This window comes from Canis lupus, chromosome X, assembly GCF_011100685.1.
Source record: "Canis lupus familiaris isolate Mischka breed German Shepherd chromosome X, alternate assembly UU_Cfam_GSD_1.0, whole genome shotgun sequence".
NCBI classification, from domain to species: Eukaryota; Metazoa; Chordata; class Mammalia; order Carnivora; family Canidae; genus Canis; species Canis lupus.
This window is the reverse complement of record NC_049260.1, coordinates 43,238,285-43,382,463: the sequence shown is the minus strand read 5'-3', so window position 1 is coordinate 43,382,463 and position 144,179 is coordinate 43,238,285. Positions and strand designations below refer to the sequence as shown.

The following is a 144,179-nucleotide window of genomic DNA, read 5'->3' as shown; positions in this document are numbered from 1 at the left end:
ATGCTGGCTTCATAGAACGAATTTGGAAGTACTCCATCTCTTTCTATCTTTCCAAACAGCTTTAGGAGAATAGGTATGGTTTCTTCTTTAAACGTTTGATAAAATTCCCCTGGGAAGCCATCTGGCCCTGGACTCTTGTGTCTTGGGAGGTTTTTGATGACTGCTTCAATTTCCTCCCTGGTTATTGGCCTGTTCAGGTTTTCTATTTCTTCCTGTTCCAGTTTTGGTAGTTTGTGGCTTTCCAGGAATGCGTCCATTTCTTCTAGATTGCATAATTTATTGGCGTATAGCTGTTCATAATATGTTTTTAAAATCGTTTGTATTTCCTTGGTGTTGGTAGTGATCTCTCCTTTCTCATTCATGATTTTATTAATTTGAGTCTTCTCTCTCTTCTTTTTAATAAGGCTGGCTAATGGTTTATCTATCTTATTAATTCTTTCAAAGAACCAACTCCTGGTTCTGTTGATCTGTTCCACAGTTCTTCTGGTCTCGATTTCGTTGAGTTCTGCTCGAATCTTTATTAACTCCCTTCTTCTCTTGGGTGTAGGATCTATTTGCTGTTTTTTCTCTAGCTCCTTTATGTGTAAGGTTAGCTTTTGTATTTGAGTTCTTTCCAGTTTTTGAATGGATGCTTGTATTGCGATCTATTTCCCCCTTAGGACTGCTTTTGCTGCATCCCAAAGATTTTGAACGGTTGTATCTTCATTCTCATTAGTTTCCATGAATCTTTTTAATTCTTCCTTAATTTCCTGGTTGACCCTTTTATCTTTTAGCAGGATGGTCCTTAACCTCCACGTGTTTGAGGTCCTTCCAAACTTCTTGTTGTGATTTAGTTCTAATTTCAAGGCATTATGGTCTGAGAATATGCAGGGGACAATCCCAATCTTTTGGTATCGGTTCAGACCCGATTTGTGACCCAATATGTGGTCTATTCTGGAGAAAGTTCCATGTGCACTTGAGAAGAATGTATATTCAGTTGAGTTTGGATGTAAAGTTCTGTAGATATCTGTGAAATCCATCTGGTCCAGTGTATCATTTAAAGCTCTCGTTTCTTTGGAGATATTGTGCTTAGAAGACCTATCGAGTATAGAAAGAGCTAGATTGAAGTCACCAAGTATAAGTGTATTATTATCTAAGTATTTCTTCACTTTGGTTAATAATTGATTGATATATTTGGCAGCTCCCACATTCGGGGTATATATATTGAGGATTGTTAAGTCCTCTTGTTGAATAGATCCTTTAAGTATGATATAGTGTCCCTCTTCATCTCTCACTACAGTCTTTGGGGTAAATTTTAGTTTATCTGATATAAGGATGGCTACCCCTGCTTTCTTTTGAGGACCATTCGAATGGTAAATGGTTCTCCAACCTTTTATTTTCAGGCTGTAGGTGTCCTTCTGTCTAAAATGAGTCTCTTGTAGACAGCAAATAGATGGGTCCTGCTTTTTTATCCAGTCTGAAACCCTGCGCCTTTTGATGGGGTCATTAAGCCCATTCACATTCAGAGTTACTATTGAGAGATATGAGTTTAGTGTCATCATGATATCTATTCAGTCCTTGTTTTTGTGGACTGTTCCACTGAACTTCTTCTTAAAGGGGAATTTTAAGAGTCCCCCTTAAAATTTCTTGCAGAGCTGGTTTGGAGGTCACATATTCTTTTAGTTGCTGCCTGTCTTGGAAGCTCTTTATCTCTCCTTCCATTTGAATGAGAGCCTTGCTGGATAAAGTATTCTTGGTTGCATGTTCTTCTCATTTAGGACCCTGAATATCTCCTGCCAGCCCTTTCTGGCCTGCCAGGTCTCTGTGGAGAGGTCTGCTGTTACCCTAATACTCCTCCCCATAAAAGTCAGGGATTTCTTGTCTCTTGCTGCTTTAAGGATCTTCTCTTTATCTTTGGAATTTGCAAGCTTCACTATTAAATGTCGAGGTGTTGAACGGTTTTTATTGATTTTAGGGGGGGATCTCTCTATTTCCTGGATCTGAATGCCTGTTTCCCTTCCCAGATTAGGAAAGTTTTCAGCTAGAATTTGTTCAAATACATATTCTGGCCCTCTGTCCCTTTCGGCGCCCTCGGGAACCTCAATTAAACGTAGGTTTTTCTTTCTCAGGCTGTCGTTTATTTCCCTTAATCTATCTTCATGGTCTTTTAATTGTCTGTCTCTTTTTTCCTCAGTTTCCCTCTTTGCTATCAACTTGTCTTCTATGTCACTCACTCGTTCTTCCACCTCGTTAACCCTCTTCGTTAGGACTTCTAGTTTGGATTGCATCTCATTCAATTGATTTTTAATTTCTGCCTGATTAGCTCTAAATTCTGCAGTCATGAAGTCTCTTGAGTCCTTTATGCTTTTTTCTAGAGCCACCAGTAGCTGTATAATAGTGCTTCTGAATTGGCTTTCTGACATTGAATTGTAATCCAGATTTTGTAACTCTGTGGGAGAGAGGACTGTTTCTGATTCTTTCTTTTGAGGTGAGGTTTTCCTTCTAGTCATTTTGCTCAGTGCAGAGTGGCCAAAAGCAAGTTGTATTGGGAAAAAGAGAAAAAGAGAGGAGAAAAAGAAGGAAAGAAAAGAGAAAGAGAAAAAAAAGGGAAGAAAAAAAACGGAAAAAAAAGAAAAAGAGAAAGAAAAAGAAAGGAGAAAAAAAAAGGGGGTGGGGGAAGGAAACAAATCAAAAAGCAAAACAAAACAAAACAAAACAAAAAACAAAAAACAAACAAAAAAAAAGGAACCACGGGGGAGTATCTTCTGATTCTGTGTTCTTTAAGTCCCTTGGCTTCTCCTGGAAGTTGTCAGTCTAGCTGGTGTTCTGGGGTAGGTGCCTGTTGTGCTGATTTTCAGGTGTTAGCAGTTGGGGGAGCTGCTGTGCCCCTGCCTGGTGCAGGGCTCAGTGGGGGTTGTTTACCCCGTGAGGCCGCAGGAGGAACAGCCCCAGTGGCGGGGCAGCTCTGGAAACCTGGATTCAGCTCCGGCAGGAACTCCGTCTGCAGGGCCTGGAGGCTCCGGGCGGGGCCGCTGATCTGCTCAGCTGGGGCAGGAGCGTCCTTGCTGTCCTGGGCCCTCCCGGCCTCTGCCTGTCCCGGGGGAGGCCGGATCCTGGGCTGTGTCCCGGCGCCCTGTGCTCCGGGGCCTGCGCTGTTGGATTCGCGCTCCCGGGCCGCGCAGCCCCCTCCGCGGAGCCGCCACCCGAGCCCTCCCGAGCTGCTCCTGGAACCGCGCAACCCCCTCCGCACGGAGCCTCTTCCTCTGCCTGAGCCCCTCCGAGCTGCTCCCGGGGCGCGCAGCCCCCTCCGTGGAGCCGCCGCCGGAGCCCCTCCGAGGTGCTCCGGGTCCCGCCGGGTCCTGCCGTGCGCGCTGCAGCCCTTAGGGAGCTCGGCGCACTCTCCCGGGGCGCAGTTCCTCTGTTAGTGTCCCAGGGAACCCGAGGGCATCCTCGCCCTCCTGGGTCCTGCTCCACCTCCCTGCGAGACCCTTTCCGCCCGGGAAGGTCGGTGCAGCTCCTGGGTCTCCGGGACGGGGCTCTCCTGTCCTGGGGACACTCGCCCCGGCCTCAGCCCGGCTCCTCGCGGGGCCCCTCCCCCTTGGAGGCCTTTGTTTCTTTACTTCTTTTTCCCCGTCTTCCTACCTTGATAGAAGCGCGAACTCTTCTCACTGTTGCATTCCAGGTGTTCTCTCTTTAATTCTCAGGCCGAATTCATAGATTTTCAGGATGATTGGAAGGTTTTCTAGGTAATTTGGTGGAGACAGGTGATTTGGAGACCCTACTCTTCCGCCATCTTGCTCCTCCTGAACTTAAGTCTTTAGCAGAAATGGATAATATGACTGCTTAGGTATCATGAAGACTTAGTATGAAAGAGTATATGGCATAGAGGTGAGAAGGTTAGGATAGAGAAAATAAATACCACCATTGAGAGTGTATAGGCCATAGGCCACCAGACCAGAGAAAGGAAAGAATGACATAATTGCAATGTTTAGAAGAGTTATTTTCTCATCAGTGACTCAGTTTCAATAATTTAAATATAATTTCTTATTCTCCCTGCCAGCCTTCCCCTTCCCACAAGATCTTATTCCTCACTTTGCCTTGACTCTTCTGTACCACTCTTTTGTAAGCATCTCAAGGATATTACAATAGCCTTGAAACTCCTGTAAGTTATCAAGAGGACTCAGATAAACTTTGCTCATGAACTGACTTTATAATTGACACACAGAGGCTCTGTTAGTACTATCTTATTGTTTAGAGAATTGAACAGAGAGTGTAATAGATGTGTGTGTATTTGGAAGAAGAGAATGGAAGTAGCAAAGGATTGCTTAGATCATGGTCCCAAACTCAAATGCCTTCTGGAGTTAGACACCCCAATCTGAAGGGAGTGGCTGCTGCTCTGTTCCAGCAGATTGTTGCCATGTGAGAATATAGGTCCACACTATTACCATATTTTCTGTTTGTTTTTGTAAGAAACAGGAAACTTGAATTTTTCTATGAAATTGTCTGTTAGAGGCGGGGCAAGATGGTGGAAGGGTAGGATTCCCCAAGTCACCCGTCCCCACCAACTTACCTAGATAACTTTCAAATCATCCTGAAAACCTACGAATTCGGCCTGAGATTTCAAGAGAGAACACCTGGAATGCTATAGTGGGAAGAGTTCTATCAAGAGTTCTATCAAGGTAGGAAGATGGAAAAAAGATAAAGAAATAAAAAAGCATCCAAGGGGGAGGGGCACCCGTGAGGAGCCGGGCTAAGGTCACGCGGCGAGTGCCCCCAGGACAGGAGAGCTCAGGCCCAGAGAAGCAGGAGCTTTACCAACCTTCCAGGACGGTAAGGCAATCTCAGGGAGCTCGGGCAGGACCCCAGGAGGGGCAGGGATGCCCTCAGGCTCCCAGGGGCACTAACAAGAGGACCTGTACCCCGGGGCACAGTGCGCCACACTGTGGGCACTGGAAAGGGCTGGAGCCCGCACCTAGCAGGGCCCCGGGAGGAGCCCAAGAGTCTGCTGGGACAGCAGCTCTGCACGGAGGGGGCTGCGCGGCCAGGGAGCAGCTCACGGCTCTGGGCGGAGGGGCCTGCGCGATCTGGGAGCATCTCAGGTGTCGTCTCAGGCAGCAGCTCCGGGCGGAGGGGGGTGCCCGATTCCAGTGGCGCAGGCACAGCCCAGGATTTGGCGCTCCCCCCGGGACAGACGGAGGCCGGGAGGACACAGGGCAGCGAGGACGCTACTGCCACCAGGCGGCCCTGAGGTATACAGATAGGCGCACCCCACCCCGGAGCATCTAGGCCCTTGTGGACTGGGAGCTGTGGTAGTTACTGTGGGAGCTGACTCCAGGGCTGGAGAGCTGGCCGCGGCCACTGTTTTTGTTCCTCCTGCTGTCACCTTGTGCCTTGGACTGAGGAGGGGCCTCACAGGATAAACAGCTACCACTGAGCCGTGCACCTGGCAGGGGGCTGGGCAGCTCTCCCAGGTGCACACACCTGAGAATCCGCACAGCAGGCTCCTCCCCCAGAAGACCAGCTGGAAGGACAGCAAAAGAGCAAGTTCTTGACCAAGCAGCACTGGAAAGTTCCAGGGGAAGTCGAGGTATTTATAGTATATAGGATCAGAGGATACCCCCTTGTTTTTTGTTTTCTGTTTGTTCCCTACCTTTTATTTTCCTTTTTATTCTCTTTTTCTCCTTTTTCCAGCACAACTTGTTTTCAGCCACTCTGAGCTGAGCAAAATGACTAGAAGGAAAAACTCACCTCAAAAGAAAGAATCAGAAACAGTCCTGTCTCCCACAGAGTTACAAAATTTGGATAGCAATTCAATGTCAGAAAGCCAATTCAGAAGCACAATTATAAAGCTACTGGTGGCTCTAGAAAAAAGCATAAAGGATTCAAGAGACTTAATGACTGCAGAATTTAGATATAATCAGGCTGGAATTAAAAATCAATTAAATGAGATGCAATCCAAACTGGAGGTCCTAATGACAAGGGTTAATGAGGTAGAAGAACGAGTGAGTGACATAGAAGACAAGTTGGTGGCAAGGAAGGAAGCTGAGGAAAAAAGAGACAAACAAATAAAAGATCATGAGGATAGGTTAAGGGAAATAAATTACAGCCTCAGAAGGAAAAATCTGCGTTTAATTCGGGGTCCTGAGGGCACTGAAAGGGACAGAGGACCAGAAAGTGTATTTGAACAAAACATAGCTGAGAACAGGCCGATAACAGGGAGGAAATTGAAGCAGTCATCAAAAACCTCCCAAGACACAAAAGTCCAGGGCCAGATGGCATCCCAGGGGAATTCTATCAAACGTTTAAAGAAGAAACCATACCTATTCTACTAAAGCTGTTTGGAAAGATAGAAAAGATGGAGTACTTCCAAATTCGTTCTATGAGGCCAGCATCACCTTAATTCCAAAACCAGACAAAAACCCCACCAAAAAGGAGAATTATAGACCAATAACCCTGATGAACATGGATGCAAAAATTCTCAACAAGATACTAGCCAATAGGATCCAACAATACATTAAGAAGATTATCCACCATGACCAAGTGGGATTTTCCCCAGGATGCAAGGCTGGTTCAACACTCATAAAGCAATCAATGTGATTGATCATGGCAGCAAGAGAAAAAACAAGAATCATATGATCCTCTCAATAGATAAAAAGAAAGCATTTGACCAAGTACAGCATCCATTCCTGATCAAAACTCTTCAGAGTGTAGGCATAGAGGGAACATTCCTCAGCATCCTAAAAGCCATCTACGAAAAGCTCACAGCCAATATCATTCTCAATGGGGAAACACTGGGAGCCTTTACCCTAAGATCAGGACAAGACAGGGATGTCCACTCTCACCACTGCTATTCAACATAGTATTAGAAGTCCTAGCCTCAGAAATCAGGCAACAAAAAGAAATAAAAGGCATTCAGATTGGCAAAGAAGAAGTCAAACTCTCCCTCTCTGCAGATGACATGATACTGTACATAGAAAACCCAAAAGACTCCACCCCAAGATTGCTAGAACTCATACAGCAATTCGGCAGTGTGGCAGGATACAAAACCAATGCCCAGAAGTCAGTGGCAGTTCTATACACTAACAATGAGACTGAAGAAAGAAATTAAGGAGTCAATCCCATTTACAATTGCACCCAAAAGCATAAGATACCTAGGAATAAACCTCACCAAAGAGGTAAAGGATGTATACCCTAAAAACTACAGAACACTTCTGAAAGAAATTGAAGAAGACACAAAGAGATGGAAAAATATTCCATGCTCATGGATTGGAAGAATTAATATTGTGATAATGTCAATGCTACCCAGGGCAATTTACCCATTTAAGGCAATTCCTATCAAAATACCAAGGACTTTCTTCAGAGAGTTGGAACAAATCATCTTAAGACTTGTGTGGAATCAGAAAAGACCCCGAATAGCCAGGGGAATATTGAAACAGAAAACCATATCTGGGGGCATCACAATGCCAGATTTCAGGTTGTACTACAAAGCTGTGATCATCAAGACAGTGTGGTTCTGGGACAAAAACAGACACATAGATCAATGGAACAGAATAGAGAATCCAGAAGTGGACCCTCAACTTTATGGTCAACTAATATTCGACAAAGCAGGAAAGACTATCCACTGGAAAAAAAAGACAATCTTTTCAATAAATGGTGCTGAGAAAATTGGACAGCCATGTGCAGAAGAATGAAGCTAGACCATTCTCTGGCACCATACACAAAGATAAACTCAAAATGGATGAAAGATCTAAATGTGAGACAAGAGTCCATCAAAATCCTAGAGGAGAACACAGGCCACACCCTTTTTGTACTTGGCCACAGTAACTTCTTGCAAGATACATCTATGAAGGCAAGAGAAACAAAAGCAAAAATGAATTTTTGGGACTTAATCAAGGTAAGAAGCTTCTGCACAGCCAAAGAAACAGTCAACAAAACTAAAAGACAACCTACAGAATGGGAGAAGATATTTGCAAATGACCTATCAGATAAAGGACTATTATCCAAGATCTATAAAGAACTTATTCAACTCAACAGCAAAGAAACAAAGAATCCAATCATGAAATGGGCAAAAGACATGAACAGAAATCTCACAGAGGAAGACATAGACATGGCCCACAAGCACATAAGAAAATGCTCCGCATCACTTGCCATCAGGGAATTACAAATCAAAACCACAATGAGATACCACCTCACACCAGTGAGAATGGGGCAAATTAACAAGACAGGAAACAACAAATGTTGGAAACGATGTGGAGAAACGGGAACCCTCTTGCACTGTTGGTGGGAATATGAACTGGTACAGGCATGCTGGAAAACTATGTGGAGGTTCCTCAAAGAGTGAAAAATAGATCTTCCCTATGACCCAGCAATTGCACTGCTGGGGATTTACCCCAAAGATACACATGCAGTGAAACGCCGGGACACCTGCACCCCAATGGTTATAGCAGCAATGTCCACAATAGCCAAACTGTGGAAGGAGCCTCGGTGTCCATTGGTAGATGAATGGATAAAGAAGATGTGGTCTATGTATACAATGGAATATTACTCAGCCATTAGAAACGACAAATACTCACCATTTGCTTCGACGTGGATGGACCTGGAGGGTATTATGCTGAGTGAAATAAGTCAATCAGAATAGTATAAACATTATATGGTCTCATTCATTTGGGGAATATAAATAATAGTGAAAGGGAATAAAGGGAAGGAGAGAAAATGAGTGAAAATATCAGTGAGGGTGACAAAACATGAGAGACACCTAACTCTCGGAAATGAACTAGGGATAGTGGTAGGTGAGGTGGGCGGGAGGTTGCGGTGACTGGGTGATGGGCACTGAGGGGGGCACTTGGCAGGATGAGCACTGGGTGTTATGCTATATGTTGGCAAATTGAACTCCAATAAAAAATAAATAAAAACAAAACAAGAAAAAAACGAAATTGTCTGTTAAATATTATCAACGAATTAAAAACTGAAAGACACTACGTGAGCAAAAAAAAGAAGAAGAAGAAACGAAAACACTTCCACAACCACTCAGGGGTGAATTCTTATTTAGATCATGGATGGAATTCATGGTAGAGCTCTGTTGGTGACTTAAACTAAGTCTGGCTCTTTGTCCAGTTACCAGACTATGAGATACATAAAGAAAATAATTAGAAGGTCGTTCCTTTTTGGTACCTTTTTTTCTTTCTCTTCAGATCATGAATTTCTTGAGGGTCATGGTAAATACTTTGGATTTGGTTATTAAAATGTTAGGAAGCTATTGGAGTCTTGTGAGCAGAAATGGGATGTAATCCAACTTAATATTCTAAAAGGAACACTCTAAAACTATAGGAATGGTCTATAGCTACAACCTGGAGCCTTCCCGAAAATCTGCCATTGCTTAACATAGTCTTTTCCCCTATGAATTATTCTCTTCTAGGAATGTTATTCTTATATCTTTGTGTTCATGTCCCTCCTCCCCATTCCCTACCAGCAGTAGAGGTGTTTTCCATGATTCTTGGTCCTATATTATCTTGAATGTGTTTTCCAAGGGTAACCAATTTCTTTTCTGACTGAACTAACTTCCTTGTATTTTTGTCTGGCCCTCAGGCCATTTCTCAGGTATATGATAGAGATGAAGTCTTCCAGATATCTGATATTCTTAACTGAGAGAACAAGTGGTATGATCTGGCAAATTCATCTAATTACTCAACATTATGCTTCTATCTTTCAGAAAATACTGAAGGAAGGACCTCTACTGAAGAACTGTAATTCCTTCAAGAGATGGAAGCTTAGGTATTTTCTGGTTCGAGGACAAAGGCTCTGTTTTGCACACCATCCTGCGGTAAAAACATATATAGAATATATGGAATATTTATTCTATAGTATATCTATATAATCTTGTCATTTGGTTTAGTGGGTGGGAATGCCAGGAAATGTTTGTGTGAGGAAATAGGCCAATTAGGTAAAGAAATGTTAGCAAACATCAAGGTAGAAGTAGAGATCTTCTATTTTTCCTTTAAACTTGTCCTTTTGGGCCAAATGGGGGACATTTTTCTCTTCCTTCCCCTTCTTCTTTCTCCTCTCTTTTATAGATTCTTCAATTTGCTTCTATATCAGAATCAACTACACAATTTGTGATGCCCAGTACAAAATGAAAATGCAGGGCCCCTTATTTTAAAAGCAAGGGAAATATGTCATTAAAGATACTAAAATATAATACAATGATTTTGTCATGGCATCTTTTATTTGTTGTTTAATGTCATTCTAAGAAAAAATAAAATTTTAAATTATTAGCAGTTTTGCCATTCTTCTGTATATTGTACAATGCCAGTTTTTAAAAAGATTTTATTTATTTATTCATGAGAGACACAGAGAGAGACAGAGACATAGGCAGAGGGAGAAGCAGGCTCCCTGCAGGGAGCCTGATGTGGGACTTGATCCGAGAACCCAGGGATCATTACCTGAGCCAAAGGCAGATGCTCAACCACTGAGTCACCCAGGAACCCTACAATGCCAGTTTTAAAAGCAAATATGAAAGCATTTAACTCACATGAAAAACCACCAAATTATATAATTTGTATTTGGTATCTCATGCACACGCATATATTTTGTTTTCACCAGCATACCACCAACTCAACTGTTTTTATTTCACATCTTGATACTTACACATTCTATCAACACCCTGACTGAAAGGAAAAGGAACTATTGGCTGCCCTATCGTTCCCTTTCCTTCAATGTTATCATTTTCACCATAAATTATTGGTTAATATAGGGAAGTAACATAAGTAAGAAAGAAGACAATAGGGTACCTTGGTTGATCATGTTTCTTAGAACATTGCCTTTTTCTATATTTGAAGCAAGTTCTAGTTCCTATAGAAAGTGTGGCCTCTCAGGGCTATCAACTCCCTTACTTATTCAATCAGAGGTGTAACAATCTTATCTTGTACTTGCTTTGAGTCTCCTTAAACCCCCACATATCATGGGTCCACTGAAATTCTATGCTCATGGGCGTCATGAATACAAGTTCAGTGACAAAACATAAGGTGGACATGCAGTTTGTACATATCACCTCTGCTCATGTTCATGAACTATTATCCCACTAGACCACCTCAAAACATGTTCAAAGATAAAATTATTTAAAATGTCAAGATTGCAACTACAGAACATTAAACCAAGTACAGTGCTTTTCTGAACATGTTTTTCTTTTAATTTTCTAAAAATTTTTCTTACATATTTTTTTAATTGGAGTTCAATTTGCCAACATATAGCATAACACCCAGTGCTCATCCCATTAAGAGCCCCCCTCAGTACCTGTCACCCAGTCACCCGCACCCCCTGCCCACCTCCCTTTCCACCACCCTTGTTCATTTCCCAGAGTTACCAACCTCTCATGTTCTGTCCCCTTTCTGATATTTCCCACTCATTTTTTCTCCTTTCCCCTTTATTCCCTTTCACTATTTTTTATATTCCACAAATGAATGAGCCCATACAATGTTTGTCCTTCTCCGATTGACTTATTTCACTCAGCATAATACCCTCCAGTTCCATCCATGTCGAGGCAAATGGTGGGTATTTGTTGTTTCTAATGGCTGAGTAATATTGCATTGTATACATAGACCACATCTTCTTTATCCATTGATCTTTCGATGGACACCGAGGCTCCTTCCACAGTTTGGCTATTGTGGACATTGCTACTATAACCATTGGGGTGCAGGTGTCCCGGCGTTTCACTGCATGTGTATCTTTGGGGTAAATCCCCAGCAGTGCAATTGCTGGGTCATAGGGAAGATCTATTTTTAACTCTTTGAGGAACCTCCACACAGTTTTCCAGAGTGGCTGCACCAGTTCACATTCCCACCAACAGTGCAAGAGGGTTCCCGTTTCTCCACATCGACTCCAACATTTGTTGTTTCCTGTCTTGTTAATTTTCCCCATCCTGTCTTGTTAATTTTCCCCATTCTCACTGGTGTGAGGTGGTATCTCATTGTGGTTTTGATTTGTATTTCCATGATGGAAAGGGATGCGGAGCATTTTCTTATGTGCTTGCTGGCCATGTCCATGTCATCCACTGTGAGATTTCTGTTCATGTCTTTTGCCCATTTCATAATTGGATTGTTCGTTTCTTTGCTGTTAAGTTTAATAAGTTCTTTATAGATCTGGGATACTAGTCCTTTATCTGATACATTATTTGCAAATATTTTCTCCCATTCTGTAGGTTGTCTTTTAGTTTTGTTGACTGTTTCTTTTGATGTGCAAAAGCTTCTTATCTTGATGAAGTCTCAATAGTTCATTTTTCCTTTTGTTTTCCTTTCATTCATACATGTATGTTACAAGAAGTTACTGTGGCCAAGTTCAAAAAGGGTGTTGCTTCTGTTCTTCTCTAGGATTTTTTTAAATAATAAATTTATTTTTTATTGGTGTTCAATTTGCCAACATGCAGAATAACACCCAGTGCTCATCCCATCACGTGCCCCCTTCAGTGCCCACCACCCAGTCACCCCCACCTCCCGCCCTCCTCCCCTTCCACCACCCCTAGTTCGTTTCCCAGAGTTAGGAGTCTTCCATGTTCTGTCTCCCTTTCTGATATTTCCTACCCATTTCTTCTCCCTCCCCTCTATTCCCTTTCACTATTATTTATATTCCCCAAATGAATGAGCCCATATAATGTTTGTCCTTCTCCGATTGACTTATTTCACTCAGCAAAATACCCTCCAGTTCCATCCACGTCAAAGCAAATGGTGGGGATTTGTCATTCCTAATGTCTGAGTAATATTCCATTGTATAATACATAAACACATCTTCTTTATCCATTCATCTTTCGATGGACACCGAGGCTCCTTCCACAGTTTGGCTATTGTGGACATTGCTGCTATAAACATCGGGGTGCAGGTGTCCCGGCATTTCATTGCATCTGTATCTTTGGGGTAATTCCCCAGCAGTGCAATTGCTGGGTCGTAGGGCAGATCTATTTTTAACTCTTTGAGGAACCTCCACACAGTTTTCCAGAGTGGCTGTACCAGTTCACATTCCCACCAACAGTGCAAGAGGGTTTCCTTTTCTCCGCATCCTCTCCAACATTTGTGGTGTCCTGCCTTGTTAATTTTCCCCATTCTCACTGGTGTGAGGTGGTATCTCATTGTGGTTTTGATTTGTATTTCCCTGATGGCCAGTGATGCAGAGCATTTTCTCATGTGCTTGTTGGCCATGTCTATGTCTTCCTCTGTGAGATTTCTGTTCATGTCTTTTGCTCATTTCATGATTGGATTGTTTGTTTCTTTGCTGTTGAGTTGAATAAGTTCTTTATAGATCTTGGATAATAGTCCTTTATCTGATAGGTCATTTGCAAATATCTTCTCCCATTCTGCAGGTTGTCTTTTAGTTTTGTTGACTGTATCCTTTGCTGTACAAAAGCTTCTTATCTTGATGAAGTCCCAATAGTTCAGTTTTGCTTTTGTTTCTTTTGCCTTCGTGGATGTATCTTGCAAGAAGTTACTGTGGCTGAGTTCAAAAAGGGTGTTGCCTGTGTTCTCCTCTAGGATTTTGATGGACTCTTGTCTCACATTTAGATCTTTCATCCATTTTGAGTTTATCTTTGTGTATGGTGAAAGAGAGTGGTCTAGCTTCATTCTTCTGCACATGGCTGTCCAATTTTCCCAGCACCATTTATTGAAGAGACTGTCTTATTTCCAGTGGATAGTCTTTCCTGCTTTGTCGAATATTAGTTGACCATAAAGTTGAGGGTCCACTTCTGGATTCTGTTCCATTGATCTATGTGTCTGTTTTTGTCCCAGAACCACACTGTCTTGATGATCACAGCTTTGTAGTACAACCTGAAATCTGGCATTGTGATGCCCCCAGATATGGTTTTCTGTTTCAATATTCCCCTGGCTATTCGGGGTCTTTTCTGATTCCACACAAGTCTTAAGATGATTTGTTCCAACTCTCTGAAGAAAGTCCTTGGTATTTTGATAGGAATTGCCTTAAATGGGTAAATTGCCCTGGGTAGCATTGACATTATCACAATATTAATTCTTCCAATCCATGAGCATGGAATATTTTTCCATCTCTTTGTGTCTTCTTCAATTTCTTTCAGAAGTGTTCTGTAGTTTTTAGGGTATACATCCTTTACCTCTTTGGTGAGGTTTATTCCTAGGTATCTTATGCTTTTGGGTGCAATTGTAAATGGGATTGACTCCTTAATTTCTTTCTTCAGTCTCATTGTTAGTGTATAGAACTGCCACTGACTTCTGGGCATTGGTTTTGTATCCTGCCACACTGCCGAATTGCTGTATGAGTTCTAGCAATCTTGGGGTGGAGTCTTTTGGGTTTTCTATGTACAGTATCATGTCATCTGCAGAGAGGGAGAGTTTGACTTCTTCTTTGCCAATCTGAATGCCTTTTATTTCTTTTTGTTGCCTGATTTCTGAGGCTAGGACTTCTAATACTATGTTGAATAGCAGTTGTGAGAGTGGACATCCCTGTCTTGTCCTGATCTTAGGGGAAAGGCTCCCAGTGTTTCCCCATTGAGAATGATATTGGCTGTGAGCTTTTCGTAGATGGCTTTTAGGATGCTGAGGAATGTTCCCTCTATGCCTACACTCTGAAGAGTTTTGATCAGGAATGGATGCTGTACTTGGTCAAATGCTTTCTCTTTATCGATTGAGAGGATCATATGATTCTTGGTTTTTCTCTTGCTGACATGATCAATCACATTGATTACTTTACGAGTGTTGAACCAGCCTTTCATCCAGGGGAAAATCCCACTTGGTCATGGTGGACAATCTTCTTAATGTATTGTTGGATCCTATTGGCTAGTATCTTGTTGAGAATTTTTGCATCCACGTTCATCAGGGTTATTGGTCTATAATTCTTCTTTTTGGTGGGGTCTTTGGATTTGGAATTAAGGTGATGCTGGCCTCATAGAACGAGTTTGGAAGTATTCCATCTCTTTCTATCTTTCCAAACAGCTTTAGTAGAATAGGTATGGTTTCTTCTTTAAACGTTTGATAAATAAATAAATAAATAAATAAATAAATAAATAAATAAACGTTTGATAGAATTCCCCTGGGACGCCATCTGGCCCTGGACTTTTGTGTCTTGGGAGGCTTTTGCTGACTGCTTCAAATTCTTCCTTCGTTATCGGCCTGTTCAGGTTTTCTATTTCTTCCTGTTCCAATTTTGGTAGTTTGTGGTTTTACAGAAATGCGTCCATTTCTCTAGGTTGCCTAATTTATTGGCGTATAGCTGCGCATAGTATGTTTTTAAAATCATTTGAATTACTTGGTGTTGGTGGTTCTCTCTCCTTTCTCATTCATGATTTTATTAATTTGAGTCTTTTCTCTCTTCTTTTTTGTGTGGCTGGCTAATGGTTTATCTATCTTATTATTCTTTCAAAGAACGAACTCTTGGTTTTGTTGATCTGTTCCACAGTTCTTCTGGTCTCTGTTTCATTGAGTTCTGTTCGAATATTTATTAACTCTCTTCTTGTGCTGGGCGTAGGATCTACTTGCTGTTTTTTCCACAGCTCCTTTAGGTGCAAGGTTAGCTTTTGTATTTGAGCTCTTTCCAGTTTTTGGATGGATGCTTGTACTGGGATGTATTTCCCCCTCAGGACTGCTTTTGCTGTGTCTCAAAGATTTTGAATAGTTGTATCTTCATTCTCATTAGTTTCCATGAATCTTTTAAATTCTTCTCTAATTTCCTGGTTGACCCTTTCATCTCCTCGCAGGATGGTCCTTAACCTCCATGTGTTTGAAATCCTTCCAAACGTCTTCTTGTGATTTAGTTCTAGTTTCAAAACATTATGGTCTGAAAATATGCAGGGGACGATCCTAATCTTTTGATATCGGTTAAGACCTGATTTGCGACCCAGTATGTGGTCTATTCTGGAGAAATGTTCCATGTGCACTTGAGAAGAATGTGTATTCCGTTGCATTTGGATGTGAAGTTCGGTAAATATCTGTGAAATCCATCGGGTCCAGTGTATCATTTAAAGCTCTTGTTTCTTTGGAGATGTTGTGCTTATAAAACTTGTCGATTGTAGAAAGTGCTACATTCAAGTCACCAAGTATGAGTATATTATTATCTAATTATGTCTTTACTTTGGTTATTTTTTTTTTACTTTGGTTATTAATTGATTGATATACTTGGCAGCTCCCACATTCGGGGCATAAATATTCATGATTGTTAGTTCCTCTTGTTGGATAGATGCTTTAAGTATGATATAGTGTCCCTCTTCATCTTTAGTTACTAGAGTCTTTGGGATAAACTTTAATTTATCTGATATAAGGATGGCTACCCCTGCTTTCTTTTTGGACCATTTGAATGGTACATGGTTCTCCAACCTTTTATTTTCAGGCTGTAGGTGTCCTTATGTCTAAAATGAGTCTCTTGTAGAGTGCAAGTAGATGTGTCTTGCTTTTTATCCAGTCTGAAACCTTGCACCTTTTGATGGGATCATTAAGCCCATTCACGTTCAGAGTTACTATTGAAAGATATGAATTTAGTGTCATCATGATACCTATTCAGTCCCTGTTTTTGTGGGTTGTTTCCTTGGACTTCCTCTTTCTTTTACAGAGTCCCCCTTAATATTTCTTGCAGAGCTGGTTTGGTGGTCACATATTATTTCAGTTGCTGCCTGTCTTGGAAGCTCTTTATCTCTCCTTCCATTTTGAATGAGAGCCTTGCTGGATAAAGTATTCTTGGTTGCATGTTCTTCTCATTTAGGACCCTGAATATATCCTGCTTGCCCTTTCTGGCCTGCCAGGTCTTTGTGGAGAGGTCTGCTGTTATTCTAATATTTCTCTCCATAAACGTTAGGGATTTCTTGTCTCTTGCTGCTTTAAGGATCTTCTCTTTATCTTTGGAATTTGCAAGCTTCACTATTAAACGTCGAGGTGTTGAGCGGTTTTTATTGATTTTAGGGGTGTATCTCTCTATTTCCTGGATCTGAATGCCTGTTTCCCTTCCCAGATTAGGAACGTTTTCAGCTATGATTTGTTCAAATACATATTCTGGATCTCTGTCCCTTTTGGCGCCCTCAGGAGCCCCAATTAAAGGTAGATTTTTCTTCCTCAGGCTGTAATTTATTTCCCTTAACCTATCCTCATGATCTTTTAATTGTTTTTCTCATTTTTCCTCAGTTTCCCTCTTTGTCATCAACTTGTCTTCTATGTCTCTCACTCATTCTTCTACCTCATTAACCCTCGTCGTTAGGACCTTTAGTTTGGATTGCATCTCAATAAATTGATTTTTAGCTTCTGCCTGATTAGATCTCATTTCTGCAGTCATGAAGTCTCTTGCGTCCTTTATGCTTTTTTCTAGAGCCACCAGTAGCTTTATAATTGTGCTTCTGAATTGGCATTCTGACATTGAATTATAATTCAAATTTTGTAACTCAGTGAGAGAGAGGCCTGTTTCTGATTCTTTCTTTTGAGGTGAGTTTTTCCTTCTAGTCATTTTGCTCAGTGCAGAGTGGCCAAAAACAAGTTGTACTTGATAGAAGCGCGAACTCTTCTCACTGTAGCATTCTAGCTGTTCTCTCTTTAAATCTCAGGCTGAATTCATAGGTTTTCACCATGATTTGAAAGTTATCTAGGTAATTTGGTGGGGACAGTGGACTTGGGTACCCTACTTTTCCGCCATCTTGCCCCTCCCCTGAACATGGTGTTTTGTATGAATGCTTTTCTTATTGCTGGCTGGATATTCCTTATTATAGGCAACATATAAAGAGATACAGGCCTCAAACTGGACAGTACTGGCAACAAAGTTAAAGGCTGCCAGCTGATAAAAAGAGAAGCTAATAACTCTTATCTTTTCAAGTAGGTCCTTAGCTAGACCATATTCCATTATCTTCTCCAGATAAATCCTTAGGTTTGAATATTTCTGAACCACCTAAGACTTCCTGTCAATTCACGTAAGAGTTTTAAGAAGAGTTGTGTTTTGCTTTAGTTTGATTTGGTTTTTGTTTGTCACATAATGTATCAACATAAATGATGAGGCTAAATAAATTCTAGCACTCAAGTCAAACAAATGATTGGCTCATGACTGCCAAAAATGCCTGTGTGTGTGTGTGTGTGTGTGTGTGTTTAACCTTTTAGTGGCTCTTGACATTATTAATCAGATGGTTCTCATCCTTCTCCGTCTTATCTTTTTCCAGTTTGCACGCTTTGAAACAATTGATCTGTGTCAAGTCGCCTTGGCAGAAAGCAGCTGTAGAAATCTTCGCCATAGTTTTTGTGTAAGTAATATTGGAAATGACTGAATGGGTTAAGGGTGTGAGCTAGCTGGGTAGAGGGATTGCCATACCCATGTGTTGCCTCTTTGGAGGTCAGGTTTCCCATTTCTCCTTTGATCCCAAAATGTATGGAAATCCATTTAAAGTAGCGTTGCAAATGAGTGCTGAAGATTGTTCACGTAAACATTTTCCACCAGCCCATTGATAGAGGGAAGAAAGTGATGTTCCCTATTCTCTATTATGACCCTGATATAAAGCTGAGGTGATTTTGGGGTGGCGGGGAGAGTGAGCATTACAAAAAAATCAGTCTTCCTGGTGAAGGTGATTTAGAAGAGTATCACTAGAAGGTTTTCAAGAGACTGCTAATATATTGTAGAACATATCAGGATAATCAAAGCTACATGATACTCTCTCCTTTGAGGAGGTATATAAGAGCCTATATCCAAAGTGAAAGGTACCTTATGCTGAGATTACTGATGAAAGCACCTCAAAGAAAGCAGAGTATTTTCTAGTGATGCATTCAAGGGCTTGGCATTGCTGAAATATCATAAGTATTTTCTTATTCAAGTGAATCCAGACCAGAAAGTTCACAAAAAATAGCAAGTCCATTGGCTCAGGAATTGTCCTACCTACCTCCTCCTAGAACTATCTTCTCCCAGCTTCAATGGTGGGTTATTGAGACTGGTGTTCCTCTTCAGGAGGGTAATACCTAGCAGACTAAAGGGCTAGCTAGCCCAACACCCTGCTTCTGTGACTGGTCCATATTCCATTCTCTTTTGAAAGGAAATAAGTAGGATATTAGAGGGAGACCCTACTATAATTTCTCTCTCATTACATCGCACTGACCTAGGGTAAAGTTGAGAGTTCTGTTGATCCATTCCCACAAATCTCAACCTTTGGGTGATGAGCATATAGACTAATTTTTTTGTCTTTATTCTACAAAGAAATCTCAAATACTAGGATGCTTCTTAGCCTAATTAAAACACAGCTCCACAACGAATGGGTTTGGACCAAAGGAATGGTTCTTATCATAATTCCTACTAGATTCTATTCCCATCTATCTCAGAATCTACTATGCTACATGCAAATGGAGAAATTGCTTGTTGGTGTAGTGATCTCTAGTTCCAAGATTTAGGGGGCTGGTAGTAAAGGCAAATAGGGCCACTGAAGCAATCACTGATGCTATAGTCATCTGTGTCCCTCCTGCCTTCTGGGAAAAGACCAAGTTCTGACCATGGTCTGCCTCTGCTAGACCCTCATCATGGCTTTCTCATTATTCCTGTCAGGGTTCATACACCAACCAGGATTAAGAGACACAATGGTAAAATTCTCTTCAGGTTGTCCTTGACCATAAGCAAGAAAGAAACTGGTTTAGATTCTTCACTATTTTCACTCTACCCTCAAACAGAAAGAGGCAGACCCTGTTGAAGCATAAACCCTTTTACAATTTTTAAGTAGACAAAGCAGCAGTAAGTGAGTAGGATTTTCAGGCAACCTCACTAAAGTGATAGATGGTGCATGGCTTAGTGCTTATGAACATGTATTCTGGAGCCAAAGAATCTAGATTTTAATTCTGGCCCAGCTTTCTGCCTGCTAGGTGGCCCTGGGTCATTAAACCCCCTTTGCCTTGGGTTTCCTGACTGTGAAATGAGAAAAACAATAATACCCATCTTATGGGTTTGTAATGAAGATTGAAATAAATAATATACATGAAGTGTAATAGAGTAGTGCCTGGCACATAGTAAGTCCCATCAAAGTGTTATTTATTACTATTATCATTATTATTATTTTGGGTAGGTATCTGAGAATTTCTGTCTTAGATTTAAGAAGTGGCTTTGCAGACCTGTCTAGTCCTTGGAGAGGCTCTCTTTGGGGACAAAGTTGTGGAATGTGAACCAGCTAATAATGTGACTTTTTGTTCAGGTGATCACACCACAACGCAAAGTTACCCTGGCTGCACCGAACCGGAAAGATATGGAAGAATGGATTAATGTCATAAAGACTGTCCAACAGGGAGAAATTCGTAAGGTAAATAGTAGAGAATTCACACAACTCCTAGAAGTAAACAATTGATTGCATTAGTTAAGCCACCTTTCAAACAAGGAAATAATAAGATGGAAGTAGAGACCATCTGGTCAGGAATTATAGATGGCTATCATTAGAAAACTTGTTTAGAACTATTTATAAATAGGGGTAATTCACTTAGACTTGACATTGGTAAGTATGTGGCTTAGATACATTTGTACACATCCAGTTGATATGTAGATGTCACTGCATGCCCAGTGGATAAGGCACTCAAAATGTATGTGATTGGCTAACTTAGATGTTCTTGTGTTAGCAAAGCTGCAATCAGCAGTTTTGCCCTGGGTCTGCTGAGTGACTATAGTAACAGCTAATGAAACTGAGGCTCACAAAGGAGAAAGAAACAGCAAAAGATGTAATAACTACTCAGTGGCAAAGGCAGGATTTGGACTCAGAGTTATAAGACAGTGCATAATTGATTGCCACATGAATGAAACAGACAGCAAAGTGGTATAAGAGTTCAGGAGAGAAAAGTATGGGCTGGAGTTCTCTGGGAAGAGTTAATAGAGGATAGATTTGAGATTTACCTTGAAAGATGAATAGGATTTTACTAGCAACAAGGGATTAGGGGAAGGGAGAAGTCCTAAACAGGGGAATTGGTATACGCAAAAGCTGAGTAATTGAAAAACAAACTTTTTGTAATAGAGTAAAAAGGAAACTCCATTTGACCAGAAGAGTTTGGGAAAGTTAGTTTAAGAAGTATTTGGAGAGGTTGCCTGAGCCTGATTGTGGAGAATTATCAATGCTAGGATAAAAAGTGGTGAAGAACTACAACATATCAAAGTTCAGTTTAAAGATAGATTGGAAAAGAATGAGAGTTTATCAAAGGGATACTTTTTAAAGTCATGTAGCTTCTATTTGAATGTTTCCTAAGATGGGGAACTAAACTTCTTACAAAAGAGTCCATTCAGAGGCACCTTGGTGCCAGGATGTATACATGGTTATAGGACTGGAGGTCATGATTCTTGTTGGGGGGAGTGGGAGGCAGTGATGACAGCTTTGGTGGGGTGCATGCAGTGGCACTTTCCCACTGGGGCACAGTGGTAGCAGCTTTTCCAGGGAGGTTGCTACAGTAGCTCTTTGTGGGGGTAAGGTCCACAGCAGCATGGGCTCCAGGCAGCTGTGGTTGATTTGATTTAGCATCACTGAAGTCTATAGAGCATCTGCATGTGTTCAGAGAACTGATGAGAACTGTTGGAATCTTCCTTCTCTTTTCCCTTATGGAGGGAGGTCAGGCTGAGGGGATTCTTTCTGGCCCCAAACTCTGCCAGACTGGAGGATGGGGCAGTGCAAGTAATCTGCTTACTATGCTTTTCTATACGGCCATTCTGTTTCTGTGCTTCATAGAGTTTCTGCAGCTTCTTTATTATATTCTGGAGCTCTCTCATAGCTATTCTAGTTGGCATGTAGCTGTCTATTTGTTGTTTTGGATGTTTTTGTGGAAAGGGGATGAGCATTGGGACCTCCTAGTCTATCATCTTGCTGATGTTAGTATGAAAAATTAATTCTCTGTGTAACATTCTCAGAAGCAGTTGCTTAAATAGTTTGCTTTAAATGCTTCCAATAATCCAACTAGAATTATGACCTCCATTCCTATAACCATGTACACACCCTGGACCCCAGCTCCATGGCTCCTTAGCACACACTCATGCCTCACACACTAGGGCACTGTGATAAATGTACCTGTGCTCCAGTCCCAGATACAAAATTTTTCTGGATGACCCTGAATTCTAACCCCAGTGCCATGGCCACTCTACAGATGCTCACACCCAAGACATCAACACCATTGCCTCTGTGAATGTGTTTGTGCTCCTGATTCTGGTACTACTACAACCACATTTGTGCCCACACACTGGACCTAGCAATAAGAGGAATCCTCCTGGCAATGACTTCCCTTGTGGAGGAAAAGGAAAACAGGAGGACCAAGCAGCCCTCACCACCAAGGATCCCAATAGTTCTTACCACCAGTATGGAAGCCCACAGCTTTCGCCCATGAGGTCCCCTGCAGTCTTTGCCAACATTGGCCTCAGCTGATGGAGCTCCACAAAGACTTTGCTGCTCTGCCCTCCCTGAAGCAGGAACTACTGCTCCACACCTTAGAGTCAGAACTGCCATGTCCAACCCAAATTGGCACCCTCAGACCCAACTGTAAGTAAATGTCTTTATCCCCAAAAATGAGTCTGTGACTGCTCCATCAAATGTGCAGACATCAACATAAGGGTACCAAAAACATGAAATATCAAGAAAAAAAGAACACCATCAAAGAATTAACAATAGTTTTCCAGTAATTGGCATCAAAGAAATATATATCTATGAATTTCCTGAAAGATAATTCAAAATAATTGTTTAAAGGAAGTTAAGTGAGCTACAAAAGAGGATAGATGGACCATTCAATAAAACAAGGAAAACAACACAGGAACAAAATTAGAAGCTCAACAAAAAGAAATCATTAAAAAAGAGCCAAACAAATTCTGGTGCTGAAGAATAGTATAAATGAAATGAAAAATGCAGCAGGGAGCTTTAACAGTGAACTTGATCAAGCAGAAGAAAAAAAATCCATAAATAGGTCATTTGAAATCAACCAGAGAAGAAAAAAGAATGGAAAAGCATAGATAAAAGCAAACATATGCATTATGGGAGTTCAAGGAGAGAGAGGGGCAGAATTGTCCTTTAAAATGAAAGAGGGGTGCCTGAGTGGCGCAGTCAGTTAAGCATCCAACTCTTGGTTTCAGCTCAGGTTGTGATCTTGGGGTCCTGGGACTGAACCCCATTCCAGGCTCTGTGCTCTGCATGGAGTCTGCTTGGGATTCTGTCTCTCCCTCCTTCTGGCTCTCCCCCATGCTCTCTCTCTCTTTTTCTCTCTCTCAAATAAATAAATAAATCTTTAAGAAAAAAGAGATTAAGACTTACCCAAACAAATAAAAACTGAGGGAATTTGTCACCACTAGACCTGCCTTACAATCAGTGTTTAGAGGAGTGCTCCAAATTGAAATAAGAACACACTGAACAATATGAAAGCATAAGAAAGCATAAATCTCACAAGCAAATGTAAATATATAGGTGTATAAGTATTAATATAACATTGATTATTTATGCATTAATTTATGTAGTGGATAAATTACTTATAATCCTAAAATAAAAGTTAGTAGGTAAAACTTTGTCAATGGATATACAATATAAAAATAAGCAGACTCTGCATACAAGAACACAATGTATATATGTTGAGGGGAGTAACAGTGTAATGTTTTTGTATGCTATTGAAGTTAAATTGTTAAAACTTAAAATAGAAGGTTATAACACAAGATATTTTATACAAGCCTTGAGCTACCCCCACCAAAACAACTATAATAGATACACAAAAGACAAAGAGAAGAAACCTAAAGCAAATCAATACAAAAAATAATCATTAACAGTAAAGACAACAAGAGAAGACAGGGTCAAAACAAATGAAAGACATAGAAAACAAATATCGAAATGGTAATAGTGAATCTTCACTTACCAATAATTATTTTAAATATAAATGGATTAACTTCATCAATCAAAAGACATAGAGTATAAGACTCTAGCTCCGTCCATGTCATTGCAAATGGCAAGATTTCATTCTTTTTTATGGCTGAGTAACATCCCATTTTATATATATATATATATATATATATATATATATATATATATATATATATAACTTCTTCATTATCCATTCATCAGTCAATAGACACTTGATCTGTTTCCATATATTGGCTATGATAGGTAATGCTGCTATAAACATTGGGGTGCATATACCCCTTTGAATTAGTATTTTTGTATTCTATGGGTAAATACCTAGTAGTGCAACTGCTGAATCATAGTGAAGTTCTATTTTTAACTTTTTGAGGAGCCTCCATACTTTTTTTCAGAGTGGCTGCACAAAATTGCATTTCCACCAACAGTGTGGGAGGATTTCCCATAAGTCAGTTAGAGAAAGACAAATATATGATTTCACTCATATGTGGAATTTATTTTACAATAAATTTATTTTTTATTAAAAAAAATTATTTTTTATTGGTGTTCAATTTACCAACATACAGAATAACACCCAGTGCTCATCCCGTCAAGTGATCCCCTCAGTGCCGTCACCCATTCACCCCCACCCCCCGCCCTCCTCCCCTTCCACCCCCCCTAGTTCGTTTCCCAGAGTTAGGAGTCTTTCATGTTCTCTCTCCCTTTCTGATATTTCCCACACATTTCTTCTCCCTTCCCTTATATTCCCTTTCACTATTATTTATATTCCCCAAATGAATGAGAACATACAATGTTTGTCCTTCTCCGATTGACTTGTTTCACTCAGCATAATACCCTCCAGTTCCATCCATGTTGAAGCAAATGGTGGGTATTTGTTGTTTCCAATGGCTGAGTAATATTCCATTGTATACGTAAACCACATCTTCTTTATCCATTGATCTTTCGATGGACACCGAGGCTCCTTCCACAGTGTGGCTATTGTGGACATTGCTGCTAGAAACATTGGGAGGCAGGTGTCCCGGCGTTTCATTGCATCTGAATCTTTGGGGTAAATCCCCAAAGTACAATTGCTGGGTCGTAGGGCAGGTCTATTTTTAACTCTTTGAGGAACCTCCACACAGTTTTCCAGAGTGGCTGCACCAGTTCACATTCCCACCAACAGTGCAAGAGGGTTCCCTTTTCTCCGCATCCTCTCCAACATTTGTGGTTTCCTGCCTTGTTAATTTTCCCCATTCTCACTGGTGTGAGGTGGTATCTCATTGTGGTTTTGATTTGTATTTCCCTGATGGCAAGTGATGCAGAGCATTTTCTCATGTGCATGTTAGCCATGTCTATGTCTTCTTCTGTGAGGTTTCTCTTCATGTCTTTTGCCCATTTCATGATTGGATTGTTTGTTTCTTTGGTGTTGAGTTTAAGAAGTTCTTTATAGATCTTGGAAACTAGCCCTTTATCTGATATGTCATTTGCAAATATCTTCTCCCATTCTGTAGGTTGTCTTTGAGTTTTGTTGACTGTATCCTTTGCTGTGCAAAAGCTTCTTATCTTGATGAAGTCCCAATAGTTCATTTTTGCTTTTGTTTCTTTTGCCTTCGTGGATGTATCTTGCAAGAAGTTACTGTGGCTGAGTTCAAAAAGGGTGTTGCCTGTGTTCTCCTCTAGGATTTTGATGGATTCTTGTCTCACATTTAGATCTTTCATCCATTTTGAGTTTATCTTTGTGTATGGTGAAAGAGAGTGGTCTAGCTTCCTTCTTCTGCATGCGGATGTCCAATTTTCCCAGCACCATTTATTGAAGAGACTGTCTTTCTTCCAGTGGATAGTCATTCCTCCTTTATCGAATATTAGTTGACCATAAAGTTGAGGGTCCACTTCTGGGTTCTCTATTCTGTTCCATTGATCTATGTGTCTGTTTTTGTGCTAGTACCACACTATCTTGATGATCACAGCTTTGTAGCATAACCTGAAATCTGGCATTGTGATGCCCCCAGATACGATTTTCTTTTTTAAAATTCCCCTGGCTATTCGGGGTCTTTTCTGACTCCACACAAATCTTAAAATAATTTGTTCTAACTCTCTGAAGAAAGTCCATGGTATTCTGATAGAGATTGCATTAAACGTGTATATTGCCCTGGATAACACTGACATTTTCACAATATTAATTTTGCCAATCCATGAGCATGGAATATTTTTCCATCTCTTTGTGTCTTCCTCAATTTCTTTCAGAAGTGTTCTATAGTTTTTAGGGTATAGATCCTTTACCTCTTTGGTTAGGTTTATTCCTAGGTATCTTATGCTTTTGGGTGCAATTGTAAATGGAATTGACTCCTTCATTTCTCTTTCTTCAGTCTCATTGTTAGTGTATAGAAATGCCATTGATTTCTGGGCATTGATTTTGTATCCTGCCACGCTACCAAATTGCTGTATGAGTCCTAGCAATCTTGGGGTGGAGGCTTTTGGGTTTTCTATGTAGAGTATCATGTCATCCGCGAAGGGGAGAGTTTGGCTTCTTCCTTGCCAGTTTGAATGCCTTTAATGTCTTTTTGTTGTCTGATTGCTGAGGCTAGGACTTCCAGTACTATGTTGAATAGCAGTGGTGAGAGTGGACATCCCTGTCTTGTTCCTGATCTTAGGGGAAAGGCTCCCAGTGCTTCCCCATTGAGAATGATATTTCCTGTGGGCTTTTCGTAGATGGCTTTTAAGATGTTGAGGTATGTTCCCTCTATCCCTACACTCTGAAAAGTTTTGATCAGGAATGGATGCTGTATTTTGTCAAATGCTTTCTCTGCATCTAATGAGAGGATCATATGATTCTTGGTTTTTCTCTTGCTGATATGATGAATCACATTGATTGTTTTATGAGTGTTGAACCAGCCTTGTGTCCCGGGGATAAATCCTACTTGGTCATGGTGAATAATTTTCTTAATGTACTCTTGGATCCGATTGGCTAGTATCTTGTTGAGAATTTTTGCATCCATGTTCATCAGGGATATTGGTCTATAATTCTCCTTTTTGGTGGGGTCTTTGTCTGCTTTTGGAATTAAGGTGATGCTGGCCTCATAGAACGAATTTGGAAGTACTCCATCTTTTCTATCTTTCCAAACAGCTTTACTAGAAGAGGTATGGTTTCTTCTTTAAACGTTTGATAGAATTCCCCTGGGATGCCATCTGGCCCTGGACTTTTGTGTCTTGGGAGGTTTTTGATGACTGCTTCAATTTCCTCCCTTTCTTGGTTATTGGCCTGTTCAGGTTTTCTATTTCTTCCTGTTCCAATTTTGGTTGTTTGTGGCTTTCCAGAAATGTGTCCATTTCTTCTAGATTGCCTAATTTATTGGCGTATAGCTGTGCATAATATGTTTTAAAAATCGTTTGTATTTCCTTGGGTTTGGTAGTGATCTCTCCTTTCTCATTCATGATTTTATTAATTTGAGTCTTCTCTCTCTTCTGTTTGATAAGGCTGGCTAATGGTTTATCTATCTTATTAATTCTTTCAAAGAACCAACTCCTGGTTTGTCGATCTGTTCCACAGTTCTTCTGTCTTGATTTTGTTGAGTTCTGCTCGAATCTTTATGAACTCTCTTCTTCTGCTGGGTGTAGATCTATCTGCTGTTTTTTCTCTAGCTCCTTTACGTGTAAGGTTAGCTTTTGTATTTGAGTTCTTTCCAGTTTTTGAATGGATGCTTGTATTGCGATCTATTTCCCCCTTAGGACTGCTTTTGCTGCATCCCAAAGATTTTGAACGGTTGTATCTTCATTCTCATTAGTTTCCATGAATCTTTTTAATTCTTCCTTAATTTCCTGGTTGACCCTTTCATCTTCTAGCAGGATGGTCCTTAACCTCCACGTGTGTGAGGTCCTTCCAAACTTCTTGTCGTGATTTAGTTCTAATTTCAAGGCATTATGGTCTAAGAATATGCAGGGCACAATCGCAACCTTTGGTATCGGTTCAGACCCGATTTGTGACCCAGTATGTGGTCTATTCTGGAGAAAGTTCCATGTGCACTTGAGAAGAATGTGTATTCAGTTGAGTTTGGATGTAAAGTTCTGTAGATATCTGTGAAATCCATCTGGTCCAGTGTATCATTTAAAGCTCTCATTTCTTTGGAGATGTTGTGCTTAGAAGACCTATTGAGTATAGAAAGAGCTAGATTGAAGTCACCAAGTATGAGTGTATTATTATCTAAGTATTTCTTCACTTGGGTTATTAATTGGTTTGTATATTTGGCAGCTCCCACATTCGGGGCATATATATTGAGGATTGTTAAGTTCTCTTGTTGGATAGATCCTTTAAGTATGATATAGTGTCCCTCTTCATCTCTCACTACAGTTTTCAGGGTAAATTTTAGTTTATCTGATATAAGGATGGCTACCCCTGCTTTCTTTTGAGGACCATTTGAATGGTAAATGGTTCTCCAACCTTTTATTTTCAGGCTGTAGGCGTCCTTCTGTCTAAAATGAGTCTCTTGTAGACAGCAAATAGATGGGTCCTGCTTTTTTATCCAGTCTGAAATCCTGCACCTTTTGATGGGGTCATTTAGCCAGTTCACGTTTAGAGTTACTATTGACAGATATGAGTTTAGTGTCATCATGATATCTATTCAGTCCTTGTTTTTGTGAACTTCTTCTTAAAGGGGAATTTTAAGAGTCCCCCTTAAAATTTCTTGCAGAGCTGGTTTGGAAGTCACATATGCTTTCAGTTGCTGCCTGTCTTGGAAGCTCTTTATCTCTCCTTCCATTTTGAATGAGAGCCTTGCTGGATTAAAGTATTCTTGGTTGCATGTTCTTCTCATTTAGGACCCTGAATATCTCCTGCCAGCTTTTTCTGGCCTGCCCAGTCTCTGTGGAGAGGTCTACTGTTAATATAATATTTCTCTCCATAAAAGTTAGCGATTTCTTGTCTCTTGCTGCTTTAAGGATCTTCTCTTTGTCTTTGGACCTTGCAAGCTTCACTATTAAATGTCGAGGTGTTGAAAGGTTTTTATTGATTTTAGGGGGGGATCTCTCTATTTCCTGGATCTGAATGCCTGTTTCCCTTCCCAGATTAGGAAAGTTTTCAGGTAGGATTTGTTCAAATACATATTCTGGCCGTCTGTCCTTTTCGGCGCCCTCGGGAACCCCAATTAAAGGTAGGTTTTTCTTCCTCAAACTGTTGTTTATTTCCCTTAATCTGTCTTCATGGTCTTTTAATTTTTGTCTCTTTTTTCCTCAGTTTCCCTCTTTGCCATCAACTTGTCTTCTATGTCACTCACTCGTTCTTCTACCTGGTTAACCGTTGTTGTTAGGACTTCTAGTTTGGATTGCATCCCATTCAATTGAATTTTAATTTCTGCCTGATTAGATCTAAATTCTGCAGTCATGAAGTCTCTTGCGTCCTTTATGCTTTTTTCTAGAGCCAGCAGTAGCTGTATAATAGTGCTTCTGAATTGGCTTTCTGACATTGAATTGTAATCGAGATTTTGTAGCTCTGTGGGAGAGAGGACTGTTTCTGATTCTTTCTTTTGAGGTGAAGTTTTCCTTCTAGTCATTTTGCTCAGTGTAGAGTGGCCAAAAGCAAGTTGTATTGGGAAAAGGAGAAAAAGAGAGGAGAGAAAGAAGGAAAGAAAAGAGATAAAAAAAAGGAAGAAAAAAAGAAAAAAGAAGAAAAAGAGAAAGAAAAAGAAAGAAAGGGAAAAAAGGGTGAGGGAAGCAAACAAATCAAAAGCAAAAAAAAAAAAAACATTCAAACAAACAAACAAACAAAAAAAACACAGGGGAGTATCTTCTGATTCTGTATACTTTAAGTCCCTTATCTTCCCCTGGAACTTGTCCTTCTAGCTGGTCTTCTGGGTGAGTGGCCTGTTGTGCTGATTTTCAGGTGTTAGCACATGGGGGAGCTGCTCTGCCCCCTGCCTGGTGCAGGGCTCAGTGGGGGGTTGTTTACCCCCGTGAGGCCCTAGGTGGAACATCAGCAGTGGCCGTGGCCAGCTCTGGAGCCTTGGATTCAGCCCCCGCAGTAACTACAGAGCTCTCCGTCTACAGCGCCTGGAGGCTCCGCGGCGGGTCCGCTGATCTGCTCAGCTCGGGGCAGGAGCGTCCTTGCTGTCCTGGGCCCTCCTGGCCTCTGCCTGTCCCAGGGGGAGGTCGGATCCTGCGTTGTGTCCCAGGCGCCCTGTGCTCCGGGGACTGCGCTGTTGGATTCGTGCTCCCGGCTGCGCAGCCGCCTCTCTGAGGAGCCGCCACCTGAGCCCCTACGAGCTGCTCCCGGAGCCACGCAGCCCCCTCCGCACGGAGCCTCTTCCTCTGCTGGAGCCGTCTCCGAGCTGCTCCGGTTCGCGCAGCACCCGCTCCGTGGAGCCGCCGCCCGAGCCCCTCCGAGCTGCTCCTGGGTCCAGCTGTGCGCGCTGCAGCCCTCAGGGAGCTCAGAGCACTCTCCCCAGGGCGCAGGTGTCTGTTACTGTCCCATGGAGCCTGAGGGCATCCCCGCCCTCCTGAGGTCCTGCTCTAACTCCCTGGAGCGCCTTTCCGCCCAGGAAGATTGGTGCAGCTCCTGCTTCTCCGGGACGGGGCTCTCCTGTTTGGGGATACTCGCCCCAGCCTTAGCCCGGCTCCTCGTGGGGCCCCTCCCCCTTGGATGCCTTTTGTTTCTTTATTTCTCCCCCCCCCCCGTCTTCCTACCTTGATAGAAGCGCGAACTGTTCTCACTGTAGCATTCCAGCTGTTCTCTCTTTAAATCTCAGGCCGAATTCGTAGATTTTCAGGATGATTGGAAGGTTATCTAGGTAATTTGGTGGGGACAGGTGATTTGGGGACCCTACTCTTCCGCCATCTTGCCCCTTCTCCTCTATGTGGAATTTAAGAAACAAAATAAATGAGCATTGGGGAAAAAGAGAGAGAGAGAGAGGCAAACTAAGAAACAGATTCTTAACTTTTGAGAATAAAGTGATGGTTATCAGTGGGGAGGCGGGTGAGGGGATGGGTTAAATAGGTAGTGGGCACGTCACAAGGAGTGCACTTGTGATGAGCCCCGAGTGTTCATGAGAGACACAGAAAGAAAGGCAGAGACATAGGCAGAGGGAGAAGCAGGCTCCCTATGGGGAGCCTGATGTGGACTCAATCCTGGGACCCCAGGATCATGCCCTCAGCCAGAGGCAGATGCTCAACCACTGAGTCACTTAGGCATCCTGAGCCCCGAGTGTTGTATGGAAGTGTTGAATCACTATATTGTACACCTGAAACAAATATTACACAGTATGTTAACTAACTAGAATTTAAATAAAAACTTTTTTAAAAAGAAGTGGACTGGCTGAATGCATAAAAAAATAAGATCCAGAAATATGCTATCTACGAGAGACGCCCTATAGAGTTAAAGAAATCATGGGCTGACAGTGAAGGAATGAAAATAGATTTTTTAAAAGGTTTATTTATTTATTTATTTATTTATTTATTTATTTATTTATTTATTTATTTATGATAGACATAGAAAGAGAGAGAGAGAGAGGCAGTGACACAAGAGGGAGAAGCAGGCTCCATGCCGGAAGCCCGACTCGGGACTCGATCCCGAGACTCCAGGATCGCGCCCTGGGCCAAAGGCAGGCGCTAAACCGCTGAGCCACCCAGGGATCCCCTGAAAATAGATATTTTATGCAGATGGTAATCAAGATAAAGCAAGAATAGCTATATTTATATCAGACAAAATATACTTTAAGACTAAAACTGGGGGCACCTGGGTGGCTGAGCCTTTGCCTCAGGTAGTGATTCCAGGTTCTGGGATCCAGTCCCACATCAGGCTCCCTGAGAGGAGCCTGCTTCTCCCTCTGCCTCTGCCTCTGCCTGCCTCTGTGTGTCTCTCATGAATAAATAAATAGAATCTTTTTAAAAAGATGAAAACTGTTTTTAGAGACAAAGAAGGGCATTATATAATGATAAAAGGGTCAATTCAACAGGAATATATAACAATTATAAAAATATATGTAGTCAATTGATGTACCTAAATACATAAAGCAAATAATGAGAGATCTGAAAGCAGAAATTGACATCAATACAATAATTGTACGGAACTACAATACTGTACTTACAATAATGTATAGAACAAGCAGATAGAAAATCAACAAATAGTTGACTTGAATAATACTATTCGCCAAATGGGCCTAACTAACATATACAGAAATTTCCACCCAACAGCATCAGAAGACACATTTTTTCCAAGGGTTCATGGAACATCCTCCAGGAGAGATAAAATGCTATGCCACAAAACAAGTCTTAACAAATTTCAGAAAATAGAAATCATTCTAAGTAAGTATCTCTTCTGACCATAATGGAATGAAATAGAAATAAATAACATCAAGAAAATGGGGAAATTCATGAATACATGGAAACTAAACAGCACAATCTTTTTAAAAAATATTTTTATTTATTCATTTATGTACTTTCTACACCCAACGTGGGGCTCAAGCTCACAACCCCAAGATCAAGAGTCAGATGCTCTTTTGACCAAGGCAGCCAGGTACCCCTAAATAGTATGGTTTTGAACAACCATTGGGTGAGAGAGGACATCCAAAGGGAATTTTAAAGTATCTTGAGAAAAACAAAAATTGTGTCTGTCTGCAGATGATACAATCATATACATAGGAAAACTGAAAGAATTAACAAATTTTTAAGCTTTAATTTTAATTCCAATGTAGTTAAAATACAGTGTTATATTAGTTTCATTGATACAATATAGTGATTCAACACCTCCATACATCACCCAGTGCTCATTATCACAAGTGCCTCCCTTAAGCCCCTTCACCTACTTAACCCATTTCCCACCCATCTCCCCTCTGGTAACTATCAATTTGTTCTCTATATAGTTAAGAGTCTGTTTCTTTATTTCTCTCTCACTTTTTCCTTTGTTTCTTTGTTTTGTTTCTTAAATTCAACATATGAATGAAATGATATGGTATTTGTCTTTCTCTGACTAAATTATTTAGCTTAGCATTACACTCTCTAGCTCCCTCCATATTGTTGCAATGGCAAGATTTCATTTTTTTAATGAGTGAATAATATTCCATTGTTCATTCTTATCCATTCTTCTATTGATGGGCACTTGAAGCCTCAACAAAATTGTTAGAACTAATAAATGGATTCTGTAAAATTGCAGAATGCAAAATCAACATACAACAATCTACCAGGTTTATAATAATAAACAATGAACTAATTTTTTGTATATTTTTATTGGGGTTCAATTTGCCAACATATAGTATAACACCCACTGCTCATCTCATCAAGTGCCCCCCTCAGTGCCTATCACCCAGTCACCCCAATCCCCACCCACCTCCTCTTTCACTACCCCTTGTTTGTTTCCCAGAGTTAGGAGTCTCTCATGTTTTGTCATGATTTTTCCCACTCATCTTCTCTCTTTTTCCCTATCATCTCTTTCACTATTTTTTTTATATTCCCCATATGAGTAACCATATACTGTTTATCCCTCTCTGGTTGACTTACTTCACTCAGCATAATACCCTCCAGTTCTATCCACATTGAAGCAAATGTTGGGTATTCGTCATTTCTAAAGGCTGAGTAATATTCCATTGTATATATAGACCACAGCTTCTTTATCCATTCATATTTTGATGGACACTGGGACTCCTTATACAGTTTGGCTATTGTGGATTTTACTGCTATAAACACTGAGGTGCAGGTGTTTTTCACTACATCTGTATCTTTGGGGTAAATCCCCAGTAGTGCAATTGCTGAGCCATAAGGTAGCTCTACTTTTAACTCTTTGAGGAACCTCCACACAGTTTTCCAGAGTGTCTTACCACTTCACATTCCCACCATCAGTGCAAGAAGGTTCTGCTTTCTCCACATCCACTCCAACATTTGTTGTTTTCCATTTTGTTAATTTTCGCCATTCTCACTGGTGTGAGGTGGGATCTCATAGTAGATTTGATTTGTATTTCCCTGATGGCAAGTGGTGCAGAGCATTTTCTCATGGGCTTGTTAGCCATGTGCATGTCTTCTTTGGTGAAATTTCTGTTCATATCTTTTGCCCAATTCATGATTTTAAAATGGGCAAGGGATCTATATAGACATTTTTCCAAAGACATAAAAATGGTTAACAAGTACATGAAAAGGTGTTCAACATCACTAATCATCACTAATGCAAATCAAAACCACAAAGATATTTTATCTATTTTACCCATCCCCATGATGGGTATTGAAGATTGCACTTTAATTGCACTTTTTTTTAGTCATGATGAGCACTCGATGATGTATAGAATTGTTGAATCACTATATTATATACCTGAAACTAATATAACACTGTATATCAACTACACTGGAATTTTTAGAAAAGCACAGATTATATATCATCTCAACTCAGAGTTGCTATTATCAAAAAGACAAGATAACAAATGTGGGTGAAGTTAGGGAGGAAAGGAAACCCTTATGTACTGTTAGTGAGAATGTAAGTTGATGCAGTCACTATGGAAAACAGATATTCCTCAAAAAATTTTAAATAGAACTCTCCTGTGTTCCAGCATTCCCACTACTGGATATATAGCCAAAGGAAATGAAATTGAGATCTCAAAGAGATATCAGTATTCCCATATTTATTTCAGCATTATATACAATAGCCAAAATATGGAAACAACCTAAATGTCCCTCAAAAGATGAATGGATAAAGAATGCACACACACACACACACACACACACACACACAATGGAATATTATTCAGCCTTTTAAAAAGGAGGAAATTCAGGGCACCTGTGGTGCAGTCAGTTAAGCATTGGACTCTTGGTTTCAGCTCAGGTTATGATCTCAGAGTCGTGAGATCTTAATACTTAAGAGATCTTAAGACTCTCTCTTCTTCTCCCTCTGCCCCTCCCCCTCTCCTTTGCTCACTTTCTTTCTAAAATAAATAAATCTTTAAAAAAATAAAGAGAGGAAATTCTGCCAGTTGCAACAACATGGATGAACCTGGAGTACATTATTTTAAATTAAATAAGCCAAACACAGGCAAATACTGCATGATCTCACTTATATGTGCAATCTAAAATAGTCAAACTTTGGGCACCTGGGTGTCTCAGTAGGTGAAGTATCTGCCTTTGACTCAGGTCATGATCCTGGGGTCCTGATATTGAGCCCCTGCTCCCTGACCAGCACTGTCTGGATCTGTGGTGGCAGGGTAGCACCTCTGGCCTCTGAGCCACCCTCAGCATCTCTGCTGACCTCTGAGCCCCCTTGGAGTCATTTTTCCATTTTGTTGAAGAATACACATGTTCACAGCCCAGTAACTCTATCAACCTGTTTTCTGCCTATAGAATCTCCAAAGTCTGAGAGTCTTTCTTCATTTGGTCCTATGTCTGACCCTTCAGTACAAGCTAGCAATGTTTCTGCTGAGATATTTATTGGATCCATGTGTCACACATCTAATCCCTCCAGCAAACTGAGTGCCACACTCTGTCCAGCCACACTCTGAGTGCTCTCTCCAGATCACATTTTCTCATGTTTTGCAATATATGTAGACTAATAATTTCCCAGATCTTCAAATTCTGGTGACTTTTTGCTAATAGTTCTGGAATGGACTGAACCTTACACATTGTAGGAGAGCTCACTTGTGATTCTGTAATGAAATGATATGTTTTGGAAGTTGTCTCCTCCACTAGACTATGAACTCCCTGGAGGCAAGAAATTTGGATCATTTATCTGTATGGCTCCAGTGCCTTGTATCATAGATAAGCCAAACACAGGCAAATACTGCATGATCTCACTTATATGTGCAATCTAAAATAGTCAAACTTTGGGCACCTGGGTGTCTCAGTAGGTGAAGTATCTGCCTTTGACTCAGGTCATAAGACACAAAGTTGTCTTAGTAACTACTGGAGGAGGAAAGGAGTTTGGAAGGAAGGTAGGAACATACTTGTAGAGTTATAATTTAGTGGCTTGAGAAGTAGAAAGGTGTTGGGAGCTCAGACTGCCAAAGCCAAGACTTTGTCACTTCCTCGGGACTCTTCACCATCTACTCTGATTTTCTTTTTGCTTTGTCAGGGTCTAAGCATGCAAGAAATATTGCAGTCACAAAGTGATGTCAAATCAGGTGAGCTTTTAGCTCATCAAAGTAGCTTTTCCTCTGGAAGCTTCCTAGTCAATCCAACAGCAGCACATGATCAGCATGACAGAAGGGGGAAGGAGGGATCAGAGTGCCATGTATAGGCTATGGTTTAAATGGCTAATTCCTCTAAATTAATCAAGGCTGAATACTTAACGTGCTAGAATCCTCAATAGCTCTCTGTATATATAATGGACCACTGTCAGCTGGCATCAGGGAGAATATATTGTTCTTTTTAAAGCATTGTTAGACCTTTACAAACCCTACCTATTATAAATATAATCCATTATTTATTGTCAAGAACAAAAAGCTAAATGTGTACACCTATGTCTACACTTGAGAGGAAGGCATAGAGGGGAAAAAATCAAACATTCATAGGAATTAGAGAAAAGGTAGAAGAGTCCCACAGAATGCACACCCAGAACAAACTTGGCAGTTTTTGATGCCCACCCTTTCCTTTCTCCTTTCAACCCCCAAACTAGTTGCTGATATACCCTCTGCCTTCCCCACAATCATGAACAGTCAGGCTGTGATAAACAAATGCAGCATTTACAGGCAGGTTAACAGTAAATGTCAAATTCAATACCATGAAATAGGACACCAAATAGAATATCATTTCATGAGGGCAGGGACTTTGTCTTATTCATATAGCTCCAATGCCTTAAAAGGTGCTAAACACATAGTAGTTACTCAGTAAACATTTCTTTAACGAACTTTGAATGAATTAAATTGATTAGCCAGGAAACTCCTACAGGTAATCAGAATGTAGCATTCAGGGGAAAAATGCTGGGGCCAAGAAGCCCCTGAGATGAAACTGTTGTCCAAGCAATGTACTACTCTGCTTACCTGCCAGCAGTAAGGCCAGGAAGGGGAATGTATATCTCCAAGAGATACTTAAAGCATTTCTTTAACCATCCTTAGCCCAAAGTCAGAGATCCCTGCCTCCTCCCTTTCTTGCCTGGCCAAATGACTTGGATTATCATGGTATTTCCAATTAACCACCTCCTTTAGCTGTCTACTCAAAGAGAACCAAAGCCAACACTGACAGAACTAACTTTGCTTAGACTAAACCAATACAGTGGTTTGGCCAAGCAGTATAGAGATCATTGCTCCTGTCTCCAGCTCCAATTGCAGGATCTACATCCCTATTCTTTTTCCCTTTCCAAAACCACTGAGAGAAAAATTGGAGGTGAGAGATTTGTTAGGTATTGGCTCCAATATTCAGCCTTCTTCTTCACACCTCTGACATCTAACAGGCAATTTCAGACTTAGTAGCAGATTTTCTAATATGTCTCTGTGATTAACTCTCTATTCTCGCTTCTCTTTGACTTATTTTAGATACCTGCAGCAGAAAACAACCCTTTCCTTGTTGGAATGCACTATTGGTACTCCAGTCACAGCCCCAGGACCCAGCACTGCAACGTCTGTCGGGAGAGCATTCCTGCCTTATCTACAAATGTCATCATCTGTGAAGGTACCTTTCTGATTACTTTAGGAAATGGATCCCAGTGGATGGAGATAGGGGTGAAGGAGCTCATGTGGCTTTAGCGTCATTGACTCATACTAGGTCATCGACTCTACTGTAAGGTTAATTCTGACACTTAACAGACTGAAGTAAAGAGATGGGAGGAAGCTGGCATGAGGGAAAATTCTCATGATTTAAATGGAGGGTTGGGTCTGAGAGGGTTGGACAACATGATCACAAGAGTTGGAGTAACAGAAATCACCTCATTTTTGCCATCAGTTTCCATTCAAGTCAGATAGCATAAAATTTAGTCAGTAAAAATAAAAAGGAACTAGATAATATAAGAAATAGGCTTTTGGAGATGGGTCAGAACTATTTAGATGCATCTAAATTCTAACTTTCAGAGAAGCTTAGGGAAGGGCCTTAGAATCTTCACTGTCACCAGATTCACATCCATCTTTTTTCTTCCTTTTTTCATAGTGTGCAAAGTGAAATCTCACAAACTATGTGCTTTGAGAGCAAGTAAAGATTGCAAATGGAATACTTTGTCTATTACTGATGACCTCCTCATGCCTGCAGATGAAGTAGTAAGTACCAGCCATCTTCTCTTAAAGCCACTCTTTCCAATCTCTTTTTTAGCCAGGATACTCAGGGGAAGAAGCACTTCTTCCTGTCTCCATACAACCCAAGTAGACTTCCTCACTAGGCCTACAATCCAACCAATCTAGAAGAATGAAAGCCCCCCAATTCCAGCTATCATCACTTGCTAGCATTGGAGTGGGGAAGGCAGGACCACGAAGAACCTAAATGTCCTCCATGGGGTAGTATAGTTACTCCAGCTGGCCCTTTCTCTCCTTATATCTCTAACTTCTACATCTTATCTTTTTTTTTTGCCCTTCAGAAAACTATGCCTCATCAATGGGTAGAAGGAAACATATCTGTCAGTTCTCAGTGTGCAGTATGTCATGAAAACTGTGGCAGTTACCAAAGACTTCAAGACTTCCGATGTCTCTGGTGTAATTCTACGGTAAGACTCTTCTCATCTCTTTGATACTTAGAGAACTTAACTTCTAGAGAAGGGGTGGAGTTAAACTATGTGCCTACACATAAATAGAAATCTCAGAGATCCTTGCCCCAAAATAGATTATGCAGATTACATAGTATAGAGCTCAGTATCTTACCTTTCCAGATATGGCTATGGAGTCTTAGAGAAAAAGACTTGACTCTCATCTTTAATGGTTCTTAATTGGTGAAGTCTACTAGCAAATGGGAAAAGCTGAATTCTGTTATAACAGTATAGGCAATTAAAAAATTAAATTCTGAGTCTACCCTAAGAAAACTTCTCCCTTTCTCATTCACTATTTCCTGGGAACTTGTAATCTTTGTTAATTAATAATGGTTAATAATATTAACACCATTACTATTGCCACAATGTACAAAGTGTTTTGTATACGTGGTCTCATTTAATCCTTACAACAAACTAGGCCTCATTGTCCCCATTTACAGATGAAAAAAGTAAGATGATTTGCTCAAGGTCATGCAGCCAGTAAGTAGAAAGAGTCTTGATTCATACATAATTCTGCAAAAGCTGTATTTTTAACTACAATACTACCATGCTTCTAAACCATAGTTCTTAACTGGGGGTGATTTTTGCCCAACCCATAGGAAACATTTAACAATATCTGGAGACATTTTTTATTGTTACAACTTGGGGAGAGAGGGTGTGCTATGGGATTATAGTAAGTAGAGGCCTGAGATTCTGCTAAACCTCCTATAATGCATAAGACAGCGCCAAATAACTATCTGGACCAAATTATCAATAGTGCCAAGGTTGAGAAACTCTGATTTAGACCTTAACTTTTATTTTTTTCCAAAGATTTTATTCATGTATTTGAGACCGAGGGAGAGTAAGAGGTAGGGGCAGAAAGAGAGGGAGAAGCAGAATCCCTGCCAAGCAGGAACCCCCGACATGGGGCTTGCTCCCAGAACCCTGGGATCATGACCTGAGCTGAAGGCAGATGCTTACCCGACTGAACCATTCAGGTGCTCCTAGACTTTAACTTTTATATGCTCCTGTCAAACTGATTATTCTAGACAAGAAGAAACTGAAGTATGAGCTTCCTTTTAGAAGACTTTGGGTCCTTCTACTTTGCTCATCAGTTTCTCCTGGAAAGGAGCTTGGACCCTCATCAGGCACCCCAATTTTTGCAGCTGTCCCCAGGGGATATCTCTAGATCATACAGATCTGGTGGCCAGTGAGTGTAGGTCCCAAGAACTGTAACCAATGGAGAGAGAGTTCTTACGTAGCTACCACACCCAGGATACAGCAAGAGGCAACAGTATGAGGAATCCAGTGTTACTGTAAAGAGGACTCTTAGCATGTCTTCAAAATTATGGCCTTAAGGGCAGGCTTCTAATTAAACACATATCTAAGGGCCCACTGTAGTACTTTTTTGGAGACCTATGAGGATAGGCACCAACTTGGCGCTATCTTTCTGCAGCATTCCAGAGTGCCAGTATCTCCCAGAGAGGAACTTTTATATGCATCTGGTATGCCAGTTTTTTGCAACTGCTGCCCAGGTGATGCCCCTTTATTACCTGGATCTACTGGCAAGGAGGGCTTGCATTCCTGGGTCCTATGGGACTGTAACAAGTGGAGAGAGGGTTCCTGGACAAATACCATAAGCAGTGCACAGCACAGACAGCAGACTGAAAAGAGGCCTATTTGTTTGTCCTGGAGTTTCAGACTGAAGGGCAAGCTTCTGGCTTGGCATACATCTAGGACCCTACTATGATGCTCTCTGAGGATGAAAGCCCGTGGATGCCATTTGCACTCTCCTTCTGACTTGCTCTAGGTTACCAGTGCCACCCAAAAAGGAGCTTGCACACTTGTCTAGCACACCAATATTTGCAACTGCCATACAGGGAGCACTTCTAGGTCTCCCAGCTCTGGTGGCCAGTGGGACATATGCCTGCAGTCCCACAGAGCTACATATTTGCATACTTTAAAAGCTGATGTTTAAGGGTCTGGCTTCTAATCACCTGAACTAGATGCTGATTGAAATCCTCCCCTTTGGGACCCTGAAATGTCTTGGCACACCCTCAATTACTGGCAGCCACTGGAAATAAAATAGGCTATTTAGACAATCACAAAAATTTGAGAGACAACCAAAAACTAGGGCAGGGTTCAATAAGGTCCATCCCCTACACAAGGCCACACCCTTGACTGAGAGTAGTGGTTATTTAATTGATAGAAATCAATGCAGAGAGTGAAGGAAAATGAAGAAACAAAAGAATATATTCTAAATAAAAGAACAAGATAATACATCAGAAAAAAGCCCTTAATGAAATGTCTTATCTGGTAGAGTTCAAAATAGGGGCACCTGGATGGTTCAATCAGTTAAGCATCTGCGTTCAGCTCAGGTCTTGATCCTCAGGGTCCTGGGATTGAGGCCCACATCAAGCTCCCTATTCAGTGGGGACTCTGCTTCTTCCTCTGCCCCTCCCCCGCTTGTGCACTCTCACTCTCTCTCAAATAAAGAAATAAAATCCGTAGAAAAAAAGAGTTCAAAACAATGACCATAAAGATGCTCATCAAGCTCAGGAGAATGAACACAATGAGAACTTCAACAAAAAAAACATATAAAAATGAAGAAGAAACAAATAAATGGAAAAATAGTCTGTGCTAATGGACTGGAAAAATTAATATTGTTAAGGTGTCCATACTACCCAGTGTAATCTATAGATTTAATGCAATCTCCATCAAAATTCCAATGGCATTTTTCACAGAACTAGAACAAGTAGGCCCAAAATTTGTATGGAATAAAAAAATCTTGCCATATGCAAAAACATGGATGGACCTTGAGGACATTTTGCTAAGTAAAATAAGTCAGAGAAAAACAACTGCCATATGATCTCACTTATATGTGAAATCTTAAAAAAAGAAAAAACCAAGCTCATAGATACAGAGAATAGATTGGTAGTTGCCAACGTGAGGATAGTGTGAAGTGGGTAATGGGAAGTTTATACTAAACTTCCAGCTCTGAAATAATTTATGGGATGTAATGTACAATATGATAACTATAGTTAATCATACTACATTACATATTGGAAAGTTGCTAAGAGAGTAGATCTTAAAAGTTCTCATCACAAGAAAAAGATTCTGTAACTATGTATGGTGACAGAAGTTAACTAGACTTATTGTGATGATTATATCACCATGTGTTTAAATATCAAATTATTATGCTGTACACCTAAAACTAATATAAGGTTGTATGTTGATTATACCTAATAATAAAAGAAGGAAAATATAAGAAAATAGCAAATAGAAGTCACAGAACTGAAGAATACAATAACTGAACTGAAAAATACACTAGAGGGATTCAACATAGACTAGATGAAGCAGAAGAAAAGATCAGTGGATTCAAAGACAGGGTAGTGTAACTCACTCAGAGCAGCAAAAGAAAAGAATGAACAAACATGAAGATAGCTAAAGAAACTATAAGACAACATCAAGTGAACCAACATTCTCATTATATAGTTCTCATTATAGAAGGAGAAGATAGAGAAGAGGCAGAAAACTTATTTGAAGAAATAATGGCTGAAAACTTTCCTAACCTGGGAAAGGAAACAGACATCAGATACAGGAAATCCAGAGAGTTGCACATAAAATGAACCCAAGAGGCCCACATAAAGACACATTATAATTAAAATATCAAATGTTAAAGACAAGAAACAAATGTTAAAAGCAAGAAGAGAAAAATAACTTGTCATGATAATGGAACCCCCATAAACTATAGCAGATTTTTTCAGCAAAATTTGCAGGCCAGAAGTGAGTGGAACAATATATTCAAAATGCTGAGAGAAAAAAAATCTTCCAGGGGTGCCTGGGTTTCTTAGTCTGTTAAGCGTCTGCCTTCAGCTAAGATCATGATCCTGGAGTCCTGGGATTAAGCCCGACATCAGGCTCGTTGCTCAGCAGGGAACCTGCTTCTCCCTCTGCCTCTTCCTTCTGCTCGTGCTCTCTCTTTCTCTCTCTAATAAATAAATAAAATATTTTTTAAAAAGACTTCCAAATAATACTCTACACAGCACTGTCAATCAGAATGGGAGGAGAGATAGAGTTTTTCAAATAAAAGCTAAACAAGTACATGACCACTCTACTGGCCTTATAAGAAATGTTAAAGGGGTGACATCTGGGTGGCTCAGTTAGTTAAGAGACCAACGCCTTTTTTATTATTAGTTTCAGAGGTGGAATTTAGTCATTCATCAGCTGCATATAATAGCCAGTGCCCATTACATCAAGTGCCCTCCTTAACTCCCATCACCCAATTACCTCTTCTCTCCATTCACCTCCCCTCCAGCAATGCTGTTTGTTTCCTAGATTTAAGAGCCTCTTATGGTTTGCCTCCCTCTCTATTTTCATCTTATTTTATTTTTCCTTCCCTTCCCCTATGTCCATCTGTTTTGTTTCTTAAATTCCACATATGAGTGAAATCATATGGTATTATTTCTTTCTCTGACTGACTTATTTTGCTTAGCATAATACCCTCTAGTTCTATCCACGTTCATGCAGATGGCAAGATTTCATTCTTTTTGATAGCTGAGTAATATTTCATAGTGTATATATCTTTTATCTTTTTTTCCCATTCATCTGTCGATGGACATTTGGCTCTTTCCATATTTTGGTTATTGTGAAACATCCAACTGTTGTTTTCAGCTTAGGTCATGATCTCAGGGTTGTGAGATTAAACCCCACATCCAGCTCTGTGCTGGGTATGGAGCTTGCTTGAGGTTTTCTCTCTCCCTCTGCCCCTTCTCACCTCTAAAAAAAGAAATGTTAAAGAGACGTCTTTAAACTGAAATTAAAGGACACTAATTAGTAAGAGGAAAACAAATGAAAAATATAAATCTCACAGGAAATGGTAAATATATTGTAAAATTCAGAATAATCTAACTGTAAAGTTGGTAAATTACTTATAAAGCTAGTATGAAGGTTAAAAGACAAAAGTATTAAAAGAAACTATAGGGATGCCTGGGTAACTCAGTGTTTGAGCATCTGCCTTTGGCTCAGAGCATGATCCCAGAGTCCTGAAATCAAGTTCCACTTTGCCTCCCTGCAGGGATCCTGCTTCTCCTCCCTGTAACTATATCTCTGCCTCTGTGTGTGTGTGTGTACCTTTTGAATAAATACATAAAATATTTTTTAAAATAGACATTTTTATAATGTCTAAACATATAAAAATAGTTTTTTTAAAATAAAAGCAATTATAACTATAATTTGATAGGTGATACATGACATAAAAAGATGTAAATTATGATATCAAAAACATAAAACATGGGGAGAGTAAAATATAGAGATTTATAATGCAAACTTAATTATTATCAACTTAAAACAGACTGCTACAAAAGTTGTTATATGTAAGCCTCATGGTAACCACAAAGCAATAACCTTAGTAGATACACAAAAGATAAAGAGAAAGGAATATAAGTATACCACTACAGTAAATCTTCAAAGCATAAAGGAAGAGAGCAAGAGAAGAAAGGAACAGGAGAACTACAAAACAGCCAAAAAACAATGAACAAAATAGGAATTACATACCTATCAATAATTACCTTAAATATAAATGAATTAAATTCTCAAATCAAAACACATAGAGTGACTGGATGGATATTAAAAAAAAAAGACCCAGTTATATCTTACCTATAAGAGACTCACTTCAGATATAATGATACACATAGACTGAAAGTGAAGGGATGGAAAAAGATATTCCATGCAAATTGAAACCAAAAAGAGGAGGGGTAGTTATATTAGACAAAATAGACTTTAAAACAAAAACTCTAATAAGAGACAACAAGGTCATTATGTGATGATAAAGGAGACAATCCAACAAGAGAATATAACATTTGTAAATATTTATGCATCAGCATGGGAATACCTAAGGGCAAAATGCACAGCAACACAATATTAGGGAATTTAAATACTCCACTGTCATCAATAGATAGATTATCCAGACAGAAGATTAATACAGAAACATTGGCATTAAATGACACATTACACTAGATGGATTTAATAGATATATACAGGACATTTCATCCAAAAGCAACAGAATATTCTCAAATATACATAGACCATTCTCCAGGATAGATCATATATTAGACAACAAAACTAGTCTTAATAAATTTTAAAAGATTGACATCATATAAAGCATCTTTTATGACCACAATGGTATGAAATTAGTAATCACTTACAGGGAGAAAACTGGAAAAACCAAATATGTGGATATTAAACAACATACTACTGAACAACCAATTGGTCAAAGAAGAAATTAAAAAAATAAATTATTGGGACTTGATCAAGATAAAAAGCTTCTGCACAACAAAAGAAACAGCCAACAAAACTAAAAGACAACCTACAGAATGGGAGAAGATATTTGCAAATGACCTGTCAGATAAAGGGCTAGTATCCAAGATCTATAAAGAACTTAGTAAACTCAACAGCAAAGAAACAAACAATCCAATCATGAAATGGGCAAAAGACATGAACAGAAATTTCACCAGAGAAGACATACACATGGCCAACAAGCACATGAGAAATGTTCCACATCCCTTGCCATCAGGGAAATACAAATCAAAACCACAATGAGATACCACCTCACGCCAGTGAGAATGGTGGAAATTAACAAGACAGTAAACAACAAATGTTGGAGAGGATGTGGAGAAAGGGGAACCCACTGTTGGTGGGAATGTGAAGTGGTACAGCCACTCTGGAAAACTGTGTGGAGGTTCCTCAAAGAGTTAAAAATAGAGCTACCCTACGACCCAGCAATTGCCCTGCTGGGGATTTGCCCCAAAGATACAGATGCAGTGAAATGGCAGGACACCTGAACCCCAGTGTTTATAGCAGCAATGTTCACAATAGCCAAACTGTGGAAGAAGCCTCGGTGTCCATAGAAAGAGGAATGGATAAAGAAGATGTGGTCTATATATACAATGGAATATTACTCAGCCGTTAGAAACAACAAATACCCATCATTTCCTTCAATGTGGATAGAACTGGAGGGTATTATGCTTAGTGAAGTATGTCAATTAGAGAAGGACAAACATTATATGGTCTCATTCATTTGGGGAATATAAAAAATAGTGAAATGGAATAAAGGGGAAAAGAGAGAAAATGAGTTGGAAATATCATGAGAGTGACAGAACATGAGAGACACCTAACTCTGGGAAACGAACAAGGGGTGATGGAAAGGACGGTGGGTGGGGGGTTGGGGTGACTGGGTGATGGGCACTGAGTGGGGCACTTGATGGGATAAGCACTGGGTATTATACTATATGTTGGCAAGTCCAACTCCAATAAAAAAATAAAAAATAAAAGAAATAAAAAATACCTTGAGACACATGAAAATGGAAATACTGTGTACCAAAACTTATAGCTTGCATAATTCTGAGAAAATGGTGCTGTAGGAGGATCCTGAGATCACCTCATCCACAGACACACTACGTTAAAGCCATATCAGTGCAACTAATTTAGAAAATGACAGAAATACTGACAGAAGAGACCTTCCACAGTTAATTGTAGAGAGGAGGCCACAATGAAAAGGGTAAGAGGGGCAGAGACACTTGGGAACCAAACCCTTGTTGAGATTAACTACACATGAAAAAGACACCTAAAGTACAGAGAAGTGAGAGGATTGGACCCTACCACCAGGTACCCCAGGCACAGGGGACCTGAAACTGGGAAGACAAGTTCCCATAACATTTAGCTTTGAAAAACGGGGGGGGGGGATTATCTTCATGAGTTTTTACAATCAGCAGGGCTTATTTATGAGTACTTTAAAAATCAGCGGGTTTAGCTCCAGGAGAATCAGAGGGTGATAGGAAACTAGGTCTCTACTGTTAAAGGGACAGCATAACAAATAACCCAGCCAAGATACAGCATAGAAGCAACAGTTTGAGAAGCACCTGGGTTATAAGTGAATATTTATTTACTAATCCCAGAAAATGTGCTGGAAAAGCAAGAATCTTTAGGAGACTTCTCTAACAACAGAAGAGCCGTCAGCTGCCACTTCTCTCCCACCCTCCCCAGCCTAGATAGTTGGAAACTTGCAGGAACCAGCAAGAACAATCTTCAGCTAGCTTATTTACACTGTGCACTCTACCCCCATTCTCCTGTGGATATGCCCCCTTTCAACTCACCAATAGTTCCTACAAAGCAGCTCCTGCTAAATCTCATCTTGCAAGCAGCTCTAGCAGGGAAAAGCACTACTCCAAAGTGACTCCTACCTCGGAGAGAGTAAAAGATAACCACACACACCAGAACACCCACAGTTCCAGCAGTCAAACCTTATACTTGGCAGTGCAGAGAGAGTATCTTGTTGATATGTGTAACTGCAATCCTGGCAGATGGACTAGGAGCAGTCATCTGGCCTGGCTGCAGATCTTGCCCAACAATAAAAGCTTCTCAGGAGACAATGCAGGGAGAGTGTCCTGCAGGGCAGTGTGACTACTGCTCTGGTAGATGAGCTGAGGGCAGGCATCTAATCTGATTGCTAACACTGGCTTCTTAATAGCACAGGACCAAAACCAACACCCTGCCTAGTATGCCCACAACAGGCAAAGTGGGCCATTGCAGCCAATTGAACTAAAGGCAGACAGAGCTCAGCCACAAAAAAGAGCAAACACAACCCACATAGGAGGCACCACCAAAGTGGCTGGTTCTTATGAACAGGAGACATTGTGCTGCAGGGCACCATAAGATCCCTTCTTCAGGGGATCCCAGGGTGGCTCAGCAGTTTGGCTCCTGCGTTTGGCCCAGGGTGTGATCCTGGAGACCTGGGATCAAGTCCCACATCAGGCTCCCGGCATGGAGCCTGCTTCTCCCTCTGCCTGTGTCTCTGCCTCTGTGTGCGTGTATGTGTGTCTTTCATGAATAAATAAATTTTAAAAATCTTTAAAAAAAATCTCTTCTTCATAGGGCCATTACTTTTTAAGATCAGGAGATGTAACTGACTTAAATACACAGAAACAAAGAGTTAAACAAAATGAGGAGACAGAGGAATATGTCTCAAATAAAAAGAACAGAAAAAAACCACAGCAAAGGAGTTAAATGAAACAAAGATAAGCAATATATCTGATAACGAATACAAAGTAATGGTCATAAAGATACTTACTGGACTTGAGAAATGAGTGGAGGATCTCAATGAGATCTTCAGCAAAGAGAAAATATAAAAAAGAACCAGTCACAGATGAAGACCTCAATAATTGAAATTAAAAATAAACTAGAGGGAATTGGTAATAGATTAGAGGAGACAGAGGAACAGATCAGCGACCTGGAAAACAGGGTAATTGAAAGCAACCAACCAAGATAGCAAAAACAAAAAATAGTGAAAAATTAGAATAGGTTAAGGGAACTCAGTGACATCATCAAACATAATAACATTCACATTATAAGGGTCCCAGAAGGAAAAGAGAGAAAGGGTGAAGAAAATGTATTTGAAGAAATAATAGCTGAAAACTTCCCTAATCTGGGAAGGAAACAAAGATCCATATCTAGGCAGCACAGACATCCCACACCAAAATCAGTCCAAGGAGGTCCACACAGAGACACATAATAATTAAAATGGCAAAAACTAGTGATAAAGAAAGAATTTTAAAAGAAAAAGAGAAAACAGTTACATACAAGGAAAACCCCATAAGGCTATTAGCTGACTTTTCAGAAGAAACTTTGCAGGCCAGAAAATACTGGCATGATATATTCAAACTGAAAGGGGAAAACCTGCAAACAAGAATATTCTACCCAGTAGGGCTGTCATTCAGAACAGAAGGAGAGAATCTCCCAGACAAAAAAAAGCTGAGTTCATCACCATTTAGCTAGCCTTACAAGAAATGTTAAACAAAAGTCCATAATCATGAGTAAGAAAATTATGAAAAGAAGAAATTTCACATGTAACTGCAAGCATATAATAAAAGTAGTAGAGTAATCACATAGAGAACCATTATGGAGGTTAAAGCATAAAAACAGTGGGATGCCTGGGTGGTTCAGCAGGTGAGCATCTGCCTTTGGCTCAGGGTGGGATCCTGGAGTCTGGGATCAAGTCCCACATCAGGCTCCCTGCATGGAGCCTACTTCTCCCTCTGCCTACATCTCTGCCTCTCTCTCTCTCTCTGTCTCTCATGAATAAATCAATAAAATTTTTTAATACTATAAAAAATTTAGAAGCACAAAAGGAATAAAGTCAATTATATCTATAAAAATCAGTCAAAAGATTCACAAAATAAGATGTAAAGTGAAGAGTAAAAACTTAGTGCTTTTAATGAGTTCAAACTTTTTAAAAGATAGATTTATTTATTTATTTATTTATTTATTTATTTATTTATGAGAGAAAGCATGAGGAGAGGAAGGGGCAGTGGGTGAGAGAGAAGTAGACTCCCTATGGAGCGGCGAGCCTGACGTGGAGCTCAATCCCAAGACCCCAGGATCATGACCCGAGCTAGAACAGATGCTTAACCAACTGAGCCACCCAGGCGCCCCATAATGAAGTCAAGCTTAAGTGACCATCAACCTGATATAGACAACTATGTGCAAAAGTGTTATATACAAACCTAATGGTAGCCACAAATCAATAACCTATAATAGATACACAAGAAATAAAGACAAAGAATCCAAGCATATCACTAAACAAAGCCATCAAAACACAAGGCACAAGAGCAAGAAAAGAAAGGAACAGAGAATTACAAAAACCACCATAAAATAAGTGACAACTGGCAATAAGTGCATACCTATCAATAATTACTTTCAATGTAAATGAACCAAATGCTTTATTTAAAAGACATAGAGGGGCTGAATGGGTAAGAAAGTAGGACCATTTTAGTGAAAAGGATTATAGGGGAAAGGAGAGAAAATGAGTGGGAAAAATCAGAGAGGGCAACAAAACATGAGAGACTCCTAACTCTAGGAAATGAACAAGGGGTAGTGGAAGGGGAGGTGGGTGAGTGAGGTGATGGGGTGACTGGGTGATGGGCATTGAGGGGGCACTTGACAGGATGAGCACTGGGTGTTATACTATATGTTGCCAAATCGAACTCCAATAAAAAAAAATTACATTTTTTAAAAAAGAAAAAAAGAAAGAAAGCAAGACCAATCTGTATGTTGCCTACAAGAAATTCACTTCAGACCTAATGACACATTCAAGCTGAAAGTGAAGAGATGGGAAAACATTTATCATGTAAATGAAAGCAAAAAGAAAGCTGGGTAGCAATACATATGGCAGACAAAGTAGACATTAAAACAAAGACTGTAACAAGAGACAAAGAAGGACACTACATACTGAGAAAAGAAAAAACCTAGAGGAGAATATAAAAATTATAAATATTTATGCACCCAACATGGAAACACCTAAATATATAGTGTCACCACTAACAGACATAAAGGAAGAAATTGACAGAGATAAAAATAAAATAATAGAGGACTTTTACACCCCCACTTATATCAATGGATACATCATCCAGACAGAAAATAAACAAAGAAATAGTGGCATTGAATGACACATTGTACTAGATGGATCTAATAGATATATTTAGAACATTCCATTCAAAAACAGCAGAACATACATTCTTTTCAAGTGCACATGGAACATTCTCCAGAATAGATCACGTTAGGCCACAAGTCTCAATAAACTCAAAATGATTGAAACCATATTATGTTTGCCTTCCAACTATAGTAGTATGAAATTAGAATGAATCTGAGAGAGAGACAAACCATAAGAGACTCTTAATCATAGGAAACAAACTAAGGGGTGCTGGATGGAGGTGGGGTAGGGGAATGGGGTAACTGGGTGATGAACATTAAGGAAAGCACATGATGCAATGAGCACAGGGTATTATATAAGATTGATGAATCGTTGACCTCTACCTCTGAAACCAATAATACATAACATGTTAATTTAATTTAAATATTTTTATTTTTTTGTATTTTTATTGGGGTTCGATTTACCAACATATAGTATAACACCCAGTGCTCATCCCATCAAGCGCCCCATGAGTGCCCATCACCCAGTCACCCCAACCCCCCACCCACCTCCCCTTCCACCACCCCTTGTTCGTTTCCCAGAGTTAGGTGTCTCTCATGTTCTGTCACCATCACTGATATTTCCCACTCATTTTCTCTCCTTTCCCCTTTATTCCCTTTCACTATTTTTTATATTCCCTGTATGAGTGAAACCATTAAATAAATAAATAAATAAATAAATAAATAAATAAATAAATATTTTAGTTTTTATTTAATTTTTATTTTTTGTATATTTTTATTGAAGTTCAAATTGTCAACATATAGTATAACACCTAGTGCTCATCCCATCAAGTGCCCCCCTCAGTGCCCATCACCCAGTCATCCCAACCCCCCACCCACCTCCCCTTCCACCACCCCTTGTTCGTTTCCCAGAGTTAGGTGTCTCTCATGTTCTGTCACCATCACTGATATTTCCCACTCATTTTCTCTCCTTTCCCCTTTATTCCCTTTCACTATTTTTTATATTCCCCAAATGAATGAGACCATATAATGTTTGTCCTTCTCCAATTGACATACTTCACGAAGCATAATACCCTCCAGTTCTATCCACATTAAAGCAAATGATGGGTATTTGTTGTTTCTAATGGCTGAGTAATATTCCATTGTATATATAGACCACATCTTCTTTATCCATTCCTCTTTCGACGGACACCGAGGCTTCTTCCACAGTTTGGCTATTGTGGACATTGCTGCTATAAACATTGGGGTGCAGGTGTCCTGCCATTTCACTGCACCTGTATCCACCAACAGTGCAAGAGGGTTCCCTTTCTTCACATCCTCTCCAACATTTGTGGTTTCCTGTCTTGTTAACATTCTCACTGGTATGAGGTGATACCTCATTTTGGTTTTGATTTGTATTTCCCTGATGGCAAGTGATGCAGAGTATTTTTCTCATGTGCTTCTTGGCCATGTGTATGTTTTCTTTGGTGAAATTTCTATTCATGTCTTTTGCCCATTTCATGATTGGATTGTTGTTTCTTTGGTGTTGAGTTTAATAAGTTCTTTATAGATCTTGGATACTAGCCCTTGATCTAATAGGTCATTTGCAAATATATTCTCCCATTCTTTAGGTTGTCTTTTAGTTTTGTTGACTGTTTCTTTTGCCGTGCAGAAGCTTTTAATTTTGATTAAGTCACAGTAGTTCATTTTTGCTTTTGTTTCCCTTGCCTTCATAGATGTATCTTGCAAGAAGTTCTTATGGCCAGGTTCAAAAAGGGTGTTGCCTGTGTTCTCCTCTAGGATTTTGATGGAATCTTGTCTCACATTTAGATCTTTCATCCATTTTGAGTTTATCTTTGTGTATGGTGCAAGAGAATGGTCTAGTTTCATTCTTTTGCATGTGACTGTCCAATTTTCCCAGCACCATTTATTGAAGAGACTGTCCTTTTTACAGTGGATAGTCTTTCCTGCTTTGTCAAATATTAGTTGACCATAGAGTTGAGGGCCCATTTCTGGGTTCTCTATTCTGTTCCATTGATGTATGTGTCTGTTTTTGTGCCAGTACCACACTGTCTTGATGATCACAGCTTTGTAGTACAACTTGAAATCTGGCATTGTGATGCCCCTGGCTCTGGTTTTCTTTTTCAATATTCCCCTGGCTATTCAGGGTCTTTTCTGATTCCACACAAATATTAAGATTATTTGTTCCAAATCACTGAAGAAAGTCCATGGTGTTTTGATAGAGTTTGCACTGAAATTAATCACAAGAAAAATGTGAAAAGAACACAAATACATGAGGTTAAATAACTTGCTACTAAATAATGAAGGGTCGATGAAGAATCAAAGAAGAAATCACAAAACACATGGAGGCAAATAAAAATGAAAGCAAAATGACCCAAAATCTTTGGGATGCAGCAAAAGCTGTTCCAAGAGGGAAGATTATAATAATATAGGCTTTCCTAAAAAATAAAAAACCCTTAAATAAACAATGTAACTTTACATCTAAAGGATCTAGAAAAGGAACAACCAAATCTGTGATCCACTAGAAGGAAGGAAATAATAAAGATTATAGCAGAAATGAATGAAATAGAGACTATAAAGCAATGGAAGACATCAATGAAACCAGGAGCTGTTTTTTTTTAAGAACAAAAATGATAACTCTTTAGCCATAGTCATGAAGAAAAAGAGAGAACTTAAATAAATAAAATCAGAGTTGAAGGAGGAGATAAACAACACCATAGAAATACAAAGGATAATAAGAGAATATTATAAGGAATTACATGCCAAAAAAATTGGACAACCTAGAAGAAATGGATACATTCCTAGAAACATATAATCTTTCAAAACTGAATCAGAAAGAAAATTTGGAGAGACTGATTACTAGCAATGAAACTGAATCAGTAATCAAAAGTTCCCAACAAACAAAAGTTTGGCTTCACCGATGAATTCTACCAAATATTTACAGAAGAGTTAAAACCTATTCTTCTCAAACTTCCAAAAAGCAGAAGAGGATGTAAAACTTCCAAATTCATTCTATGATGCCAGCATTATCCTGATACCAAAACTAGATAAAGACACACACACACAAAAATTATAGGCCAATATCCCTGATGAACAGATACAAAAATCCCCCACAAAATATTATCAAACTGAATCTAAGAATACTACAAAAAAATCATTTGCCATAATCAAGTGTCATTTATTCAAGGGATGCAAATATAGATAGATGATAGCTAGCTAGCTAGCTAGCTAGCTAGATAGATAGATATTATAGAAAATAAAGAAATCTTGCCATTTGCAATAACATGGATGGATCTAGAGGGAATAATGCTAACTAAACAAAATAGATCAGTCAAGGGTGACTGGCTCAGTCAGTTAGGTGTCCAATTCTTGATTTCAGCTCAGGCCTTGATCTCAGAGTTGGGAGTTCAAGCCCCGTATTGGGCTCCATGCTGGGTGTGGAGCCTACTTTATTTTTTTTTAATTTTTACTTATGATAGTCACACACACAGAGAGAGAGAAAGAGAGAGAGAGGCAGAGACACAGGCAGAGGGAGAAGCAGGCTCCATGCACTGGGAGCCCGATGTGGGATTCGATCCCGCGTCTCCAGGATCGCGCCCTGGGCCAAAGGCAGGCGCTAAACTGCTGCGCCACCCAGGGATCCCTGGAGCCTACTTTAAAAAAAAAAAGTCACACAGAGAAAGACAAATACCATGTGATTTCCAATATGTGGAATTTTTAAAACAAAGCAAATGAACAAACAAATAAAATGACAAACAGTCTCTTAAATACAGAGAGCAAACGAGTGGTTGCCAGAGCAGAGGTGGGTGGGGGTATGGGTGAAATACGTGAAGGGGATTAAGAGTATACTTTTCTTAATGAGCTCTGAATAATGTATAAAATTGTTGAATCATTATATTGTACACCTGAAACTAATATAACATTGTATGTTAAGTATGCTTTAATTTTAAAAAATCCTATGGGATCTGTAAAAGCAGTTCTAGGAGGGAGACTGATAGTGATAAAAACCAGAAAAAATAAGAAAAATCTCAAATGAACAACCTAACTTTACACTTCAAAGAAGTAAAGAACAGTGAAGCCCAAGCTTAGTAAAAGTAAGGAAATAGCTAAGATCAGAACAGCAATAAATGAAATTGATAATAAAAAGACAGTAGATCATTGAAGCTGGGGTGATTCTTTTAAAAGGTAAAGAAAAAAAAATAAAAGGTAAAGAAAACTGACAAGCCTTTAGCTATACTCACCCTGAAAACAAAGAAAGATCTCAAATAAATAAAAACAGAAATTAATGAGGTGTTGCAACTGATATCACAGAAATAAAAAGGATCAATTATACACCAACAAATTGGAAACCTAGAAGAAATGGATAAATTACTAGAAACATAAAACCACAAGGACTGAATCATAAAGAAATAGAAAATATGAACAGACAGATTACTGTTCATTTTCCACAGTAGTACATTTTCTAGATACGTCTTGTAGACCTCAAAAAAAAAAAAAGTACTGGAAAGGAAGCTCCCATTCAAAGGCAATTTATCTTAAGATGCTGTAAACGATACTAATGTTTTGTCCATTTGAAATATGTAAGTTGTGCTATAACAAATCATCCTGTCAATTGTAACCGCTGTCCACATAGTTGAACTTCTGGGATCAAGAAAGTATATTTAACAATTTAAATGGGAATCAATTTCCCATCATAACCGGTGGGGCACATCTAACTCAACTGTGAAAAGACACATCACACAATCACCTTGCTGCTGATATCATGGCCTGGGTTCTCTGCCTTCTCCCCTTCTCCTCCTGCTGGCTCCCTCCCTCCCTCCACCCACCCCTCTGTCCCGGCAACAGCCCTCCAGCTTGGGGTGGTTTGCTAGAATACATGTGAAGGTTTCAGGTCGCAGCCTGTTGGACTACTGCTGGGTGTGGAAGGGTGCTCCAGCTGCACCCCTGGTTTCTTTTTTAAAGTCTTAAATTGTGCCCTCCCCCCTCCAAGCTATCATCCTTTCTCCACTTCCCATGACCACCCTCCGGTGAAACATGGATTGTAACCCCCCCCCCGCCCCCCCGCTCCCCTCTGAAATTAGCCTTTGGTGAGGAATTCAGGGCTTTCCCCATATCTTCTCCCCCACCTTAATCAAGGGTGCTGCTTTTTCCTTCCTCCTCAAGTCCCTTTTTGCACCATCACCACCCAATACCTCCTTGCTTTGGCCAGAAGCCATCAGGTAAGGTTGGAAAGAGTCTCTGACTTTCCTCATTTAGTTTGGAACCACATTTACTCACTCTCCACCAGCCTGGGAATGAATATTGGGTCCTCAGCCCTGCCACCCTCTGCTCTCATCATCAGCTGATGCCGTTTTTTATCTCAGGTTTTGATAAAGTGAAAGGAACAGTCACCGGGGTACTCAGACCTGCCAGTTCTCAAAGTGCTTGGTGGTAAAACTTGGAGAAAGGCCACAGAAGACACTTGTAAGCACACATGATCCCTCTGAATGATTGTTTTATTTTCCTGTAATTGCTTTTGCTTTTAACAATTGAAGTTTTATTTTTTTAATTTTTTTTAATTTTTATTTATTTATGATAGTCACACAGAGAGAGCGAGAGAGGCAGAGACACAGGCAGAGGGAGAAGCAGGCTCCATGCACCGGGAGCCCGATGTGGGATTCGATCCCGGGTCTCCAGGATCGCGCCCTGGGCCAAAGGCAGGCGCTAAACCACTGCGCCACCCAGGGATCCCAACAATTGAAGTTTTAAACAGGGTTCTCATGTGGTCATCTTACAATCCATTTGGGTCTAGTTTGGAATCTGACAACCAGAACAAAAAGAACCTTGGATTTGGTGCATTCTTTGGTTTTGGTGCTGCTGCATCTCGTGGTCCTCAGCAGGGATAGAGAAAGAACTCAGTGTGCACAGCAGATCCCCAAAATTGGTGGGCTTGACTTCCTGGCAAATTGCTGCGTTTTTCCATTTTTCTGTTCAGCGCCACTAAATGCTGAGATGTGGATACAAACCGAAATAAAAGTGATTCATTATGTTCTAAAAAAAAAAAAAGAATCACAATAGACCCTGAATACTCAACACAATCTTGAGAAAGAGGAAGAAAGCAGGAGGCATCACACTCCACAACTTAAAACTATATTACAAAGTCATAGTAATCAAAACAGTATAGTATTGGTATAAAGACAGGCAAATTGATCAATGGAACAAAAGAAAGAGCACAGAAATAAACCCATAAATATCTGGTTAATTGATGTATGGCAGAGGAGCCATGAATATACAATGGTGAAAGGAATCTCTTCAATAAATTGTGCTGGAAAAGTGGATATCCACATGCAAAAAGAATGAAACTGGACCACTATTTTATACCACTCACAGAAAAGAACTCAAATGGATTCAAGACTTGAATATAAGACCTGAAATGTAAAACTCCTAGAAGAAAACATAGGTGGTAAGTTTCTTGATATCAGGCATGTTATGGATTTTTTTGGATTTGACACCAAAAGCAAAAGCAACAGTGGAAAAACATAAACAAGTGAGACTACTTCAAAGCTTCTGCAAAGGAGTTAAGATGACGGAGAAGCAGGGGGATCCTAAGCTTGCTTTATCCCTCAAACATAGCTAGATAAATATCAAGTCATTCTGAACTCTCAAGAAATCAATCTGAGGACTGAAAGAGCAAAACTGCACAAGTAGAGGTAGCAAATGGCCACATCATGGAAGGTAGGAGCTCCAGAGTTATTGTGCGGGAGAAAGGAACTGAAGGTGCTGCAAAGGAGAGGGAGCCCTGATAATAGAGAGAGGAGCAAGAGAGAAAGAGAGACAGAGAAAGAGTGTAAGCATGTGGTGGTTACACAAGAAAAACTCTTTCCCAAAACCATTGACTGGGAAAAGAAGAGGGGCTGAACACTGCAAGTTTTTTAAGTGGCAGAGCACAAAATCTGAAGCTTTGTAGTTCCACACCATCACCAGCATCATGCCTGGTAGGCTTGGCAGTGCTCCAGTGGAGGAGGGCAGGGATCTGAGAGTGGGCAGCATGGTCTGAGGACACCCTAGGTCACGCAGTGAGAAATAGTTCCCCTCCTTGGAGTGCATTTGGGAATGGTGGCACGACCTCTTCAGGGACAAAAGTCCAGTCGGCACCATTGTTACTAGCATGGAAAAGAGACACCAGCTGAGGGCAGCAATCCTTGGTGCTGGGTTTTGGCTGCACTGTACCATAAACTCCCAACCACTGTGCAGTTGCACAACCAATTTCCTGGACAAAACGGCACTGGCCACAGTGCAGGAAGACCATCCCAAGAGGATCAGCGAAGATCGGTGTCATGCAGATCTCTGAAATTTGGAGATCTGAAATCCAGCAGAGTGCCTGAGATAAAACACAAGAGTACTGTGCAACCTGGCAGGCAGACAGCCTAGATGCAGACAGGGTGAAGGCAGGGATCTGGTGGAAGTGGGGGACACAAGAGGGGTGATTGTTTGCTCTTCTACGAGGGCTTCCTGAAGAGTGGTGGGTGGGAATTCCCTACTCCAGGTAGGAAAGAGCAGGGTGAGGCCATTTTCCCCCCTGCCCATCAGCACTGAATAACCTCAGTGAGCAACACAGCGCCACCCAGTGGAGGCTGGAGCCACTTACAACAAACCTTGCCCCCCTGCGCTCTGCAGGTGTATCTTAACTAGGGCAAGTCTGCCTGAGAATCAGTGCAGCAAGCCCCCCCTACCCCACCCCCAGAAGACCAGCACAAATTCACATGTACCAAGTCTCTTGATCATAGAATGCTGCACAGATTCAGCTCTAAGGGAAATAGGATCTAGTGTGTGTGTGTGTGTGTGTGTGTGTGTGTGTGTGTGTGTGTTTTATCTAGCTTCTTTTAACAAGCAGACCAAAACACATGTAGGATCTAGCTTCCTTTTTTTTCTTGGACTTCTTCTTAATATCCATTACTCTCAAGAGCAGGAAGATAATAGACTTTCCTAACAAAAAACGGTGACCCAGACAAAATGACAAGATGAGGGTATTCACCCCGAAAGAAAGAACAGGAAGAAGTCACACCCAGGGATTTAATCAATTACAGATACAAGTAAGATGTCTGAACTAGGACTTAAAACAATAACCATAAGGATACTAGCTGGACTTGAGAAAAGTATAGAAGAAACTAGAGAATCCCTTACTACAGAGATAAAATAACTAAAAACTAGCCAGGCCAAATTAAATAATGCTATTTAATTTAACTGAGATGCAAAACTGACTGGATGCAATGATAATGAGGATGGATGAAGCAGAGGAACAAATCAGTGTTATAGAAGATAAAATTATGGAAAATAATTAAGTTGAAAAAAGAGAGAAAGAAAAAAAAAGAGGGAAAGAAAGGTATTAGATCATGAATGTAGACCTAGAGAACTCAGTGACTCCTTAAAATGTAATAAAGTTCATATCATAGGAGTCCCAGAAGAAGAGAAAGGAAATGGAGCAGAAGGTTTATTTGAGCAAATTATAGCTGAAAACTTCCCTAATCTAGGAAAGGAAACAGATATCAAAATCCAAAAAGCACACAGAGTTCCCATTAAATAAAACAAAACCTGGCCATCACCAAGACATATATTCAGATTCACAAAATACACAGACAAATAAAGAATCCTGATAGCAGCAAGGGAAAAAAGTCTTTAACATACAAGGGAAGATAGATTAGTTCATGGCAGATCAGTTCGCAGAAATTTAGCAGGCCAGAAGACAGTAGCAGGATATATTCAACATGCTAAATGGCAAAAATATGCAGGCAGAATACTTTACCCAGCAAGGCTGTCATTCAGAATAGAAAGAGAGATAAAGGGTTACCTAGACAAACAAAAACTAAAGGAGTTTGTGACCACTAAACAAGTCTTGCAAGAAATAATAAAGGAGACTCTGAGTAGAGAAACAAAAGACTAAAAGCAACAAAGATTAGAAAGGAACAGACCATCACCAGAAACACCAACTTTACAGGTAACGCAACAGTACTAAATCCATATCTATCAATAGTCACTCTGAATATAAATGGACTAAATGTTCCAATCAAAAGACATAAGGCATCAGAATGAATAAAAAACAAGACTCATCTATACACTGTCTATAAGAGATTAATTTTAGACCCAAAGACACCTGCAGATTGAAAGTAAGGGGATGGAGAACCATCTATCATCTATCATCTATCATCTATCATCTATCATCTAATGGCCATCAAAAGAAAGCCAGAGTGGCCATACTTATATCAGACAAATGAGACTTTAAATCAAACTGTAACAAGAGATGAAAAAGGGGGCATTTATCATAATTAAGGGGTCTATTCATCAAGAATATCTAACAATTGTAAATATTTATGCCCCCAACTTGGGAGGGGACCTTAACACCCCATTTACAGTAATGGATAGATCATCTAAGCAGAAAATCAATAAGGAAACAATGGCTTTGAATGACACACTGGACCAGATGGACTTAGCCGCTTTATCCAGAACATTTCATTCTAAACCAGTAGAATACACATTCTTTTTGAGTGGACATGGAACATTCTCCACAGTAGATCACATACTGAGTCACAAATCAACCCTCAACAAGTACAAAAAGACTGAGACCATACCATGTATATTTTCTGATCACAATGCTATGAAACTTTAAGTCAACCACAAGAAAAAATTTGGAAAGACCACAAATAAATGGAGATTAAAGAACATACTACCAAAGTATGAATGAGTTATCCAGGAAATTAAAGAAGGAATTTAAAAAACACATAGAAGCAAATGAAAATGAAAACAACAGTCCAGAACCTTTGGGATGCAGCAAAGGCAGTCCTGAGAGGGAAGTATATTGCAATACAGGCCTACCTGAAAAGGCAAGAAAAGTCTCAAATACACAACCTAATCTTACTTCTAAAGGAAGTAAAAAATGAATCACAAATAAAGCTTAAAGCCAGCAAAAGAAGGGAAATAATAAAGATTAGAGCAGAAATATATATTATAGAAACAAACAAAAATTAGAACAGATCAATGAAACTAAGAACTGGTTCTTTGAAAGAATTAATAAAAGTGATAAGCCCCCAGCCAGATATAACCCAAAGAAAAGAGAAAGGATTCAAATAAATGAAACCATGAAGGAAAGAGGAGACCACAACCAATGCCACAGAAATACAAATAATAATAATAGACTGTTATAAAAAACTATATGACAACAAACTGGGAAATTTGGAAGAAATGGACAAATTCCTACAAACGTACAAGCTACCAAAACTGAAACAGGATGAAATAGAAAATTTGAATAGACCCCCAACCAGCAAAGAAATTGAACAGTAATAAAAAATCTCCCAACAAACAAACATTGAGGGCCAGATGGCTTCCCAGGGGAATCCTATGAGACATTTATTTTTTAAAAATATTTTTAAAGAATCTATTTATTTACTTGAGAGAGAGTGAGCAAGAGAGAGAAAGGATGACCAGGGGTGGGCAGATGGAGAAGCACACTCCCCTACTGAGCAGGGAGCATGACATGGGCTCAATCCCAGAACCCTGAGATCATAACCTGAACTGAAGGTGGACACTTAACCAACTGAGCCACCCAGGCACCCAGGCACCCTTCTACCAGACATTTAAAGTAGAGTTAATGCCTTTCCTTCTCAAATGGCTTCAAAAAACAGAAATGAAAAGAAAACTTCCAAACTCCTTCTATGAAGCCAGCATTATCTTGATCCCAAAACCAGGCAAAAACCCTATTAAAAAGGAGAATTTCAGACCAATATCCCTGATAAACATTGATGCAAAAATTCTCAAGAAGATACTAGCAAATCAAACCCAACAGTACATTAAAATAATAATTCACCACAATCAAGACGGATTTATTCCTAGGCTGCAGGGGTGGTTCAATATCTGCAAATCAATCAACGTGATACACCACATTAATAAAAGAAAGGATAAAAATCATATGATCCTCTCAATACAACCAGAAAAAGCATTTAACAAAATATAGCATCCATTCTTGATCAAAATCCTCAATAAAGTAGGGATAGATGGAACATATCTCAACATCATAAGCACCTTATAGGAAAGACAGCCAATATCATCCTCAATGGTGAAAAACTGAAAGCTTTTCCTCTATAGTCGGGAACAAGACAGGGATGTCCACTCTCACAATTACAATTTAGTATATTACTGGAAGTCTTAACTGCAGCAATCAATTAATAAAAAGAGATAAAAGGCATCCAAATCAGCAAGGAAGAAGTCAAACTTTCACTATTTGCTGATGACATGATACTCTATGTAGAAAATCTGGAAGACTCCACCAAAAAAAAAATTACTAGAGCTAACACATGAATTCAGCAAACTCGCAGGATATGAATTCAATGTATAGAATCTGTTTCATTTCTATACAATGATAATGAAGTAGTAGAAAAAGAAACCAGGGATTTGATCCAATTTACAATTGCACCAAAAACAATAAGATACCTAGAAATAAGCCTAACAAAAGAGGTAAAAAATCTGTACTCTGAAAACTATAGAACACATATGAAAGCAATTGAAGAACACACAGAAAAATAGAAAAACATTCCATGCTTATCAATTAGAAGAACATTGTTAAAATGTCTATACTACCTAAAGCAATTTACATATTTAATGCAACCCCTATCAAAATGCCAATATCATTTTTCACAGAGCTAGAACACATCCTAAAATTTGTACAAAACCACAAAAGACCAAAGAGCCAAAGCAATCTTGAAAAAGAAAAGCAAATTTGAAGGCATCATGATTCCAAACTTCAAGCTATATTACAAAGCTATAGTCATCAAGACAGTATGGTACTGGCCCAAAAACAGACACATGGGTCAGTGGAACAGAACAGAGAACCCAGAAATGGACCCACAATTATATGATCAACTAATCTTCAACAAATCAGGAAAGAATATCCAATGGAAAAAGAGTCTCTTCAATAAATAAATGATGCTTATTGAAAACTGGACAGCAACATGCAGAAGAATGAAATTGGATCACTTTCTTATACCATACACAAAAATAAACCAAAAATGGATGCAAGACCTAAATGTGAGACAGTAAACCATCAAAATGCTAGAAGAGAATACAAGCAACAACCTCTTTGACCTCGATTGGAGCAACATCCTACTAGACACATTGCTAGAGGCAAAGGAAACAAAAGCAAAAAATGAACTATTGGGACTTCGTCAAGTTAAAAAGCTTCTTCACAGTGAGGGAAACAATCACCATAACTAAAAGGCAGCCTACAGAATGGGAAAAGATATTTGCAAATGGTACATCTGTAAATGGGTTAGTATCCAAAATATATAAAAAACTTATTAAACTCAACTCCCAGAAAACAAATAATCCAGTTAAGAAATGGGCAGAAAACATGGATAGACATGTTTCCAAAAAAGACATACACATGCCTAATAGACACATGAAGAGATGCTAAATATCACTTATAATTAGGGAAGTACAAATCCAAACAATGATGAGATACCACCTCACACCTGTCAGAATGGCTAAAATCAATAACGCAAGAAACAACAGATGTTGGTGAGGATGTGCAGAAAGGTGAACCCTCTTACACTGTTGGTGGGAATCCAAACTGGTGCAGCCACTCTGGAAAACAGTATGGAGGTTCCTCAAAAAGTTACAAATAGATTTACCCTACAACCTAGAAATTACACTACTAGGTATTTACCCAAAGGATACAAGTACAGATTTTTTTTTTTACGTTTTTTTTCTTCTTTTTTTTTTAATTTTTATTGATTTATGATAGTCACAGAGAGAGAGAGAGAGAGAGGCAGAGACACAGGCAGAGGGAGAAGCAGGCCCCATGCATCGGGAGCCCGATGTGGAATTCGATCCCGGGTTTCCAGGATCGCGCCCTGGGCCAAAGGCAAGCACCAAACCGCTGCGCCACCCAGAGATCCCACAAGCACATATTTTAAGGGTATTTGCACCCTGATGTTTATAGCAGCATTACCAACAATAGCCAAATTATGGAAAGAGCTCAAGTATCCATCGACTGATGAATCGATAAAGAAGAAGTGTCATATATATACAAAGGAATACTATTCAGCCATCGAAAATAATAAACTCTTACCATTTGCAATGATGTGGATGGAGCTAGAGATACTCTGCTAAGAGAAATAAGTCAGAAAAAGACAAATACCATATGATTTCACTAATATGTGAAATTTAGGAAACAAAGCAGATGAACACATGGTCAGGGAAAAGAAGCGAGAGGGAACCAAACCACAAGAGTCTCTAAATAGTAGAGAAGAAACTGAAGTTTGATGTAGGGATGTGGGTGGGGGATGGGTTAAATGGGTGATGGGTATTAAGGAAGGCACTTGTTATGATGAGCACTGGGAGTTATATGTAGTTGATGAATCACTAAATTCTACTCCTGAAACCAATATTACACTATATTTTAACTAACTAGAATTTAAATAGAAATTTGGGGAAAATAATACAAAACTTCTGCAAAGCAAAGGAAGCCATCAACAAAAGAAAAAGGCAACCAACTGAATGGGAGAAAATATTTGTAAACCATAGATATGATAAGAGGTAAATATCCAAAATAAAGAAATTATACAGCTCAATAGCAAAAAGCAAACAAACAATCCAATTAGAAAACAGGAGAGGATCTGAATAGATATTTTTCTAAGGAAGACATATAGATGAACAACAGGTATATGAAAAGGTATTCAATATCACTGATCATCAGGGAAATGCAACTCAAACCACAATGACATATTACCTCACACTTGTCAAAATAGCTATTATCAAAAAGAGAAGAAATAAATATTGAAGAGGATTTGAAGAAAAGGAAACTTTTATGCACTGTTGGTAAGAATGTAAATTGGTGCAGCCACTATGGAAAACAGTACAGAGTTTCCTTTAAAAATTACAAATAGAACTACTGTCTGATCTAGCAATTCCACTTCTGTGTATTTATGTGAAAAAAATGAGAACACGGACTCAAAAAGATATAGGTACACCCATATTCAATACAGCATTATTTACAATAATCAAGATATGGAAACAAACTAAATGTCCACTGATGGATGAATGGATAAAGAAAACGTGCTAGATGTATATGCAATGGAATATTATTTTGCCCTAAAAATGAAAGAAATCTTGCCATTTGCAACAACATGGATGGACCTTTTTTGTGTGTAAATTTATTTTTTATTGGTGTTCAATTTGCCAACATATAGAATAACACCCAGTGCTCATCCCGTCAGTGCCCACCTCAATGCCCGTCACCCAGTCACCCCCACCCCCCGCCCACCTCCCCTTCCACCACCTCTAGTTCGTTTCCCAGAGTTAGGAGTCTTTCATGTTCTGTCTCCCTTTCTGATATTTCCCACTCATTTTTTTCTCCTTTCCCCTTTATTCTCTTTCACTATTTTTTATATTCCCCAAATGAATGAGACCATATAATGTTTGTCCTCCGATTGACTTATTTCACTCAGCATAATACCCTCCAGTTATGGATGGACCTTAAAGGCATTATGCTACATAAAATGAGTCAGAGAATGAGCAATACTATATGATCTCATTTATATATGGAATCTTTGAAAAATGAGGTCATAGATACAGAGAAGGGGAAGATGGGTAAAATAGATAAAGGTGGTCAAAAGATACAAACTTCCAATTCTAAAATAAATAAGTCATCAGGATATAATGAATAGCGTGGTGACTATATCTAATAATAGTGTTTTGCCTATTTGTAAGTTGCTAAGAGTGTAGACCTTAAAATTTCTTATCACAAGAAAAAAATGTAATTATGTAAGGTGACAGATATTAACTACACTTATTGTGGTGATCATTTTGCAATACATAAAAATATCAAACATTATGTTGTACACATGCAACTAATTATATATCAATTAAAAAAAACTCTGGTTGTCCTCTGGCTCTCTTTTAACTGCTCTTGCATAATGAAGCCAGGTTCACATCCTCTAGGAACTGTGTAATTGTCTAGGAAGTGGTACTTAAAAATATCAGAAATTTGAGAAATATGACCACTTATGGGGAAGGCAACAGTATCTCAGCTGTGCCACTTCCCAATTTTTTGATCTTGAGCAAGACTCTTCACCTCTCTGATCTTTGGTATCTTCATTTTTAAAATGAACCTAATAATGTGTTCCCTACCATACAAAGTTGTAAGGGTTAAAGTGTAATAGCATATTATCCAGATTAGCACTCTTAAAATGCAAGTAAGCTCCCTATTCTGTAGGCCATTAAAATTGTGCCCTACGACTAGTGTCTTCTTAATGTCTCTGATGTCTGAAAGCTATCTTTGAAAGAAACAGAGTTCAGAGGCCACCTTCAGGGATAGTGCAGACTGTAGGTGGAAAGAGTGTGCCCAAGTTGAGACAGGGGAATGTGTATGGCACCAAATCTTAGCAAGGGAGATTTTAACATTGGGGACTCAAATCTTGGAACTGGAACTCAAGACTAATCAATTATATCCTTTTATCTCCCCCTTCCTTTTTTTCTCTGTTCTTCTATTGTCATTTCAGGTGCATGATGATTGCCAGAGACGGTTTTCCAAGGAATGCTGGTTTGGGAGTCATCGAACATCAGTCATTCCTCCCACTGCCCTTAGCGACCCTAAAGGAGATGGTGAGTACCTAAACTTTAACTTCAGAATATATTTCATTGGGGAGGGAGGGAAGGTGCTAAGACTGGGGAAATTTTTAAATTAAATTATTATTCTCAACCAGTCAAATATTTTGGGGGAGTAGGAATGTGCATATATGTAGAGACAGTTCATGTTTCTTTTGAGACCTTTGGGATAATGACTATTGATGTTCATGGTATATATGTATGTGGGCATGTTCTCTGTAGGCTCTGTCTCAATTGTTTTTGAATTTTCAGAATTGATTCCAACTTTTTCATGACTTTCAGACATTAGATAATCCATAAAATAAGTTTGCTTGCATACAGGTGGGCAAGGATAAAGTACATAAAGGCCTAGGTTATGTTATTTTTAGAATAGAAACTAACACCAAAGTCATCTCCAAATCTGAAACTAGCATGGTTATTACCCCAACCTGCCCTGATGAGGATAAGGGAAAATACGTAAAGGGCCTAAATATCAAGAAACATAGACCCAAAGGACAACCAAATTAAATCACTAGTCTTCTAGCCTAATGAAAGCTATAGACCCCTTCAGGGATAATTCACTCTTTAGCAATTGCTAACAATACCTTTTTGAGCATACCTCTACTTCCCCACTTTTCCTTTGCTCCCGAGAGACTCTTCTTTTTACCACTGAATTGTTCATTTGCTTCTCCCATTACTCATTATTAAATAATGGGAGCTGTCAAGATCAAAATCACATATCACAGCTAAAAAGAGCTGACCTATTTTACCAACACTAAGGTATTTAGAAATCTAATATATTTACCAAGTGACACACTACTGTTTCACTAAGCCAGCAGAGAGATACACTGCCCATTAATTTCAGTTTGTGTATGGTTAGCTTCACTCTATATATGGTCAATTTCACTTACTGGAGGGGAAAGTTCAAGCCTTTCCCAGAATGTTTTCATTCATATTTCACTAATATGCTAATTTAGCCATTTCTGACATGTGTGATGTCCACTGGTCGGGAAGTGATTAGTGAACCAGCATTTCATTGACTTAAAAATTATCTCCGTATTGATGCTTGCTGCCCACTTTGTTGCCAAGGAAGAACTAGCATTAGCTGACAGCAAAGAAAAGTATATAGTTTCCTTAGAGAACAGAAAGAGGCAAGGATTCTGTAGTGATTACAACAGAGTTTTAGAACTAGACATAGCACATGTGCACAGGTGTGCACATACATATACACACACTCAGACCCACTCTAGTCTCTTCCAGTTCATTTTCTAACCCTAATACAGATACATCCATATAGACATTGGTACAGGGAATGAGCCATCCACACAGGTTTCTGCAGGCAAGCATACTCACATATTCCCATAATGACCTCCATAGACCCAACGCTAACTTCACTCAAGGATGCATGCATATATTATTCTCAGATCTACTCAAATGTTTACTCACATAAAGTCACCTACCAGATAGCAGGAGAGGTGATGAGGTAAATGGCTTGGTAAATAAGAGATGCTTGATTGGTTAGGAGAAGGAAGGGACTAGCAGGAAAATGGGATTGATAGAAGTGAAAGAGTGGCAAACTAGTCAGCCAAGAAAACTCAAGCTGCTATGAAAGCCAATATAGTCTTGAATCTGACTTTGCTCACCCCAACAGGGAGATCTAGGGAAGATGCCTTAGCAGAATGAAGGAGGCCCACCTCAGCATTCCACCAATCACCCCAAATGGGTATTAAGGGGCTGTAACCTCTTCTTTGTAATTAGCCCAACAGGCTCTGTGCTTCCTATCCTTATGGAAGTTGGGCTTTTTAGTTTTCTTATCCTATATCACTTCTTATTCTTGTTATAGATCATCAACTAATGGCATTGCTACTTTCTTTTGCTTTCCAACAATGACATAATATTATTGCTTAGAAGCTACTGAGTTAAGCCATTCTTTTTGTATAATATCTCATTTAATGTCCCATTTAATGTATAGTTTTGAGCCTTTCCTTCTAGTCATCTGCAATCTTGATCCAATTGAATCTCACTCTTGAGAGACTTTCTTTCAATAACAGTTGTACTCAGGTGCATTATGAAGGTTAGATGAACTGACATTTGTTAGGGATGGTTTTAAAATACAGGAAGGGGATCAGTAAGCCATCCTTACACTAATTTAACACCCTTTAGTGATATGAACTGAACAAATTTGAGAGAGACTATAGGCTCCCTGTATTGGGGGCACTGTGGTTGTATTAATGCAGCTCAAAGAAGCATAAGCATGAAGTTTTTTTGTCTTTGTTTTTGTTTTTTGAAAGGCTCTTTCAGGATGTTGAGTCATCTGGAGTTTAAAGTCAACTAAATCCTCTAAGCCCTTTTCATACTTGATGCTGCCAGACGAAGTTCCTATTGTCCTGTTCTGGTATGATTTATGTCCTTGAGCCTAAAATCCAAGCTTCACATTTATCCCCTTTTCATCTTGTTGACTTTGACCCGTCTGACCCTTGAGGTTATTTTTCAGTCTTGATTCTGCATCCAATGGTTCTCCCTCCAGTTTTGAGCTCTTCAAAGTTGAGAAGCCAGACTTCTATGTTTTCATTTGAATTGTTGATTAAAATTACTAAGTAGTACAGGAAACTCCCTTACAGTTAACATCAGCCTATTCAAAAGCAACTTTGTGGGCACACTTACCTGGTTATGAATCTGCCTAACATTGCTACATTCCAGCCCATGATGCCACACAATTTTGTCACCTTGGTCACAATATACTCTTGGCAAATTTGGCTTTGCTCAAATTCAGATGTTCTCTAACTCTGGAGGAAATGTTAGACAGGGCTGCTCTTGTCTTCTCCTAGGAATAGCTTTTTACCAGCACTGCTTCCCTTTGTCTTCCCATCTGTGACCAAATTAGGTTTGACACTGAAGTTTGAGTTTGAGTGAATTATAGCATTTTCTCTTTATCTCAGTTTTCCACCTCCATCCTGGATTATTTTATTCATCATTGCAACATGATGCTGTTGCACATAGGGAGAAATGAACACCCAGAAAAGTTACTACACTTGATCTTAGCCAAAAGGCTGAGAAGCATACACCCAGAGAAGTTAAGATGTTTGCTATAGGTTAGTGAATAAATCTGGAGGGCAACCAGCTTGTGGTACACAGCTGCATTCTGTTGTGGAAGTATACTGCAGAAGGCAGCCCACACTCCAAGCTGCCAAATGATTTCAGTTACAACCTCATGGCTATTTAATCTATAGATAACAATAGCATAATTATTTTTCCTATTTCTTAATTTAATTCTTGACTAGTTAATATATTCACATAGCTCAAATTTTTTAAAAAATAGAAATATAGGGGATCCCTGGGTGGCGCAGCGGTTTGGCGCCTGCCTTTGGCCCAGGGCGCGATCCTGGAGACCCGGGATCGAATCCCACGTCGGGCTCCCTGCATGGAGCCTGCCTCTCTCTCTCTCTCTCTCTCTCTCTCTCTCTCTCTCTGTGACTATCATAAATAAATAAGTAAATAAATAAATAGAAATATATAAGCACATAATATTTAATAAAAAAACTTACTATCCTTACTCTCAATCTTCTCAATCTCCAATAGCCCCACCCCATCCCCACTCACAGAAAGTTGACTACTGCCATTAGTTTATTGAATAGTTTCCAGTATTTCTTCCTGTATATACTAGTGAATATAAACATATATTCTTATCCCTCCCCTTTTTAATACTATACACATTCCTCTGGATGTTGCTTTTTTTCTCCTTCATAGTATATTTTGGAGATCTTTTTGCATCAACAAAAGGTTGCTCCTCATTCCTTTTAACAGCTACAAGATATCCCATTATATGGATACATACCATAATTTATTTGACAAGTCCTTTATTGGTGGATAATTTGGTAGTTTTCAGTCTTCTGTTATAACAACACTCCATGAATAATCTAATACAGGTCATTTTACATATACATCTATAGGAAAAATTCCCAGAAGTGTAACTACTGGGTCATAATACATAGACATTTGTAATTTTCATAGATGCTGTCAAATTGCTGCCCATAGGGCTTGTGTCACTGACTGAGAGTTCATATTTTCCATCTCTTCCTCAATCAAGTGTATCATCTATTTTTTTATTTTTGCCAATCTTCTGAATTAAAAAAAATGATACAGTCGCCTAGTTTTAATTAGTATCTTTCTTATTTATGGGTGAGTTTGGTCATCTTTTCACTTTTAAGAAACAATTTATATTTCCTTTTCTCATCATTGTAACACATAGCCCATTTTCATCTCAACACTAGGAAACAAGTTAGTTTTTTGAAGGCTCACTTTGCAGATAAGGAAATGGAGGCCCAAACAGCTCATGGTAGTTAGTCTCATTGCCACTGTTGCCTCACCTTTAGAGACTGACTAACCCATCGTGTTAAAAATCATTGGGCATAAACAGGTCTATTCTCGGACCCCTGAAAGGAGAGTCCTTACTTCTAAGCACAGCTCACACTTCCACTAGATGTTAGCATGAACCTGTTTCCATAAATCCTTTCATTGGAGTACATACCCAAAGTCACATGATCACATACAGAGTATAAGCAGGAGATTGCTGAATAAAGAAAAGATGCACTGAGCAGAATCAGGTTCTCAAATAAAGGGGAGGTAAATCTGAGGCCAGGTCATGAGCTGGGGCTGGCATTGTTGGTTGGTAGGGGAGCAAGCACATAAAAAGATACTACATTTTTTTAGAGGTGCCTAGGTGGCTCAATCGTTAAGTGCCTGACTCTTGATTTTGGCTTAGGTCATGATCTCTGGGTCATGAGATGGGGCTCCTTGCTGAGTGTGGAGACTACTTAAGATTCTCTCCCTCTCCCTTTGTCCCTCCCCCACAGCCATACCCCTTCCACCTGTGTGTGTGCACATGTACTCTCTCTCTAAAAAAATTAAATTAAATTAACATTAAAAGATACTACCTTTATTGATGATTTTCATCATATATTTTGTGACCTGATCCCTAATGTTTTGTACCATATTAAAACAGTCTCACCCTTATTTTTTAACTGCTTTATCTAACATCTTGTAATTTTATATGGTTCCTGTCATCTCTCTGACCTCATTTCTGCTACTTAACCTCTCACTCACTCCACAACAGTCATGCCATTCTATTCAGTGGGCCTCAGACATCTAAGTCTCCCTTCTCTGGGTCCTAGCCTTATTCTTTCTTCTGCCCCAAAAATTCTTTTCCCCTGTATCTGTATTGTTCACTTTTTCACTTTGTTCAAGTCTCAAATATCACCTCCCCAGAGAACCTATCCCTGACTACTCTAAAATAACACCCCCTTTAGTCTCCATCCCATTTCCCTGACTTCTTTTTCTTCATATCATATTATTTTCTATATTTCTTCATTATGTTGTGCCTCCCACCATTAGAATATAAGTTCCATAGGAGCAGAAACTATTTCTATCTTGCCCACCACTGTTTTCTCAGAACATAAGAAGGACAAGCACAGAGAATGCCCTCAATACATATTTGTTGAATGAATGAATGTCTTAACTACCATTGCATCAACATATTACCTTTTGTAAAACAACTGTTTTTTTTTTATTTTTTTGTATATTTTTTCATTGGAGTTCAATTTGCCAACATATAGTATAACAGGGTACTTCCTTTGGATGTGTTCAGGAAGGGTAACTATTTCCAAGCTATGCTACTGAAGGGAATAACAGACTCCCCTTATAGCTGTGAGTCCTAGCGAGCCCTGAAAATTTGGTGCCTGGCTGGCTGACCAGCTTAGGATGCCTTCAAGTTCTCCTGGCCAGGGGTCCCCGGGTGGCTCAGCAGTTTGGCGCCTGCCTTCGGCCCAGTGCGTGATCCTGGAGTCCTGGGATCGAGTCCCACATCAGGTTCCCTGCATGGAGCCTGCTTCTTCCTCTGCTTGTGTCTCTGCCTCTGTGTGTGTGTGTGTGTGTGTGTGTGTGTGTGTGTGTCTCATGAATAAATAAATAAAATATATTTTTTAAAAAAGTTCTCCTGGCCAGTGAGTAGGTATTGGCCCATAGAGGAAGCCTGCTTTAGGTTTTCCAGGCAAAACAGCCATGAAATCTGCTCATGTCAACAGTATCCCTCCAGGCTTCCTTTCACCCAGGTTACAACAAATGGGAAATCTCAACCCACCTCCATCCCTGTGCCCTGCACCATTCAGGAGTGGGCCACATGCCTTTTGCCTTTTGCATTTATTTTTGCTGGGGTATACCTGGCAAGTCACAAGCTCAGAGTTTAGGGGCTCATGATTTGTCTACCATCTCATAGGGAGCCATTGCTCACTGCCTGTCTCCCTGTCAACAGGTTCTAAGACTTAGCATAAGCTGGCAGGTATTGGCAATTTAGACTGCTATAACTCCACTTTCCTATAGGGAACTTCAGAGTTAGGGATTATTAAAAGCCTCTCTCTTGTTCAGACAATTTCCCTATAGTATTATTTCCCCTGAAAGTTGGTGTGATAACTGGGATTGCTCTGCCAGAGCCTTAGAGGAGTGATTAAACCTCCCTCCTTCCTCCAACATTGATATGTTCTGTCATTAGCTCCTGGCTAAAAGACAGCCCCCCCCCCAAACCCCTTACCTGGTATCTTCTCACTATGGGAACTGAGCTATCCCAGGCAAAGAGAGGATTAATTGGTACTCTGATCCTCCCCTTGGGCTCTCAACCCTCTCCTTCTTCAGTTTCCCCACAGTGTTTTATTAATCCTTTGTTGTAGCACTAATTTCCTTAATTTTTGTGTTCTAACATACTATTATATATGAGTCTATTCCCCCAGCTTGAGGGCAGAAGCTATATCCCTACAGTTTCTAGCATGATGACTGGCATGTAGTAATTGCTCAACAAATGTTGTTTGCCTGGCAACAGCTGGGCAGACATTAAATGAAAGCAGCCTTTGGTTTGTGTTCTCAATTTCCCTCTGCTTCTCAGTCTCAGGAGACCGGAGCATAAGGAAACTCTGAGAGTTGTTGGATATATCTTTTGCCTTGTTTGTGGTGATTATATCACATATATCTAAACTCATTAAATTGTATACATTAAATATGTGCAGTTCTTTGTATATCAATTATACCTCAATAAAGCTGTTTTTAAAAAGTCGTTGCAAAATGTGATATCAAGTCATGTCTTGTTTCCATCTCAACGGCCCCTTTCTTTTTTCTCCTTTCCTTTTTGTTGCGTGCATATATCAGGCCAATTAGTAGTATCTTCAGACTTCTGGAACCTTGATTGGTCATCAGCCTGTTCATGTCCCCTTCTCATCTTCATCAACTCCAAAAGTGGCGATCACCAAGGGATCGTCTTCCTCCGAAAATTCAAACAATACCTTAACCCATCTCAAGTTTTTGACCTGTCAAAGGGTGGACCTGAAGCCGGGTAAGCGTGGGCTAAGGGATATAGTTGGGTATATAGAAGAGACTCTTCGATCTATACATTCTAGACTAAGATAGGTTTCCTGGAATCCATTCTAGTACCTGGGAAGGAAAGATATATTTTTTCAAGTCAGGACATGGGCACATAACTTTAGAGCATTTGGGGTTGTCTAGTTGGAGGACTTTTAGCCCTATCCCAGAAGTCCCTTCAAGCCCATGGCCTGCTCTCAGATTTGTTCCACCTTTCCTGGTTGGAAGAAGTCTAACTTTGTCTCCTGACCTCAGAGGAAGAGGCAAATGGATGTTGCTGTTTACCTTTCCTGTCCCTCATTCTTTACTGGGGCCAAATAAACATATCTCCACTCTAGGCCTGTTTTACTTAGGGAGCATCTGGCTGTTCAGCTCTGGTTTCTGTGAAGCCACTGGCCACTGTGCAAGGCATTCTTCTTGGGGCTTATCAGGTAGGTATAGCTAGGTTACTAGTAGCTTCCAGAGCAAGGTTAAGCATACAAGAGGGTGGAATGAAGCAAGGCCTCATCTCCAGGATTGCCTGTGATGATGGGTACAGAGAGGTAGGAGCTAAGTAAAGAAGGCAGTTAGCCTGGTTAGCAGGATGCAGAAGCAGTAGTCCTTAGCTCCTGATACAGTATAGCAGAGTTGTAAAACTTAGCAGTTCACAAAATGACTCCTTTTCCCCTCTTTCTTTCAGCCTATGCATGTTCAAGAATTTTGCTCGTTTTCGCATTGTAGTTTGTGGTGGAGATGGCAGTGTGAGCTGGGTCTTATCTCTGATCGATGCCTTTGGATTACATGAAAGGGTAAGTTCCTAGCTGACTCAGTTTAGCCATTGCTAGGGAGACTGGGTGTATGGAACTGCTCATCCCCAAAAGTCCCTGGTCTTCACTCTCCTTATCTATATCACACGTTTTCTAGTGGTTTCATAGTCAATCTGACAGACAAATTCTCAATCTAAGCTTTCTCACCTAAACCATTTTCTGTGGGAAGGAGAAATGAGGTAGTTAGCAGAAGGGATGAGCAGTGCTTTACTCCTCAGGCCCCAGAGTAAAGATTTAAAGGGGAGGAGAGCAGCCAAAAAAGAAGTGGCTTCGGGCCACATTCAAGCACCAATTTCCTTCTCCTCCTGAGGCCATTGAATTTCTTCTCTGAGTCCCAAGAGTAGCAAAAACTTACCTCTCCCTAGACAGCTCCGTACTCTTCTGACTCTAGTAGCTTTGTCTCCCAAGGCACCTTTTCTCCTTGGCCAAGCCTTGTTAGAAATTTGTGGCTATACTTCTCTATCATAAGCATGGCTATAAATTATTGGCATATTCCAACTTTCCCCTTTACTGAGTAGGTTCTATATTGCCAAGAGTGATGTCAAACTTCTTAGGAAAAAGTTCACTCAGCATCAGATATCTTCCTATTACGCTTCCTAAATTCAAAAGTCTCTTATTACCACTTGCTTTGAGACAATCTTTCCCAAGGTTCTTTTATGGGTGGATCTTGGTAGGATTCTCTGAAAAAGGTGCCTGGTTTTGTTTTTGTAGTGTCAGTTGGCAGTCATCCCACTTGGAACCGGCAATGATCTGGCCCGCGTCCTAGGCTGGGGTGCATTCTGGAACAAAAACAAGTCACCTGTGACCATCCTCAACAAAGTGGAGCAGGCTAGTGTGAGGATTCTAGACCGGTGAGTGGCTGAAAGATCAGGTCATTGTATCTATTCTAGTCCCCTATCAGTTACTCTCAGTTACATAATCTCAACCATGAATGTTCTAACCTCCCGCACAGAGCCTCATTTCCTCTCTGGCTTCAGTGCAGGGCAGCTTGGGAAGGCCTTATCTATGAAGAAGTCCGGGTCTACCATGTATCCTTTGGACATCACTAAAGCCCCTCTTCAAACTTAAAAGATCCTAAACCAGGAGCCCCACAAGTAAATTTTAAAGGTTCTGTGAACCTCCTTCAAATTGCATAGTTAATTATCTATGTAAGCATATTTTTTCTTGGGAGTGTTTCTATATTTCTATTCTATTCTAGAATAGTATAGAAACTATTCTGTAGCTTCATCAGTTTTTCAAAGAAATTTTTAAAAATAGGGTTCAAAAACACTTGGCATACATGGTCTCTGCTCTAGAGAAGAATGAGTATTACCATCATATCTCCTGAGAAGAAAGACTTTCAATGCTGGGTCATAGTATTTGATTTATGGCTGCCCATAAGGATATTCTGGGAAGCTTTTTCAAGGTACCAAGCTGATCCCACCACAAAGACTCATATTCAGGTCTTGAGTAGGACCCTGGTATATGCATTTTACAAAATCATCTGAGGTGATCTTGATATAGTTACCTCTCTGGTTTAGAAGCACTGCCCTCTGACCCTATGATGGAATTCTTTCCATCATACTGACCTTGAGAAGTCATGAGGCAGAGGCTCCCACTTATAGTATATCTTGAGATCAGGTGACCTGAGAGTGTGAGTATGTCTACAACTCATCTTCCCTCACCATATAAACATTTTGACTTTTTTCTTGACACATGAAGCTTTGATGACAGCCTGTGATGAAACAGAGCCCTAAATATCTGTCTTTGACCTTCATTTCAGATGGAGTGTGATGATCCGTGAGACTCCCAGACAAACCCCATTGCTAAGAGGACAGGTTGAAATGGATGTACCCCGATTTGAGGTAACTACTGCCCAGCTATAATTCAGGCCTTTGTGGCCTTTGTGGCATAGTGAAATAACAAGTAAAAACTAGAGAAGCTTTCATATTGCCCATGGGCTCAATGAGGATGAGATCATGGGGGGGTTTTAGACTTGTCAATCAGCAGCTTTTACTAAGAACTGTGTTAGGCATTGGAGATATAATTCATTCAGCCATTTACTTCATTCATTCAAAATATGTATGGAAATATTTATTGATTACCTACTATGTGTTCTAGGGACTGTTCTTATGTACTAGTGGTAAAAAAGAATGACATAGTTCACACTGTCATGGAGTTCATAGTTTAGTGGTAGAAATAATAATTTTAATAAAGTAGTATGAGTGTTAGTATATAAGGAAGTAGACAGGGGTGGAAACACCCAGCAGATGTACCAAACCGAGTCTGGGGAAGATCAAGGAAAACTTCTCAGAAGCACCATTTCAGAAGAGATTGAAGGACTAGAGAGAGTTAACCAGGATACGAAGAAAGAGGAAGCCTGTTCCAAACAGATGGAATAGTATGTGTTGTTCCAAAAGCAGACAGAGCATAGAATATTCACAGAATGGAATGGAATATTCACATACATTTATTAATGGCTAAAGCATAAGGGTCAGGGAGGAGATATGCAGGGAGAATTACTAAAGATGAGGCCGGAAAAGCAATCAGGGGCCAGGCCAGGAAGAACCCAGTAATCCATGGTAGGAAATTTGGGCTATAAATTTATCCTAATGAGAATTATAGAAGGATTTTTTTCTTACATTATTTTGAGAATTTTCAAACATACTAGCTTCTCGAACTCTATAGTAGAATTAATTAGGACTCTAGCCTGCAGGATATAACTTTCAAAGACATAAAAAGGCTTATTTCAATATAAATGACATTTAAATGGCTATCTACTATATGTATATCACAGTACACATTATTAGGCATTCTATTAAAATTTGAGATATATAATGCCAATAAGTATACAAACATATATATTTAAATTAAAAATAAAATAAAATGGTAAAATAAAATAAAATGGTAGAGTCTGCCATTCACATTTCACTATATTTGCCTTACATATTTGTCCATTTATCCATTCTGCTATCTAATGGAAGGGTTTTTAGCAGAAGAGTTCCATAGTACATGGGAAAACAGTTGTAGAAATAAAGACTAGAGACAAGGAGAAAAGAGAGGAGATGCTGCAATTGTCTAGGCAAAAGATGATGGTGATTAGGACTGGTGAAGTGGTAACAGGGATAAGAAGTGGACATATTTAAGACATATGGGAGGGATAGAATCATCAGGACTTGGTAGATGTTTGAATATAGAGAGGTGATGGGAGAGGGTGGAGTAGAAGCTGTAATTAAGAATACAGAGTCAGAGCACCTGACTGGCTCCATTGGTAGAGCATGCAACTCTCAGTCTCAGGATCATGAGTTCAAGCCCCACATTGGGCGAGAAGCCCAGAAAAAAAAAAAAGAACACAGACTCAAGAGCCAGACTACCTAGAATCAAATCCTGGTGCTGCCATTTATTAGCTACCTCTTTCCTGTGCCTCAGTTTGCTATTCTGTGTAATGGGGTTGTTATAAGGATTACATGAGAAAATATTTATATCTAGCTTAGAACAGAGCCTGGTAAGTACTTACATAGTAAGTACTATATAAGTGAATTCTATTATTATTACTAATATTATTATAATAAGAGGTAACACTCTGGCATTGGAAAGATGTGGGTTCAGATTCCAGATCTATTATTTACTAGCTATGCAATATGAGATTATATTTTCATTTAAAACATGGAACAAAAAGTTACCTCCATGAGTTTTTGAGAATTATTTAAATGAGAGTAAACAATATACATCTCTTATTTTCAGAATGACCACAGATCTAAGATTATCTATGGGCCTCATCAACAAGAATTTTTGATTATGATTATTTTCAGAGAGGCAGTTGAGTTGTTGTTAAAGAGTCAGTAGGAAATAATGAGGGGATAAGAATGAGCAGCAGACTATGTCCCAGTGCAAAGATTCCAGAGTTGAACACTCTTTTTCCTAGGCTGCTGCCATCCAATATCTAGAATCTGCAACCACTGAGCTGAACAAAATCCTGAAGGCCAAGTACCCTACAGAGATGATCATCGCAACCAGGTCAGTATTCCTTTGGCTTTCAAATTGAGGTATCTTTTTCCCCTTTGTGAGCTATTCTTCAGTCCAAAAAGGAGCTCATTTTGATAGTTTGGGGTATTGAGGCCAAGGAAAATATCAGATTTCTCCCAACTCAAACCTCCTAAATGGAAAGTTTAGGAAAAAATAGATGAGATTGAGGTAAGGACCACTGCTATTCCAAAAAGACAAAATTACAAGCCAGAGATTTGAGAGAAGGATTACAGAAGGGAAAGAGCATTCCACAGTATTCAAGAGCATAACATTACTCCCTACAGTAGGGACACCTTGCTTTCTATCAGACACTAGGAAAGGTCTCCATAGAAATGATGGCAGCTACTTTCTCATAGCCTAAACAACACATTCTGCCTTTCCAAAGATGTGAGTCATTCATTCTTCCTGGGACTCTTTGGATGGTTCCTCACCAGTCTGTCATATCTGCCTTTGATACACACTCACCCTGGGACAGTCTTCCCAAAGTCATTATGTTTGTACTAAATTATATGGGCTCTTGGACCATAACTGATTTGACCCAGGGTCAAAACTTGACCCAAGTTGTATCAACTGAATTTTCATTTCTGGAAATTCTGAATTTAGGACTAAGAAGTTCTAGTTAAACTCGTTTAAGTACTCATGTATTTGATCATATGTACATGAAGAAATGGAAAAGAAAGGGGGAGAGGAAAGAGAGAGAGAGAAGATAGATCGGAAAAGAGAAAGAGAAGGTGGAAGATGGACTTCATAAGAGAGAAGGGCTCTGGATCTAATTTTCCATGTCATATTGTGCCATATATCTTATCTTTGCAGATTCCTCTGCTCAGCAGTGGAAGATTTTGTGGTAGATATTGTAAAGGCCTGGAGTCGGATAAAACAGAACAATACAGCTATAGAATCTGTAATTTTGAAAGTAAGTTTCCATTCCTTTTATCTTGCATTCTTTGTGGAGCCAGGGCCCCCTTTTTATTTTTTAATTTTTAATTTATTATTTTAATTCCAGTATAATTAATATACACTATCATATTAGTTTCAGGTATACAATATAGTGATTCAACTATTATATTCATTACTCAGTGCTCATCATGATAAGTGTACTCTTAATCTCCTTCACCTATTTCACCGATCCCCCAACCATCTCCCTCTGGTGACCACTAGTTTGTTCTCTATACTTTTTGGGTTGTCTATTTTTTATTTGTTCATTTGTTTTGTTTCTTAATTCTACACAAGAGTGAAATCACATGGTATTTTCTTTTTCTGACTGATTTATTTCACTTAGTATCTTACCCTCTAGATCCATCCATGTTGTTGTAAATGGTAAGATTTCATTGATTTTATGGTTGAATAATATTCCATTGTGTGTATATACCACATCTTCTTTATTCATTTGTCTACGGATGGATAGTTAGCTATTGTAAATAATGCTACAATAAACATAGAGGTGCATGTATCTTTTCAAAATAGTATTTTCATTTTCTTTGGGTAAATAGCCAGTAGTGGAATTACTAGATCCTATGGTTGTTCTATTTTTAGTTTTTTGAGGAACCTCCATACTGTTTTCTAGAGTGGCTGCACCAGTTTGGATTCCCACCAACAGTGTAAGAGGGTTCCCCTTTCTGCACATCCTCGCCAACACCTGCTGTTTCTTGTGTTGTTGATTTTAGCCATTCTGACAGGTGTGAGGTAATATCTCATTGATGTTTTGATTTGCATTTTCCTGATGATGAATGATGTTGAGCATCTTTTCATGTATCCGTTGGCTATCTGGATGTCTTCTTTGGAGAAATGTCTTTCATGTTTTCTGCCCATTTTTTTTTATTTTTTTTTTATTGGTGTTCAATTTACTAACATACAGAATAACACCCAGTGCCCGTCACCCATTCACTCCCACCCCCCGCCCTCCTCCCCTTCCAACACCCCTAGTTCGTTTCCCAGAGTTAGCAGTCTTTACGTTCTGTCTCCCTTTCTGATATTTCCCACACATTTCTTCCCCCTTCCCTTATATTCCCTTTCACTATTATTTATATTCCCCAAATGAATGAGAACATATAATGTTTGTCCTTCTCCGACTGGCTTACTTCACTCAGCATAATACCCTCCAGTTCCATCCACGTTGAAGCAAATGGTGGGTATTTGTCATTTCTAATAGCTGAGTAATATTCCATTGTATACATAAACCACATCTTCTTTATCCATTCATCTTTCGTTGGACACCGAGGTTCCTTCCACAGTTTTCTGCCCATTTTTTAATTGGGTTATTGGTTTTTTAGGTGTTGAGTTGTGTCAGTTCTTTATATATTTTAGATACTAACCCTTTATCAGATGTGTCATTTGCAAATATCTTCTCCCATTCCATAGGTAGCCTCTTATTTTTGTTTATTATTTCCTTCACTTTGCAGAGCTTTTTATTTGATGTGGTCTCAACATTTAATTTCACTTTTGTTTCCCTTGTCTAAGGGGACTTAGCTAGAAAAATAGTTGCTACAGCTGATGTCGGAGAAGTTATTGCCTGTGCTCTCTTCTAGGATTTTTATGGTTCCATGTCTCACATTTAGGTTTTTCATCCACTTCGAATTTGTTTTTGTGTATGGCATAAGGAAGTGGTCCAGTTTCTTTCTTTTGCATGTTACTGTCCAGTTTTCCCAACACACTTTGTTGAAGAGATAGTCTTTTTCTCATTGGATATTCTTTCCTGCTTTATCAATGATTAATTGACAGTAATTATGGGGTGGTTTTTTTTATAGGTTTTCTATTCTGTTCCACTGATATATGTGTCTATTTTTGTGCCAGTATCATACTGTTTTGACTACTACAAACATGGTATGGTGCCTCCAGCTTTGCTTTTCTTTCTCATGATTGCTTTGGCTATTCAGGGTCTTTTGTGATTACATACAAATTTTAGGATTGTTTGTTCTAGTTCTGTGAAAGATGCTGTTGGTAATTTGATAGAAACTACACTAAATATGTAGATTACTTTGGGTAGTATAGACATTTTAACAATATTTTTTCTTCCAATCCATGAGCATGTAATGTCTTTCCATTTTTGTGTCATCTTCAATTTCTTTCATCAATGTTTTACAGTTTTCACAGTAGAGGTCTTTTACTTTTTGGTTAGGTTTATTCCTAAGTATCTTATTATTTGGGGGTGTAATTGTAAATGGTATGGATTCCTTAATTTTTCTTTCTGTCACTCCATTATTAGTACATAGAAATGTAATAGAGGAATGCCAGGGTGGCTCAGTCATTTAAGGGTCTATTTTCGACTCAGGTCATGATCCTGGGGTCCTGGGATCGAGCCCCAAGTCAGGCTCCTTGTTCAGCAGGAAGCCTGCTTCTTCCTCTCCCTCTGCCTGCCACTCCCCCTGCTTGTGCTCTCTGTCAAATAAATAAATAAAATATTTTTTTAAAAAAATGCAACAGATTTCTGTAAACTGACTTTGTATTTTGCGACTTTACTGGATTGGTTTACCAGTTTTAGCTGTTTTGGGTGGAGTCTTTCTGGTTGTCTATATATCTATAGTGTCATGTAAACTGCAAATAGTGAATGCTTGACTTCTTCCTTGCCCATTTGAATGCCTTTTATTTCTTTGTGTTGTCTGATTTCTGTAGCTAGGACTTCCAGTACTATGTTGAATAAAAGTGGTAAGATAAGATATCCTTGTCTTATTCCTGACCATAGAGGAGAAGCTCTCAGTTTTAACTCCTAAGAATGATGTTAGCTGTGAGTTTTTGATAAATGATCTTCACTATGTTGCAGTATGTTTGTGGGTTTATTTCTGGACTCTCTATTCTGTTCTATTGTTCTGCATGTCAGTTTTTGTTCTGGTACCATACTGTTTTGATTATTACCGTTTTGTAATACATCTTAAAATCTGAGATTGTAATTCCTCCAGTTTTGGTCTTATTTCTCAAGATTGCTTTGGCTATTCAGGGTCTTTTGTCATTCCATACAAATTTTAAGATTATTTTTTCTACTTCTGTGAAAAATACTGTTGATAATTTGATAGGTATTGCATTAAATCTGTATATTGCTTTGGTTAGTATGGACATTTTCACAACATTTGTTTTCCCAATCCATGAACATGGCATGTCTTTCCATTTGTGTCATCTTTAATTTCCTTCATCAGTGATTTATACTATTCAGAGTACAGATCTTTCACTGTCTCAGGTTTTTTTTAAAGATTTTATTTATATATTCATGAAAGACACACACAGAGAGAGGCAGAAACAGAAACAGGCTCCATGCAAGGAGCCTGATGTGGGACTCAATCCTGGGACTCCAGGATCACACCATGGGCCAAAGGCAGGGGCTAAACTGCTGAGCCACGCAGGCGTCCCCAAAGCCTCAGTGAACTTTATTCCTAGGTTTTTATTATTTTTGGTGCAATAGTAAATGGATTTTCTTAATTTCTCTTTCTGCTATTTCCTTATTAGTGTATAGATTTCTGTATATAGATTTCGTATCCTCTGACTTTACTGAATTCATTTATCAGCCCTAGTAGTTTTTTGGTAGAGTCTTTAGAGTTTTCTATATATAGTAGGATGTCATCTGCAGATAGTGAAAGTTTTACTTCTTAGCGATCTGGATTCTTTTTAATTCTTTTTGTTGTCCTAGTGCTGTGGCTAGGACTTTTAGTACTATACTAAATAGAACTGGTGAGAGTGGGCATCCTTGTCTTGTTCCTGATCTTAGAGGAAAAGCTCTGTTTTTCACCATTTACATGTTGACAGTGGCCTTTTCATATATGGCCTTTATTATGTTGAGTAATATTCCTTCTAAAACTACTTTGTTGAGGGTTTTATCATAAGTGGATGTGTACTTTGATGATTTTTCTACATCTGTTGAAATGATCACGTGGTTTTTATCCTTTCTCTTGTTGATGTGATATATCATGTTGATTAATTTGCAAATATTGAATCACCCTTGCATCCCAGAAATAAATCCTACTTGATCGTGGTGAATGATTTTTTTTAACGTATTGTTAGATTCAGTTTGCTATATTTTGTTGAGGATTTTTGCATCTATGTGAATAAGAGATATGGACCTGTAGTCCTTGTTTTTGGTATTTTTTTTATCTGGTTTTCTTATCAGGTTAATGCTGGCCTCATAAAATGAATTTGGGAGGTTTCCTTCCTTTTTTTTTTTTTTTTTTTGAATAGTTGAGAAGAATGGGTTTTAACTCTTCTATAAATGTTTGGTCGAATTTACCTATGAGGCCAGCTGGTCCTGGACTTTTGTTTGTTGGGGATTTTTTTATTGCTGATTCAATTTCATTGCTGGTAAACAATCTGTTAAAATTTTCTATTTCTTCCTACTTTAGTTAAGGAAGGTGATTTGTTTCTAGGAATTTATCCATTTCTTCTAGGCTGTCCAATTTGTTGGCATAGAATTTTTCATAAAATTTCTCATAATCCTTTGTATTTCTTTGTTATCAGTTGTTATTTCTCCTTTTGTTTATTTGAGTCCTCTCCCTCTTTATTTTTTTATTAATCTGGCTAAAAGTTTATCAATTTTGTTTATCTTTTCAAAGAACCAGCTCCTGGTTTCACTGACCTGTTCTTTTGGTTCTTTAGTCTCTATTTCATTTATTCTTCTACTGTTTTGGGGGGTTTTGTTCTTTTCTTTTTCCATCTCCTTTAAATGTTAGGTTAGGTTTTCGAGATTTTTGAGATTTGAGATTTTTCTTGCTTCTTGAGGTAGGCCTGTATTGCTGTAAGCTTCCCTCTTAGAACAGCTTTTGCTGCATCCCAAAGATTTGAGATTTTGTGTGTTCATTTTCATTTGTCTCCATGTATTTTTTTATTTCCTCTGACCTATTCATTGTTTAGTAGCATGCTATTGAACCTCTTTGTATTTTTTTTTATTTCCTGATTTTGTCTGATGGTGTCAGAAAAGATGCATGATATGACTTCAGTCTTTTTAATTTATTGAGACTTGTTTCATGGCCTAACATCTATCTGGATCTATCTGGAGAATATTCCATATGCACTTGAAAAGATGTATTTCATATGTATTCCACTGTTCTAGGATAGAATATTCTCAATATGTCTGTTAGATACATCTGGCCCTAAATGTCATTCAAGCCACAGTTTCCTTGTTGATCTTCTCTTGGATGATTTATCCAATGATGTGACATGTTAAAATACCTGCTATTATTGTATCACTATCAATTACTTCCTTTAATTTTTAATAGTTGCTTTTTGTATTTGGATGCCCCCATGTTGGGTGCATAAATATTTACAATTGTTATATCTTTCTGTTGGATTGTTCCTTTATGATTATATTGTGTCTTTCTTTGGCTCTTGTTAGAATATTTGTTTTAAAGTCTATTTTGTCCAATATAAGAATTGCTACCCTGACTTTCTTTTCACTTCTATTGGCATGATAAATGGTTTTTCATCGCTTAACTTTCAATATGCATGTGTCTATAGGTCTGAAATGAGTCTCTTGTATGCAGCATATAGATGAATCTTGCTTTTTTATCCACTCTGTTGCCCTATATCCCTTCAGTCCATTTATATTCAAGGTACTTATTGAAAGGTATGCATTTATTACCATTTTGTTATTCATTTTATGGTTTTTTGTACTTCTTCTCTGTTCCTTTCTTCTCTTGATTTTTCTCTCATGGGTTTCTGGCTTTCTTTAATGATATACTTGGATCCCTTCTCTATTTTTTGCATATACCCTATTAGTTTCTGATTTATGATTACCATTAAGTTTGTATATAACATCTTCAGCACATAGCAGTCTATTTTAAGTTGATTATCATTTAAGTTTGAATCCATTCTGAAAGCACTAAATTTTTACGTCTCTCCCACTCCACATTTTAGATATATGGTGTCATACTTGACATCATTTCATTTTGTGAATCCTTTAACTGATTTTTACAGATATACTTAATTTTACTGCTTTTGTGCTTCCTACTTTTCTTGCTCCTGCTTATGATTTTTTTCTTTCCACGCAAAGAGTCTTCTTTAACATTTCTTGTAAGGCTGGTTTAGTGGTGATGAATTCTTTCAATTTTTCTTTTTCTGGGAAGCTACCTTTCCTTCTATTCTGAACAATAACTTGCTAGATAGAGTATTCTTGGCTGCAGGGTTTTTTTCTTTCACCACTTTGAACATATTATGCCAGTCTCCTCTGGTCTGCAGAGTTTCTGCTGAAAAATCAGCTGATAGCCTAATGGATTTTTTTCTTGTATGTAATGGTCTTCCTTTCTCTTGCTGCTTTTAAAATTCTCCTTATCACTGCTTTTTGCCATTTTAATTACTATATGTCTTGGTGTGGACCTCCTTGGGTTAATTTTGTTGAGGGCTGTCTGTGCCTCCTGGATCTGGATTCAGAAATCCAGGAATTCAGAATTCCTTCTCCAGATAGGGAGTATTTTCAGCTATTATTTCTTCAAATAGCTTTTCTGCCCTATTTTCTCTCCCTTCTCCTTCTGGGATCCATATAATACAAACAGTATTATGCTTGATGGTGTCACTAAGTTCCCTTAATCTATTCTCACTTTTTATTACTCTTTTTTCTTTCCCCTGTTCAGTTTGACTGCTTTCTATTACTGTCTTTCGGGTTACTGATTTATTCTGCTCCTTCTAGTCTACTACGTATTCCCTCTAGCGTATTTTTAAATTTCAATTATTGAGTTTTTCATCTCCGTTTGATTTTTATGTTTTCTATCTCTTTGTTGAGGGTCTGACTGAGGTCCTCCACTCTTTTCTCAAGTCCAGTGATTATCTTTATGACCATTACTTTAAATTTTCTATTGGGGTTATTATTAGCTCTGTTTTATTAAGGGTGTATGTGTGTGTGATTTTGTCCAGTTCTTTCATTTGGAACATATTCCCCTGTCTCATCATTTTTTCTACCTCTCTGTATCTGTTTCTATGTGTTAGGAAAGTTGGCTATGCTGCCTGCTCTTGAAAGTAGTGGCCTTATGAAGAAGAGGTCCTATAGTGCCCTGTAGGGCAATGTCTCCTATTCCCCAAACCCCGTACTTCAAAGGTGTCTCCTATATGTCTGCACCCTGCTATTGTGGCTGAGTTGCATTTGCCTTCAGTCCAGGCATACACAATAGCTTTGCCTGATACAGGCAGTGTTTCATCCCTGTGTTATTAATGGGCCAGTGTGGGGCCACATTGAGCTTGAAGTGGGTCAGACCAGGCATTTATCAGAACTGCAGGCACCAAACTGCAGGATGTTCTCTCTGTGTTGCTCCCTGAGAAGCTTTCATTGGTGGGTGGGGCCTGCAGTCAGACTAGATGTCTGCCCCCAGCTCACTGCTGGAGTTGCAGTTGAACTGATGTATGTAGTTATCTTCCCCTCTATCCAGGGAAAGAGTCACTTTAGAGTGGTACTGATGACCCCTGTCCCAGCTGCTTACACAATGCCATGCTTGTGGCCCCACTTTGGATGAACTTCTGCCAGGGGCATGTTGGATGGGGTGGGTTTGCAGCAAAATGCAGGGGCCAGAGGGCCTGGTGTTAGCAAAGCATATGCTAATCTCTGTGGGAGGAGACTTGTAGCTGATTTGGAGAACTGCTAAAGATGGGTTGAAGGGGCAGGTCCACAGAAGTGCATGAGGGTGGGGTGTGCTGTTAGCAAGCTAGTCAGAAAGTTTTCCTGTTGGTTCCCACAGATGTCTGTATATCTAGGTTGGGAAGGGGGAAGGAAATGACACCTGTCAGCTCTTTTGTTCTTCGACAAGTCTCCTAAGGATCCTTGCCCTTCTAGCACACATTCTGAGATTAGTAAATCAATATTTTTGTATGCCCCAAGTGTTTTTTCAAACTGCTGCTTCAATGCTGTATCTCAGTGAGGTTGGTTGTTTTGTTGTGTCTTTAATGGCAGAAAGGCAATTTCCTACTGCCTTTCTGGCTCTTCCAGAGTTGAACCCACTGACTTTTAAAGCTTCTGGTGTTGACACTGATTGTAGGAACTTGCAAAGTTAAACCTCTCTGATTTTCAAAACCAAATGTTATAGGGATTTGTCTTCCCAGTGTGCGTCTTCCATGCCGGAGGTGACTGGTATGGTATCTCCTCTTCTCCTTTCTCTATGCCTGTCGTGTCCCTCCCTTCTGTGTACAGTCTTACAGGTCAGTTTGGTTCCCAACCATGTCTCTGCCATTCCTACCACTGTCAGTGTGGCCTCTTCTCTATGATTAGCTGTGAATAGTCTGTTCTGCCAGTCTTTCGGTCATCTTCAGGGTTATTTACACCAATGTGGCTGTTATCTAGATGTATCCATGGGATGAGGTAAGTTTAGGATCCTCCTGCTCTGTCATCTTCCTGGAAGTCCCAGGGCCCCTTTTTTAATAAAAGCAAATGTGCCTTTCACTGAGAATTGTAAAAGAAAAAGGAAACTGGTAAGTCTCCATTATGGGAAAAGTCCAATCTCATAAAATTTCCAGCTTTCACCAAATGAAACATGGCATTATGCATTCTAGCAAATGTACCATATACGTAAGCATATATCAAGCATCTACCCACAACTAGACACAAGTGTACACTAAGTATGTATGGTTGTATACCAGAACATGCATGAAAATATGTATAAATACATGCTAGAAATACACCCATATTAACCTCTATAACACAACAGCAACAACAGCTAACACTTATTTAGCACTTACTCTGTGCCAGGAAATGTTTAAGGATTTTTAATGCATTAATTTATTTAATCTTCACAACCACCCTAGAATATAAAAGCACATAGAAACTTGCCTTGGTCACAAACTATTCAGTGATGGAGCTGGAAATCAAGCCATAATCACTCAGTGCATTCCCCAAACATAAACATATACAAAGGCAGACACTAGGGACCCATGCAGAGGCACATCCACATCCGTAGAAGCATGCCCATGAAAACACCAGTCCAGAAATGTTTATCTTGTCTCAATTTTGCCATATTATATATTATTTTACAGGTCAATCTGACATGAGAAAAACTTGACAACATACATTGATGCTTACAGCTACTCAGAAACAAATGTTATCTGTTTGATAACTTAACATCCTTTGGTTATCTCATTACATCTACCAAGTACTTCTTTCCCCAAACTTTTATTTCCTCACACACAGCTTTCCTTGCCCAGAGTTTCTGGCCAACTACTACCCCTCTTTATCTCTCCCATACCACCCAGTTCCCCATTCTGTCCTTTCTAGTACTGGTTCCTCATAACAATGTCCTGTCCTCTTTATCATTACACAGAGTGACATAATGTATGACAAGCTCAGCATCCTGATTGATATCCTGGCTGAAGAGGCAGCAATTGAGAAAAGTCCTATAGTATATGCAGACGGTGGCAAGGTAGATGGAAAGCCCTTCGTCCCTCAAATAGACCACATAGCCAAGTGCAAGTTGGAGCTGGCCACAAAGGCCCGGAATCTCCAGAAATCCTTGAAGCTCATCATATTCCAAGTTGAACAAGGTAAGGTCCCAGAGTTGTGGTAATTGAGGTAAGAGAAAGAGAAAGTTCCAGTGTATGGTTTACTGATCTCCCTCACTCTGGGTCTGCTATTTGACTCCACTACCAAAACTTGACTAGATTCTGCATTCATATAGCATTCAAAGTCAGTCCTCAGACTGCTAATTTGAAAAGCCTCAGTCGTAATAAGCTCTTACCTCCTAGGCACTCAAATCATGCTACTCATTTATTTTTAGAACTAACAGTCATCCTAAACAATTACAGCTCCTAAGTGACCTGGCTTAAAGCTCTGTCGGTTTCCACCATCAGCCATGGAATTTTTTTCTACCTGCTCCTATTTCCTTCCAATCACCAAGCCTGTGACAATTTTTAAAAGAAAAGAATTTTCATCTCTGTGTGTCTTACATAGTATTCATCAGGCACAAGGACCCTGAGAATGGTCTTGGGATCTCTGGAATTGACTGCCGTTTCCCATAACTCATGACATTCAAAAACTTCCAACTCAGAATTAAAACTCTTTCAACTCCAACTTCTTAATTTAACGTTCTGGCTCTCACTTCTTCACCACAATGCTTCCTTGAAAAATAGTGTAAGACCAAGTATGCTCTACTTGAACTTTTGGAACTGAGCAGAAGTCCATGTAGCAAGTAAGTCCCCTTGGCTGACCTCCAACTTTTAGCCATGGTACCTTCTCCTGCCTTGGTACCTTTACATATACCCTCAGCCAAGTTTCCCAGAAAGAAAGGAAATGTCCATTCTGCACTACAAACATAGTAAACAGCCAGTTTGCCTCTATTTCTGTAGTTAGTTTCCAAGTAGTGAAGATGCAGCCATAATCTTATCACAATTGACACTCAGCCTGCTCCATCAACACAACACCTAAGTTAGCTTTGTAGGTCCAGCTTGTGGCCATGGGACAGAGAAAGGCACCCTTACTAGGATAGGGATTGAACCTATGAGCATTGGCACAGTTTGAGCATCTGAGCTATACAATATATAGGCTGGGAAAGGAAGGAGACTTCTCAAATATTCTTGGAATGAATGAAATATTTGAATGAAAGAATAGCATGGTCCTAGAGGCTCAAATTTGGAAAAAAAAAGTCATGTGAGTAAATGAATTAACAAAGAGGTGATAACAGAACAGAGGGTTTCCCACCTTGCTCCCCTGCCCCTGGCCCTGAGCTCCTACTCATACTACATTTCTTGTGTGACAGAAAAAGAGTAACCAGTAAAACAGGCATGCATATGAAGAGAGATGGGGGCAACACTGTAACAAAGCTAAGACTACAAACAACATTGTGGAGAAGGGACGTAGCCAACTGAGGGTCTCCACTGTATACCCACACTGACTGGCATTAACTAAACAAAAGAGATGCTTAAGAAGTGCTCAACAAATATGAACAATACTCCTTCCTTTCTTCCTTCCTCCCTCTCTTCTTTCCTCTCTCCCTCACACCCTTGCCTTCTTCTCTCCCTTCTTTCTTTCTCCCTCCCTCCCTTCCTGCCTGCCTTCCACCCTTCCTTCCTACCTTCATTTTTCCCTTCCTTCCTCCCTCTCTTCTTCCCTCTCTACCTTGCTTACTCTTTCGCTCTTTCTTTCCTTTTCCTTTCCACTTTTTCTCTATAGTTCTGGATGAGCAAAGCCGACAGACAATATCGGTTAAGAACTTTACTTCAACTTTCTTCCTGGAAGATGACTCAGAAGATATTAGCCAGATGAGCCCAAGACACCGTAAGAATCTTTCTTTCCTTCTCTTATTTCTAGCCTTCATCACTGTCTTCTAGTTCCCAGAGAATAAGGATGTGTTCCCATATATCCTTTTTAGTCATAATCCTGTTCTGCAGTAGATATCCTTCCCTCTTTCCCAAAAAGGTCACAGTATAATATCCCATGCCAAAATCCAGAAGTAATGACCTCATCAGGTACTTTGAAAAACCTGGCCTGATGAAACCCAAGATCAAAAGCTGTTTTCAAGGGCACCTGCATGGCTCAGTGGTTGAGCGTCTGCCTTTGGCTCTGGTGGCAAACCTGGGATCTTGGGATTGAGTCCCACCTCAGGCTCCCCACAAGGGAGCCTGCTTCTCCATCTACCTATGTCTCTGCCTCTCTTTCTGTGTCTCTCATGAATAAATAAATAAATAAATAAACCTTAAAAAAAAGGAAACTTCCCTTTTTAAATTAAAAAAAAAAAAACAAAGCTGTTTTCACTGCTAGCAAGCAGGCAGCCCAATCTTACTATTTTCTCAGAGGAAGGCCCTGTCCATCTAAGATGATCCCTCTTTGGATTGAGAACTTTCATTATACTCAAGAGAAAGTCATTGAGCTTGACCCTGGTCCCACAGAGAAAATAGGGTGAAATGCAAATAAGAGGAAGGACTTTCTTGTTTGAATCTGACATCAAGGTAATGTCTTTTGTGTCTAGGTTCTCATCCTGGCACTTTGTCTTCTATATCTTCTCTCAAAAGTGAAGACTTAGATAACCTCAACTTGGAGCATTTACATTTTACTCCTGAAACTATGTAAGTATTTAGCCCTACAACCATTTTATGACTTCCTCCGTTCTTTGGTTAAAAGAACAATCTGGGGCAGGGCAAGATGGCGGAGAAGTAGGGTCTCCAAGTCACCTGTCCCCACCAACCTACCTAGATAACTTTCAAATCATCCTGAAAACCTACGAATTCGACTTGAGATTTAAAGAGAGAACAGCTGGAATGCTACAGAGAGAAGACTTTGCACTTCTAACAAAGTAGGAAGGCAGAAAAAAAATAAAAAAGAATCAAGTTGGGGAGGGGCCCCCACGAGGAGCCGGTCTAAGGCCAGGCAGTGAAAGCCTCCAGGACAGGAGAGCCCAGCCCTGGAGAAGAAGGAACTTTAAAAATCTGCACCATTTTCTTCCCGGATGGAAAGGCACTTAGCAGGGAACTCGGGCAGAACGGCAGGAGGGGCAATGAAGACTCCAGTCTCCTGGGGTCACTAAAAGAGGAAGTGAGCACCTGGGGAGAGCATGCCACAGACTGTGGGCCAAGCTCAGTAAAGAGCTGGAACATGCACCCGGCAGGGCCTTGGGAGAAGCTCAGGTGGCGGCTCCGGGCAAAGGGGGCTGTGCTGAGCTGCCTTCAAGACCTACGCCCCAAGAGCATGATTCCAGCAGCACAGGCCCCAGAACCCAGGGCGCTGGGGGAGATAGCCCATGATCCTGCATCCCCTGGGGACAGGCCGAGGTGCACAGGGCACAGGACAGCGAGGAAGCTCCTGCTGCTGGCACCCCCAAGCTGTGCAGGTCAGCACCCTCCGCTCCCAGAGCATCCAAGCCAGTGTGGACTGGGAGACTACGGTAGTTACTGCGGGAGCTGACTCCAGAGCTGGCTGGCTGGCCGCCACCAGTGCTGTTGTTTCTCCTGGTGTCACCCTGTGCCTGGGATGGAGCCGGGCTGCCAGAGAACAGGAGTCAAAAGCTCCCACTGAACTGTGCACCTGGAAGGGGGCGGGGAAGCTCCTCCAGGTACAGACACCTGAGAATCAACACAGCAGGCCCCTCCCCAAGAAGACCAGCTGGAAAGACAAGGAAAAGCAACTTCTTGACCAAGCAGCACTGGAAAGTTCCAGGGGAACTCGAGGGATTTACAGTGTATACAACCAGAGGATACCCTACCTTGGTTTTTTTTTTCTTTTTTTCTTCATTTTTCCACTACAACATGTTTTTAGCCACTCTGCACTGAGCAAAATGACTAGAAAGAAGAACTCACCACAAAAGAAAGAATCAGAAACAGTACTCTCTGCCACAGAGTTACAGAATTTGGACTACAATTCCATGTCAGAAAGCCAGTTCAGAAGCACAATTATAAAGCTACTGGTGGCATAAAGGATTCAAGAGACTTCATGACTGCGGAATTTAGATCTAATCAGGCCGAAATTAAAAATCAATTAAATGAGATGCAATCCAAACTGGAGATCCTAACAATGAGGGTTAATGAGGCAGAAGAACGAGTGAGTGACATAAGACAAGTTGATGTCAAGGAAGGAAGCTGAGGAAAAAAGAGAAAACAAAAGATCATGAGGAAACGTTAAGGGAAATAAATTACAGCCTCAGAAGGAAAAAATCTACATTTAATTGGGGTTCTAGAGGGCGCCAAAAGGGACAGAGGACCAGAAAATGTATTTGAACAAATCATAGCTGAGAACTTCCCTAACTTGGGGAGGGAAACAGGCATTCAGATTCAGGAGATAGAAAGATCCCCCCTTAAAATCAATAAAAACCATTCAACACCTCGACATTTAATCATGAAACTTGCAAATTCAAAAGATAAAGAGAAAATCCTTAAAGCAGCAAGAGACAAGAGATCCCTAACTTATATGGGGAGAAATATTGCATTGACAGCAGACCTCTCCACAGAGACCTGGCAGGCCGGAAAGGGCTGACAAGATATATTCAGGGTCCTAAATGAGAAGAACATGCAGCCAAGAATACCATATCCAGCAAGGCTCTCATTCAGAATAGAAGGAGAGATAAAGAGCTTCCAAGATAGGCAGAAACTGAAAGACTATATGACCACCAAACCAGTTCTGCAAGAAATATTAAGGGGGCACCTGTAAAAGAAAGAGAAAGTCCAAAGAAATAACCCACAAAAACAGGGACTGAATACGTATTATGATGAAACTAAATTCATATCTTTCAATAGAAACTCTGAACATAAATGGGCTTAATGATTCCATCAAAAGACGCAGGGTTTCAGACTGGACAAAAAGCAAGACCCATCTACTTGCTGTCTACAAAAGACTCTTTTGGATCTAAGGACACCTCCAGCCTGAAAAGGAAAGGTTGGAAAACCATTTACCATTCAAATGACCCTCAAAAGAATGGAGGGGTAGCAATCCTCATATCAGATAAATTAGAGTTTATCCCAAAGGCTGTAATTCGAGATAAAGAGGGACATTATATCATACTTAAAGGATCTATCCAACAAGAGGACCTAAAAATCATGAATGTTTATGCCCCTAATGCGGGAATTGCCAAGTATATCAATCAATTAATAACCAAAGTAAAGACATACTTAGATAATACTACACTAATACTGGGAGGCTTCAACATGGTGCTTTCTGCAAATGAGAGATATTCTAAGCACAACATCTCCAAAGAAACAAGAGCTTTAAATGATACACTGGGCCAGATGGATTTCACAGATATTTACAAATCTTTACTTCCAAACGCAACTGAATACACATTCTTCTCAAGGGCACATGGAACTTTCTCCAGAATAGACCACATACTGGGTCACAAATCAGGTCTCAACTGGTACCAAAAGATTGGAATTGTCCCCTGCATATTTTCAGACCATAATGCTTTGAAACTTGAACTCAATCATAAGAAGAAATTTGGAAGAAACTCAAACACGTGGAGGTTAAAGAGCATCCTGCTAAAAGATGAAAGGGTCAACCAGGAAATTAGAGAAGAATTAAAAAGATTCTTGGCAACTAATGAGAATGAAGATACAACTGTCCAAAATCTTTGGGATACAGCAAAAGCAGTTCTGAGAGGGAAATACATCGCATTACAAGTGTCCCTCAGAAAATTGGAAAAATTTTCCTCATCCTCACTGGTGTGAGATGGTATCTCATTGTGGTTTTGATTTGCATTTCCCTGATGGCAAGTGATGCAGAGCATTTTTTCATGTGCATGTTGGCCATGTCTATGTCTTCCTCTGTGAGATTTCTCTTCATGTCTTTTGCCCATATCATGATTGGATTCTTTGTTTCTTTGTTGTTGAGTTTCATAAGTTCTTTATAGATCTTGGAAACTAGCCCTTTATCTGATACGTCATTTGCAAATATCTTCTCCCATTCTGTAGGTTGTCTTTTACTTTTGTTGACTGTATCCTTTGCTGTGCAAAAGTTTCTTATCTCGATGAAGTCCCAATAGTTCATTTTTGCTTTTGTTTCTTTCGCCTTCGTGGATGTATCTATACCACCTCACACCAGTGAGAATGGGGAAAATTAACAAGGCAGGATACCACAAATGTTGGAGAGGATGCGGAGAAAAGGGAACCCTCTTACACTGTTGGTGGGAATGTGAACTGGTGCAACCACTCTGGAAAACTGTGTGGAGGTTCCTCAAAGAGTTAAAAATAGACCTTCCCTACGACCCAGCAACTTCTCTGTTGGGGATTTACGCCAAAGATACAGATGCAATGAAACGCCGGGACACCTGCACCCCGATGTTTATAGCAGCAATGTCCACAATAGCCAAACTGTGGAAGGAGCCTCGGTGTCCATTGAAAGATGAATGGATAAAGAAGATGTGGTTTATGTATACAATGGAATATTACTCAGCCATTAGAAAGGACAAATACTCCCCATTTGCTTCAACGTGGATGGAACTGGAGGGCATTATGCCGAGTGAAATAAGTCCATCGGAGAAGGGCAAACATATGTTTTCATTCATTTGGGGAATATAAATAATAGTGAAAGGAAATAGAAGGGAAGGGAGAAGAAATGTGTGGGAAATATCAGAAAGGGAGACAGAACATAAAGACTCCTAACTCTGGGAAACGAACTAGGGGTGGTGGAAGGGGAGGAGGGTGGGGGGTGGGGGTGAATGGGTGACGGGCGCTGAGGGGGGCACTTGACGGGATGAGCACTGGGTGTTACTCTGTATGTTGGTAAATTGAACACCAATAAAAAATAAATTTATTAAAAAAATAAATAAATGAAAGCTTTAAGAAAAAAAGAAAATTGGAAAAAACTCAAATACACAAGTTAACATGCACCTAAAGGAACTGGTGAAGGAACAGCAAATAAAACCTACACCAAGCAGAAGAAGAGAGATAATAAAGATTCGAGCAGAACTCAATGAGATAGAAACCAGAAGAATTGTAGAACAGATCAACAAAACAAGGAGTCAGTTCGTTGGAAGAATTAATAAGATAGATAAATCATTAGCCAGCCTTATTAAAGACAAAAGAGAAAAGACTCAATAAAATCGCGAATGAAAACGGAGAGACCACAATCGATACCAAGGAAATACAAACGATTTTATAAACTTATTATGAGCAGCTATATGCCAATAAATTAAGAAGTAATGGACACATTTCTGGAAAAGACAAACTGCCAAAACTGCAACAGGAAGAAATAGAAAACCTGAACAGGCCACTAACCAGGAAGAAAATAGAAGCAGTCATCAAAATCTCCCAAGAAACAAAAGTCCAGGGCCAGATGGCTTCCCAGGGAAATTCCATCAAAAGTTTAAAGAAAAAAACATAGTTATTTTACTAAAGCTGTTCGGAAAGATAGAAAGGAAAAAGAAAAAAAAGGAAAAAAAAAAAAGGAAAGATAGAAAGGGATGGTATACTTCCTAACCCATTCTATGAAGCCAGCATCACCTTAATTCCAAAACCACACAACCCCCCCCCATAAAAGAGAATTATAGACCAATATCCCTGATGAACACAGATGCAAAAATTCTCAACAAGATACTAGCCAATAGGATCCAACAATACATTAAGAAGATTATTCACCATGACCAAGTGGGATTTATCCCCGGGACACAAGGCTGGTTCAACACTCATAAAGCAATCAACGTGAGAGAGGATATCACCAATAGAAAAAACAAGAACCATATGATCATCTCAATAGATGCAGAGAAAGCATTTGACAAAAGACAGCATCCATTCCTGACCAAAACTTTTCAGAGTGTAGGAATAGAGGGAATATTCATCAGCATCTTAAAAGCCATCTATGAAAAGCCCACAGCAAATATCATTCTCAATGGGGAAACACTGAGACCCTTCCCCTAAGATCAGGAACAAGACAGGGATGTCCACTCTCACCACTGCTATTCAACGTAGTACTACAAGTCCTAGCCTCAGCAATCAAGCAACAAAAAGAAATAAAAGGCATTCAGATTGGCAAAGAAGAAGTCAAACTCTCCCTCTTCGCCGATGACATGATACTCTACATAGAAAACCCAAAAGTCTCCACCCCAAGATTGCTAGAACTCATACAGCAATTCGGTAGCGTGGCAGGATACAAAATCAATGCCCAGAAGTCAGTGGCATTTCTATACACTACCAATGAGCCTGAAGAAAGAGAAACTAAGGAGTCAATCCCATTTACAATTGCACCCAAAAGCATAAGATACCTAGGAATAAACCTAACCAAAGAGGTAAAGGATCTATACCCTAAAAACTACAGAACACTTCTGAAAGAAATTGAGGAAGACACAAAGAGATGGAAAAATATTCCATGTTCATGGATTGGAAGAATTAATATTGTGAAAATGTCAATGTTGCCCAGGGAAATTTACACATTTAATGCAATCCCTATCAAAATACCATGGACTTTCTTCAGAGAGTTGGAACAAATCATCTTAAGATCTGTGGAATCAGAAAAAAAAAAAACAAATAGCCAGGGGATCATGGAAAAGAAACCAGGAACCCCTGGGTGGCCCAGCAGTGAGTGGGCCTGCCTTTGGCCCAGGGTGTGATCCTGGAGTCCCAGGTTCGAGTCCCACATCAGGCTCACTTCATGAAGCCTGCTTCTCTCTCTGCCTATGTCTCTGCCCCACGCTCTCTCTGTCTTTCATGAATAAATAAATAAAATTAAAAAGAAAAACAAAATCAGAGCCGGGGGCATCACAATGCCAGATTTCAGGTTGTACTACAAAGGTGTGATCATCAAGTCAGTGTGGTACTGGCACAGAAACAGACACATAGATCAATGGAACAAAGTAGAGAATCTAGAAATGGGCCCTCAACTCTATGGTCAACTAATATTCAACAAAGCAGGGAAGAATATCCACTGGAAAAAAGGACAGTCTCTTCAATAAATGTTACTGGGAATATCGGACAGCCACATGCAGAAGAATGAAACTAAACCATTCTCTTACACCATACACAAAGATAAACTCAAAATGGATGAAAGATCTAAATGAGACAAGAATTCACCAAAATCCTAGAGGAGAACACAGGCAACACCCTTTTTGAACTCGGCCACAGTAACTTCTTACAAGATACATCTATGAAGGCAAGGGAAACAAAAGCAAAAATGAACTATTGGGACTTAATCAAGGTAAAAAGTTTCTGCACAGCAAAAGAAACAGTCAACAAAACTAAATGACAACCTACAGAATGGGAAAGATATTTGCAAATGACCTATCAGATAAAGGGCTAGTATCCTAGATCTATAAAGTACTTATTAAACTGAACACCCAAAAAAAATCCAATCATGAAATGGGCAAAAGACATGAACAGAAATCTCAGAGGAAGACATAGACATGGCCCACAAGCACATGAGAAAATGCTCCGCATCACTGGCCATCAGGGAAATACAAATCAAAACCACAATGAGATACCACCTCACACCAGTGAGAATGGTGAACATTAACAAGACAGGAAACAACAAATGTTGGAGAGGATGTGGAGACAGGGGAACCCTCTTGCACTGTTGGTGGGAATGTGAACCGGTTCAGCCACTCTGGAAAACTCTATGGAGGTTCCTCAAAGAGTTAAAACTAGATCTGCACTGCTGGGGATTTACCCCCAAAGATACAGTTGCAGTGAAACGCCAGAACACTTGCACCCCAATGTTTATAGCAGCAATGTCCACAATAGCCAAACTGTGGAAGGAGCCTCGGTGTCCATCGACAGATGAATGGATAAAGAAGCTGTGGTCTATGTATACAATGGAATATTACTCAGCCATTAGAAATGACAAATACCCCCCATTTGCTTCGACATGGATGGAACTGGGGGTTATTATGCTGAGTGAAGTAAGTCAATCGGAGAAGGACAAACATTATATGGTCTCATTCATTTGGGGAATATAAAAAAATAGTGAAAGGGAATAAAAGCGAAAGGAGATAAAATGAGTGAGAAATACCACTGAGGGTGACAGAATATGAGAGACACCTAACTCTGGGAAATGAACAAGGCATAGTGGAAGGGGAGTTGGGGGGGGGTTGGGGTGACTGGGTGACGGGCACTGAGGGGTGCACTTGATGGGATGACAACTGGGTGTTATGCTGTATGTTGGCAAATCGAACTCCAATAAAAAATATACAAACTCCTCTCCAAAAAAACAAACAAACAAACAAAAAAGAACAATCTAAAGATATCCAGAGTCAAATCCTGGCTCTACCACTAGTTGTGTGTCCTTACAAAATTAATTCAGCTAATCTGAACCTTAGTTTTCTCATTATAAGGTGAAGATAAGTGTAGAATTAGCCACATGTTTCTTCCGTTTATTCAGTTTACATATGCATAGCACTTGCATTAAACAGTGCTCAGCACCCATAGTTAAGTGCTATATATATTAACAGTAATTATTGTTATTCTTATTATAAATACTTAATAAATGTTAGCTGTTGTTATTTCAAAGGATCTGTTTTTCCACCATTGCCTTTAACAGTGAATAATTGGAAGCACTAAAAAATAAATGAGCATTTAGGGCTGGATAGAAAATCTAAAGGCATCTCTTTCATTAGCGCTGCTTCCTTAAAATATTGTCAGTAGCCAGATTCCATCACATTCACTCCTTTTGAGTTCCATTAAGAAGATAAGCTGGGACATCAGCTAGAGAAATCCCAATCTCTAGACTGCGGTTGAGGGAGGAGAATCTCATGTGACAGATGTGAGGTCAGTTTAGTAATGAATACAAAAATTATCTATGATTGAGTAGCTAAATTCATCTTCAGTTTCTCAAAAGGACAGTTGGCAATTATTTGAGCTAACTGCAGCTTCCCATTTATTCGTATCTCTAATCCCACTCCCCTCTACTTCACCATTGTCTTACACTCATGTCTGAAGTCTCGATGTAAATTATGAGTTTTGATCAGTAGTGCACTGCCAAATGTTTAACAACTGGGGGAGGGGATGTCCTGGTTTATTCCAAGTACAATCCCTCCCACCATGACCTGTTTCAAACTACTGATATAATTCCACTGAATGCAGATTTGGGACATAATAGGCATAATCAGCTTATATGAGCTGGTACTAACTGGCTTCAGCACACTACTGGTTTTGATGTTGACACCCAAGATAGATGCAGAAGAATTTTTTAAAAACTGCCTCGCTTTTTGGTTGTGTATATATCTACTTTGTTTTATCAGTCTTTCCCCTCAAATATGTGGTCACTTTGCCCTTTGATGTGAAAGTACTACAAAGGAATTCAGACATCTCTGGAAACAGTAGTGTAGAATGTCATCATACATTTTTATATGAGATACTTAAAAGTTCTTTATGGGAATAAGTCAATTACTATTTCCCTTTATTCTGTTTGAAGAAAATATTGACCACTCATATCTAAGGGCTTCCAAAGATGATTTCTTTATTAGGAGTTCCAACTCCACTAAATCCTCCCAACTGTCTGAGTGCCCTCTCTCAAAGCTAACAAGCTAGTTGTTAACACAATAGGACATCTATATCTGCCTGTTAAGAACATAAAGTTTTGTGCCCAATGTAGGGGAGGTCCTCCCCAGTCATTTTCAATCATGCAGATAAAGTCTCCAGCCTAATGATAATGGCACTTCTTTCCTGCACCAATGGTCTGTCTTCTTTCCTTTGGCTAATTTCAGACGCTTCAAAGAAAGGTGTGTCATGAACAACTATTTTGGAATTGGATTGGATGCTAAAATTTCTCTGGAATTCAACACCAGAAGAGATGAACACCCAGGACAATACAAGTAAGGAGAAGAAACTTTCTACCTTTGTTCTGTCTATGAGAGTTCCTTACACCAGATGGGGTAAAATCAATGGATCCAGGGGATCAGGTTAGGAACACCAAGAATCAGTAGGGCAATATTTGATAATTTATAGCCTTGCCAAGCAAAAACAGAATTAAGCCACTACTAGGACTTGGTCAAGCTCTCATATACAGAACAAAGGTAGAAAATTTGCTCAATCAAGTCAGTGTAATCTATTTTCAACAACAGTAACACTATGAGCTGTGTTACACAGCAATCATAGGTCTATACTATGTAGGCAGCTCCAAGGTCAGGATGCCAGTGGAGTCATCACAGATCAGGTCAACATTTGTAGCAACACATCTCACTAAGCTCATGTTGGGACCAGTGTTTTTTACTTCTAAAGAACCTCTTTCTTTTTCTTGCTTGTCTGAAAGTTAGGGTATGTAGGAATATATGTGTATATTGTAATTGTGTGTTTGCATATAGAGAGGGGAGTTTCTTCTCCCCTCTTATAGTACTTTTGTACTACAGACATAACCTAGGCATCCTGAGTTCTTGTAAATTGAATCTACAAGTAAAAAAAAAAAGCAGTAGCCCCACCACCACTCCTGCCACTTGCTGCCAGAACCTCTTCCTCAGAGCAGACCTGGGCTGAGAAACAAGTCTTTATCAGAGATGTGTTTTACAAATATTACTTTCCAGCTGCTAGCCTTTTTTACAACTCATTTTATAGTGAACATTTTAAAATAGATATACATAGATGTACATAGAAAAAGGTTTATAATTATAAAACAATGTTACCAGTGATTATTTCATAAGGATTCAATTGTGGTGAGTTTGCTTTCTACTTTATATATTTCTTTTTTTAATTATTGAAGTATAATTGACATATATTAGTTTCAGGTGTACAACATACTGATTCAACAATTCTATACATTTCTCAATGTTCACCAGGATAAGTATAGTTACCATCTGTCACCATACAATGTTATTAAAATATTATTGACTCCATTCCCTATGCTGTATATTTCATCTCTGTGACTTATTTGTATTATAACTGGAAGTTTGTACCTCTTAATCCCCTTTATCTATTTTGCTCATCTCCCCGCCCACATCCCCTCTGGCAACCACCAGTTTGTGCTCTCTATTTATGAATATTTTTCTATTTCTTTGTTTGTTTTGTTTTTAGACTCTACATGTAAGTGAAATTATACAGGATTTGTCTTTCTCTGTCAAACTTATCTTACTTAGCATAATACTCTCTGGGTACATCCATACTGCTACAAATGACAAGATTTCATTCCGTTGCTTGTCTTTTTTTTTGTTGTTGTTCTTTTAATTTTCTTTAATAGTGTCTTTTAAAATACAAGTGTTTTGAATTTTGATGAGTTCCAATTGATGAAGTGTTTTACTTTATGAACCATGCTTTGATGCCATATCTAAAAGGTTTTGCCTAACTTAAGGTCTTAAAATTTTTATCCTAAGTATTCTTCTAAAATTTGTGTTGTTTTTGCTCTTAGATTTAAGTCTATGATCTGCTTTGAGTTAGGTATTGTGTATGGTGTGAAGTAAGGGTCTAAGTTCATTTTTTGCAAATGAAGATCTAAGCACAGCACCATTTTTGAAGCTATCCTTTCCCCCAAAGAATTGTGTTGGTACCTTTGTCAAAAATCAATTGATGAAAAATGTAAGTTTTTTCTAGACTCTCACTTCTGTTCCATTATTCTATATGTCTATCCTCACACTGTCTTAATAACTGTAGCTTTGTAGTAAGTTTTGAAATTGGAAGATGAAAGTCCTGCAACTTTGTTCTTTTTCAGAATTGTTTTGGTTGTTCTAGGTATTTTGAATTTCCATAGAACTTCTTACCTTTCAAAACTCATGCCTTGTAGTGACTTATTGTGACTCCACTTTAAAAGCTCGTAGTATTCATCTTATTTTTATTTTCCATTCCCTTCCCCTATGTTCATCTGTTTTGTTTTTTTCTTAATAATAAATTTATTTTTTATTGGTGTTCAATTTGCCAACATACAGAATAACACCCAGTGCTCATCCCATCAAGGACATGTGTGTTTTTAGTTTCAGAGGTAGAATTCAGTGATTCATCAGTTGCATACAACACCCAATGCTCATTACATCAACTGCCTTCCTTAATGCCCACCACCCAGTTATCCCACTCCCCTATCCACCTCCCCTCCAGCAACAGTCCGTTTCTTCCCTAGAGTTAAGAGTCTGTTATGGTTTGCCTCCATCAACAGAAGAATGGATTTAAAAAATGTGATACACACTCACACACACACACACACACACACGGGAGTATTACTCAGCCATCAAAAAGAATGAAATCTTGCCATTTGTGTCAATGTGGATGGAACTAGAGTGTATTATGCTGAGCAAAATAAGTCAGTCAAAGAAAGACAAATAACATATGATTTTCACTCATATGTGGAATTTAAGAAACAAAACAGATGAACAAGGGGGAGTATCCTCTGATGGAAGAAAGTAAGTGAGTGAGTGAGTGAGTGAGTGAGTGAGTGAAGAACTTTGGGAAGTAACCTGAGTTCCATGGTCATACTTCTAAATGGCCTTGCTAACTACCAAAAGGAAGCTGTGCAGTGGAAGAATATTTCTCATTATACAGTACATGGAATAATAGTAACTATAAAATCTCACAGTTGTATTACTTTTTTTTTAATTTATTTTTTAATGGTGTTCAATTTACTAACATACAGAATAACCCCCAGTGCCCGTCACCCATTCACTCCCACCCCCCGCCCTCCTCCCCTTCTACCACCCCTAGTTCGTTTCCCAGATTTGCAGTCTTTACGTTCTGTCTCCCTTTCTGATATTTCCCACACATTTCTTCTCCCTTCCCTTATTTTCCCTTTCACTATTATTTATATTCCCCAAATGAATGAGAACATATAATGTTTGTCCTTCTCCGACTGACTTACTTCACTCAGCATAATACCCTCCAGTTCCATCCACATTGAAGCAAATGGTGGGTATTTGTCATTTCTAATAGCTGAGTAATATTCCATTGTATACATAAACCACATCTTCTTTATCCATTCATCTTTCGTTGGACACCGAGGCTCCTTCCACAGTTTGGCTATCGTGGCCATTGCTGCTATAAACATCGGGGTGCAGGTGTCCCAGCGTTTCATTGCATTTGTATCTTTGGGGAAAATCCCCAACAGTGCAATTGCTGGGTCGTAGGGCAGATCTATTTTTAACTGTTTGAGGAACCTCCACACAGTTTTCCAGAGTGGCTGCACCAGTTCACATTCCCACCAACAGTGTAAGAGGGTTCCCTTTTGTCCGCATCCTCTCCAACATTTGTGGTTTCCTGCCTTGTTAATTTTCCCCATTCTCACTGGTGTGAGGTGGTATCTCATTGTGGTTTTGATTTGTATTTCCCTGATGGCAAGTGATGCAGAGCATTTTCTCATATGCATGTTGGCCATGTCTATATCTTCCTCTGTGAGATTTCTGTTCATGTCTTTTGCCCATTTCATGATTGGATTGTTTGTTTCTTTGGTGTTGAGTTTAATAAGTTCTTTATAGATCTTGGAAACTAGCCCTTTATCTGATATGTCATTTGCAAATATCTTCTCCCATTCTGTAGGTTGTCTTTGAGTTTTGTTGACTGTATCCTTTGCTGTGCAAAAGCTTCTTATCTCGATGAAGTCCCAATAGTTCATTTTTGCTTTTGTTTCTTTTGCCTTCGTGGATGTATCTTGCAAGAAGTTACTATGGCCGAATTCAAAAAGGGTGTTGCCTGTGTTCTTCTCTAGGATTTTGATGGAATCTTGTCTCACATTTAGATCTTTCATCCATTTTGAGTTTATCATTGTGTATGGTGAAAGAGAGTGGTCTAGTTTCATTCTTCTGCATGTGGATGTCCAATTTTCCCAGCACCATTTATTGAAGAGACTGTCTTTCTTCCAATGGATAGTCTTTCCTCCTTTATCGAATATTAGTTGCCCATAAAGTTCAGGGTCCACTTCTGGATTCTCTATTCTGTTCCACTGATCTATGTGTCTGTTTTTGTGCCAGTAGCACACTGTCTTGATGACCACAGCTTTGTAGTACAACCTGAAATCTGGCATTGTGATGCCCCCAGATATGGTTTTCTTTTTTAAAATTCCCCTGGCTATTCGGGGTCTTTTCTGATTCCACACAAATCTTAAAATAATTTGTTCTAACTCTCTGAAGAAAGTCCATGGTATTTTGATAGGGATTGCATTAAACGTGTATATTGCCCTGGGTAACATTGACATTTTCAGAATATTAATTCTGCCAATCCATGAGCATGGAATATTTTTCCATCTCTTTGTGTCTTCCTCAATTTCTTTCAGAAGTGTTCTATAGTTTTGAGGGTATAGATCCTTTACATCTTTGGTTAGGTTTATTCCTAGGTATCTTATGCTTTTGGGTGCAATTGTAAATGGGATTGACTCCTTAATTTCTCTTTCTTCAGTCTCATTGTTAGTGTATAGAAATGCCACTGACTTCTGGGCATTGATTTTGTATCCTGCCACGCTACTGAATTGCTGTATGAGTTCTAGCAATCTTGGGGTGGAGACTTTTGGGTTTTCTATGTAGAGTATCATGTCATCGGCGAAGAGGGAGAGTTTGACTTCTTCTTTGCCAATTTGAATGCCTTTAATGTCTTTTTGTTGTCTGATTGCTGAGGCTAGGACTTCCAGTACTATGTTGAACAGCAGTGGTGAGAGTGGACATCCCTGTCTTGTTCCTGATCTTAGGGGAAGGGTCTCAGTGTTTCCCCATTGAGAATGATATTTGCTGTGGGCTTTTCATAGATGGCTTTTAAGATGTTGAGGAATGTTCCCTCTATCCCTACACTCTGAAGAGTTTTGATCAGGAATGGATGCTGTATTTTGTCAAATGCTTTCTCTGCATCCAATGAGAGGATCATATGGTTCTTGGTTTTTCTCTTGCTGATATGATGAATCACATTGATTGTTTTACGGGTGTTGAACCAGCCTTGTGTCCCAGGGATAAATCCTACTTGGTCATGGTGAATAATTTTCTTAATGTACTATTGGATCCTATTGGCCAGTATCTTGTTGAGAATTTTTGCATCCATGTTCATCAGGGATATTGGTCTGTAATTCTCCTTTTTGGTGGGGTCTTTGTCTGGTTTTGGAACTAAGGTGATGCTGGCCTCATAGAACGAATTTGGAAGTACTCCATCTCTTTCTATCTTTCCAAACAGCTTTAGGAGAATAGGTATGGTTTCTTCTTTAAACGTTTGATAAAATTCCCCTGGGAAGCCATCTGGCCCTGGACTCTTGTGTCTTGGGAGGTTTTTGATGACTGCTTCAATTTCCTCCCTGGTTATTGGCCTGTTCAGGTTTTCTATTTCTTCCTGTCCCAGTTTTGGTAGTTTGTGGCTTTCCAGGAATGCGCCCATTTCTTCTAGATTGCCTAATTTATTGGCGTATAGCTGTTCATAATATGTTTTTAAAATCGTTTGTATTTCCTTTGTGTTGGTAGTCATCTCTCCTTTCTCATTCATGATTTTATTAATTTGAGTCTTCTCTCTCTTCTTTTTAATAAGGCAGGCTAATGGTTTATCTATCTTATTAATTCTTTCAAAGAACCAACTCCTGGTTCTGTTGATCTGTTCCACAGTTCTTCTGGTCTCGATTTCGTTGAGTTCTGCTCGAATCCTTATTAACTCCCTTCTTCTCTTGGGTGTAGGATCTATTTGCTGTTTTTTCTCTAGCTCCTTTATGTGTAAGGTTAGCTTTTGTATTTGAGTTCTTTCCAGTTTTTGAATGGATGCTTGTATTGCGATCTATTTCCCCCTTAGGACTGCTTTTGCTGCGTCCCAAAGATTTTGAACGGTTGTATCTTCATTCTCATTAGTTTCCATGAATCTTTTTAATTCTTCCTTAATTTCCTGGTTGACCCTTTTATCTTTTAGCAGGATGGTCCTTAACCTCCACTTGTTTGAGGTCCTTCCAAACTTCTTGTTGTGATTTAGTTCTAATTTCAAGGCATTATGGCCTGAGAATATGCAGGGGACAATCCCAATCTTTTGGTATCGGTTCAGACCCGATTTGTGACCCAATATGTGGTCCATTTTGGAGAAAGTTCCATGTGCACTTGAGAAGAATGTGTATTCAGTTGAGTTTGGATGTAAAGTTCTGTAGATATCTGTGAAATCCATCTGGTCCAGTGTATCATTTAAAGCTCTCGTTTTTTGGAGATGTTGTGCTTAGAAGACCTATCGAGTATAGAAAGAGCTAGATTGAAGTCACCAAGTATAAGTGTATTATTATCTAAGTATTTCTTCACTTTGGTTAATAATTGATTGATATATTTGGCAGCTCCCACATTCGGGGCATATATATTGAGGATTGTTAAGTCCTCTTGTTGAATAGATCCTTTAAGTATGATATAGTGTCCCTCTTCATCTCTCACTACAGTCTTTGGGGTAAATTTTAGTTTATCTGATATAAGGATGGCTACCCCTGCTTTCTTTTGAGGACCATTCGAATGGTAAATGGTTCTCCAACCTTTTATTTTCAGGCTGTAGGTGTCCTTCTGTCTAAAATGAGTCTCTTGTAGACAGCAAATAGATGGGTCCTGCTTTTTTATCCAGTCTGAAACCCTGCGCCTTTTGATGGGGTCATTAAGCCCGTTCACATTCAGAGTTACTATTGAGAGATATGAGTTTAGTGTCATCATGATATCTATTCAGTCCTTGTTTTTGTGGATTGTTCCACTGGACTTCTTCTTAAAGGGCAATTTTAAGAGTCCCCCTTAAAATTTCTGGCAGAGCTGGTTTGGAGGTCACATATTCTTTCAGTTGCTGCCTGTCTTGGAAGCTCTTTATCTCTCCTTCCATTTTGAATGAGAGCCTTGCTGGATAAAGTATTCTTGGTTGCATGTTCTTCTCATTTAGGACCCTGAATATATCCTGCCAGCCCTTTCGGGCCTGCCAGGTCTCTGTGGAGAGGTCTGCTGTTACCCTAATACTCCTCCCCATAAAAGTCAGGGATTTCTTGTCTCTTGCTGCTTTAAGGATCTTCTCTTTATCTTTGGAATTTGCAAGCTTCACTATTAAATGTTGAGGTGTTGAACGGTTTTTATTGATTTTAGGGGGGGATCTCTCTATTTCCTGGATCTGAATGCCTGTTTCCCTTCCCAGATTAGGAAAGTTTTCAGCTAGAATTTGTTCAAATACATATTCTGGCCGTCTGTCCTTTTCGGCGCCCTCGGGAACCCCAATTAAACGTAGGTTTTTCTTTCTCAGGCTGTCGTTTATTTCCCTTAATCTATCTTCATGGTCTTTTAATTGTTTGTCTCTTTTTTCCTCAGTTTCCCTCTTTGCCATCAACTTGTCTTCTATGTCACTCACTCGTTCTTCCACCTCATTAACCCTCGTCGTTAGGACTTCTAGTTTGGATTGCATCTCATTCAATTGATTTTTAATTTCTGCCTGATTAGCTCTAAATTCTGCAGTCATGAAGTCTCTTGAGTCCTTTATACTTTTTTCTAGAGCCACCAGTAGCCGTATAATAGTGCTTCTGAATTGGCTTTCTGACATTGAATTGTAATCCAGATTTTGTAACTCTGTGGGAGAGAGGACTGTTTCTGATTCTTTTTTTTTGAGGTGAGGTTTTCCTTCTAGTCATTCTGCTCAGTGCAGAGTGGCCAAAAGCAAGTTGTATTGGGAAAAAGAGAAAAAGAGAGGAGAGAAAGAAGGAAAGAAAAGAGAAAGAGAAAAAAAAGGGAAGAAAAAAAACGAAAAAAAAAGGAAGAAAAAGAGAAAGAAAAAGAAAGGAGGAAAAAAAAGGAGGTGGGGGAAGGAAACAAATCAAAAAGCAAAACAAAACAAAAAAAGAACCACGGGGGAGTATCTTCTGATTCTGTGTACTTTAAGTCCCTTGGCTTCTCCTGGAAGTTGTCAGTCTAGCTGGTGTTCTGGGGGAGGGGCCTGTTGTGCTGGTTTTCAGGTGTTAGCAGTTGGGGGAGGTGCCGTGCCCCTGCCTGGTGCAGGGCTCAGTGGGGGTTGTTTACCCCGTGAGGCCGCAGGAGGAACAGCCCCAGTGGCGGGGCAGCTCTGGAAACCTGGATTCAGCTCCAGCAGGAACTCCGTCTGCAGGGCCTGGAGGCTCCGGGGCGGGGCCGCTGATCTGCTCAGCTGGGGCAGGAGCGTCCTTGCTGTCCTGGGCCCTCCCGGCCTCTGCCTGTCCCGGGGGAGGCCGGATCCTGGGCTGTGTCCCGGCGCCCTGTGCTCCGGGGCCTGCGCTGTTGGATTCGCGCTCCCGGGCCGCGCAGCCCCCTCCGCGGAGCCGCCACCCGAGCCCTCCCGAGCTGCTCCTGGAACCGCGCAGCCCCCTCCTCACGGAGCCTCTTCCTCTGCCTGAGCCCCTCCGAGCTGCTCCCGCCCCGCTGCCCCCTCCGCGGAGCCGCCGCCCGAGCCCCTCCGAGGTGCTCCGGGTCCCGCCGGGTCCCGCCGTGCGCGCTGCAGCCCTTAGGGAGCTCGGCGCACTCTCCCGGGGCGCAGTTCCTCTGTTAGTGTCCCAGGGAACCCGAGGGCATCCTCGCCCTCCTGGGTCCTGCTCCACCTCCCTGCGAGCCCCTTTCCGCCCGGGAAGGTCGGTGCAGCTCCTGCGTCTCCGGGACGGGGCTCTCCTGTCCTGGGGACACTCGCCCCGGCCTCAGCCCGGCTCCTCGCGGGGCCCCTCCCCCTTGGAGGCCTTTGTTTCTTTATTTCTTTTTCCCCGTCTTCCTACCTTGATAGATGCGCGAACTCTTCTCACTGTAGCATTCCAGCTGGTCTCTCTTTAAATCTCAGGCCGAATTGATAGATTTTCAGGATAATTTGAAGGTTTTCTAGGTAATTTGGTGGGGACAGGTGATTTGGGGACCCTACTCTTCCGCCATCTTGCTCCTCCCCCCTGTATTACTTTTTATTAGGCATCAAAATCAAAATCAGGTGTAAAAACTCAGGGTCTAAAATGCTGTACAAGAATAGCACAAGAATGATTATGTACTATACTTATTAAAATATACATACATCTGATTTTTTCCAGTAAAATGTATTAAAATAATAATTTTAAAAAGCTCATAGTAAACTCTACCCAACCTTTTTTAAAATTTTTATTTATTTATTCATGAGAGACACAGAGACACAGGCAGAGGGAGAAGCAGGCTCCATGCAGGGGGCCCGACATGGGACTCAATCCCGGGTCTCCAGGATCACACCCTGGGCTGAAGGCAGGGTGAAACCGCTGAGCCACCAGGGCTGCCCTCTATCCAACCTTTATAGTGATTGTAAGCCTAAGCCCCCTGCCTATTTTTATCAGAGATTCTACATTTAGTAAAACTGTCCTTCCCACCTCCCCCCTCCCAAGTCTCCTGATATCCTTTGCCTGTCCCATATTCTCTCCACTGGCTCCTCCTCTACAATCTGCCTAGTAGGCTTAGTTCTATTCTATGGCATTGGTTTGATATATAGGTCTTGGAAAATTCCTCCACTTTGCCAGAAAAGTTACACTTCAAGTGTATTGCCATATTAGAGTCATATGTTTCAAATGAAATTGATCCCAAGCAGATGAAACTTTGTGCTCCTGGAATGGAACTTGCCAGACTAGCTGGTGTGTATAAACCAGTTATTCTCATACTTTTTTGTGAGTATTGCTTTCTGAATATAGCTTACGTCTTCTAATTCTGAGTTAATATCAGCATCAAGGAAAAGCAGCAAATTGAGGTGATGATGAGGCTTCCAGAGGGCCCACGAACCCTTTCAGCAGATGTTTGCATAGGGATGCCAGTTATATTATCCTGGTATCCCCTCTTGTGTCTCACTACCATTGTGACATGACTATTCTCTATAAGAAGGTACTTGAAGATGGTACTGGCACAAATATAGACACACAGATCAATGGAACAGACTAGAGAGCCCAGAAATAAACCCATGATTAAATGGTCTATTACTCTACAACAAAGGAGGCATGAATATGCAATAGGAAAAGTCCCAACAAATGATGTTGGGAAAATTGGACAGCTATATGCACAAGTATGAAACTGGACCACTTTCTTATACCATACATAAAAATAAACTCAAAGCAGATTAATGACCTAAGTGTGAGACCTGAAACCATAAATATCCTAGAAGAGAGCACAGGTAATAATTTCTCTGACATAGGCTGTAGCAACATTTTTCTAGATATGTCTCCTCTGGCAAGGGAAACAAAAGCAAAAATAAACTATTGGGACTACATCAAAATAAAAAGCTTTTACTCAATAAAGGAAATAATCAGCAAAACAAAAAGACAACCTATTCAATGGGAGAAGATATTTGTAAATGATATATCCAATAAAGGGTTAGTATCCAGAGAGGGGGCAAAATGGCGGAGGAGTAGGATCCCCAAGTCACCTGTCCCCACCAACTTACTAGATAACTTTAAAATCATCTTGAAAACCTACAAATTCGGTCTGAGAGTTAAAGAGAGAACAGCTGGAATGCTACAGTGAGAAGAGTTTGTGGTTCTATCAAGGTGGGAAGACGGGAAAAAAAATAAAGAAATAAAAAAGCATCCAAGGGGTAGCCCCCCACTCCCGTGAGGAGCCAGGCTAAGGCAGCGCTGCGAGTGCCCCCAGAAGAAGAAAGCCCCGTCCTGTAGGAAGTCCTGTAGGAACTTCACCAATCTTCCCAGAGGGAAAGGCGCTCGCAGGGAGCTCAGGCAGGATCCCAGGAGGGGCAGGGATGCCCTCAGGCTCCCAGGGGCACTAACAGAGGAACTGCACCCCTGGGGAGAGCTCAGCCCAGGTGTCTGGCCTGGATCACGCGCCCAGCAGGGCCCTGGGAGTAGCTCCGGCGGCCGCTTAGGCGGCGGCTCCAAGCGGAGGGGGCTGTGAGGCCCCGGGAGCGCGATTCCAGCGGTGCATGCCCCGGAGCCATGGGTGCTGGGGGATACAGCCCAAAATCCGGCACACCCCCCGGGAAAGGCAGAGGCCAGGAGAAGACAGGACAGCAAGGATGCTCCTGCCGCAGGGCACCTCCAGGCTGTGCAGATTGGCGACCCCTGCCCACAGACCATCCAGGCCCCTGCAGACTGGGAGCTGCAGTAGTTACTGCAGGAGCTGACTCCAGAGGTGGAGAGCTTGCCACCACCACTGTTGTTCCTCCTCCTGGTGTCACCTTGAACCTGGGACTGAGCAGGGGCCTCACAGAATAAACAGGTCACACTGAGCCGTGCACCGAGCAGGGGGCTGGGCAGCTCCCCCAGGTGCACACACCTGAGAATCAGCACAGAAGGACCCTCCCCCAGAAGACCAGCTAGAAAGACAGCGGAAAAGCAAGTTATTGACCAAGCAGCGCTGGAAAGTTCCAGGGGAAGTCGAGGGATTTACAGTATATAGAATCAGAGGATATTCCCCCTTGTTTTTTGTTTTCTGTTTGCCCCCCCCCTTTTTTTTCTCTCTCTTTTTTTCTCCTTTTCCAGTACAACTTATTTTGGCCACTCTGCACTGAGCAAAATGACTAGAAGGAAAAACTCACCACAATAAAAGAATCAGAAACACTACTCTCTCCCAGTGTTACAAAATTTGGATTACAATTCAATGTCAGAAATCCCATTCAGAAGCACAATTAAAAGCTACTGGTGGCTTTAGAAAAAAGCATAAAGGACTCAAGAGACTTCGTGACTGCATAATTTATATCTACTCAGGCCGAAATTAAAAATCAATTAAATGAGATGCAATCCAAACTGGAGGTCCTAATGATGAGGGTTAAGAGGCAGAAGAATGAGTGAGTGACATAAGACAAGTTGATGTCAAGGAAGGAAGCTGAAAAAGGGGAAAAACAATTAAAAGATCATGAGGAAAAGGGAAATAAATGACAGCCTCAGAAGGAAAAAATCTACATTTAATTGGGGTTCCAGAGGGCACCTAAAGGGACAGAGGTCCAGAAAGTGTATTTGAACAAATCATAGCTGAGAACTTCCATGATTTGTGGAGAGAAACAGGCATTCCGATCCAGAAGATAGAGAAATCCCCCACTAAAATCAATAAAAACTGTTTAACACCTTGACATTTAATCGTGAAACTTGCAAATTTCAAAGATAAAGAGAAGATCCTTAAAGCAGCAAGAGACAAGAATTTCCTAACTTGTATGAGGAGAAATATTAGATAAGGAGGAAACCTCTCCACAGAGACGTGGCAGGCAGGAAAGGGATGGCAAGATATATTCAAGGTAATTAAATGAGAAGAACATGCAGCGAAGAATAATTTATCCAGCAAGGCTCTCATTCAGAATAGCAGGGGAGATAAAGAGCTTCCAAGATAGGTAGAAACTAAAAGAATATGTGATCACCAAACCAGCTCTGCAAGAAATTTTAAGGGGGACTCCGTAAAAGAAGGAGGAAGTCCAAGGAAACAATCCATAAAAACAGGGACTGAATGGATATTATGAGGAAACTAACTTCATATCTTTCAATAGTAACTCTGAACATGAATGGGCTTAATGATCCCATCAAAAGACGCAGGGTTTCAGACTGGATAAAAAAGCAAGACCCATCTATTTGCTGTCTACAAGAGACTCATTTTAGACATAAGGATACCTACAGCCTGAAAATGAAAGATTGGAGAACCATTTACCATTCAAATGGTCCTCAAAAGAAAGCAGGGGTAGCCACCCTTATATCAGATAAATTAAAGTTTATCCCAAAGACTGTAGTAAGATGAAGAGGGACACTATATCATACTGAAAGGATCTATCCAACAAGAGGACATAACAATCATGAATATTTATGCCCTGAATGTGGGAGCTGCCAAGTATATCAATCAATTAATAACCAAAGTAAAGACATACTTAGATAATAATACACTTATACTTGGTGACTTGAATACAGTGCTTTCTATAATCTACAGATCTTCTAAGCACAACATCTCCAAAGAAATAAGAGATTTAAATGATACACTGGACCAGATGGATTTCACAGATATCTACAGAACTTTACATCCAAACTCAACTGAATACACATTCTTCTCAAGTGCACATGGAACTTTCTCCAGAATGGACCACATATTGGGTCACAAATCGGGTCTGAACCGATACCAAAAGATTGGGATTGTCCCCTGCATATGTTCAGACCATAATGCTTTGAAACTAGAACTCAATCACAAGAAGAAATTTGGAAGGATTTCAAACACGTGGAGATTAAGGACCATTCTGCTGGAAGAAGAAAGTGTCAACCAGGAAGTTAGAGAAGAATTAAAAAGATTCATGGAAACTAATGAGAATGAAGATACAACCGTTCGACATCTTTGGAATACAGCAAAAGCAGTCCTGAGGTTGAAATACATCGCAATACAAGCATCCATTGAAAAACTGGAAAGAACTCAAATACAAAAGCTAACCTTACACCCAAAGGAGCTGGAGAAGAAGCAGCAAATAGATCCTACACCCAGCAGAAGAAGAGAATTAATAAAGATTCGAGCAGAACTCAATGAAATAGAGACCAGAAGAACTGTGGGACAGATTAACAAAACAAGGAGTTGGTTCTTTAAAAGAATTAATAAGATAGATAAACCACTAGCCAGCCTTATTAAAAAGAAGAGAGAGAAGACTCAAATTAATAAATCATGAATGAGAAAGGACAGATCACCACCAACACCAAGGAAATACAAACGATTTTTTAAACTTATTATGAGCATTATTGCCAATAAATTAGGCAATCTAGAAGATATGGACGCATTTCTGGATAACCACAAACTACCAAAACTGGAACCGGAAGAAATAGAAAACCTGAACAGGCCACTAACCAGGAAGGAAATTGAAGCAGTCATCAAAATCTCCCAAGACACAAAAGTCCAGGGTCAGATGGCTTCCCAGGGGAATTCTATCAAAATTTTAAAGAAAAAAAACCATACTTATTTTACTAAAGCTGTTCGGAAAGATAGAAAGAGATGGGGTAATTCCAAACTCATTCTATGAGGCCAGCATCACCTTAATTCCAAAACCAGACAAAGACCCCACCAAAAAGGAAAATTATAGACCAATATCCCTGATGAACACAGATGTAAAAATTCTCAACAAGATAGGATCAACAAGATAGCCAATAGGATCCAACAGTACATTAAGAAGATTATTCACCATGACCAAGTGGGATTTATCCCTGGATGTAAGGCTGGTTCAACACTCATAAAGCAATCAATGGGAGAGATCATATCACCAAGAGAAAAAACAAGAACCATATGATCCTCTCAATAGATGCAGAGAAAGCATTTGACCAAATACTGCATCCATTCCTGACCAAAACTTTTCAGAGTGTAGGGATAGAAGGAATATTCCTCAGCATCTTAAAAGCCATCTATGAAAAGCCCACAGCAAATATCATTCTCAATGGGGAAACACTGAGACCCTTCCCCTAAGATCAGGAACAAGACAGGGATGTCCACTCTCACCACTGCTATTCAACATAGTACTGGAAGTCCTAGCCTCAGCAATCAAGCAACAAAAAGAAATAAAAGGCATTCAAATTTCAAAGAAGTCAAACTCTCCCTCTCTGCAGATGATAAGATACTCTACATAGAAAACCCAAAAGACTCCACCCCAAGAATGCTAGAACTCATACATCAATTTGGCAGTGTGGCAGGATACAAAATCAATGCCCAGAAATCACTGGCATTTCTATACACTAACAATGAGACTGAAGAAAGAGAAATTAAGGAGTCAATCCCATTTACAATTGCACCCAAAAGCATAAGATACCTAGGAATAAACCTAACCAAAGAGGTAAAGGATCTATACCCTAAAAACTATAGAACACTTCTGAAAGAAATTGAGGAAGACACAAAGAGATGGAAAAATATTCCATGCTCATGGATTGGAAGAATTAATATTGTGAAAATGTCTGTGTTACCCAGGGCAATTTACAGGTTTAATGCAATCCCTATCAAAATACCACGGACTTTTTTCAGAGAGTTGGAACAAATCATCTTAAGATTTGTGTGGAATCAGAAAAGACCCCGAATAGCCAGGGGAATTTTAACATTTTTTAAAATTTTTTTATTTATTTATGATAGTCACAGAGAGAGAGAGAGAGAGAGAGAGACAGAGACACAGGCAGAGGGAGATGCAGGCTCCATGCACCGGGAGCCCTACGTGGGACTCGATACCGGGTCTCCAGGACCACGCCCTGGTCCAAAGGCAGGCACTAAACCGCTGCGCCACCCAGGGATCCCCTAGCCAGGCGAATTTTAAAAAAGAAAACCATATCTGGGGGCATCACAATGTCAGATTTCAGGTTGTACTACAAAGCTGTGGTCATCAAGACAGTGTGGTACTGGTACTAAAACAGACACATAGATCAATGGAACAGAATAGAGAACCCAAAAGTGGACCCTCATCTTTATGGTCAACTAATATTCGACAAAGCAGGAAAGACTATCCACTGGAAAAAGGGCAGTCTCTTCACTAAATGCTTTTGGGAAAATTGGACAGCCACATGCAGAAGAATGACACTAGACCATTCTTTTACACCATACACAAAGATAAACTCAAAATGGATGAAAGATCTAAATGTGAGACAAGATTCCATCAAAATCCTAGAGGAGAACACAGGCAACACCCTTTTTGAACTTGGCCACAGCAACTTCTTGTGAGATACATCCATCAAGGCAAGAGAAACAAAAGCAAAAATGAATTATTTGGACTAGATCAGGATAAGAAGCTTCTGCACAGCCAAAGAAACAGTCAACAAAACTAAAAGACAACCTACAGAATGGGAGAAGATATTTGCAAATGACCTATCAGATAAAGTATCTGATACTTTAGTTCTTACTATCCAAGGTCTATAAAGAACTTATTAAACTCAACAGCAAAGAAACAAACAATCCAATCATGAAATGGGCAAAAGACATGAACAGAAATTTCACAGAGGAAGACATAGTCATGGCCAAAAAGCAGATGAGAAAATGTTCCGCATCACTGGCCATCAGGGAAATCCAAATCAAAACCACAATGAGATACCACCTCACACCAGTGAGAATGGTGAACATTAACAAGACAGGAAAGAACAGATGTTGGAGAGGATGTGGAGACAGGGGAACCCTCTTGTACTGTTGGTGGGAATGTGAACTGGTGCAGCCACTCTGGAAAACTGTGTGGAGATTCCTCACAGTGTTAAAAATAGATCTGCCCCACTACCCAGCATTTGCACTGCTGGGAATTTACCTCAAAGATACAGATGCAGTGAAACACCAGGACACCTGCACCCAATGTTTCTAGCAGCAATGTCCACAATAGCCAAACTGTGGAAGGAGCCTCGGTGTCCATTGAAAGATGAATGGATAAAGAAAATGTTGTCTATGTATACAATGGAATATTACTCAGCCATTAGAAAGGACAAATACCCACCATTTGCTTCAACGCGGAGGGACCTGGAGGATATTATGCTGAGTGAAATAAGTCAATCAAAAAAGGACAAACATTTTATGGTCTCATTCATTTGGGGAATATAAAAATTAGTGAAAGGGAATAAAGGAAAAGGAGAGAAAATGTGTGAAAGTATCAGTGAGGGTGACAAAACTTTTGAGACACCTAACTCTGGGAAGTGAACAAGGGGTAGTGGAAGGGGAGGTGGGCAGGGGGTTGGGGTGACTGGGTGATGGGCCCTGAGAGGGGCATTTGGTGGGATGAGCACTGGGTGTTATGCAATATGTTGGCAATTTGAACTCCAATAAACACTTTTTTTAAAAAAGTGTTATGAATTGATCAGCCTGGATGTACTTATAGGATAATAGTTAATAAAAGTATTCATTTTTGTCTGTAAAAAAGGGTTACTATCCGAATTATATAAAGAATTTATGCAGCTCAACACCAGAAAAATAAATAATCTAATTTAAATGGTCAGAAGATGTGAAGAGACATTTATTCAAAGAAGACATACAGATGGCCAACAGATACATGAAAAGATGTTCAATATCATTAATCATCAGGGAAATGTAAATCAAAATGTCAATGAGCTACTGCCTCACACTTAGGAGAATAGCTACAATCAAAAACCCAAGAAACAAGTGTTGGCAAGGATATGAAGAAAGGGGAACCCTCTTTTACTGTTAGGAAAGCAAATTGATGCAACCACTGTGAAAAACAATATGGAGTTTCCTCAAAAAATTAAAAATAGAATCACCATATAATCTAGCAATTTCATTCTGCCTATTTACTCAAAGAAAATGAGAACACTAATTTGAAAAGATATGTGTACCCCTATGTTTAATGCAGCATTATTTATAATAGCCAAGATATGGAAGCAACCCAAGTGTCCATCTATAGATGAATGGATAATGGTATTCCATATATACAATGACATATTACTCAGCCATGAAAGATAATGAAATCTTGCCTTTGCAACAACATGGTTGGATCCAGAGATTATAATACTAATCTTATATATAAGATTATAATACTAAGCCAATCGGGGAAAGGCAAATACCATATGATTTCGCTCATATGTGGAATTTAAGAAACAAAACAAATGAACAAAGAAAAAATAGACAAACCAAAAAACAGACTCTTAAGTATAGAGAACAAATTAATGGTTACCAGAGGGGAGGTGGTTGAGTGATGGATATAATAGGTGATAGGGATTAAAGAGTACACTTGAAAAAAAAAGAAAAAAAAAGAAAAAAAAGAGTACACCTGTCACAATGAGCACTGAGTAATGTATAGAATTGTTAAATCTCTATATTGTATACCTGAAACTAATATAACACTGCATGTTAACTATACTAGAATTTTTTTTTGAAGTTCGACTTGCCAACATATAGTATAACACCCAGTGCTCATCCCATCAAGTGCCTTCCTTAGTGCCCATCACCCAGTTACCCCATCCTCCATCTCCCCTTCCACTACCCTTTGTTCATTTTCCAGGGTTAGGAGTCTCATGTTTTGTCACACACACCCCTAATTTTTCCCACTCATTTTCCTTCCTTTCTCTTATAATCCCTTTCACTATTTCTTATACTGGAATTTTAAAAAACCCTTTTTTAAAAAGGAAGGCACTTGAGGTATAAAATGGTGTCTCCTCTTGCTTTTCTTCATTCATTTATCTTTGTATTATTCACCCTCTGACTACCTTTCTCTACTCTTATCTCCCTATAGTAGCCGCCTTAAGAACAAGATGTGGTATGGCCTTCTTGGAAGCAAGGAACTTTTCCAGCGCTCTTATAGGAAACTGGAAGAACGAGTACACCTGGAGGTGAGTGGAAAAGGGGGCAATACTTCCTGGGTGTGGAGAAAGAAAATCTCATTACTTTGGGAATCAACTTTCAGCATATCTTTGGTTCTTCCCAAGCTTTAACTCTGATTCTCCCTCACCACTTATGGGAGAAAGGCATAAAGATAGATTTTCATTTTATGGATAAGAAAACGGTAGCATGAAGAGAAGACAGAGTCCTTTCCCCATCTCTGTAAGTGTCCCTTCACATTGGTATCTGAAGGGCTAACCAATGAGAACTACTCTTTTCTTTCAGTGTGATGGAGAAGCCATCTCCTTGCCAAACCTTCAAGGCATTGTAGTGCTCAACATTACCAGCTATGCTGGAGGTGTCAACTTTTGGGGAAGTAATACAGCAACCACAGTGAGTATGGAACAAGGAACAGGGAAGGAAAAAGGCTTGACCCCTCAAGGTCTCTCTGAAAGGGTAGCTGGACTGAATGGTGTAGGAAGTAGACAACGGGGGAATAGGAGAAAGACTGAGAACCTTTATTAGCTCAGCTATGTGATCAGAGTCTTTTAGGGAAATTGCCATTCCAGAGCACAAGAATCAACCAAAGGCCTTAATATCAGATCAAATCTTAGGTGCTGCCTGGACTTTGAATTTTCTACTTGTCAGACCTGAAAAATCCTTAAAAGGTTTTTCATTTCTCCAAGGAGCTCTGTCAATAAAACCTTCTGGGAAATTGGCCATCACCTCTTTCCTCTGAGCTCACCCAAGAAGGTCATGAGGCCAATGGGACTGGCCTTGGGAATTTATGATGCTAGATTGGACAGGAAGGAACCAGCTAACAGTTGAGATCTCAAAAGGGGCAGAGAATTGTGATCTCAGTGCCCTTTTCCCAGAGTGGCTTCCTTATTTCATCTTTTCCCTTTTAATATGTAGTTTTTCCACTCTTCATGAACTAGAAAAATTTTCACCAGGAGCCTTCAAAGCATAAGTTATTGTGATAGACAGGGAATGGTTTCTCAAGGGTGGGATATGTGACACAGTTTTTCCTCCTCAGGAATATGAGGCTCCTGCAATAGATGATGGGAAGCTGGAGGTAGTGGCTATCTTTGGTTCTGCACAAATGGCAATGTCCCGTATCATTAACCTGCATCATCATCGTATTGCCCAGGTAGGCAAGGGTCAGATGGGCACCAGTAAAGGCTGGGCTTTGTGGCTACAACCCAGAATGTGGAGTAGTCCCACAAATTAACTAGATGTAAGAGTGCCACGGTAGAGGGAGGCTATCTGGTGGGTGGTAAGGTGCTGGCTAAGGTTGGAGACAGAGGTAGTGGGGACCAAAAGGAGCAAAAAGCCTATAGGAAACAAGTGTTGTCTACTGAGATAATCTGATTCACATCTCTGCCAGTCCTGCTTCAGATACACATTAAGGCCATTATTGTGGGATTATCAGATTGATCTGTAGTAGTTGCCTCACTTTTCTCCCCCACTCTCCCTCCTCTTGTCTGGTAGTGCCGTGAGGTGATGATAACCATTGATGGTGAAGAAGGTATTCCAGTGCAGGTGGATGGGGAGGCCTGGGTTCAGAGGCCCGGCCTTATCAAGATTAGATATAAGAATGCTGCCCAAATGTTGACAAGAGATCGGGTAAGAAAGGAAAGTCTCACCTTCCTCCTACATTGTCTCATCTACAGCTGTCATTTGAGTATTGAATACGTCCAGTCAAGCAGAATTACTCAAAGGGAGGTCTGCATGCCAGTTATATCAGAGTCACCTTGGATGCTTATTAGAAATGCATATCCCTGGGCCTCACACCAGACTCAGTGAATCAGAATGGGGATGGGTAGTTCCTGGGTATTGCATTTGTAAATACGTTCTCTGAGACATTCTGCTATATACTAACATCTGCAAACCACTGTCCAATAGAGTGAGACAAGGAGCTTTCTCCTTTGATTTTAGACAAAGTTGTTCTGCTCCTCCCACTGAACAGAGAGCTAAAGGCCTCAAGTAGCTATGGAGAAATCTCCTTTAACAAGAGATTCTTCATTGAATATGGTCTTTAAGTGCCTCTAAAGTTTAAAATGCTGCATTTACAAATGTCACCCACTTCAGTTAAATCATCTAAAGGTAGAAAGAAGCCATTATTGATCAGATGTTCAGTGCCTGGAGGCTTTCTGACCTGTGAACAGACTGACCTGTGAATAGTCCATAGAAAGAGCAATAGTGAGGGATGGGAAGTCTAGTTTACAAACTGCCTATTTTGTGCTGGGCACATGTACTCTCTCAAGTAGGTCCTCCCAACAATCCTATGAGATAGATACTCTCATTCCTGATTTACAGGTGAGGGAAATGAAAACCAGAGAGGTTAAATAATGTGTGCTAGAGATCACGCAACCAGTAAATGACAGAAGCACAATTCAAAATTAAACTAGTTATATCTGGCCCTATAATCCATCACATTTGGCTTAGATTTGGCAAAGAAAGGAGTATGGAAGGTACTTCATTGTCTTATGATTATGATGCCCTCATATAGGAGCTTCTGGAAGGTGAACATCTATCTGACTGAAGCATGTGATCCCAAGATGCAGCACAGTAACAACAACAATTAACAGTGCCTAGTAGGAAAGGGATAGTGAATAAAATAAAGGATAGATGTGGAGGTGTGTAGATGAGTATATAGAAGAGTGGATGGGATTCTCTTTCTTGTTTACCCTCTATACCCACAAATATCAGACTTATAAACAAATCTGTCACGTACCTTCTTAGCTATAGTGATCATCAGGATCTGCCACTATCTTCATTTTCAGGACTTTGAGAACTCAATGAAAATGTGGGAGTGCAAGCATAGTGAAATTCAAGCTGCCTCTCAACCCCAGCTGGACTCCCAGGAATTTCAGGATAGCCTCTCTGATGAGGAGTATGCCCAGATGAAGCACTTAGCTCAACTTGCAGAAAACCTCATTAGCAGGTAAGTGGACTGGCCCAGATACAGGGCTGGAAATCCGAAGAACAGATAGGGAGAAGGAACTAACTTGTGTCTATTGGCTGCTAGAGAGCGTGGCCTCAGAAAGGAGTCTTTTCCAGAACTCTGAAGATTGACGGGGACCCTGACAATCCAGGCAGGAAATAGTCTTTGTGCTCAGCAATAAGCCAGTTTGAACCTCTTCCTTTTTAGCCTCAGAGATGAACTTTGATCTCCTGCCCCAGACCCAATAGGACTATTTTTCCTTGCCCTTAAATATCAAAAGGGCCTCCGAGTTCTCAAAGTCAGCTTCCCTTCTCTAGCCTGGCCTCCCACTCTCCCAAAGCACCCAGTATCTAAATCAGCAGAGATAAGGATGGGTAAAGACAAATACCTAGAGAAAAGCAGAAACATTTTCTGGCATAGTTGGGCCAGAACTACCCAGGGTTCTCATTTCTACTTTCATCTCAACTCTCACCAGCACCGCAGGCCAGAAGTTTTATTTATAATTTCCAGACCCATTTATCTGTTCTTGTTTTATTACAGACTTACTGACCTGAGCAAGGTCCACCAGCATGTGTCTGTTCTCATGGATTCTGTGAATGCCAGTGCTAACATCCTGAATGATATGTTTTACAGCCAAGACAGTGGCAGTGAGGCAGGTGCAGCTTCCTGCATTCCCCAAGAGGTAAGAAAGGAAAGGGAAAATGAAGAGAAGGAGTCAAACCAAAAAGGAAAGGGGAAGAAAGTGAAGAAAAGTGAGCCAGAGGCTGGGTGGATAAACTGGACAAATGATATGACAGGAAACTGATCAATAAAGTAGAAGGGAAAGCAAGTATACCTTGACTTGTTACAGGTTTAGAGTGGTTACTGGGGAAATCCCATGGCAGATTTCATCAGTGTGAGAGCTAGCCCTCTTCCTGGTAGCTACACTGGCCTCAGGAGAAATAGCCAATGGATGGAGAGAAACTTGGCATTGGCACATTCTCATCCCATGTGGATCCCTATATAACCTATTAATGTGACACTTGCCATTGAAACCTGAGCTCTAGGCTGCCTTGGTTTCCCTCCTAAGGGAAAAGTCCAGATGAGGATATTTGATGTGCCATCCCATGACTTTACCCACTGCCAGAAGATTGAAGTCATTCTTTTTAAAAAGTAACTGTAGTGCTAAGTAAACAATACAAAATACAAAAGGGCCACATATAGGATCAGGGCCTCCTAAAAAGTAGTTTGCTTATTTATTTTCAACCAGACTTAGTTGGTGGAGGCCTGAAGCTCAATCAGCTATTAGAAATGACAAATACCCACCATTTGCTTCAACGTGGATGGAACTGGAGGGTATTATGCTGAGTGAAGTAAGTCAGTCGGAGAAGGACAAACATTATATGTTCTCATTCATTTGGGGAATATAAATAATAGTGAAAGGGAATATAAGGGAAGGGAGAAGAAATGTGTGGGAAATATCAGAAAGGGAGACAGAACGTAAAGACTGCTAACTCTGGGAAACGAACTAGGGGTGGTAGAAGGGGAGGAGGGCGGGGGGTGGGAGTGAATGGGTGACGGGCACTGGGGGTTATTCTGTATGTTAGTAAATTGAACACCAATAAAAAATAAATTAAAAAAAATAAATTAAAAAAAAATAAATAAAATGTAATATAATATGAAAAAAAAAAAAAACCCTGGAGTTTTAAAAAGAGATGGTTGGGCCTAACCCCACCTACAATGGGAAAGGTGGTTTTAGTGTAGCAGCAACAAGTAGACTCAGATTTACTCTCTGGTTTACATATTTCCTATTTCACTATATCCACACCAGTCAATCAATGGTACCAAATGCCAAGGTGTGCCAACCACTTCACAGGACACACCAATACAACTATACCAGTAGTTGACAGCTCTGGTTCTGTCAGTTCTGACTGGTTGATGTCCTGCTGTAATATTTGTGCTATATTTTGAATATTACTTTTTCACCTATAGCCATATCCTACTAGCCTGCTCCTACCTTCCTACAGAGAAGACAGCTGCATGCTTACTAACCAACAACTCCTCTGTCTTTGTCCTTTCCCTTCCTTCCTTCTCCTTTCTTCTCTCAGACTCTAAGCAGAAATGATGCAGTAGATGTTACATTTAGTCTTAAAGGGCTCTACGATGACACTAAAGCTTTCCTGGATGAAAACTTGGTGAGTGGAGGGGGTTGAATGAGGGAGGGCAAAATATTCCATTTGAAGATGGTCATGGTCAATGCTTGGTTCTAGGGTGTTGGAAGACATGTAGGAGCATTTTGGCCAGGTGCTTACCTGGCAGTGCCTGCTGTGTCATCCTCACCCAGAGTTGTCATTGATTGTATCAATTCACAGGTTATGCTAATTCATAGTGAGTATGATATCCTTGAAGAAAATCTCTCCCCTCTCCTTTGGCAAATGTCTCCTGGATCCAGACCAGCCCAATCAAAAGTAAGGTCTTCTCATCATACCTAACACAGGTTCAATAGAAAGGGGTGAGCTCTTTTGAGCCACTCCATTTCTCTCAAGTTTCCATATACCTCTGTCACCACGTGGGAAGACAGTAATAGGAAGCTCTGGGTTTAAATTCCCAATCTGCCACAGACTAACTGTATTCATTTCCTAAGGCTGCTGTATCAAAGTACTGAAACCTGGGTAACTTAAACAATAGAAATTTATTATCTCACAGTTTTGGAGGCCAGAATCCTGAAATCAATGTGTCAGCAGGGCTATATTCCCTCTGAAACCTGTAGGCAAATCCTTCCTTGCCCTTTCCTAGCTTCTGGTGACTTTCTGGCAATCTTTGGTGTTCCTTGGCTTGTAGATGCATTACTCCAATCCTCCATCTTCACATGGTATTCCTCCTATGTTTCTCATCTTCACATGACCATTGACCATTGTCTTATAAGGATACTGGATCAGTGGCCTACCCTACTCCAGTATGACCTCATCTGTAATGATGCCATTTCCAAATAAGGTCATATTCTGAAGTACTGAGGGCTAGGATTTCAACACATCTTTCTTGGGGGTACACAATTGAATCCATGACACTAGCTGTGTAAAGTAACCTCACATATCTGGGTCTCAGTTTCCCTATCTATAAAATAGTAATTGTAGTCTCTACCTCTCCAGGTTGTTGTGAGAATTAAATTAACTATTATATATTAAGTGCATACCTGGCCTGGCACATAGTAGCAGCCTGATAGATGGTAGATTTTATTAGTGTTAGGGAAAATGAACTGAAACTCAGTTTTTTGAACTACAAGAATAGTTTAATGTTTCTCATAATGCAAAGCCCATAGTCATACTGGATGAGTATGCTCTGATGAGTCAACTGATCATGACCACCCCACTTTTGGGTTTGCTGCTAAAGCCCTGAGGCAGGTGCTGTTCTTGCCTCTCATCTAATTAAGGTTTATTTGAAGAGGGGCTTCTGAGTTGATATTGCAAGAAGTGCATCCACTTCCCCTTTTCCGTTTGCACATCTAATTGACACACTGCACAGGTGGCTAAGGCAATCATGACAGGCTGTCCCAGCATCTGAGCCCCAAGCTAGGATCTTTCAGCCTTAAACAACAGCAACAGAAGTACTCTCTATATATAGGCAGAGCTCAATGGCCTTGCCAGTCTGAGCAGCAGGAAACATGGAGCTTGGCCACTCATGGCCAGTCAGGCTTTCTTGAAGCTCATGGCATGAAAATTGGTTTGTGCCAACCAGCAACCTGAACTGAGGATATACCACACTTAACATAGGGTAAGGACCTGATAAGGACCCACACACACATACATCCATCCAAATAAGAATAGGGGGCAGGCAGCAGCTAACTAAGAATAATCATGTATCTCCAGAAAGGCTGTCAGAAGTGACATGGAAATAAAGCTTATTTCATTTTGATGTTGTTATTCTTCCCCTTGAAGGAGGGCAGTAAGCAGCTCAGTGTTGACAGAGGGATGTAGATTTATGATGAAGCAAATCCCATTCCCACTTTCTTTATTTGTCAACCTCAATTATGCTATGGCCAGTGATGTATTAGAACAGGCACCAAGACAGACACCTGGGTGGCTCAGTGGTTGAGCATCTGCCTTTGGCTCAGGTCATGATCCCAGGCTCCTGGGATCAAGTCCCATATTAGGCTCCCCATAGGGAGCCTGCTTCTCCCTCTGCCTATGTCTCTGCCTCTCCCTGTGCCTCTCATGAATAATTAATACATTCTTTTATTTTTTTTTAATAAATCAAAGAGTTAATAGTAGTCCACTTATTTTTTTTAAAGATTTTATTTATTTATTCATGAGAGACACAGAGTGAGAGAGAGAGAGGCAGAGACACAGGCAGAGGGAGAAGCAGGCTCCACGCAGGGAGCCCTACGTGGGACTCGATCCCGGGACTCCAGGATCAGGCCCTGGACTGAAGGCGGCGCTAAACCGCTGAGCCACCCGGGCTGCCCAATACATTCTTTTAAAAAAAGAACAGGAACCAAGAAATAAGGATTGACATCCTCTGAGTCAGTCCACATATTTACCTCAGAGATTTCTGGACAAAGTCTCCAGTAGAGACAGAAGGAGAGGAGGATAGAGCATGAGACTCAAACACACCACCTACAATTTTTCAGAGCCTGTCTCTGGATGCTAAATAGGAAGTCATTAGGAAGCCATTTTATTCTTCTCTCATTATGATTAGAAATAATTTTCCAAGGCCTCAAATCCCTTTTTCTTCTCTGTGGCTTTGGGTTTGACTACCAAATCCATTTTGAGCATTTTTGGTAAGTATACCCCCAATGGACTCCCTGCCCCTTTCTCCCTTGAAGTGATAGCCATTTCTACCTGACACCTGCTATCCCCCATCCTACTGCCATGTGCACACACATGTCCTGTGCATCTGGGCTACTCTGTACTGTCCTAAATCATTGGTTGTAAATCAAAAAATTATTTGTCAGGACTGACTTATTTCTCTCTCACATCCCAACCCTTGTTCCAACCAAATCCCCCACCTATTCACCTGCCATCCATCTGTGACTGTTGGCAAGGCTCCATTTATAGCTGGAGCATCAAGTAGCCCATGCACAGCTAGAAGCTACATAAGTGCCAGATTTAAAGTAAAGTATATGACAGGAAGGAGAGGTGAGGCCAAAATATGTGGGCTGAAAACCATGTCAGGGCTGATGATAGAAACACACATCTATCTGTTCTTTCAGGTCACTAGTTAATGGAACATGAACTAACTCAGCTATGATGCTGATCTAGGACTTGGTTCTTCTGAGTTAGAGATGGCCCCAGAAGAATTCATTTTAACTCTCCCATGGACTGTACAGAGTTCATCCTGTGGGTTCTGGGGGTTATTAGGGAATGCTTAAGCTTTGTTTCTTGAACCTGTGGGACAAGCCATCTGGATCTCATTTATTAATTACAAAGAGTGACTAGCATAGGGGCTAAAGCACAGCCTTGGGGAGGCAGACCCTCTTTGACAGAAAGGAAAAAGTTGAGCCAATCTCTCTCCAGCTTTCTCCTTGCTTCACAAAGGAGCCTTTACATTATGGTAACTGTCTAATAAAGATTCCCCCAGCATCTGGCCACCCCACATATCCTTTCTGGGCAATGTGTTATATAAGGTGGGCTATAGAGTTAAACAGATCTGAGTTTCTGTCTAGGTATGTGATCCTGAGCATCAAACTACTTTGAGTCTCTTTTCTTGCCTATAAAATGAGACTAGTACTTTGTAAAGTATTATAAAGTTATTGGGAAGATAGAATGATATCACATATGCACAATGACTGGCATACAGAATGGACTAGAAATTGGTAGCTGTTATTTAGAGGGACACTTAGATGTCTCCAAGGACTTGAGGATCAGGAGTAAGACCCTTTTTCTGGACCCTAAGCTGTAGGAGCATAACTTAAGTGTTAATTCATACTGGTCAAAAGGCCTCTCTGCTTTGCCAAACTGTGAGCATGCCCAGCTCCACAGAAATCACCACAATATGGTTGTTTCCTGAATCTCCCTATTGAGCAAATAAAGAGCTAGTTACACTTTCCACTGACCCCATGGCCAAAGGAAATACAAGTTGGCACCCTGGGGTCTCATGGCCACTAGCAAGGACTAAGAGTGTGGGAGGGAGCCAGGGTTTATGAAGGGTGTTAGGCATTGGACACTCATTCTTTTTCCTGTCTTTACCAGCTGAGAAATCCTGAGGATGAGGCCACACTGCAAACTGCCCTGGAAACCATGAATAAGGAGTTTGAAAAGCTATCCAAGATCAACTGGATGAATTCAATCCTTGTTCCCAAGGTATGTTAACTGGGGATTAGAAAATAAAAGGAAGAGGGCTTCTCTTGATTCCTTCCAGTGTGGGCCGGGACATAGGGACTGATGTAGCAGGTGTCCACTAGTGGCTTTCAGCTTCAGCTTAAATGAGCCCTCTCCTCATCATAAGCAGACAGGACATGACAGAAAGCATATTGAAAAACTGGATGATCATGGAAAAATAACCGAAAAGAAGAGCTACTCTGTGGCAAGAGATGACTGGGAAAGAATAAGCAAGATTGGTTTTTTCTATGCTGTTCTCTGATCACAATTCCCACTCCCTGCCCAATATCTGCTACTAGGAACTGGATTTTACCTGGCACATACCATTATGACCAATACAAGTTGTTTGCAGCTAACATCTGTTTTAAATAGTTGGTGTCTGGGCCATATGGGTGGTTAAAACATCTCTCTCTGCTGCTTCCTGTCCCTCCCACTCTGGGAAGATAGCAGGCTCAATGCCTTCCCTTAGCAGGTATGTGGCTTAAAAGAAAGTCATGGCAGCAGTGGCTACAATATAGCTGTGGGGATGCTGTCATTTTTGGACATCAGATCAGGAAGAGGAGGAGGATAGGTTTATACTCTTTCTCTAATGGAGGGGATTGGAGGTATAAATATCTTGAAGAAATTAAAATCCCAAAGTTGCCTGGAATGTGTTTGGCAGGACTTTCTGGCAACAAAGTTAACCTGGGAATTATGTTTTACTAAAATCAGTGGTAAAATAAGCACACTTTAGCAGGAATAAGAGGGTTGGGAGGTTGGAAGACTAAGCTGGATTTAAAGAGCCTGCATGATCTGGACAGCAAAGAACCCACATTCATAATTAAAACCTATGTGTGGAGAACCCCCTTTGCATTCCAGACAGGGAAGAAGGTGGCTTGGGAGCAGCTTCTTCCTTATATTGAAGGTATTTGTCCAAGGAAGTGTATTGCAGCTCATCAAACCATATGTCTGAAAGAAGAGATGCTTTTTTTCTAATTCATGCAGAGGTGCCATATGAGTTAGCAGTGTAATCCTAGCAGTCTTACACTTCCAATCCCTAGCCATATGACCTCAGGAAAAATACTTTACCTCTCCAAGCCATCACTTCCTCATTTCTAAAATAGGAGTGATAACAGCCACCTTACAAGGTTGTTTGGGGGTTTATATAAGAATATTTATTAAAGTATTTAGCAAGGAATGTGGCACAGAGTAGGATCTTAGTAAAGATCATTTACCTTCCTAGGGCATGGGAATAATCTCCCACACTTGGATAGATAGCAAATATACCTACTTTCTGCTGCCATCCTTGTTCACCAACTTGCCAAGCCTCCAGGAATTGTTTCTGAATGTTAGGCAACTGATTTTGACCTTCCTTTTGCTGTGGTTTCCCAGGAAAAATCTTCAGACACTGACAGTAGAAGCATCAGATTGAAAGTTAAGTTCCCCAAATTGGGGAAGACGAAGCTAGAAGAGGAAGATAAGCCTAAATCAGGCCAAAGAGTCCAGGGTTTTATTGGTAAGTGGCCCCCCACCCACAGGAATAGGAGTCATGAAGACTCCCCCAGCAACCCAGGTACCTCCCAGGGACCTAGAGCTCCCATTAGAAATGTTCACAGATATTGTGGTGATGGAGGAGGAGATGGCTTGGGACCCAACCTTAGACAATGCCAAGCAGCCTCTTAGACAAACTGTGAGTTAAAAAGTGATATGGACAGTGGGAAGAACCTGAGAAGGAACCACACTGTGTGGTCTCTGTGATATGGATAGCTGAAGAGAAAAATGAAAACAGGGAGTCACTTTTCTGCTTGGCCCATTCATGTCCTTGGTTGATAAAAGTATGGCAAAATAGGCATACTTAGATCACTCTCACAGTCAAATACAGCTACAAACTTTTGGTTGTGCTCCAGAGAACAGTATTGTTTGAGATGGGTTGGGTTATCAGTGCTGGGCAGCTACAGGGTAAAGAATAGCTTCTATGACCTATCTGAACACTTTTATTCCTTATCTGTAAATCCCTGGAAATGTAAGTTTTCTATGTTTCATTATTTGAATCCATTATTTGAATCCCTTCTTTGGAGTTGGACTTAAGCATTATTGATGTTAGTGGGGCTCAAAAAAAGTTCTCCTAGAGTAGTCAGTTATGCCAATTCTGATGTCAGTGGTCTATCCTAAATTTGGGACCTAGATAACATGGAAGCTTGAGAGATATACCAATAATTGACATGGGGGGAAAAGGGCTGGAGGGTGGCTGTTTGTTTCAGAGGAAGTGAGAATTTGCACAGATGCCAAGAGAGAATTTCTTGGATCAAGCTGTTTTCTTAAGTTTGGTTCAACTGGTTTGATTTCCTAAGAGTCTTCCAGTTCAGAGACCATGGTGTTTGAAAGTCTTTCTGAAGGCTCTGAAGGGGTCAACACAAGTTCTGTGGAGTGTCAGGTTCTGAGAACTCATCCATTTGTGATAGGCTCACATGGTATCAGCTGGTATTCTTGAGGATTCAGAGGTAGTTGGTATAAAAGGAACAAATTAGTCTGTCTCCTGACAGGCTCTTTGTTGGCTCTCTTTAGGGTCCATACATTTGGGCATCTTCAGTGTGCTAACATTATTTCCATACTTGTTTTTTCTCTAAAGGACGTTTGTGGCATTACAGAAATCGTGAAGATGAAGCAAAAGATGATGATCCTCCAACATCATCGGGATTTCAACTGTAGTCCTTAAAAGCTGGAAGGAGAACTCACAATGTTTAGAATTCCACTGCAAAACTCTGAAAACCTCACTATAGGCTAGACTAAATTATTTCAGAGCAAACATGAACACCACTAAGAAAGATCCTCCAATTCTTTACACTAATATGCTTTTCCTGGACTCAATCAGGTCTCCTTAGAGGTTTACATTTTCTCATTGGCCAAAGATTCTTGTTCCGAGTTGTTTTGTTCAGTTCTCCTTCTCTGTGCAGCTTGAGCAACTACAGTATTTACTTGGGATAAGCTCATTATGAATGGCCTGGGATCTACAGAGGATTCAAGAAAGTTCACCTCTTCGGGGAACTTGGGAACCCTTTTCTCTGATGAGCAGAGAAACTATTGGATGTTAGGGAATGAAAGAAAGAAAGAAATTACTCTCAGGGAGATAAGGAGAGGGGTGGGGACAGCCAGGCTTGGTTGTTTCTACCCCAATCCCTGCCAGTTGCAACTTGTAACTTCAGGAGGTCTCTTCTACTTGGCTTTATTAAGATGAGAACTAGGTCCTGGGGGCTTGTCCATTTGCCCATTATAATAACCATGTGAAATCTTTTCTTGGAGACATGGTGGCTGCTTTCTCTGCAAACCCTTTGTGTTTTTCCATGTGTGCATATACGTCTTTGCACATGTCCAGGTGGTGCTGTGGTGGCTGGATGGGCCCACTGGTTGGAGCTCACCTCTATGGCAACTATACAGGATCCCCTGCTACTGCCTTGACCTTAGCCTGCATGCCGCCATGGAGTGTTTGCCTGTATTCTCGCTGGATTTTTTAACTAAATGTTTTGCCGCTGTGCTGCAGTATAGATTATGTACAGAGACATAAAGATGTGTGTGTGTGTGTGTGTGTGTGTATATATATATATATATTTTCTTTTTAAGAACTGAAAATACAACTCAACCTCTAAGTGACCCTATTATTTATTGTGCTAACCCAGGAATCCCTCCCCACCCTGATCCCATCCCCCACTCCCACACATACATGCCTCTACCAACTGCCCTAGTTCTTGGTGGAGCTTCTGATCTTTTGGTGCATTTTCAGCATCTTAGAAGTGGCTGGGATCTACCTATAGCCCAGCTGATTCTGATGCGCCTCTTCCCCCACCCACCGTAAAATTCTGAGCCAGGCCACGGAAGGGGGAACAAAAACACCAATGCCCTAGAGAAGGGGGCTTAGCTGGCATTCTGCCTTTTTTGCTCTATTTATCCTGGACTCTACATCAGCAACTGCCACAAACTGTGTTGTCCCCTTCTCCAGTAAAGACTATATGGAGCAACCAGGCCTTGAGCTCTGTGACTTAGATGCCTGAGCTAGGGACTGCCTGACAAGTCACAACCTAGGCCTTCCCCACAAGCTCCATCTTGGCCTGAGTCTTCTGGACAGGCTGTTGGGTCAGTCCTCAAATGACCTTTGAATCTCCCATCTTGCTCCTTTCCTTTGAGTACAGAGGGACATCCAGAGTGATCAGAAAGAACATGGGCCTAGAGAAATGGAGGCTAAAAGCCTCTGCTTGTCCCATGGTTCTTTGAAATTTCTCATGAAAACAAACTAGGCCAAAATTGCCCCAAATCCCTATTCACATTTTTTGAATGCCTACCCACAGCCAGGCAAATCTAATCAAATACTAGTGTCCAGAGAGGTTCTCTCTGGTCTGCCTTGTATTCCCACTCCACCCCCTTTAACTCAGACCTTTCATAAGTGTCCCTTCCCCTTTATCAAGAGAAAGCCAGAAAACTGGCCTCTCCCCACTTCTCAGACAAACTTAGCGTGCTCAATTCCTGACTCAGTCCAATGGCTGGTTCATCGAGGTGCACAATCCAGACTCCAAGCACTGGTTCTCAACTCTGGAACTCCACCAGCCTTGCCTACTTAAACCAGCCACCTGTGTTCCACCTCTGCAGGGGTGAGGAGAAAAATACTAACAAGGGGATAGTCCCTACATGTCTGATTGCTGTGCCAAACAAAAAAGTCCTAGCTCTACAACTAGAGAAGAAAGTTAATGGAAAAAGATGAGAGAAAACATTTAAAACTTATTTAAGCATCAGAATATGTTAACTTATTGTATGTATTTGAGTGGGAAATGTGCTGTTGCTGTATTGTTGGCTTTCTCTGCATCACTCTTTCTTCCTAGGAGAAGGTATTAGATCAAATCAGCAAGGTCACCATTGCAGCCCAACTTGGCTCCTCTGTGGTTGACGCATTAACACTTGCACACATAGTGACTAACGGAGTTGGGAACCAAGTTACATATTTTCTCAGAAGAGCTATTTCAAAATGGAAAATTTCCAGATGAGCAAATTTTAGGGAACAGAAGGAAGTCCTGGGAGAGGGTAGCTTTATCTTGGCAGTGCCTAAGCAGGGCTGTGTCTTCTATCTTTATCACTGATGATAGTAAACTGTAATAGGGCTCCATCTCTTGTGCTTACTTTGATATTTGTCTTTGTATATTGTAATGCTACTGTTGCTCTGTGGTACTATCTGGATTCCCTTTCACCCATCCTCTTCTCTCACCCTGAGTCAGAATGATATTGAATGAAACCACTTGGATTTGGGGTTGAAGTCAACTCATGGAGAATTGATAGCTGATGATACCCAGAAGCAGGTGTGGCTTACCAAACCACTCGGTTACCTCCTAAATTGCCTAATTACCAATTGATTCCCCAAAAGGAAGACAGCTTGCTGAGCACTTTAAATGTATTATCTTAGAAACAAAGCAGGAAGTGGTGATCTCTTTCTCAAGGGAGTTGGCTAACCCTCTAGAAGCATAAGCTGCTTTTAGAGCTTCATTGTTAACTGATTTCAGTAATATAGTTGCTCGGGTGGTGGAACCAGACACCAAATATCCATCTTAATTATGTTCAGAGATGCCATTAAGAGCCAAAGTTCTGGGGTTTGGTTGCATCTTTGGTAGTATTTTCTGAGGGTTTGGTTGAGTGGGCAATTCCCAACCAGAAGAATCATGGGGAAAGAGAATACCAATAGATTTGGACTGCCATCAAGTGCTTCTGGTATCAATACTACAGGAGGCCAGCAGCTTTCAATCCCCACTCCCAAAAGGGCCTGTGCTGTGTCTAAAAGGGCAGGGTAAGAATAAGGAAGGCATTTTGAACTTAATAACTTAGGTTATAGGTTGATCAGAAGAATCAGTTAGGGTCAACATCATCTTCCCTTGGGACACAAGTGGAAGAATTTTAGCTTCATAAGGGGTAGAAACTGATACCAAAGCAAACAAACCCACGAACACCATTCCATCCTGTGAAGAACCCTGACTGGCTATATGGTTTATGGAATTGCATTTGTCTGTCTGCTAATCTGTAATCCATGCTGTTTCCTCTTCTGTGTTTTTTGTTTCCTCACAGGTCCCTGCAAATAAACAGTAGGGCCAGGGTCTGGTTGGGGGAGGAAACTAGGGTAGTTAGGGGTAATAGAAAAAAAGCAGAAAGAAAAGGTCTATAAAGTGTGCCTATTCCTCCTCCCCCCCAAAAAAATGGAACACCAGTCCTCAAAATTAATAAAGTTTTGCTTCATAAAATATTTTAATAAATGGATAAATGTAATAAACACCAGTGTCTCATCATTTACCTCAGCATGGGGGGAGTTAAACAAACAGGAATGGAAATGGGAGGTGGGCTTGGGTAGTCATCCAGACTCTAAATAAGTCCCATGCACATAGGGATAGAAGGTTAAGAGGACAGCAGCAGCACAAAGCCAAGAGTCTCCATCGGGATAATCCTAACACTGAAACAGCTACCACAGAAAATTCTAAAATCTAACCACAACTCAAGGCAATCCTGTGGGGAAATATCTACCACTGTAACTGTAATTGTTCTAGAATTCAATTTTATGCAGGATCCAGATTTCAAGTAAATGAATTAGTTACTGGAAAGGTGAAATGAGGTAGAGGAGTACAGCCCAGACTGCTAAATAGATGCATAAGTGCAAAAAGCACCTTGAAAAACGTTTGAAAATAAAATCTGCCCCCCACTAAGACATTTATCATGTAACTCCTCTCCGTTCCAAAACGTTTTGAGGTGGGAAGAAGTTTTGTTCAGATGAAAAAATGGGTTAGGCTCAATTAGGATCAAAATCAGTTCAATTTCTGGCCAAACAGGGACTCTGGGGGTGGGGGCAGTTATTGGTCACATTTCATAGGTAGGTCACTGAGACTGTATTAGACCAGGATTCCACAAAAATGCTAACCCAGAGTGAGAACTCAGATCTTGTAAATCCTTGACTCTCCAATATTAAAATCTGAAAGACAAAAAAGTATTTTTATAAAGATTTTATTTATTTATTCATGAGAGACACACACAGAGAGAGAGGCAGAGACTCAGGCAGAGAGAGAAGCAGGCTTCATGCAGGGAGCCTGACATGGGACTCAATCCCAGGTCTCCAGGATAATGCCCTGGGCCGAAGGTGGTGCTAAACCGCTGAGCCACCTGGGCTGCCCAAAAGAAAAGTTCTGACCTTCAGGACCACATTTCAGTCTACCCACATAAAAATGACATTCTTAGGCTTTATGAAGGAATCAGCCCTGTTGCTGAGGAACTACCACCAGAGTGGGCTCTGTAATTCATATTAAGAAGCTTAGACTAATCCTGTAGGCCAGTGAATTACCATCAGAATACAATTTGTCTTGTTTTTTTATTATACAGTAAAATTGCTTTTTTTGGTGTATGATTCAGTGAATTTTCACACATATAGGCATTCGTGTAACCACTACTACTATCAGGATTCAGAACAGTTTCCACTGCTCCAGTAAATTTCTTGAGTCATTCCTGATTTAAAGACATATTCCTTAACCCTAACTCTAATCTCTGAACTATTTTCCATCCCTACAGTTTAGACCTTTCAAGAATGTCATAGAATATGTAACATTTTGGGATAAGCTTATTAAACTCAGTATAAAGGCTTTCAGATTCTTTCAAGTTGTCATGTGAATCAAGTTTGTTCTTCTTCATTGCTGAATAGTATTTCATTGTATGGATATATTTGTTTATCTATTTACCAAAGAACCTTTAGGTTGTTTCCAGTTTGGGACAATTATGCATAGAGCTGTTATAAACATTAATATTCAGGCTATTGTATTCACTTCTCTAAGATAAATACCCAGGAGTAGGATTGCTGGGTTATATCATAATGCATGTTTCAATTTAATAAGAAACTTGCAAACTATTTTTTAGAGTGTCCCATTTTGCATCCAAACTAGCAACGTTTGAGAGTTTTACTTGCTCTACATCCTCACCAGCTCTTGGAATTTAGTAATTTTACTTTAGCCATTCTACAAGATGTTTAGAGGCACCTCATCATAACATCATAGATGATGTTAAAAATCTTTTTATGTGCTTGTCATACTTAAATCCTCTTTGGTTAAGTGTTCAAATTCTTTTCCCTGTGTTTGTAATTGTGTTTTTCATTTACTTATTGTTGGGTTTTCAGAATTCTTTATATATTCTGCATCCAAGTTTTTTGTCAGATATATAATTTACAAATATCTTTCACCAGTCCGTAGTTTGTCTTCTCATCCTCTCAAGAATATTTTTCAGAGGAAAAATGTTACATTTTTATAGAAAGAATAATTCATTTTTTTCTTCTATGGATTGCACCTTTAGTGTCATATCTAAAAATTCCTCCTCTAACTCAGTAGTTCTCAACCAGGGATAACTTTGCCCCAGGGACACTGGGCAATTGTTTAGGCACATTTTTTGTTGTCATAGCATGAGAGGGGGGTGCTACTGGTATTTAATGGATAAAGGCCAGAGAAATTGCTAAGTTTCCTACACTGCACAGGAAAATTCCCAAAACAAAGAATTATTTATCCGGCCTAAAATGTCAATAGCACTGCTGCTCAGAAAATCCAATTTAACCCCAGGTCATAAAGATTTTATGTTGAATTCTAAAGGTTTTATAGTTTTATATTTTAATTTTAGATATATAACTAACTTTGAGTTAATTTTTGTATAATGCAAGGTTTATTTTTTATAAAAGATTTTATTTATTCATGAGAGACACACACACACACACAGAGGCAGAGACACAGGCAGAGAGAAAAGCAGGCTCCATGCAGGGAGCCCTATGTGGGACTCGATCCTGGGACTCCAGGATCATGCCCTGGACCGAAGGCAGGCACTAAACCACTGAGCCACCCAGGGATCCCCTAATGTAAGGTTTATATGAAGGTTCATTTTTTACTATGTGGATGTCTAATTGTTCTAATGCCATGTATTGAAAAGACTGCCTTTATCACTGAATTGCTTTTACACCTACATCCATAATTGTATGGGTCTATTTCTGGACTCTCTATTCATACATTGTTCTTTCTCTTCTTCATCATAACATACCATATTCATTACTGTAGTTTTATAGTAAGTCTTTAATATGATTCCTTATTTTTTCTCAAAATTATCTTAGCTACTCTAGGTCATTTGCCCATGTAAATTTTACAGTCAGTTTGTCTATATCTACAAGAAGAAAACCTGCTAGGACTCTGACTGGCATTGAGTTAAATTTACAGACCAATTTGAGGAGGGACATCTTTACTAAGTTGACACTTCCATTCCATAAACATGATGCCTATCAATTTATATGATTTCTTTCATCAGTAGTTTGTATTTTCCATCACATAGATTTTATAAATGTTTTAATAGATTTATACTCAAGCATTTCATTTTTAAGAGCTATTATAAATGGCATTTTAAAGCTTTAATTTCCTTGTACATTGCCAGAATATAGAACTGTGATTGATTTTTGTGTGTTGATCTTGTGTTCTGTGATTTTGCTAAACAATATGTTAGTTCTAGGAGGGGTATTTTTTGTAGATTCTTTGAGATTTTCTACAACATAATCATGCCATCTGCAAAAAAAAAGGTCAATTTTATTCCTTTCTTTCTAATCTGTATTCTTTTTACTTATTTTTCTTGTCTCATTACACTGCTTAAAATTTCCAGTATAATGTTGAATAAGACTGGTAAAAGTGAGTATCTGCCTTGTTCCTAATTTTAGGAAGAACATCTTCAGTCTTTCACCATTAAGTACAATACATGTAGATTTTTGGAGATAATCATTATCAGGTTGAGAAAGTTTCCATCTATTCTTAGTTTATTGATCATTTTTATCATGGATGTTAAATTTTTAACACAACACATTTACATCAATGGACAGATTGCTTAAACAGAAAATGAAATAATGGCTTCGAATGACACATGGGGACAAATGGACTTAATAGATATATTAAGAACATTCCAAAAATAAAAAAGAACATTCCATCCTAAAAAAGCAGAATATATTCTTTTCAAGGGTATATAGAACATTATCCAGAACAGATCACATATTAGGGCACAAAACAGGCCTCTACAAATTCAAGAAGATCAAAGTCATACCATGCATCTTTTCTGACCACAATGCTATGAAACTGGAAGTCAACCACAGGAAAACATCTGGAAAGATAACAGATGCATGGGGGTTAAATGACATGATACTAAACGGGGATATCAATGAAAAAATTTAAAATACATGGAAGCAAATAAGACAACACAGTTATCCAAAATCTTTAGGATTCAGCAAAAGTGGTTCGAAGAAGGAAGTGTATAGCAATACAGGCCAACCTCGAAAAGCAAGAAATATCTCAAACAACCTAACCTTACACATAAAGGAGCTAGGCGAAGAACAACAAATATAGCCTAGAGCCACCAGAAGGAAGGAAATGATAAAGATTAGAGCAAAAATAAATGATATAGAAGCTAAAAATAACCCAAAAGAACAAATCAATGAAACCAGATGTGGTTCTTTGAAAAAATTAATAAAACTGATAAACCTCTTGCCAGACATACCAAAAAGAAAAGAGAAAGGACCCAAAAAAATCACAAATGAGAGAGAAGAAATGACAACCAACACCACAGAAATACAATCATAGGAGAGTATTATGAAAAACTATATGCCAACAGATTGGGCAACCTTAAAGAAATGGATAAATTCAGAGAAACATATAACTTACCAAAACTGAAACAGGAAAAATAGAAAATTTGAACAGACCGATAACCTGCAAAGCAATTGAATCAATAATCAAAAATTTCCCTGCAAAGAAAAGTCCAGTTCAGCTGGCTTCACAGGCAAATTGTAGCAAACATTTAAAGAGTTAATACCTATTCTTCTCAAACTATTTCAAAAAATAAAAAAGGAAGGAAAAGTCCAAAATAATTCCAGGAGGCCAGCACTAAACCTGATACCAAAACCAGATAAAACCTCCATTAAAAAAAAAAAGAGCTACAGGGCAATATCTCTGATCAACAGACTCTTCACTACAGAAATAAATTGATAGTTACCAGAAGGAAGGTGGATGGGTAAATGGGTTAAATAGGTGACAGGTACAAGGTAGTGTATGGAATTGTTGAATCACTATACTACCTGAAACTAATACTTCACTGTATGTTAACTAAGTGGGATTTAAATTAAAACTTTTAAAAAAGACTTCTTTTGTGACCTAGGATATGGTCTGTCTTGGTGAATGTTCCATGTGCACTTGAGAAGAGTGTGTATTCCTACTGTTCTTGTGTGTAGTATTTTATAAATGTCAGTTGCAGTCAGTGGATTGATGGTGTTCCAATATCCTTTCTGATTTTGTCTATTTTCCATCAATTACTAAAGCTGAAATTGTAGACTTGTCTGTTCTTTCAGCTATGTCAATTTTTGCCTCTTGTATTTTGAACTTATTAAGAATAAACATAGTTTGGATTACTATATATTCTCATGAATTGACATTTGTATTAATATATAATATTCCTGTTTAATTATGCATAATTAACTGGCAATTTCTTTGCTCTGAAGTCAATTTTGATGTTATATTAACATCATTCAAATTTCTTTTGATTAGTTTTGAATGGTATCTGTTTTCATTCATTTGCTTTTAACCTATCCATGTAATTATTTTTGAAGTTAGTTTCTGTCATTGGCATATGGTTGCGTGTTGTTTTTTAATCCATTCTGACAATCTGTCTTTTTTAAATATTCTATTTATTTATGAGAGAGAGAGAGGCACAGGCACAGGCAGAGGGAGAAGCAGGCTCCATGCAGGGGGCCTGACGTGGGACTCGATCTATCCTAGGTCTCCAGGATCAGGCCCTGGGCTGAAAGCAGCGCTAAACCGCTGAGCCACCCGGGATGCCCCACAATCTGTCTTTTAAGTGATATGTTTAGACCAGTTAGTATAATTATTGATATGACTGGATCAAGATTTGCCATTTTACTATTTTTCTGTTTGGTCTCTCTGGTATTATTCCTGATTCCCTTTTCCTTTTAGATTTGAACATTTTTTAGTATCTAATTGTAATACGTCTATTATGATGTTGACATCTCTTTGTATAACTTCTAGTAGTTGCTCTGAGATTACAAAATACCTACCTTTCAAAGTCTATTTACAATCAATATTTTACCAATTCAATTGCAGTGTAAATTCCTTACCAGCATATTGGGCCCTCTACCTTCTCCACTTTATGCTATCATTGTCTTATGTATTACATCTACATATAATGAAAATCACTTCAGAAAATATTGTATTACATTCAGTCAAAACTCAAAAGAAGAAAAATAGTCTATTATATTTACCCAGGTATTTACTTCTGTTTTTTTAATTCCCAATGTTCAAATTTCCCTTTTGGTAAAATTTCATTTCTGTAGGACGAAAGTCCTTTTTACCAATTCTTTTTCAGCCTGTCTGCTTACAATGAATTTACTTAGTTTTCCTTCATCTGAATTGTATTTTAAATTTGATCTTCATCCCTAAAGGATATTTTTTGTTGGATATTTTTTGTTGGATATTGAATTCTGGGCTGACAAATCTTTCGATACTTGAAAATTTTCATGTTGCTTCCTTCTCATCTAGAATTTCTGATAATAAATCTGCAGCCATTCAAATCATTGTTCCCCTATATACAATGCATTTTTTCTCTCTGGATGCCTTTAAGATTCTTTTGTCTTATTTTTCATCAATTTAATCATGATGTATCTATCTATGGATTTCTTATGGTTTATCCTGGTTGGAATTTACTCATTTTCTTGAATTTGTTGGTTGGTGTCTTTCAACAAAATTCTCAATTTTTCAGCCACTATTTCTTCAAAGACTTTTTCAGCACTTCTATCTTTCTCCTCTATCTGAAATTCCAATGGCACACCTGATAGACCTGTTATTAAACTGTTTCACAAGTCTCAGAGGCTAATCTTTTTTTGCTCTGTTGTGTATATTGCACAATCTTTATCTACAAGTTTACTGTCCTCTAACATCTCACTTGCGAATTTTGTCTACCCATGAGGTTTTTAAAATTTGTTATTCTATTTTTTAATTCTAAAGTTTCCACTTGATTTCTACTCCTTTATATCTTCTCTTTATTGGATGAGGCTTTGTAATTTTTTGGTATATGTTTTATTGGAATTCTATTTGCCAACATATAGCATAATACCCAGTGCTCATCTCATCAAGTGCCCTCCTCAGTGTCCATCACCCAGTCACCCATCCCACTGCCCGACCACCCTTGCACTAGCCATGTTGGTTTCCCAGAGTTAGGTGTCGGTCATGTTCTGTCACACTCACTGATATTTCCCACATATTTTCTCTCCTTTCCCCTTTATTCCCTTTCACTGTTTTCACTAATTTTTATGTTCCCCAGATGAATGAGACAATATAATGTTTGTCCTTTTCCGATTGACTTACTTCACTCAGCATAATACGCTCCAGTTCCATCCACGTTGAAACAAATGGTGGGTATTTGTCGTTTCTAATGGCTGAGTAATATTCCATTGTATACATAAACCACATCTTCTTTACCCATTCATCTTTCAGTGGACACCGAGGCTCCTTCCACAGTTTGGCTATTGTGGACATTGCTGCTATAAACATCGGGGTGCAGGTATCCTGCCGTTTCACTGCATCTGTATCTTTAGAGCAAATCACCAGAAGTGCAACCGCTGGGTCATAGGGCAGTTCTATTTTTAACTGGTTGAAGAACCTCCACGCAGTTTTCCAGAGTGGCTGCACCAGTTCACATTCCGACCAACAGTGCAAGAGGGTTCCCCTTTCTCCACATCTGCTCCAACGTTTGTTGTTTCCTATCTTGTTAATGTTCACCATTCACACTGGTGTGAAGTGGTATCTCATCGTGGTTTTGATTTGGATTTCCCTGATGCCAAGGGATGCATAGCATTTTCTCACGTGCCTGTTGGCCATGTCTATGTCTTCCTGGTGAAATTTCCGTTCATGTCTTTTGCCCATTTCATGATTGGATTTTTTTTTCTTGGGTGTTCAGTTTCATACGTTCTTTATAGATCTCGGATACTAGCCCTTTATCTGAAAGGTCATTTGCAAATATCTTCTCCCTTTCTGTAGGTTGTCTTTTACTTTTCTTGACTGAGTCTTTTACTGTGCAAAAGCTTTTTATCTGGATGAAGTCCCAAAAGTTCATTTTTTCTTTTGTTTCCCTTGCATTCATACATGTATCTTGCAAGATGTTGCTGTGGCCAAGTTCAAAATGGGTGTTGCCTGTGTTCTCCTCTAGGATTTTGATGGATTCTTGTCTCACATTTAGATCTTTCATCCATTTTGAGTTTATCTTTGTGTAAGACAATGGTCTAGTTTCATTCTTCTGCACATGGCTGTCCAATTTTCCCAGCACCGTTTATTCAGGAGACTTTCCTTTTTCCAGTGGACAGTCTTCCCTGCTGTGTCGAATATTACTTTGCCATAGAGTTGAGGGTCCATTTATGGGTTCTCTATTCTGTTCCATTGATCTATGTGTCTGTTTTAGTGCCAGTACTACACTGTTTTGATGATCACAGCTTTGTAGTACAACCTGAAATCTGGCATTGTGATGCCCCTGGCTCTGGTTTTCTTTTTCAATATTCCCCAGGCTATTTGGGGTCTTTTCTGATTCCACACAAATCTTAAGATGATTTGTTCCAACTCCCTGAAGAAAGTCCATGGTATTTTGATAGGGATTGCATAAAATGGGTAAATTACCCTGGGTAACATTGACATTTTCACAATATTAATTCTTCCAATCCATGAGCATGGAATATTTTTCTGTCTCTTTGTGTCTTCCTCAATTTCTTTCAGAAGTGTTCTGTAGTTTTTAGGGTATAGATGCTTTACCTCTTTGGTTAGGTTTATTCTTAGGTATCTTACGCTTTTGAGTGCAATTGTAAAAGGCATTAATTCCTTAATTTCTCTTTCTTCAGTCTGATTGTTACTGTATAGAAATACGACTGATTTCTGGGCATTGATTTTGTATCCTGCCACACTGCCAAATTGCTGTATGAGTTTTAGCAATCTTGGGGTGGAGTCTTTTGGTTTTTCTATGTACAGTATCATGTCATCTGCGGAGAGGGAGAGTTTGACTTCTTCTTTGCCAATTTGAATGCCTTTTATTTCTTTTTGTTGCCTGATTGCTGAGGCTAGGACTTCTAGTCCTATGTTGAATAGTAGTGGTGAGAGTGGACATCCCTGTCGTGTTCCTGATCTTAGGGGAAAGGCTCCCAGTGTCTCCCCATTGAGAATGATATTTGCTGTGGGCTTTTCGTAGATGGCTTTTAAGATGTTGAGGAATGTTCCCTCTATCCCTACAGTCTGAAGAGTTTTGATTAGGAATGGATGCTGTCTTTTGTCAAATGCTTTCTCTGCATCTATTGAGAGGATCATATGGTTCCTGTTTTTTCTCTTGCTGATATGATGAATCACATTGTTTTACGAGTGTGGAACCAGCCTTGTATCCCTGGGATAAATCCCACTTGGTCATGGTGAATAATCTTCTGAATGTACTGTTGGATCCTATTCACTAGTATCTTGTTGAGAATTTTTGCATCCAAGTTCATCAGGGATATTGGTCTATAATTCTCCTTTATGGTGGGATCTTTGTCTGGCTTTGGAATTAAGGTGATGTTGGCCTCATAGAACGAGTTTGGAAGTACTCCATCCCTTTCTATCTTTCAGAACAGCTTTAGTAGAATAGGTAATGTTTCTTCTTTAAACGTTTGATAGAATTCCCCTGGGAAGCCATCTGGCCCTGGACTTTGTGTCTTGGGAGGTTTTCCATGACTGCTTCAATTTCCTTCCTGGTTAGTGGCCTGTTCAGGTTTGCTATTTCTTCCTGTTGCAATTTTGGCAGTATGTCGTTTTCCAGAAATGTGTCATTTCTTCTAGATTGCTTAATTTATTGGCGTATAGCTGCTCATAATATGTTTTTAAAATCGTTTGTATTTCCTTGGTATTGGTTGTGATCTCTCTTTTTACATTCGTGATTTTATTAATTTGAGTCTTTTCTCTTTTTTTCTTTTTTCTCTATTTTTTTTTTAATAAAGCTGGCTAATGGTTTATCTATCTTATTAATTCTTTCAAAGAACCAACTCCTGGTTTTGTTGATCTGTTCTACAGTTCTGGTCTCTATCTCATTGAGTTCTGCCCAAATCTTTATTAGCTTTCTCCTTCTGCTTGGTGTAGGTTATATTTGCTGTTCTTTCTCCAGTTCTTTTAGGTGCAAGGTTAGCTTGTGTATTTGAGTATTCTCCAATTTTTTGAAGGATGCTTCTATTGCAATGTATTTCCCTCATAGAACTGCTTTTGCTGTATCCCAAAGACTTTGGACAGTTGTACCTTTATTCTCATTAGTTTCCAGGAATCTTTATAATTCTTCTCTAATTTCCTGGTTGACCCTTTCTTCTTTTAGCTGGATGCTCTTTAACCTCCACGTGTTTGAGTTTATTTCAAATATTTTCTTATGATTGAGTTCAAGTTTCAAAGTATTATGGTCCGAAAATATGCAGGGACAATCCTAATCTTTTGGTATCAGTTGAGACCTGATTTGTGACCCAGTATGTGGTCTATTCTGGAGAAAGTTCCTTGTGCACCTGAGAAGAATGTGTATTCAGTTGCGTTTGGATGTAAAGTTTTGTAAATATCTGTGAAATCCATCTGGCCCAGTGTATCATTTAAAGCTCTTGTTTCTTTGGAGATGTTGTGCTTAGAAGGTCTGTCATTTGCTGAATGTGTTGAAGTCTCCCAGTATTAGTGTATTATTATCTAAGTATGTCTTTACTTTGGTTATTAATTGATTGATATACTTGGCAGCTCCCACATTAGGGGTATAAATATTCATGATTGTTAGGTCCTCTTGTTAGATAGATCCTTTCAGTATGATATAGTGTCCCTCTTTATCTCTAATTACTGTCTTTGAGA

General features: G+C 39.8%; 1 protein-coding gene and 1 pseudogene across 1 annotated transcript; one reads left to right on the top strand and one right to left on the bottom strand.

Moving 5' to 3' along the window:
• The first annotated feature begins 35,817 nt into the window (after positions 1 to 35,817).
• Positions 35,818 to 133,504, top strand: DGKK (diacylglycerol kinase kappa). The gene is made up of 25 exons (XM_038588790.1): positions 35,818 to 35,829; positions 37,180 to 37,315; positions 37,787 to 37,893; positions 38,208 to 38,333; positions 65,363 to 65,465; positions 72,639 to 72,822; positions 73,528 to 73,636; positions 74,366 to 74,505; positions 75,417 to 75,498; positions 77,559 to 77,650; positions 78,473 to 78,572; positions 87,871 to 88,090; positions 89,715 to 89,819; positions 90,511 to 90,607; positions 99,655 to 99,762; positions 117,920 to 118,016; positions 118,291 to 118,398; positions 119,042 to 119,155; positions 119,497 to 119,631; positions 120,792 to 120,952; positions 121,493 to 121,634; positions 123,040 to 123,126; positions 127,120 to 127,230; positions 128,620 to 128,743; positions 129,857 to 133,504. Exons 1-25 carry the CDS (start codon positions 35,818 to 35,820, stop codon positions 129,934 to 129,936), a joined length of 2,880 nt encoding a protein of 959 aa, XP_038444718.1. The 3' UTR covers positions 129,937 to 133,504.
• Positions 68,341 to 68,509, bottom strand: LOC119868665 (annotated as a pseudogene).
• Positions 133,505 to 144,179: the final 10,675 nt, after the last annotated feature.

What these genes read in the sequence shown, in the direction of transcription:
- DGKK (XM_038588790.1), top strand. An exon ending in CCTTTGGATTACATGAAAGG is followed by an intron (nt 73,637 to 74,365) that starts GTAAGTTCCTAG and finishes TTGTTTTTGTAG; the next exon opens with TGTCAGTTGGCAGTCATCCC. An exon ending in ATTCAATCCTTGTTCCCAAG is followed by an intron (nt 127,231 to 128,619) that starts GTATGTTAACTG and finishes GTGGTTTCCCAG; the next exon opens with GAAAAATCTTCAGACACTGA.